Genomic DNA, 144,179 nt, shown 5'->3' on the forward strand with positions numbered 1-144,179 from the left:
TCTTTCCTCAGATTAGGAGACCAAAACTGTATGCAATACTCCAGGTGTGGTCTCACCAATGCCCTGTACAACATAAATAGTGCTGATTCCCACCTCTGGCCTGTGTGTTGGATAGGGCCTCATCTATAACTCTGCAGTTTTTGGCGGTCATGGGTAGAGCTGTTCCCAAACCGAGCTGTCTTGCAACCTAATAGTGTGTTTTCTACGGTGCATCTGTCGAAGTTTGTGAGAGTCATTGGAGACGTGCTGAATTTCCTCAGTCTACTCAGGAAGTAGAGGTATTGGTGTGCCTCCTTGGCTGTTGCATCGACGTGGTTAGCCCACGGCAGATCATTGGTATTATTAACGCCAAGGAACGTGAAGTTCTCAACCATTTCCACTTTGGCACCATTGATGCAGATCCCACCATTAACTCCATCTGCCTCGGAAAAACAACCGACATCATCAAAGACTTGTTTAATGCTGGAAGTTCCTTGGAAAGATACAAAATGCTGGAGTAACTCAGCGGGGCCAAGGAAAGATACAAAATGCTGGAGTAACTCAGCGAGACCAAGGAAAGATACAAAATGCTGGAGTAACTCAGCAGGACCAAGGAAAGACACAAAATGCTGGAGTAACTCAGCGGGACCAAGGAAAGACACAAAATGCTGGAGTAACTCAGCAGGACCAAGGAAAGACACAAAATGCTGGAGTAACTCAGCGGGACCAAGGAAAGACACAAAATGCTGGAGTAACTCAGCAGGACCAAGGAAAGACACAAAATGCTGGAGTAACTCAGCAGGGCCAAGGAAAGATACAAAATGCTGGAGTAACTCAGCGGGGCCAAGGAAAGATACAAAATGCTGGAGTAACTCAGCGAGCCCAAGGAAAGATACAAAATGCTGGAGTAACTCAGCAGGACCAAGGAAAGACACAAAATGCTGGAGTAACTCAGCAGGGCCAAGGAAAGATACAAAATGCTGGAGTAACTCAGCGGGACCAAGGTCATTCCTTCTTCTTCCCGCTCGGCAAAAGATACGGAAGATCATCAGACTTCTTCCCCTCTGTTATCATGCTTTTGAACAGTCCTTGCATAAGCTAGGGTACTGTCCGATTCACCTCTACCCCATTGCGGACATTGGACTTTGTCTGTGGAACTGGTGCGCTACAATGCTGAGAACTATATTCTGCACTCTGTATCTTCCACTTAGCTCTACCTATTGTACTTGAGTTTGACTTGATTGTTTTCATGTACAGTATTAAAGTGTGCAACACAAGATTTTTCACTCTTCCTCGGTATACGCGATAATAATAAACCTAAGGCTAAACCTAAACCTGAACACCTCTGCCCCCACCTGAACTGCACGCACTTCCCCGTGCCACACCTGACATCTTGCATGCTATGGATACCTTTTCTAATTTTCCACGGTCTTTTTACCTTGGTAGTAAATGATTGCTCTTTTCCGTAGATGCTCCCTTTGTTTTCATTGGCAAAATGCCAGCTAGGTGTGGTACAAGTTATTTATACAAACACCAACCCTGTTATTATATCTGAACTGCTTCACTCTGGCCAAATTAAAATCACAACCACTCAAATGCTGTGCGCTGGGAAAGATCGCAAAGATCTTGCCCAAGACTTCAATATAATGGAACTCCTTATCTCTATTAAACTTCCCTTTCTCCAGCAATAGCAGACGAGTAAAATGCTGCCCTCGTCTCATTGAGCCATTACTTGATTTGCTTCGCGTTCTCAGGCATCATTTTTAAACTAATTACTGCCTTTCTCCATTTTTCTCAATGGAGCTTGATTTTTCTCAACTGAGGCTTTGTACTAAAATTGAACCTTGGTTCCTTTGTTGCAAAGTGAATAGTTATTTTCCAATACCATTGGATATCCACCTTTAGAACTCGACGAAAGCAGTCCTTGGCCTGTCCTGGCAATCGGCGATCAATTTGTAATATGGACAAGCATTAAAAATTTCAATGATGAACATTCTAACATCAGACAGAAGGCAATACTTGAAGGTCTGTTTCCCAGGGTAACGGCTATGTCAAGAGTCAAGTGGAGCCAAGAGCCAAGAGGCAAGTTTCAAGTCAAGGGTCAAGAATCAAGGATCAGGCTGCAGATGCTGGTTTAAATCGAAGGTAGACAGACACATAATGCTGGAGTAACTCAGCGGGACAGGCAGCATCTCTGGAGGGAAGGAATGGGTGACGTTTCGGGTCGAGACCCAAGGACTACTTTGTTTGCCTGTGTAGTAATCCAAGGACGTACACGCCACTGGAGATAAATGGGTCTACTGTGGATAGGGTGAGCAGTTTTAAATACTTGGGAGTCCGTATCACAGAGGATCTGACGTGGGCAACGCACATTGCCGCACTGGTGGGTAAGGCTAAGCAGCGCCTTTACCACCTTAGACAATTGAGGAAATTCAGAGTGTCTCTGAGGATCCTTCATTGCTTCTACTCTGGGGCTGTAGAGAGCATCCTGTCCGGCAACATTACAGTCTGGTTTGGGAACAGCTCTGCCCAGGACAGGATGGCCCTGCAGAGAGTAGTGCATTCGGCAGAACGCACCATGGGAACTACACTCATCCCCCTGCAGGACCTATACATCAGGAGGTGCAGATCCAGAGCAAGCAAGATCATGAGGGACCCCTGCCACCCCAGTAACGGACTGTTCCAGATGCTACGATCAGGCAAACGCCTCCGCTGTCACGCTGCGAAAACGGAGAGGATGAGACGGAGCTTCTTCCCACAGGCCATCAGGACTGTCAACTTTTATAACCCCAGAGACTACATTTTTGTCGACACTAATAGTAACTTATTAACTTTATTTATATGCTGTAACTGTAATTCCTTTTTGTGCACAACCCGCAGGCATTGCCACTTTCATTTCACTGCACATCGTGTATGTGTATGTGACAAATAAATTTGACTTGACTTGACTTGACTATATAAGAGAATGAGGTGATTAGGTGGCCACTCTGGTTCCAGGTGGCTTTGGAATAAACAGCCTGGATTTAAGCTCCACCATGATAACCTTTTAAACACGTGTACTCGTGGTCCGTCCAGAGTCTCAACAACGGTACAACAGATACCGGACCACGAAGTACAACAGTCTCGACCCGAAACGTCACCCATTCCTTCTCTCCTGAGATGCTGCCTGACCTGCTGAGTTACTCCAGCATTTTGTGAATAAATACCAGTTTACCTCAATGCTATGTCTGTACAAGTGGCCTCCCCCTGAAGTGAAGCATGATAAGGATTATTTCTGAGTTACTCCAACATTTTGTGTCTACCAATGTGTATAGAAGTTGGGAGGTCATGTTGCAGTTGTATAAGACATGTGATGCTGCGTTTGGAGTATTGTGTTCAGTTCTGGGCACCATATTATAGGAAAGATGTTGTCAAGCTGGAAAGGGCACAGAGAAGATTTACAAGGATATTGCCAGGATCTGAGCTATAGGGAAAGGTTGAGTAGGCTGAGACTATCCCAACGTTTAAGAAACAGTTAGACAGGTACATGGATAGGACAGGTTTGGAGGGATATGGACCAATCACGGGCAGGTGGGACTTGTGTAGCTGGGACATGTTGGCCAGTGTGGCCAAGTTGGGCTGAAGGGCCTGTTTCCACGCTGTATCACACTATGACTCTAACAGAAATAAATATATAATAATCAATAATATAAATTAATGACAATAATACTAGGTAAACCTAAAAAAAAATTAAACTTCATCCTAAAAAAACCACTGGAAGGATAAGTAAACCCTGGCCTACGTCGACACAAGTAACTGTGGATGCTAGTTTGACATAATACACAGAAAGTGATGAAGTCACTCAGCAAGTCAGGCAACATCTCTGGAGAACAGAGGTGTTGCCGAACCCGCTGAGTTACCATCATTTTAGACAGTTGACGTTTCGGGTTGGGACCCTTCTTCAGACTGATTGTAGTCGGGATGGAAGAAAGCTGGATGAGAGGTGGGGGTGGGGGGGTCGGGGGGTCGGGGGGGGGGACATAGCCTGACAAGTTATAGGTGTACTCAGTTATTTTTTTTATTGGTAGATGTTTGGACAAAGGGTAGAGATGGTGGTGGTATGCACGGTGACGCAGCGGTAGAGTTGCTGCCTTACAGCGAATGCAGCGCCGGAGACTCAGGTTCAATCCTGACTACGGGCGCCGTCTGTACGGAGTTTGTACGTTCTCCCCGTGACCTGCGTGGGTTTTCTCCGAGATGCGTGTAGGATAGTGTTAATGTGCGGGGATCGCTGGGCGGCGCGGACCCGGTGGGCCGAAGGGCCTGTTTCCGCGCTGTATCTCTAAATCTAAAAAAAATCTAGATGATCAGACAAAGGAGATAAGGGTAGAAGATGCATGAATTGTGAAACCAGAGATAGTAATAGAGGTGGAAGGGGAAAGGAATGATTGGGTGTGCCTCCAGGTAGGGGGAATGGGAGGTGGGTGTTTGTAGGTTAGTTACTAAAAATTGAAGAATATTCCGACTGTTGGGTTGAAAGTGACCCAAGCAGAATTTGACATGCTGTTCCTCCAGATTGTGTGTGGCCTTACTCTGGCAATGGAGGAGGCCCATTCCCATGAATGAATGACTGAATGAATGAATGAATGAATAAGTTCATTGGCCAAGTATGTGCATATACAAGGAATGTGCCTTGGTGCTCCGCTCACAAATGACCACACAAACATACAGTTAACAATTAAGAATAAAGCATAAACGCATCAAAACAATAAGGATACACCATTACGGTCTAAACATGTGGGTGAAAATAAACCAGAGCAAAAAAAGAGACTACAAATTTTTGTTATTGAACTACTATTCGTGGAAAAAAAGCTGTTTTTATGTCGGGCTGTGGCTGCTGTGACAGTCCGGAGTCGCCTTCCAGAGGGAAGTGCTTCAAAGAGTTTGTGGCCAGGGTGAGAGGGGTCAGAGATGATCTTGCCCGCTCGCTTCCTGGCCCTTGCAGTGTACAGTTCGTCAATGGGGGGAAGGTTGCAGCCAACAACCTTCTCGGCTGTGCGAACGATCCGTTGCAGCCTCCGGATGTCGTGCTTGGTGGCTGAGCCAAACCAGACCATGATGGAGAAGGTGAGGATGGACTCAATGGTAGCAGTATAGAATTGGACCCATCGGTATGGGAATGGGAACGGGCGTTAAAATGGTTAGCAAATGAGAGATCAATGTCCTCTCATAGGCTCCCAAATAAGGCCCTTATTGCATTCTTTTCATTTAGGTCAACATCCCCATTTGGACCCTAATTCCATTTGATTTTCTCAGATGGCCGGGCCCTTTCATTCATCTGCCCAACAGGGTTCATTCAATACAGGCATATGATCCTGTTCCGCTAAACTTCGTGTCACTAACAGTTTCACTTACCTATTCCACTTGTAGGGCGGCACAGTGGCACAGCTGGTAGAGCCGCTTCCTCACAGCGTCAGAGGCCTGGGTTCGATCCTGACCTCGGGTGCTTTCTGTGTGGAGTTTGCACGTACTCGTGTGACTGTGTGGGTTTCCTCCGGGTGCTCCGGTTTCCTCCCACATCCCAAAGACGTGCTAGTTTATAGGTTAATGGGCCTCTGATAATTGCCCCAAGTAGGAAGTGGATGAGAAAGTAGGATCACATAGAACTAGAGTGAACCGGTGATCCGCAAAAGGATACAAAGCTCTGGAGTAACTCAGCGGGTCAGGCAGCATCTGTGGAGAACATGGATAGGTGACGTTTCACAGTGTGCTGGAGTAACTCAGCGGGTCAGGCAGCATCTCTGGAGAACATGGATAGGTGACATTTCACAGAGTTCTGGAGTAACTCAGCGGGTCAGGCAGCATCTGTGGAGAACATGGATAGGTGACGTTTCTCAGAGTGCTGGAGTAACTCAGCGGGTCAGTCAGCATCTCTGGAGACCAAGGATAGGTGACGTTTCACAGTGCTGGAGTAACTCAGCGGGTCAGGCAGCATCTCTGGAGAACATGGATAGGTGACATTTCACAGAGTTCTGGAGTAACTCAGCGGGTCAGGCAGCATCTCTGGAGGACATGGATAGGTGACGTTTCACAGAGTGCTGGAGTAACTCAGCGGGTCAGGCAGCATCTCTGGAGAACATGGATTGGTGACGTTTCACAGAGTGCTGGAGTAACTCAGCGGGTCAGGCAGCATCTCTGGAGAACATGGATAGGTGAAGTTTCAGGTCGGGACACTTCTTTCGAAATGAACAAGCGATCATTTGTCGGCATGGACTCGAATCACTGAAGGCTTGTTCTATCTCTAAACTAAACTAAACTTCACTGTGTGTTTTATTTTCTATGTTTAGTTTAGTTTAGTTTAGTTTAGTTTAGAGATATAGCATGGAAACAGGCCTTTCGGCCCAGTGTCCGCGCCGACCATCAAAACAATAATCCCCACACATTAACACTACCCTACACACACTAGGGACAATTTTTACATTTACAGGTACAGCCAAGCCAATTAACCTACGTCTTTGGAGTGTGGGAGGAAACTGAAGATCTCAGAGAAAACCCACGCAGGAGAACGTACAAACTGCCTACAGACAAGCCCCCGTAGTCAGGATCGAACACGGGTCTCCGGCGCTGTGAGGCAGCAACTCTATCTTGTTTTATTTAATAAATGATCCATTTGACATTTTCTATACATGATACTTGCACCACTGCATTTTACATTTTGATTGATGCATGTTTCATTGATCTGAGTTCCACTCAACGGCTGGTTCATTTGGTTCATGTTCCATCTTCAAATATTATTTTTTTGAAAGAAGCACAAAAAAAAATCGCAAAGTGGTTTAAGCTGTTGAAAACTTAATTGTTGATTTCGTGCCAAACCGTAGTGCAACTTTGGATAATCACACCTGTTTTTAGGAAGAGGTTTGTGAGGTACAAGACCCTCCGTGGAACTCTGAGTCACTCGCTTTACTAAACAAACAGACAGAAACAAACCACAATGATTACCCTATGATTTTGTATCAAGGATCCAGATAAATAAGACTTTAATGTAAAAATGAAGAACTGACACGGCACAGTGGCGCAGCGGTAGAGTTGATACCTCACAGCGCAAGAAACCCGGGTTCGATCCTGACTATGTCAGTCGGAAGAAGGGTCTCGACCCGAAACGTCACCCATTCCTTCTCTCCTGAGATGCTGCCTGACCCGCTGAGTTACTCCAGCTTTTTGTGATACCTTCAATTTTACACCAGCATCTGCAGTTATTTTCCTACACTTACTACGGGTGCTGTCTGTACAGAGTTTGTACATTGTCCCGTGACCTGCTTCGGTTTCCTCCCACACTCCAAAGACGTACAGATTTGTAGGTAAATTGGCTTGGTAAGTGTAAAAATCGTCCCTAGTGGGTATAGGATAGTGTTAATGAGTGGGGATCGCTGGTCGGCGCGGACCCATTGGGACGAAAGGGCCTGTTTCCGCGCTGTATCTCTAAACTAAAACTAAACCAGACACATCACCAATCAACATGTGGATTGCTTGCTGCCCTCACTCTGTTGCACCTATTTCCTTCTGTCCTGGGCTCAGCATATTAATTCAATTATTTTTCCTTTATTATTTTCGATTCGTCATATACTCACTCATTCACGTAACCTGCACAAAAACATTTGAAGACACAAATAGGACATAGGTTCAAAGTGAAGGGGAAAAGATTTAATAGGAATCCAAGAGGTAACTTTTTCACACAGAGGGTGGTGGGTGTATGGAACAAGCTGCCAGTGGAGGTAGTTGAGGATGGGACTATCCCATCGTTTCAAAAACAGTTGGACAGGTACATGGACAGGACAGGTGTGGAGGATTATGGACCAAGCGCAAGCAAGTGGGACGAGGGTAACTGGGACATTGTTGGCCGGTTGTGGGTGAGTTGGGCTGAAGAGCCTGTTTCCACACTGTGTCACTCTATGACAACGAGCTGCATATGCTGGAATCTTGAGTGTAACACACAAAGTACCAGTAACTCAGCGGGTCAGGCAGCATCTCATAAGTGTTAATAGGCCCAGAATTAGGCCATTCGGCCCATCAAGTCCACCCCACCATTCAATCATGGTTGATCTATCTTTCCCTCTTTTCACCCTCCTCTCCTGCCTTCTCCTCATAACCTCAGCTATTGAAGGGCTGGAGAAGAATATAGCACTTTCACAGCCTCAGGAAGCTCACCGTTGTTGTACAGCCTATCAGGCCTGGATAGAGTGGATGTGGAGAGGACGTTTCCACTCGTGAGAGAGTCTAGGACCAGAGGCCACAGCCTCAGAATTAAAGGACGTTCTTTTAGGAAGAAGCTGAAGAGGACTTTCTTTAGTCAAAGGGCGGTGAATCTGTGGAATTCTTTGCCACAGACGGCTTTGGAGGCCAAGTCAAGGGATATTTTAATGGCAGAGATAGATTCTTGATTGGTATGGGTATCAGGGGGTATGGGGAGAAGGCAGGAGCATGGAGTTAGGAGGGAGAGATAGATCAGCCATGATTGAATGGTGTAGACTTGGGCCGAATGGCCTAATTCTTTTCCTATCACTTATGAACTTATGAAGCCCTGATACCCGTACTAATCAAGAATCTATCTATCTCTGCCTTAAAAAATATCTATTGGCTTGGCCTCCACTGCCTTCTGTGGCAAAGAATTGCACAGATTCACCACCCTATGGAAGGTACGGCCATTTTGGGTCAAAACCATTCTTCAGACTCAATCTCAACTTCGTCTGCCCATTCCCTTCACAGATGCTGCCTGGCCCACGGAGTATTTGACACTTTTGCTGCATTTTCCTCATAGCCCACACTGCCACCGAGGTTTACACCATCAGACAGGTATATTCCAGATAGACTTTGCCAGATATTGACCTGTACTCTGAGTTTATTTGATTATCATTATTTATATTCAATGACCTTGGTCAAATTCCAATCAAACTAAACCACATCCTGCATATCCTGTGCTCGTTACAGTTACGGGAAAGGTTTGGAGGGATGTGGGCCAAATGCGGGCAGGTGGGACTGGTGTAGATGGAGCACCTTGGTCGGCATGGGCGTTGGGTGGATGGGCCTGCCTCCATGCTGTATGACTCAAAGACTTTAGTCAAGGTTGCAATGTCCACTTGATGCTCTTTGTAGCCAGACACATTATGGAGTCAGTGATAGACAAAGACCACTGCCATCTCCCAAAGGCTGGTGGCACATAACTTAGGAACTGCTGCTTTCAAAGAGACTTCAAAGAAAATGAGGTGAAACCAACCCTGGGCAGCTGATGCCAACTCCAGAAAATGCCGATTTCCATAGGCTTCAGGAACTTGTCCTAGCATTCTGACCACCTGTGACCTTACTTGATCATAAGGTCATAAGTGATAGGAGCAGAATTAGGCCATTCGGCCCATCAAGTCTACTCCGCTATTCAATCATGGCTGATCTATCTGTCCCTCCTAACCCCATTCTCCTGCCTTCCCCCCATAACCCCTGACACCCGTACTAATCAAGAATCTATCTATCTCAGCCTTAAAAATATCCATTGACTTGGCTTCCACAGCCTTCTGTGCCAATGAATTCCACAGATTCACCAACCTCTGACGAAAGAAAATTTCCTCAGCTCCTTCCTAAAGGAACGTCCTTTAATTCCGAGGCTATGACCTCTAGTCGTAGACTCTCCCACTAGTGGAAACATCCTCTCCACATCCACTCTATCCAAGCCTTTCACTATTCAGTAATATACCTCGATTTGTGGGCGACAGCTGGAAGTGTTGCTGCCTCACAGCGCCATAAACTCGGGTTCCATCCTGATCTCCGGTGCTGTCTGCATGTGGATTTTGCACGTTCTCCCCGTGATCGCGTGGGTTTTCTCCGGGTGCTTTGATTTCCTTCCACATCCCAAATACGTGCGGCCTTGTAGGTTAATAATAATATGCCTTTATTGTCATTATACGAACAGTACAACAAAATTAGAAGTACTACATCTGAAACAGTGCGACAGTGCAAATCTTTCAAAGACAATCGCACAAACATAGGAACCAACACAACAAGTACCAATATCAATATTGGTTAATTGGCCTCTGTAAATTTCCTCTTAATGTGTGGGGAGTGGATCAGAAAGTAGGATAGCATAGCACTAGCGTGAACAGGTGAGCAATGGTCGGCGTGGACTCGGTGGGCTGAAGGGCCTGTTTCATGCTGTGTCTTTCAATCAATTCAATCAATTCTGAGTTCATTTCATTACTTTTATTTATATTCCTTAATTCCTATGATGGGATTCAAATTCCCATTGTTGGATCTGCAGCCAATGCCTTTAAATAAAACCGAAGATAGACACAAAATGCTGGAGTAACTCAGCGGGTCAGGCAGCATCACTGGAGAGAAGGGATGGGTGACGTTCGAGTCGAGACCCTTCTTCACAATTCCTCTAATTCAGTAAGTTAGGCACCAAGCTACATTACACACAATGTAATATGCTGTGGAAAACAAACAGATATGCCCTTTGGCAGCTCAGAGAATATCAAGAGGAAGTGGCTAGTAACCACTATCTTAGTCCTGAGAAGAAAACAGTTTTGTAAGAGAGTTGAAGATGTTCATCAACAATCTAAATTTGTTCTCAAGAAGATACTAACATCAACCTAGCATGCCAAAGAAGGCACATGGTATAATAATAATAATAATAATGCATTACATTTATATAGCGCTTTTCTAACACTCAAAGACGCTTTACAGGGTTTACTAAAACATAAAAGAAAATAAATAGATAAATGAGTAAACGAAGAGTAAAGGAAAAAGAAGGTGAGGTAACGGTCAGTGATTGAAGGCAGTGCTGAACAGATGAGACTTCAGTGATGTTTTGAATGTGGTGAGTGAGGAGGAGTCTCTGACGGTTTGGGGTAGTGAGTTCCAGAGTGTGGGAGCAGCGATGGAGAAAGCCCTGTCTCCCCAGGATCTGAGTTTGGTCCGGATGGAGGGGGACAGGAGGTTAGCAGCAGCAGAGCGGAGGGTACGGGTGGGAGTGTGTCTGTGGAGGAGGTCAGTCAGGTAGGATGGGGCCAGGTTATGCTTACCTTCAATGGTCGGGGCATTGTGTATGAGTCAGGAAGTCATGATGCAGCTTTATAGGACTGGTTAGACTGCATTTGGGGCATTACCTGCAGTTCTGGTCGACCCATTACAGGAAGGAAGTGGAGGCTTTGGAGAGGGTGCAGAGGAGGTTGACCAGAATTATGCCTTGATTAAAGGGCATTAGCTACAGGTAGAGGTTGGACAGACTTGGATCATTTTCTCTGGAACATAGGAGGTTGAGGGGAAACCTGATGGAAGTATACAAAATTATGAGAGGTGTCGACAGGGTAGATAGTCAGAACCTATTTCCCTGGATGAAAATGTCAACGACTGGAGGGCACAGCTTTAAGGTGAAAGGGGCAAGGTTTAATGGAAATGTGCGGGACAAATGCGTCACACAGTGGATGGCGAGTACCCATAATGCACTGCTAGAGGTGGTGGTATTTAAGAGACGTTTGGACAGGTACATGAATATGCTGGGGAATGGAAGGAAATGGATTATGTGCAGGCAGATAAGATTTGGTCTCGGCACCATGTTTGGCCCTGATATTGGGGCCGAAGTGTCTCTTCCTGTGAGGTACAGTTCCACATTTTCCCATGTTAGAAACATAGAAACTTAGAAAATAGGTGCAGGAGGAGGCCATTCGGCCCTTCGAGCCAGCACCGCCATTCAATGGGATCATGGCTGATCATCCAAAATCAGTACTCCGTTCCTGCTTTTTCCCCATATCCCTTGATTCCTTTAGCCCTAAGAGTTAAATCAAACTCGCTTGAAAACATCTAGTGAATTGGCCTTCACTGCCTTCTGTGCCAGAGAATTCCACAGATTCACAACACTCTGGGTTAAAAAGTTTTTCCTCATCTCAGCCCTAAATGGCCTACCCCTTATTCTTAAACTCGACCCAAAACATCACCTATTCCTTTTCTCCAGAGATGCTGTCTGATCCACTGAGTTACTCCAGCTTTTTGTGTCCATCTTCGGTTTAAACCAGCATCTGCAGTTCTTTCCTACACATCTACATGTCCGTGTCTTTTAAATGGGTGTGCTTGTACATCAGTCAATGAAAGTAAGCACGTAGGTACAGCAGGCAGTGAAGAAAGCTAATGGCATGTTGGCCTTCATTGAGAGAGGATTTGAGCTTAGAAGCAGGGAGGTCCCACTGCAGTTGAACAGGGCCCTGGTGAGACCGCACCTGGAGTATTGTCTGCAATTTTGGTCTCCTAATTTGAGGAAGGACATTATTGTTATTGAGGGAGTGCAGCGTAGGTTCACCAGGTTAATACCCGGGATGGCTGGACTGACATATGATGAAAGAATGGGTTGACTGGGCTTGTATTCACTGGAATTTAGAAGGATGAGAGGGGATCTTATAGGAACATATAATATTTTTAAGGGATTGGACAGGCTAGATGCAGAAAAAATGTTCCTGATGTTGCGGGAGTCCAGAACCAGGGGTCACAGTTTAAGAGATGCTTTCTGACCCGCTGAGTTACTCCATCTTTTTGTGTCTATGGACAGGCAGATGAATAGGAAAGGTTTAGAGGGATGCAAACATGTGGGACTAGTGAAGGTCGGACATCTTGGTCAGCATGGACATGTTGGGAAGAGGAGTCTGTTACCAAGCTGTATGACACTAAGGCTCTATAGTGGGAAAACTGGGTGCGCATCCAGGTAGGGCACAAGGAAGAGAAGGGGGAGAGTGCTGTTGGTTAGTTTCCCAAAAATTGATATATTTAGCTGCTGAGGAAATAAGATGTCCTAAAGCTCCCCCTGGTGTTCTGCCTTTACTGGAGGGCAACTGGAGATAGCAAGGCCTTCCAGCGCCACCTTGTGGTTTAACTCAATGACAGTATTGGCAGTGTTTGGGGAAGGAGGATTTAGTGATGCCACAAACATTGCTTGTAACTCCCCAAATTAATAATGTTCTTTGTAACCTTGCAAGATAAAATTCCACCATCCCAGTAAAGAGCTCCAACTGCTTTGAATATATAAAAAAAATAGCCCACCAACCCCCCCTCCTCTACCCCCCCCCCCCCCCCCCCCCTCACCTGTATGCACCTACCACTTACAAACATCACAAAGTACTGGAGTAACTTGGCGCGTCAAGCAGCATCTGTGGAGGGAATGACCAGGTGACGTTTCAGGTCAGGACCCTTCTTCAATCTTATTGTTGTAATGGGCAAGTGATAAGTGGATTTAGGTGAGAGTGGTTTGACCGGCAGACCGGTAGCGCAGCGGTAGAGTTGCTGCTTTACAGCGAATGCAGCGCCGGAGACACAGGTTCGATCCTGACTACGGGTGCTGCACTGTAAGGAGTTTGTACGTTCTCCCCGTGACCTGCGTGGGTTTTCTCCGAGATCTTCGGTTTCCTCCCACACTCCAAAGACGTACAGGTATGTAGGTTAATTGGCTGGGTGAATGTAAAAATTGTCCCTAGTGGGTGTAGGATAGTGTTAATGTACGGGGATCACTGGGCGGCACGGACTTGGAGGGCCGAAAAGGCCTGTTTCCGGTTGTAGATATATGATATATATGATATGAATGGATAAAGAACAGAGATAAAAATGAGACAAAATGCTGTGAGATCAGAAGAGGGGTCGAGTGTGAGGCCAGAGGAAGGGATGTCACATGGTGGAAGGTGATGCTGTGTTATTCCAGCAGTTTGTAATTTTTGTTCATGTGCATAAGTACATAGGAGCTGAATGAGACCATTCGGTCCATCAAGTCTACTCTACCATTCAATCATGGCTGATCTATCTTGCCCTCTCAACCCCATTCTCAAGCCTTCTCCCCATAACCCTTGACACCCTTAGAAATCAAGAATCTGTCAATCTCCGCCTTTTGCTCAGGATTCCAACATCTGCAGTTCCTTGTGTCCACCTATCACTTGCCAGGCCTGGTCTCATCCCCACCTCTCTTTTGCAGAATTCTCCATCCTAATACAATAGGACTTAAGAAGGTACTCGATCCAAAATGTCGCCTGTCCATGTCCTCCTGTCTCAACTCTTCCCCACACCAACTCTTTACATGAAAATACTCTATTGCACTTGATCTTGCGGTGAAATTAAAAATATAGATGGAGAAACTACTGAATGATTAAAATGTACCTCTAGGAATCAGCTTAGTTTAGGTAACAGCATTCCTGCCTCGGAAGCCATGGTTGGAGTTATCATCACACTGCCCAGTTTAGAAACAGCGCCGTGTTCTTACATCAATGCAACAACCTGCAGCTGCTGGAAATCTAAAATAAAGTAAAAGAATGCTGTAAATATTCTGCAGATTAGGTAGCACCTGTGGATAGGAAAACAACAAACTAGCATCAATGCCTAGAATAATAATAATAATAATAATAATAATAATATTCATTTATTGTCATTGCAACGAGTACAACGAAATTAAAAAATAGCCAATCCTGACGGTGCGTACAAACATATATGCAATAAATGCAAAAACAAATAAATACATAAATACAATTAAATACAATTATATGACCGATTTTTTAACGGTGTTGCCTAGTGCAAGGTAGTGTTCAGTTCTCGTATGGCCCTGGGGTAAAAACTGTTCTTAAGTCTGTTTGTTCGGGATTTGATCGACCTGAAACGTCGACCAGAGGGCAGATGAACAAACAGACGGTGGCCGGGGTGGGATGGATCTTTTATTATTTTGCCTGCTCTACTGAGGCAGCGTAGGCTGAACAGGTGCTCCAGGGAGGGCAGTGAGCAGCCGATGATTTTCTGGGCAGCCGAAGGGTCCTGACCCGAAGCATCACCTATCCATAGATAGACACAAAAAGCTAGAGTAGCTCAGCGGGACAGGCAGCATCTCTCGAGAGAAGGAATGAGTGGCCTTTCGGGTCGAGACCCTTCTTCAGACTGTATGGGTGAAGCGTCCCAATGTGAAAAGTCACCCCATCCATGATCCCCAGAGATGCTGCCTGACCCGCTGAGTTACTCCAGCACTCTGTGAAACGTCACCTATCCATGTTCCCCAGAGATGCTGCCTGACCCGCTGAGTTACTCCAGCACTCTGTGTTCGTTTTTAACTTCACAGCTCTCAGGACTTGGTCATGATTTCCAGCCTTTCCGTTTTTGACCAGTTCTGTTGAAATGTCATCAACATGGAGCCTCTATCCCAACCTGCTGAATATTTTACATTGTCTTGTTCAGGAAGTACACATGTCCACAGTCTGGAATTAAGATAAGAAGGATTGCAACAGCCTGCAGATTTCATCCTGAAAATGAGAACCTTTACATTAATTCCAACTATCTCATCGCGGACATTGGACCTTTTCTCTGGAACTGAAATGGTACAATGCTGCTAAACTATATTCTGCACTCTGTTACTTTTCTCTTTGCACTACCTGTTGTACGTGTGTGTGGCCTGATTGTACTCATGTTTAGTATCTGGTTTAATTGGGTAGCAGTCAAACAAAGGATTTTCTCTATATGTTGGTACGCATTATAATAATAAACCAATATCAATAATCATTCTGAACTAGATGATTTCTACTTCATCTACTGATGAAGTAGATCATAGTGGTGCAACTGATAGAGCTGCTGCCAGGTTCGATCCCGACCTCGAGTACTGTCTATGTGGAGTTTGCACAATCTCTCTGTGACCACGTACAGTGCCCTCCATAATGTTTGTGACAAAGACCCATCATTTATTTATTTGCCTCTGTACTCCACAATTTGAGATTTGTAATAGAAAAAAAAAAATCACATGTGGTTAAAGTGCACATTGTCAGATTTTAATAAAGGCCATTTTTATACATTTTGGTTTCACCATGTAGAAATTACAGCAGTGTTTATACATAGTCCCCCCATTTCGGGGCACCATAATGTTTGGGACACAGCAATGTCATGTAAATGAAAGTAGTCATGTTTAGTATTTTGTCGCAGATCCTTTGCATGCAATGATTGCTTGAAGTCTGCGATTCATGGACATCACCAGTTGCTGGGTGTCTTCTCTGGAGATGCTCTGCCAGGCCTGTATTGCAGCCATCTTTAGCTTATGCTTGTTTTGGGGGCTAGTCCCCTTCAGTTTTCTCTTCAGAAGGCATGCTCAATTGGGTTCAGATCGAGTGATTGACTTGGCCACTCAAGAATTGACCATTTTTTAGCTTTGAAAAACTCCTTTGTTGCTCAAATCTCAAATTGTGGAGTACAGAGGCAAATAAATAAATGATGGGTCTTTGTCCCAAACAATATGGAGGGCGCTGTAGGGTTCCTTCCGGGTGCTCCGGTTTCCTCCAACATTCTAAAGGCGTGCGGGTGTTGAAGGTTTATTGTAGAGTTAGAGTTAATATGTAGGGGAGTTGATGCGAAGGTGGGGTAACTTGGAACTAGCCATTAGTGTGAACTCGCTGGGCTAAGGGCCCAGTTTCCATGCTCATCGTATCCTTTAAATAAAAGCATCCCGACCCAGAACAGTCGTCATCCATGTCCTCCAGAGATGCTGCCTGATTCGCTGTTCAACCAAAAATGGATGAGTGAGCTGTGGGTAAATGAGCACAGTGGTACGTACAGTAGGGCGGCACGGTAGCGCAGCGGTAGAGTTGCTGCTTTACAGCGAATGCAGCGCCGGAGACTCAGGTTCGATCCTGACTACGGGTGCTGCACTGTAAGGAGTTTGTACGTTCTCCCCGTGATCTGCGTGGGTTTTCTCCGAGATCTTCGGTTTCCTCCCACACTCCAAAGACGTACAGGTATGTAGGTTAATTGGCTGGGTAAATGTAAAAATTGACCCTAGTGGGTGTAGGATAGTGTTAATGTACGGGGATCACTGGGCGGCACGGACTTGGAGGGCCGAAAAGGCCTGTTTCCGACTGTATATATATGATATGATATGATAAAAGATACTGCTGCAGAAAGGATAGTTGACGCACACCGTTGGATCAGCTCAGATTCATTCCAGTTAGAACACAAGAGATAGTCAAGAGTGTTTTATTGTCATATGTCCTAGATAGAACAATGAAATTCTTACTTGCAGCAGCACAACAGAATATGCAAACATAGCACACTGTAAACAATACAATAAACGAGATTAACTAAAAAATTCAGTGTGTATATATACGCCCACTCACAAATACACATATATATACACCGATCTGCCAAAACATTATGACCACTGACAGGTGAAGTGAATAACATTGATTATCTTTTTACAATGGCACCTGTCAAGGGGTGGGATATATTAGGCAGCAAGTGAACAGTCAGTTCTTGAAGTTGATGTGTTGAATGCAGGAGAAATGGGCGACTTTGACAAGGGCCAAATTGTTATGAATAGACGACTGGGTCAGAGCATCTCTGAAACGGCAAGGCTTGTGGAGTGCTTCTGGTCAGCAGTGGTGAGTACCTACTGACAGTGGTCCGAGGAGGAACAAACCACAAACTGGCGACAGGGTGTTGGGCGCCCAAGGCTCATCGATGTGCGAGGGCAACGAAGGCTATCCCGTCTGGTCCGAACCGACAGAAGGTCTACTGTGGCAAAAGTCACAGAAAATTCTAATGGTGGTCATGGGAGGAATGTGTCACAATGCACAATGCTTCGCACCCTGCTGCGTATGGGGCTGCACAAGGAGGACCAACAGCATATTAGGCAGGTGGTCATAATGTTTTGGCTCATCAGGTCATAATGTTTTGGCTGATCGGTGTATAGATCATATATATTTATATATATACACACACACACATATGTAAAAAAGATCAGAAGAACAATGGATAACACAAATGCAATGGATTGTTATACTCTCATGTTTGTGAGTTGTGAGATTTAGAACATTTCAGAATATTCGATTTGTTCCAGCATCTGCAGTTATTTTCTTACAAGGAACGATATCATTTCCAAATCTGACTAATATATGACTCCCAAAAAACCTTTGCCAACTTACTGCATTGAATTTTGAAGACAGTACATGCTGCTTCCAAGGTTTGGCAGAGGTGGAGAGAGTGGTGCTTTAGGTGGTGGGTTAGCTGCCTATCAAGGAGGTTGCTTCATGCTGCCTGTCATTCAGATGGTTAATTTATCCCTGAAATAAACTATCCAGGAAAAAGAAAGGGTTTGCACTTACAAATAACGTCATAAGTGATCGGAGCAGAATTAGGTCATTCGGCCCATCAAGTCTACTTTGCCATTCAATCATGGCTGATCCATCTCTCCCTCCTAACCCCATTCTCCTCATAACCCCTGACACCTGCTCTAATGAACCCATACTAATCACCATATTAATTAGCTGGACGAATAGCCCTTTGGAAGAGTCGACACAGGTTTATGTACTGTCCAGCATGTAAGCAGCATGTACTGTCTTCAAAATTCAATGCAGTAAGTTGGCAAAGGATGGCCTCTATTTCTGCTGGGAATACTAATTCCATGATGCTGTGTCATGCTTCACCAGGATGTCACCTCACTTGGAGATCCAGCTCCTGGTTAGTGTTTCCAAACCTCACCACCTCAGGTTCAGACCTGTTACCATTGTTACCTTAACACAGAGATGCACAACATGTGGCCTATGGGCCACATCTGGACCACTTATTATTGTTGTCCTCTAGATACCCTGACACCCTGCACCTCAATTAAAAACTGAGCATTTTGGTTACTTAGAATCTAAGTAACCAACATTTTTTTATTGAATCTTAGATAGTAAAGCAGAAATAGAACAAAATAAAGCAACTGCAAACATACAGTTTAACAGAAAAACGTAAGAATGGTTCCACAGGGATTTTTAAGATGGGGGCAAAGAATGACTATACAGTTCGTCTGTATGAGATTTTATATTATTTCAAAATTAAACTTTATTCAGAATAAACAATATTTACAGGACAAAACCTTCATACATTTCTGTGTGTATATATTTAATAGTGTCTTACTCAGTAGTGTAAGAAAATAACTGCAGATGCTGGTACAAATCGAAGGTACTTATTCACAAAATGCTGGAGTAACTCAGCAGGTCAGGCAGCATCTCGGGAGAGAAGGAATGGGTGACGTTTCAGGTCGAGACCCTTCTTCAGACTGAAGAAGTGTACACAAAACACCCTTAACACTCACGTGACCTCCTGGAGTGATAGCCCTTCGCTTGCTTGAGGGGTGTCCTCACCAGATTCTGCCCCTCAATGTCCAGCAGCGGAAGGACCCGAGACTGTAGTGCTCCCCCACAGAGCCTTGGCGTTGGCTGCACCGAGCTTCAGTGTGTCCCTCAGCACGTACTCCTGCAGACAGGAATGGGCTAGCTGGCAACATTCCCTGACGGACATCTCACTGTGCTAGGAGACCAACAAGTCTTGGCAGACCAAGGAGCGTCTTTCACTGAGCTGATGGTCTTCCAGCAGATGCACCTCACATTTTAAATGACAACAGGCTTGTTGGTTCATCAACAGAACCAGACAAGCCCAGATTCCATCCACTGGAATTGCCTTAATGCACTGCTGGTCATTTTGTATTGCTCTATTGTAATCTATAAAATGATGAACATTTTAAAATCACAGGTGGGATACGAGTTTTATTGAGAACACAAACTGTTACTGAACCTCCAAGTTTACATCAGTCAAAATGAATTCCTTGTCAAACTCAATGTTTACACTTGAAATAAGAAAACCGTTATTATATGGTTGAGATTTGATAGAAATATGAATGTTAACCTTTCTTTTACTTCAAAGAGCTGGATCAAGAGTCATACGCTATTTCTCATACAAAATAAACACAAAGTGCTGGAGGAACTCAGCGGGTCAGGCAGCATCTGTGGAGGGAATGGAAGGCGAAGTTTCGGATCAGGATCCTTTTTCCGACAGGTTGTAGCAGGCGGTGGGGGGGCGAAGGCTAAAAAAGAGATGGGATGGGATGGGACAAAGCCTGGCAAGTGATAGGTGGACACAAAGTGTTGGAATAACTCAGCGGGTCGGGCAGCATCTCTGAGGAACATGGATAGGTGGCGTTTCAGGTCGGGACCCTTCATCAGACAGTAGCAGAGTTGTTGACTTCACTGGGTTCTAAGCCCAGTTCCAAGGCTTCCTGCTGCCACCACCCCCCCACCCCCCCCAACATGGAACCTTAATTATGGACCCATTGGGTCCTACTGCTCTTCCCCCGATGCCAATAATGCCACTTATTCCCGCTATTTCATTTCTCCTACCCCATCACTCCTATACCACCACTTACACCGCCCTCCCCTCTGTTGATCTTTCCACGTGAAGGCTGCAATGTAGACACAACGGAACTGCAGGTCCTGGTTTACAAAAAGTAACACACAAAGTGCTGGAGTAACTCAGTGGGTCAGACAGCATCTCAGGAGAACATACAGTAGATAGGCATCTGAAGAAAAAACCCAAACTGAAATGTCACTTATCCATGATCTCCAGAGATGCTGCCTGACCAGCTGAGTTAGTCCAGCACTTTGTAAAAATGGCAATGACCTATGGGGTTTTGACAATAGGAAAGAGTTATGGTGTCATGCTTGGTTGATTCCTCCAGTCCAGAGATGTTGTCAGCTAGTCATGTGCTGTACAGCAGGTACAAGAGCTTACATTTTCACATTTATAAAATTAGTATTACATTTATATTTTTCTGCCTGGTACTCCATATCCTGACATGACATGGTTTATCGAAACGTATAAGATTATTAAGGGGTTGGACATGTTAGAGGCAGGAAACATGTTCCCAATGTTGGGGGAGTCCAGAACCAGGGGCCACAGTTTAAGAATAAAGGGTAGGCCATTCAGAACGGAGATGAGGAAAAACTTTTTTAGTCAGAGAGTTGTGAATCTGTGGAATTCTCTGCCTCGGAGGACAGTGGAGGCCAATTCTCTGAATACATTCAAGAGAGAGCTAGATAGAGCTCTTAAGGATAGCGGAGTCAGGGGGTATGGGGAGAAAGCAGGAACGGGGTACTGATTGAGAGTGATCAGCCATGATCACATTGAATGGCGGTGCTGGCTCGAAGGGCCTACTCCTGCACCTATTGTCTATTGTCTATTGACATATAATGGGTATCATTCGTAGTTTAGTTTCAAGATTCAGACTAAAGATTTAGTTTAGTTTGGAGATAAAGTATGGAAACAGGACCTTCGACCCCCAAATCCATTCCGACCACTAATCACTCGTTCACACTATGTTGTCCCACTCTTCACACACTCCCTACACACTAGGGGCAGTTTACAGAGGCTAATTAACCGACAGACCAATTAGGTCAAGCCAATATGTGCTTCAGTTTGGCAGTTTCGTACAAACCCACACATCTTTGGGATTAACCCCTTCTAGTAACCCCTTTAAATGATTTAAATTGTTTTCAATAGCTGTCAAGGCAACAAAGCAAATTAACAATTTGGCAGGAAGGGAATGAGCAGTGGAGACACAAAGAACTGCAGATACTGGAATGTTGAGCAAAACACAGTGCTGGAGGAACTCCGTGGGTCAGGCAGCATCTCTGTAGGGAATGGGCAGATGAGGCTTTGGGTCAGGATCGTTGTTTAGGAATTGAGATACTACTGGTAAGAGTGCAACAGTAAAAAAAAAAGGACATTTAAGGAAAACTGTAAAAGCTAAAATTAAAGGAATTGAATCTGAGTCCACAAGCTATTCAGTACAAAACTCACAAACTGACGGCACATATAGGCGACCTAATCGGTGTTATAGAGACATAATAACATGTAGTTAAATATGTCAGGGTTCCTGACATTTTGAAATGTCGTGTGAAATGGAAAAGAAACGTGGTTGTGGAGGGTAATCTCGCAATAATAAAGGATGACGTAAAACGGTAAAAAAGGATTGAAACCTTTAGAACAGGAAGTAGAAGCAGTATGTTGAAGATAAGAGATAACATAGGTCAAACAAATACACCAGTTAACAGGTGCATGATCAGCACATGGAGAGGAGATTATTATGAAATTAATAATAAGTTTGTAGGAGGGGGGGGGGTCATATAACAATATTATGTACATTATTGCCATGTGGACTGAGCGACTCCAATTGGTAAAATCAGTTTAAAATATGTTTCATAGATTCCATTTGAGGGAGTTTTCACCAACTGCCTCACGGGGGAACAGGTTATCTTAGAATCCACCTTGTGCAATGAATGAGGCAGTTAATTAGTAACCTCACTAAAAGTTCCTCGGGAAAAGTGAGGTTTAATAAAGGCACAGTTCAATCGGAGACCAGAGAGTAGCATTTCATTCCAGCTAATTATCAAGTTCAAATGGTTACGTTAGTTAAGTTAAATGTCGAAAATAGATTTATCTGCCAATTGATGAAGATTGTTGAAGAAGTATTTCAAAAATCTAAAAATTACATTCAATTGAGAAATCAAATTCCACAAAAAATTTATGCGTAACTCAAGAAGATTGTGTATGTCTTAAAAGACGAGGCATTTCATATACAAAGGAAAAAATCCAAGGATTGGGAGTTTAGAAAGTAGCTGTAAATGGTCATCTATATACTAAAACTCTCGTTTGTTATCTTGCTTGTGACTCAGCCAAAACGGTGCACGATAGCGCGACAATTTTAGGCCCACCTTACTCACCATTGTCACTTTAGTTTTAATGCAAGTAGTTTTAATGATATCGGTGTTATATTTTTAAAGTTATTCACATTTTAAAGTTTAAAAGGAGGGGAGGGGAACGAGAGGAGGGAGAGGGGAGGGGGGGGTTGAGAAGGGGGGTGGGGGAGGACAGGGTGCTGCACCAATACAGGAGAGGTTTGGGCCCAACGGGTCCACTTTGCAAACATAGAACATGAAGCATAGAATTGTACAGCACAAGAACAGGCCCATCGGCCCACAATGTTTGTGTTGAACGATACCAAGACCAACTTTTATCTGCTTGCACATGATCCATATTCCTCCATTCTTTAGACTTTAGAGATACAGCACGGAAACAGATTCTTTGGCCCATCGAGACCGCGCTGACTAGCGATCACCCTGTGCACTACCACTATTCTCCACACCAGGGACAATTTACAATTTTACCAAGCCAATTAGCCTACAAACCTGTATGTCTTTGGAGTGTGGGATGATACCAGAACACGGGCTGCACGGTGGCGCAGCGGTAGAGTTGCTGCCTTACAGCGAATGCAGTGCCTGAGACTCAGGTTCGATCCTGACTACGGAGTTTGTACGTTCTCCCCGTGACCTGCGTGGGTTTTCTCCGAGATCTTCGGTTTCCTCCCACACTCTAAAGACGTACAGGTATGTAGGTTAATTGACTGGGTAAAATGTTTTTAAAAAATTGTCCCTAGTGTGTGTAGGATAGTGTTAATGTGCGGGGATCGCTGGGCGGCGCGGACTCGGTGGGCCGAGGGGCCTGTTTCCGCGCTGTATCTCTAAATCTAAAAATCTAAGCACCTGGAGAAAACACACTCAGTCACAGGGAGAGCGTATAAACACCGTCCAGACAGCACCTATCGGATTGAACCCGGGTCTCTGTCGCTGTTAGGCAACAGCTCGAAGGGCTGAATGGCCTACTCCTGCACCTATTGTCTATTGTCTATTGTCAAATTCCTTGCGTATCCACGTGCCTATCCAAAAGTCAGTTATATGACACTATCACCTTCAACTTCTTCCCACATCTGAAGGACTTGCTGGTTCATTCGTCATCAGCCATTGCAAATTGCCACTGGGGGATGGGGGTTGGTGGGAATGTGTCCCTTCTCTTTGTAAGGTTGTGATGTTCCTCCCCTTGCATGAGGAGATGTGTCCCCGGCTTCTACGAGGAGATGTGATTTATTTTAAACTTTATTCAGAATGTAAAAGTATTTTCAAACCAACAACTATGCAAAAACTCTTCTATACATTCAATAGTGTTATAATCAGTAGTGTTTGCAACTGTCATTAAAGAACACACCCTTCATCATATCATATCATATATATACAGCCGGAAACAGGCCTTTTCAGCCCTCCAAGTCCGTGCCGCCCAGTGATCCCCGCACATTAACAATATCCTACACCCACTAGGGACAATTTTTACATTTACCCAGCCAATTAACCTACATACCTGTACGTCTTTGGAGTGTGGGAGGAAACCGAAGATCTCGGAGAAAACCCACGCAGGTCACGGGGAGAACGTACAAACTCCTTACAGTGCAGCACCCGTAGACAGGATCGAACCTGAGTCTCCGGCGCTGCATTCGCTGTAAAGCAGCAACTCTACCGCTGCGCTACCGTGCCGCTGTCATACCTGTGGCCCCCAAGGTGATGAAGACCCTTGTTTGAGGTTCACTGGTTGTAGCAGCCATTTATGTTTAGGCTAGCTACTGTTGGCATATTATATTATTTTGTCTAGATATATCTTGCTGTATTATTTTGGACACTTGGGGGTGGTCGTTAGATGAACTAGATGAAAAGGGTGGTATATATATATATGGGCATAAGGGACTGGGAGTGATCAGATACAGGGAGGGAGAGTATACAGTTCTCATCAGAGCTGCGACCCTCACCTCCACCCCCTCACCTCCACCCCCACCCCCTCACCTCCACCTCCACACATCCACCCCCTCACCTACATACATCCACTCCCTCACCTCCACCCCCTCACCTCCACCTCCTCACCTACATACCTCCACCCCCTCACCTCCACCCCCACCCCACCCCCTCACCTCCACCCCCTCCACTCCCTCATCTCCACCTTCTCACCACCTCCACTCCCACACCTTCACCCCCTCATCTTCATACCCCCTCACCTCCGCCCCCTCACCTCCACCTGCACCACCTCCATTCCCTCATCTCCACCCCCTCATCTCCACTCCCTCACCTCCACCCCCTCACCTACATACCTCCGCCTCCACTCCCTCATCTCCACCTCCACCCACTCACCTATATACCTCCACCTCCACTCCATCTCCACCCCCTCATCCCCACCTCCGCCCCCTCACCTTCCTACCCCCTCACCTCCACCCCCTCACCACCACCTCCACTCCCTCACCTTCCTACCCTCTCACCTCCACCTCCGCCCCCCCACCTCCGCCCCCTCACCTTCCTACCCTCTCACCTCTACACCTCCACTCCCTCACCTCCACTCCCTCACCTCCACTCCCTCACCTCCCTCACCTCCACCCCCTCACCTCTACACCTCCACTCCCTCACCTCACCTTCTCACCTCCACTCCCTCACCTCTACACCTCCACTCCCTCACCTCCACTCCCTCACCTCCACTCCCTCACCTCCACTCCCTCACCTCTACACCTCCACTCCCTCACCTCCACCCCCTCACCTCCACTCTCTCACGTCCCTCCACCCCCTCACCTCCACTCTCTCACATCCATCTCCACCCCCTCAGCTTCACTCCCTCACCTTCCTACCCCCTCACCTCCGCCCTCTCGCAGCCACCTCAACTCATCTCTCTCTCTCCCTGCCTCTCCCTCTCGCCTCCGGGTTTTCGAATGACATTTGCCCGCCCCCCTTTGGATCGCCCCGGACTAACGGCCGCCACACCCGCGCTGCCCCGGGGCTGACATCGTGGTTTGGGCACAGACATGATGGGCTGAAGGGCCTGCCCCTGTGCTGTACGGATGTTCTATGACAGCACGGTGGCGCGGCGGTAGAGCTGCTGCCTCACAGCGCTTTTGCAGTGCTTCCAGAGACCCGGGTTCGATCCTGACTACGGGCGCTGCGCTTGTCTGTCTGTACGGAGTTTGTACATTCTCCCCTTGACCTGCGTGGGTTTTCTCTGACATCTTCAGTTTCAAGAGAGAGAGAGAGAGAGAATACGAGAAAACGTTAGATTGAGCTCTTAGGGCTAAAGGAATCAAAGGATACGGGGGAAAAATGCAGGAACGCGGTACTGATTTTAGATGATCAGCCATGATCATATTGAATGGCTGTGCTCGCTCGAAGGGCCGAATGGCCTCCTCCTGCACCTAATTTCTATGCCCCCCTCCTCCCCCTCTCATTCCTCCCCCTCCCCCCTCTTTCCTACTCCTCCCCTTCCCCTCTCCTCCCCTCCCCCTCTCCTTTCTATCCCCCTCTCTCTCTATCCCCCCTCTCCTTTCCCCCTCCCTCTCCCTCCCCCCCTTCTCTCCCCCCCTCCCTCCTCTCTCTCCCCCCTTCCCTCCCCCCTCTCTCTTCCCCCTCTCTCTTCCCCCTCCCCCTCTCTCTCCCTCTCCCCTTCTCTCCTCCCCTCTCCCCCCCTCTCTCTTCCCCCTCCCCCTTCCCCCTTCCCCCTCTCTCTCTCCCTCTCCCCTTCTCTCTTCCCCCCCTTCTCTCTTCCCCCCTTTCTCCCCCCCTTCTCTCTTCCCCCCTTCTCTCTCCCCCTCTTCTATCTTCCCCCTTCTCTCTCCCCCTTCTCTCTTCCCCCCTTCTATCTCCCCCCTTCTCTCTTCCCCCTTCTCTCTCCCCCCTTCTCTCTCCCCCCCTTCTATCTCCCCCCCCTTCTCTCTCCCCCCCTTCTCTCTTCCCCCCCTCTCTCTTCCCCGCTTCTCTCTCCCCCCTTCTCTCTCCGCCCCTTCTCTCTTCCCCCCTCTCTCTTCCCCCTCCTCTCTCTTCCCCCTTCTCCCCCCCTTCTCTCTCCCCCCTCTCTCTTCCCCCCTTCTCTCTCCCCCTCCTCTCTTCCCCCCTTCTCTCTTCCCCCCTTCTCTCTCCCCCCCTTCTCTCTTCCCCCTCTCTCTTCCCCACTTCTCTCTTCCGCCTTCTCTCTCCCCCCATCCTCTCCCCCCTCTCTCTTCCCCCTCCCCCCTCTCTCCCTCTCCCCTTCTCTCCTCCCCCTCTCTCTACCCCCTCCCCCTTCCCCCTCTTTCTCTCCCTCTCCCCTCTCTCTTCCCCCCTTCTCTCTTCCCCTCTCTCTTCCCCCTTCTCTCTTTCCCCCTCTCTCTTCCCCGCTTCTCTCTTCCCCCCTTCTCTCTTCCCCCTCTCTCTTCCCCCCTTCTCTCTTCCCCCCTCTCTCTTCCCCGCTTCTCTCTTCCCCCTTCTCTCCCCTCCCCCCCTTCTCTCTCCCCCCCCCCTTCTCTCTTTCCCCCCCTTCTCTCTTCCCCCTTCTCTCTTCCCCCTTCTCTCTCCCCCCCTCCCCCTCTCTTCCCCCTCTCTTCCCCTCCCTCACCGCTCGCCCCCGACACGTCCCCGGGCTGACGTCAGGACGTCCCCGCGTGCCCGCGCGCTCCACCCCTCCCCCTCCCTCCCCTGACGTGGCGCAGAGCGAGAGCGCGCGCACGAGCCGGCCAGCGCGAGCGCGAGAGAGAGAGAGAGAGAGGAGCTCGAGCGGCGTCCGCTCGTCCGTCCGCCCGCCAGCCCAGCCCGCCCGCCATCGCCTCCCGCACCGCACCGCCTCCACCCACACCGAGCGCCGTGAGGAGAAAACCAACACACCCACACGACATCGCCGCCCGCTTCGAGGTGAGCGGTTATTAATAGAGAGAGAGAGAGAGAGAGAGAGAGAGAGAGGGGGGAGAAAATACTTTTAATGGTGGCCGGGCGGGGCTGCGGACAGCACAAGGCCGCGGCCCACCACCCACTCACTCACCCACCCACCCGTTATTCCCCGCTCACACGGAACGGTACAGCCAGCCATCGCATCGGCTCACACACTGCTCGGTGGTTGTGGTGGGGGACTCGATGCTGTTCGTGTCTGGGGAGAGGGATGGTGCGGGTTGGTGCGGGTTGGAGAGCCGCCATCTTGGGCTGTGGAACGGCTCTCTTGTGGGAAGGAGGTGGGGGGGGGGGGGATCAGGGGGAGGAGGGAGAAGGGATCAGAGGGAGATCGGGGGGGGGGGGAGAAGGGTATAAAATAACTGCAGATGCTGGTATAAATCGACGGTATTTATTCACAAAATGCGGGTCAGGCAGCGTCTCAGGAGAGAAGGAATGGGTGACGTTTCGGGTCGAGACCCTTCTTCAGACTGATGTCAGGGGGGAGGGGGAAGTGGAGATCAGGAGGAGGAGGGGGCGAGAGGAGATCAGGAGGAGGAGGGGGGGGGAGAAGAGGGGGAGAGGAGATCAGGAGGGGGAGGGGAAGAGGAGATCAGGAGGGGGAGGGGGAAGAGGAGATCAGGAGGAGGAGGGGGGAGAGGAGATCAGGAGGAGGAGGGGAAAAGAGGAGATCAGGAGGAAGAGGGGGGAAGAGGAGATGAGGGGGAAGAGGAGATCAGGAGGAGGAGGGGAAAAGAGGGGATCAGGAGGAGGAGGGAAGATGAGATCAGGAGGAGGGGAAAAGAGGGGATCAGGAGGAGGAGGGAAGATGAGATCAGGAGGAGGAGGGGGAAAGAGGGGATCAGGAGGAGGAGCGAAGAGGAGATCAGGCGGAGGAGGGGGAAAGAGGGGATCAGGAGGAAGGAGGGGGAAGAGGAAATCAGGAGGGGGAAGAGGAGATCGGGGGAGGGAGGAGATGCGCAGAGGGAAAAGTGTGGGCGGGGAGGGTGATGGTAAAGATGGGGGAGAGAGAAAGGAGGGTGATGGTAAAATTGGTGGTAAAGCAGTGACATTGAAGGAGCGTGGTCAGGAGGGTGGGGTGGTGAAGTGGGCAGTGAGGGGCAGATGGTAAGGGGGGCGGCAAAGGGGTTGCAGTGAAGGAAGGGGTGGAAAGGGAGGTGGTGGGGTGATAGTACAGGGGCAGTGAGGGGTGGATGGTGGTGGGCGACGGGAAGGTGTAGTGAAGGGGGTAACGGTTGGGGGAGTTGGTAAAGGGGACAACGGAGTGACAAGGATGGTGGGTGGTATAGGGGGTTGCAAGGAGGGGTGGTAAAGGGGGCAGATGGGAAGGTGGAGTGATGATGAAGGGGCTTGTGAGGGGCGGATCTTGTATTCTGTGGTCATCACTTCCGAAGAGTCCACCAGGGACTATACTGGAAATATCCTGTACCCATATCCTGTACCCACTAGGGACATTTAGGGACCAGGGTGGTAAAGAGGGTAGGGGGGGGGGGGAGATTGGCAAATGGGGTGGCCGAAAGTGGGGTTGGTAAATGGGGAGGCCAAAAGGGTAGGTAAAGGGGGGTGATGGAGAGTGGGTTCAGTACAGAGGTGATGGGAAGGGGGTGGCAGCAAGGGGTGACAGTACAGACTATGACGGCGAGGGGTTGGTAAATGGGGGGACAGATGGGAAGGTGAGGTGGTGGCGGGGGGTGGTGGAAATGGGGTGGTAAAGTGGTTTGACGGAGGGGGGGGTTATAAAGGGTGAAGGAGTGGTGTGGTAAAGGGGTGAAAAGGGGAATGGTAAGTGGGGGGTATTGATGGGAAAGGACGGTAGTGATGGTAATGGGATGAAAGGGGAGGGGCAGAAAGGGGAAAGTGGGGGAAATGGAAGTAGGGAGGGGTAATGGATGGAGCGGGGGGTTGGGAACAGGATGGCATGGAGGGAAGAGGAAGAGTGGAGGCAGGAGTGATGGAGGGTGGGCGAAAAGGAAGGGCGGAGAAGAGGTTGAAAGTGGGGGGGAAGGAAGGGGGAGTTTGGAGAGTGGGGAAGTGGAAAATGGTGGGGGGGGGGAGGGTGTAGAGGAGGAGAGAGGGGGTTGCTGTGGCTTTATAATAAAATGTGCTCCTGACGCTTGGTGCTTTAGGTATTAAAGAATTTCACCTCCCACCCGATATTCGTTTCTAATCATCGTAAATTAATGAACCTGAATGTGGGGGGGGGGGGGGTGGTGGAGTTGTTCTGCCATTCAATAAGATTGGGGCCAATGTTCCACCTTTTCAGCATTGACATTGAATGGTACAGCACAGGAATGGGCTGTTCAGTCCACGCTGGCTAGTCTAAAGGTAGAATTTCATTGTTCTGTTGTTACATTTAAAGACTCTTGAACTAATCTCCTCTACACTTGATCCATATCCCACCGTTCCCTACATATCCATGTGCCCATGTAAAAGCCTCTTAAACGCCACTGTCGTATCTGACTCCATCACCATCACTGGCACCGTGTTCCAGGCTTCTGCCAATCTCTGTGTAAAATAAAAACTAGCCCTGCAAATTTGCCCCTTTCACCTTGAATCTTAATGTCACTGATTCCTCTTAATATTTTGGATATCTGTTTTAGTTTTAAATTTCAGCTTTCATAGCATTTGGTGTTAGAAAATTAAAAAATATATATCGAGTATTTCTCAGAAATCGTGGCTTATGGATAGAAAAGGTTTAGAGGGTAAAATGCAGGCAAATGGGACTAATGTAGATAAGATATCTTAATTGCCATGGAGCGCCTTTTCCATGCTGAATTACTACAAATGGTCTTCATCTTACTTTGACGATATGGTCCCCAGGTTTTGGGTAGCCTTACCAATAAAAGCACCTTCCACTGTATGCGCCATTCATCCCTCTCAGAATTTTGTATGTTTCAATTAAATCAAATTCTTTGGAGGCCAAATCGATCTCTTTATAGGACAGATCAACTATTCCAGACATCACTTTGGAGAACCTTCATTTTGAGAAACTTTGTGGCAGGTCTATCCTTCTTTTGGAGTGAGGATACCAAATTTGACACCATACTCCAGGTATGCTCTTGCCACGACCCTTTAAAATTGTAGTGAAACAATTCTATTCTAGCTCTCAAATCCTGTTGCAATGACGTATTTGCTGCTTTCAGTGATTTGTTTATTAGCACATTTGGGTCCCCTTTGAATAGTATTTTCCAGTCTTTTGCCATTTTTTTTAAAAAACTACAATTTACTGAATTTTGTTTCCAATTGTACACTTAACTGCCATGTTGCATCTTAACTTCTCGTTGCATTCCTACTTGGATTTGTGTCCTCAGCAAACTTGGAATTTTGTTACATTTGGTTCCCTGAGCCAAATATGTTGTAAACATTTGTGACCCAAGCAATGATCCTCCACTAATTGCAGCTTGTCAATCGAATCCTGTTGCTTTTTTTAAAATGTATTTATTCTCCCCCCCCCCAAAAATTGATAATAGCAGCATATTAGCAGTTAGCGTGGGAATTTTATAATGGTTCGCTCTTAAATAGTACTCAGTGACATTGGAATCAGTTATAATTACATTCCTCATGTAAATTTTGAACTTTTTCAGCCAAGAATCCACTGAATTCCCCAATCTCCAGATATTCCACCACTAGCACCTTGTTCCAATCCCTTTAACAATATGTGGTTTCGGCCACATTACAATTACAGATACAAATATATAGTGAAACAATGGGATAGTTAATGTAAACTGGTCATTGCTGTGATTATACCACCTTCGGGTCAAGGAGAATGCATTTCAGTATATGTTTACCTGGATATTTTCCAATATAAATATAGTAGGAATTTGTACCATCTCATGTTATGCTCACCAGCAGCCCGCCTTACTTGACTTAATTTTATCTTGTTTCATCCACAGAACTTCCTGTTCCTTTATGTTTTTCTCGGTTCACTTTAAATATTTAAACTCTGCGATAATCTTATGTGATTCAACTATTGCCATGTGACTTTGAGTTGTAACCATTCTTTTCTAAATGGTTTTTTTTCATATTAGATTTGCAAACTTTGATTTCTCCACACGTGGAAATATCCTCTGTAGACTATCATTCTTGCAAGGGAAAGGGCCCTAGTGCATTTGACCTAGACTTCCTTAATGAGGAATCCAAACTTGGCTACACTAATGACTGCTGCATCCTAATCACTAGGTTGCAAGTCAACCGTACATTGTACAACTATTATAAGGTGTTTGTTGAGACAGACAAGCGCATATTTGTGAACAGGTTGATAAAGTGGCCAGTTGCTGGAAAATTAATTGCTTTTGGATTTCATATGGATTTCCAAAGGAATGGAATTTTATAAGAACCAGATGAAAGACCAGAGTAAAATAAGATGGGTGCAGATTGAAATATGTTGGCCTTCAAAATTGATGGAAGGATTGGTTGGAAGCATGTCCAGTATAGAATTAACCATCTACTAAAAGCAAAACTGTATGAAAGTGCAACTAATTGAATAGCTGTTTGTCCATGCTAACTTGTTCAATGGGTCGAACAACATTTTTCTGTTATGCAGAATTCCACAGATGAGTATTGAAACCAGGATTAAAGCACATGATGAATTCTTCCTCTGCCCAGTGCAGGATCAGTATGTCCCATTGCTCCGTATTATTCCCATATTGCCTACATAGTGCTAGGCTTTTGAACCAATCACCTCTTTCACATCCACTTCCAGAGGTGTCATATCTTTCAGTTATTTCTTTAGTGTCCATTTAAAATATTTTTGACTACTATTTTGTACCAAATCTGCTGTTTTGCATTCATCACTGTATTTATTGTTGAGGGATGGCGCAGCTGGTAGAGCTGTCACCTCATATGACAAGAGACGCGGGTTCGATCCTGACCTCAGGTGCTGCCTGTGTGGAGTTTGCACATTCTTCGTGTGACCGCGTGGGTTTCCTCCTACATCCCAGAGGTGGGTTTATAAATTAATTGCTCTCTGTAAATTGTCCCTAGTGTGTTGGGAGTGGAAGAGAGAGTAGGATAACATAAAACGTGGTGGGCCGATGGGCCTATTTCCATACTGCTTCTTTCAAATCAATTCAATTAAATCAATTCATAATTACTGTATGTGTAGTGCCTACATTGTGAACTTCATTTGAACAAGGAATTTCATCGCAGCAAGGTGTAAACGACAATAAACTACTGTAGTCTGAATCTGAATTATTTATGTCTAGTTATTGAGAAATTGCAGCTGCTGATCTAGTGCAGTTACGGGACCAGTTGATCAAGTAATAATATCACTGCTAGAAATTTTTAATGTTGATTGACAGATGAATATTGACTGGGATATTGGGAAAACTAAACTATGTAGTGCGATGGGATCGTTATCGGATCTTACAACATTAACTTCCATTTCAATATATTCCAAATTTTGCATTGATCATTTTACTCATCCTATTCCCGTTCTAAAAACTAGATTGCTTGTGTACAGATTTGCTGATATTAAATTAAAATCATAATGAAACCCTTTGTTAAGATCCAGCTGGTAATGTATCAACTGAGACCTTAAAATGTCAGTGCTAAAAACTCTGGCTAAACATAAAATAAGCTCTTTCAGTGGTCTGGTGAATTTTAGTTTCCTCTTTCCACCCTCCCCTCAGCTCTTCGTAATAGTTGTACTACTGGTGCACAACTACTAGTTCATTTTGGATGTCCATGTGCATTTTTTCTTAATTATAAATAATGCAGTGGACGTTTGAATGTAGGCTTTCAGAATCCAAAGGTAAGGAGTAACAACAATTTAACATGATAGCTTTACAGCAGATTGCAACTTCCAATCTTGCGTTAAGTTTCTTTTTTTAAAAAATGATTTTGACAACTCAAACTGGTTCCCGTGTATATAATCTGTTTGTCATTAAACTGTTTCTCATAGTCTAATTCCAATTTGAGATGTAACGTGTTAGCTGACTACACCTTCCTAATATTTGTATCATCCATGTTACATAATAAATTTATCTTCCCAAAGCAGGAGATGATGTAATTGACGTGCTGTTACGAGTGAGCCAAAGGTTTCTGCCTTATTTATAATTGATATCTTTCGACCTCCAGTCTTTTGTTCTTTTCTCGCTCTTTTATAAAAGGGAACAATGTAATGGTTTGCAAGTAAAATATGCTTTGACAGTCTCCTTTCAAATAAGTGCAAGAATCACATGCATGATAAACAGTTTTTAAAAAGGCATTAATACAAGTCAGAGTTCTTCACCAATTGCCCTTTTGGTAATGGTTGAACAAATGGAAGTTTAGAATGCAGGCTGTTTGTTGCATCTTGTGGGCTGTGGACTTTTGAGAACTGCACCGTGCTCCTTTTGATGGGATATATCAGACCCTTCTCTTTTCCCATCCCCCCCCCCCCCCCCATCCCCATTTGCGACAGTAAAACCATGATTACTGCATATTTTCCATTTTGAAGATCAAACTGCAGATGCTGGAAATATGTAAAACAACCCTGAAATTTCTCAACATTCTGCAGATGAAGTTGCATCTGTGTGGGCAGGGAGTTAGAGTTTCAGACTGCGTCCAATGTCAACAGAATCTGATGACGGGTTTTTATTCTGAAATGTTAACTTTTCTCTTTCCACAGATGCAGCATTTTCTGTTTTAAAAAAATAATTTTTAATAATAATATAGGAAGAGTATTTCCCTTGAAATAATTTAGATGTCTAATTTACCTTTATAGGCATTTGTGATACGGGTGATATTTTTGCTATGGGAATAAGCAAGAAGGGTTAGTGTGTCTGAATGGAATAAATGAATGATAAGCTTACCATAGATTTTGTAAATTACTTGTCTTGTATTCCACTGTCTATTGCAGTCTTTTGAAATCGAATTTCTCTAGGATTTAGCATTTAGTAAAGCAAAATGCTAAAAATACTTGGTCAGATAGTGTTTCAAGTCAATCAGGAATCCATTCATATTTGCTCATGCAATGTCTGGCTCCGGGTGAGGAGGGGTTATGGATTGTTACATTTAAAATTTATATGGGAAGAAATAAAACTGGATATCATTTGAGCAGTCAGCTGATATCTTTCCAATTGTGAGAAGGCATCATTTCCTTGACTGGCCTTTGTAGAACAATCAAGGTTTTCAAAATGGAAGCAGACCACGTACTTTACCCTGCCAGTGGTGGCTTAGAAATGTAGTTTCTTTGCTTGTTTCTATTTTTTGATGTGAACTATTGGAAGTGATCAAAGTTATTCTTTCTTTGCTTCCAGCATAATTTTATTTACCTCGGTTTCAAGGAATTACCCATTTTAATTTGTTGTGTTTGGCTAGTTTTGTAACACAACTTGTAGAGCTACTGCCTCACACCTTTGATCCCGAACTCCAGTGCTGTCTGTGTGGAGTTTGCATGTTCTCCCTGTGACCACAAGGGTTTCCTCCAGGTGCTCTGGTTTCCTCCCACATCCCAAAGACGTGCTAGTTTGTAGTTTAATTGTCTTCTATAGCATTGCCCCAATGTGTTAGGGGATAGATGAGAAAGTGGGATAACATAGAACTAGCTTGAACTACTTGGCGTGAGCTGGTGTGCCAAAGGGCATGTTTCCATACTCAATCTTAACTTGAAGATAACCCAGTGATTGGAGCTTCTCATTTTCTATGGTCTCACATCTCTGGTAGACACTTCCTTCTCTGGCATCGGCCTGATAATCTATTTCATGCAGATTCTGGCTTTAATGCTGTAACTTAAGGCAAAGTAAAGCAAATTAAACTAAACATTAACTGGTGTACACTATGTACTCATCCTGAATCTGAGCAGCACATAATTTACTCTGCTTCCTCTTCTTCAGCCAGCATTATGTGCACGCTTGTACATTCCACCATAATGGTTTAATGGATATGGGCAGGCAATTGGTTACCTCTTCAACAGAAATCATGTTACTGCTTTGCAAACTCGAGCAATGGGCAATGCCAAAACATGAATGGTCAGTTGATATTATAATCAGATTAGCTATGATCTTATTTAATGGTAGAACTGGCTTGGGAGATCCATTGACCTCCTCCCTCATCTCCCATCATCAGCTTTTCACTGTACCTTGGTACACATGACAACAATAAACCTAAAAGTCTAAGATGGTGGAATGTGGTAGTATACAAAGTCAATAGAAATTATTTTGCCTTCTAGAGATAGACTGCTGATAATAAGATGGGCATGGACATTTATCCCTGGTCTCTGTACTACGCATAACCTGTGACTTGAATTGGATATTTCTTTGATTGACACTCATTCGGATGGTGGCTTGTTTCTGGCTGTCTGGGAATATTAGTTAACTTTCAGATGGACACTAAATGTTGGAGTAACTCAGCGCTAGTCAGGTAGCATTCCCGGAGAACATGTGTAGGTGACGTTTTGGGTCGGGACCCTTCAGAGTTACTCAAGCATTTTGTCTTTCCTTGGTAAACTGGCATCTGCAGTTCCTTGTTTCTACATTTTTTCAGATAAAGCCATACAGCACGGAAACTGGCCCTGTGGCCCAACTTGCTATGCCAATTAAGATGTCCCATTTGCCTCTGATCTGAGACCATGGCGAGATTTGTGGATGAGAACTAGTTTACATAAAGGAAATGTGAACGGTATACAATATCAAATAATTAGATGTAACTGAATATAGTGCTTGAATTTATGCAATGTTTTTGCAGTGTTTATGTCCACTGTTGGAAATAATGAAATTACTAGGCTAAATGCAACTTTTCATGCAAATTGTCTTAATTCACAATTTCAAATATCTCTGCTGATAAATTCCAAGATTTTCCATGGCTAACAGTAACATACAGTGCCCTCCATAATGTTTGGGACAAAGACCCATCATTTAATTATTTGCCTCTGTACTCCACAATTTGAGATTTTACTTATCACATCCGCAAAAGATTCCAGAAGATTAGTCAAGCATGATTTCCCTTTCATAAATCCATGCTGACTTGGACTTATCCTTTTACCGCTATCCAAATGCACCATTATCACCTCTTTAATAAATGACTCCAGCATCTTCCCCACCACTGATGTCAGGCTAACTGGTCTGTAATTCCCCGATTTCTCTCTCCCTCCTTTCTTAAAAAGTGCGATGACATTTGCTACCCTCCAATCCACAGGAACTGATCCCGAATCTATAATAATAATAATAATAATGCATTTTATTTATATAGCGCTTTTCATATACTCAAAGACGCTTTACAGAGATTTTGAGAACATAGGGAAATGAATAAATAGATAAATAAGTAAATAAATAAATGAACAGAGAAAGGAGACAGAAGGTGAGGTGAACATTGGAAAATGATCGCCAATGCATCCACGATTTCTAGAGCCACTTCCTTAAGTACCCTTGGATGCAGACCATCAGGCCCTGGGGATTTATCAGCCTTCAGTCCCATCAGTCTACCCAACATCATTTCCTGCCTAATGTGAATTTCCTTCAGTTCCTCCGTCACCCTAGGACCTCTGTCCACTAGTACATCTGGGAGATTGTTTGTGTCGTCCTTAGTGAAGACAGATCCAAAGTACCTGTTCAACTCGTCTGCCATTTCTTTGTTCCTCATAATAAATTCACCTGCTTCTGTCTTCAAGGGACCCACATTTGTCTTAACTATTTTTTTTCTCTTCACATACCTAAAGAAGATTTTACTATTCTCATTTATATTCTTGGCTAGCTTACCTTCGTGCCTCATCTTTTCTCCCCGTATTGGCTTTTTAGTTATCTTCTGTTGCTCTTTAAAAGAGACTAATCCTTTTGCTTCCCGCTCATCTTTGCTAGGTTATACTACTATTTTATTTTTATACTGTCCTTCACTTCCCTTGTCAGCCACGGTCGCCTCTTACTCCCCTTCGAATCTTTCTTCCTCTTTGGATTGAACTGATCCTGCACGTTCTGTATTATTCACAGAAATACCTGCCATTGTTGTTCCACCGTCTTCCCTGCTAGGGTTTCTTTCCAGTCAACTCTGGCCAGCTCCTCCCTCATGCCTCCATAGTCCCCCTTGCTCAACTGCAATACTGACACTTCCGATTTTCCCTTCTCCCTCTCAAATTGTAGATTCAAACTTATCATATCAACTTATCGACTGATTCAATGTCACCCCTTGAAAGGGACTGAATATCATTCCTTACCAACAGCAACCCCATCCCCTCTGCCACCTGTCTGTCTTTTTGATAGGTCGTATACTACTGAATATTCAGCTCCCAGCCCTGGTCCTCCTGCAGCCATGTCTCTGTGATTCCTACAACATCATACTTGCCAATATCTAACTGAGCCTCAAGCTCATCCACTTTATTTTTTATACTTCGCGCATTCAAATACAACACTTTAACTTCGGTATTCACCACCTCTCACACTAGTGGCCCTGACTGTAGTCTCTTATCCCTTCTCAAACTTTCCTTCCCATTAATTCGGGAGTCTTTTAAACTTTTCCTGTAATCACTTCCCCCTTAACTCCATCTTTATATTCCCAATTTGTCAACCCCCCCGCCCACTATTTAGTTTAAACCCACACGTGTAGCACCAGCGCTGGTCCCTCTCCAGTTAAGGCGTAACCCATCCCTTTTGTACAGGTCACCCCTACCCCAGAAGAGATCCCAGTGGTCTAGAAATCTAAATCCCTGCACCAGCCCCGCAGCCATACATTCATATCCCCTATCTCCCTGTTCCCGCCCTCACTAGCACGAGGTACAGGAAGCAATCCAGAGATAACCACCCTAGAAGTCCTGGTTTTCAGTCTTCTTCCTAACTCTAAACTCACTTGGCAGAACCTCCTTCCACTTCATCCCGACGTCGTTCGTGCCGACATGCACAACTACTTCTGGCTGTTTACCTTCCCTCTCGAGGATGTTCCGAAGTCAGTCCATGACATCTTTATCCCTGGCACCAGGGAGGCAACAGACCATCCTCAAGTCTCGCTTGCCGCCACAGAATCTCCTGTCCGCACCTCGGACAATGGAGTCACCCACTACTATGGCTCTGCCCGACGGCGGTCTCCCTGGACAAGTCTCATTGCCGAGATTGGAGCCACTGACCTGTCCGCCGCTCGGACTGGAAGCGTCTTCTGCCCCAACAGCTCCCAAGAGGGCGTACCTGTTTTCATTAGGCACAGCCACTGGGGTCTTCTGCTCTCCACGTTTACTCCCAGTCACCCACCTTCTCTCTTCCTGCATCATTGATGTGACATCATTACTGTACGTCCTGTCCAGGAAGCTCTCGTTGTCCCAGATGGCCCTGAGGTCATTCAGCTACTTCTCCAGTCCCCAACACGGTCACTCAGGAGCTGTACCTGGACACAATTCCTGCAGGTGTAGTCTCCAGAAGCTCCATCGGCGTCCCTGACCGCCCACATCCCACAGGAAACACTCTGCACTAACCTGCCTGCCATTTCAAGTCCAGCCAACGGTCGTTCTCGCTGCTGGTTCTCCCGACCTTCACTGAAAAGAAGGAGGCATTTAAACACACCTGAGCAATTATAAACACCTGTGAAGCATTATGGTGCCCTGAAATGGCGGGAACTATGTTTTAACACAGCCATAATTTCTACATAGTGAAACCAAAATGTGTAAAAATACCCCTTAATATAATCTGACAATGTGCACTTTAACCACATGTGATTTTTTTTCTATTCAAATCTCAAATTGTGGAGTACAGAGGTAAATAAATAAATGATGGGTCTTTGTCCCAAACATTATGGAGGGCACTGTATCTATTGTAAACCAATGAAATTTGGCACTGAAGATAGACAAAATGCTGCAGTAACACAGTGGGTCAGGCAGCATTTCAAAGTTCAGGTCAAGACCCTTCATACCCAAAACATCACATATTCCTTTTCTCCCGAGTTTCTGCCTGACCCGCTGAGTTGCTCCAGCATTTTGTGTCTATCTTCGGTGTAAATCAGCATCTGCAGTTCCTTCCTACACAATGAAATTTGGCCATCTGGTGTTCTGCTGAAATTTACATATTTAAAGACAGTTAAGTAATAACACTGTTATAATATTAGTATAATTGGTACAAATAACAATGATCCATATTTACTGGGAAGATGGGTTGCTTCCCATTATTTGAGGAAAATGTAGTACAAAGTATTCAAATTCTTTGCTCCATTATCCTTTCTTTTACCATAAGTCTCTTCCACTTCATTAATTATTTAACTTCTAGTTTACTGATCCATAAGAGCAAGTATTACTTTGCTTTATATTTTCTTCGCGTATATTTGGTTTGTAAACTTCCTATTTCAATTTTAAATAGTTTTGTCATTTTTCCTCAAATATCTTTGCTTCCCATTTAAGCTTATTTGCTCTTTATCTAGAAATGGTTTTCCCCCTTTTGACATTCATACTTAATTTATATTGTGTGTGTGCCTTATGTTTGAGTATTTCTCAATGCTAAGAATCTCTGCAGAAGGGTCCCACCCCAAAACCCAATGTTCTCCAGAGATGCTGCCTGACCCGCTGAGTTTCTCCAGCACTTTATGTTGGCTGCTTTTCCAAGCCAGTGTGAAGTGTGGATGGAGTCAATGGTGGGAGTCTGGTTTGTGTGATGGCCTAAGTTGCATCCACAACCCTTTACAATTTCTTGCAGTCTTAGGCTGAGCTGAGCCAAATCAAGCTGTGATGCAATCTGACTATGCATCCAACTATGTTTGAATGTTGCATCTGTAGAACTACAGTCAATATAGATTATTTCTTAGTACAATCTTTTCCTATCATGTGCATTCTCTCTCTTGAACAGAAATCAATTATCCAATACCAATTTTCTTGTTTCAGCTACTATATTGCATACTTCCAATGTTATTCATATATGTAACTCAAGTTTATTTTGAAAAGATAGCATTCCTTTTCCCTATGTTAATTTTTTTTAAAAATTTACACCAGTAGTTTGCATTCTCGTTTGTTGCTATTTCTGGGGTAATATCTGGGGTCTGTTCCTCTTTTGCAGTCAAGACCCTGCTCCTGCTTGCCTTTCATTTTCAATAAAGCCATTGATGCTAACAGATTTCATATTTAAGTATTCCCAATGGATTAGCTTCCTTGCTCTGTTCTCATTCTGGGAATAAAAATGTGCCCCTCCTACTTCAGCTCTTGTTGTGATTGAATAGTTTATTCTCATACACACAAGTGCAGTGAAGTTCCTTGGTCACGTGAAGCTCACAGTCATGCTGATGTTCCTAATCATACTCTGCTTGAACTCGCAGCACAAGTAACTTTACACCACCCTTGAAGATTTTTCATTCTGCTACTTCTGCACAGCCCTCGCCTCTGGTTGTTCCTCCAGCAGTGTGTGACTTGTTTCTATTGATTGCAGCTTTAATAACATTCTGGCACTCCAGATTAAATTATATGGTTTTTAAATGGAGGTTGTCCCAATTGATAAATATTTGAATTTGTCACACCACCAATATTTGTTAAGGTGGACTGGCTCGTTGTTGGAAAGGAGGAGGTGAGAAATCTGCATGTTTCCTCCAGAGTTGCTGAAGCTACTGTCTAATTGTTGTATACATGTTTATGGTTAAGAGACCTTGCAATTTCCTGTCTCCGGGTGCTTTAAATGTGGGGCCTGCTAAAGTACAATATTCAAATGTCTGATCATGTTAAAAATGAGTTTAAGGAGTTAGGAAGAAGACTGAAGAGCAGGACTTCTAGGGTGGTTATCTCTGGATTGCTTCCGGTACCTCGTGCTGTTGAGGGCAGGAATAGGGAGATAGGGGATATGAATGTATGGCTGAGAGGCTGGTGCAAGGAGCAGGGATTTAGATTTCTAGACCACTGGGGTCCCTTCCGGGGTAGGGGTGACCTGTACAAAAGGGACGGGTTACACCTTAACTGGAGAGGGACCAGCGTTCTGGCAGGCAGGTTTGCTAGTGCTGCACATGTGGGTTTAAACTAAATAGTGGGCGGGAGGGGTTGACAAATTGGGAATATAAAGATGGAGTTAAGGGGGAAGTGATTACAGGAAAAGTTGCAAAAGACTCCCGAATTAATGGGAAGGAAAGTTCGAGAAGGGTTAAGAGAGTAAGGCCGGGGCTAATAGTGACCAGTGTGAGAGGGGAGGTGAATACCGAAGTTGAAGTGTTGTATTTGAATGCGCTAAGTATAAAAAATAAAGTGGATGAGCTTGAGGCTCAGTTAGATATTGGCAAGTATGATGTTGTGGGAATTACAGAGACATGGCTGCAAGGACCAGGGCTGGGAGCTGAATATTCAGGGATGTACGGCCTATGGAAAAGCCAGACAGGTGGGCAGTGGGGGTGGGGTCACTCTGTTGGTAAGGAATGATATTCAGTCCCTTTCAAGGGGTGACGTAGAATCAGATGTAGAATCAGTATGGACAGAACTGAGGAATTGTAAGGGTAAAAAGACCCCTAATGGGAGTTATCTACAAGCCCCCAAACAGTAGGCTGGATACAGGGTGCAAGTTGAACAAGAGTTAAAATTGGCATGTCGCAAAGGTAATGCTACAGTGGTTATGGGAGATTTCAACATGCAGGCAGACTGGGAAAATCAGCTTCCCAAGAAAGGGTGCCTCTGAGATGGATTCTTAGAGCAGCTTGTACTGGAGCCTACCAGGGAGAAGGCAATTCTGAATTTAGTGTTGTGTAATGAACCAGATTTGATAAGGGAACTCAAGGTTAAAGAGCCATTAGGAGGTGGTGATCATAATATGATAAGTTTGAATCTACAATTTGAGAGGGAGAAGGGAAAATCGGAAGAGTCAGTAGTGCAGTTGAGCAAGGGGGACTATGGAGGCATGAGAGAGGAGCTGTCCAGAGTTGACTGGAAAGATACCCTAGCAGGGAAGATGGTGGAACAATGGCAGGTATTTCTGGGAATAATACAGTAGGTGCAGGATCAGTTCATTCCAGAGGAAGAAAGATTCTAAGGGGAGTAAGAGGCGACCGTGGCTGACAAGGGAAGTCAAGGACTGTATAAAAATAAAAGAGAAGAGGTATAACATGGCAAAGATGAGCGGGAACTCAGAGGATTGGGACTCTTTTAAAGAGCAACAGAAGATAACTAAAAAGCCAATACGGGGAGAAAAGATGAGGTGCGAAGGTAAGCTAGCCAAAAATATAAAGGAGGATAGTAAAAGCTTCTTTAGGTATGTGAAGAGGGGAAAAATGGTCAAGACAAATGTGGGTCCCTTGAAGACAGAAGCAAGTAAATTTATTATGGGAAACAAGGAAACGGCAGGCGAGTTGAACAGGTACTTTGGATCTGTCTTCACTAAGGAAGACACAAACAATCTCCCAGATGTACTAGTGGACAGAGGTCCATGGGTAACGGAGGAGCTGAAGGAAATTCACATTAGGCAGGAAATGGTGTTGGGTAGACTGATGGGACTGAAGGCTGATAAATCCCCAGCGCCTGATGGTCTGCATCCCAGGGTACTTAAGGAATTGGCTCTAGAAATCATGAATGATCAAGCTGAGTGATCATTTTCCAATGTTCTATAGATTCAGGATCAGTTCCTGTGGATTGGAGGGTAGCTAATGTTATCCCACTTTTTAAGAAAGGAGGGAGAGAGAAAACGGGAAATTATAGACCAGTTAGCCTGACATCAGTGGTGGGGAAGATGCTGGTCAATTATAAAAGAAGAGATTGCAGAATATTTGGATAGCAGTAACAGGATTGTTCCGAGTCAGCATGGATTTACGAAGGGGAAATCATGTTTGACTAATCTTCTGGAATTTATTGAGGGTGTAACTAGGAAAATGGAAAATGGGAGAGCCAGTGGATGTAGTGTACCTGGACTTTCAGAAAGCCTTTGATAAGGTCCCACATAGATTAGTGGGTAAGATTAGAGCACATGGTATTTGGGGTAGGGTGCTGACATGGATAGAAAATTGGTTGGCAGACAGGAAACAAAGAGTTGGGATTAACGGGTCCCTTTCAGAATGACAGGCAGTGACCAGTGGGGTACTGCAAGGCTCGGTGCTGGGACCGCAGCTATTTACAATATACATTAATGACTTAGAAGAAGGGATAGAAATAACTAGCAAATTTGCGGATGACACAAAGATGGGTGGCAGTGTGAACTGTGAGGAGGATGCAGGGTGAGTGGGCAGATGCATGGCAGATGCAGTTTAATGTGGATAAATGTGTGGTTATCCACTTTGGTGGTAAAAACAGGAAGGCAGATTATTATCTGAATGGTGTCAAGTTAGGAAATGGGGAAGTACAAAGAGATCTGGGTGTCCTTGTTCATCAGTCACTTAAAGTTAGCATGCAAGTACAGCAGCCAGTGAAGCTAATGGCATGTTGCCCTTTATGACAAGAGGAGTTGAGTATAGGAGCAAAGAGGTCCTTCTGCAGTTGTACAGGGCCCTAGTGAAACCGCACCTGGAGTACTGTGTGCAGTTTTGATCTCCAAATTTGAGGAAGGAAATTCTTGCTATTGAGGCAGCGTAGGTTCACTAGGTTAATTCCCGGAATGGCGGGACTGTCGTATGTTGAAAGACTGGAGCGATTAGGCTGGAATTTAGAAGGATGAGAAGGGATCTTATTGAACCATATAAGATTATTAAGGGATTGGACACGTTAGAGGCAGGAAACATGTTCCCAATGTTGGGGGAGTCCAGAACCAGGGGCCACAGTTTAAGAACTTGGACTCGGCCATTTAGAACTGAGATAAGGAAAAACTTTTTCAGTCAGAGAGTTGTAAATCTGTGAAATTCTCTGCCTCAGAAGGCAGTGGAGGCCAATTCTCTGGACGCTTTCAAGAGAGAGCTAGATAGAGCTCTTGATGATAGCGGAGTCAGGGGGTATGGAGAGAAGGCAGGAATGGGGTACTGATTGTGAATGATCACATTGAATGGCGGTGCTGGCTCAATTTTGTAATTGCTTCAGAATTGAAGCCTCTTAAAATTACCACTCCCTTCATGCTGAAGATATCTCAATGATTATAAATGTGCCTTTCTAAACTTGGCAAACAATATGGAGCGATTAATATTTGCCTCGTGCTATGCATAACTCGGGAAAAGATTGTACTACTAAAACCCACCCTTGTATCTCTTTACCATAATCCTAGGCAAACGTTTTGGTATCAATGAATACTTTATGAAGACCCAAAGGAAATTTGATGCACTGATGACGTGGAAATACTATCCCAGGGGCTCTTGTGTTGATGTATCGTGTTGCCACTAGAATGTCATTGAAGCATGTAATATTTAGTCCGTGAACAGTAAAGAGCACCCAGCAATGTATCTTCAGAATTTTCAATTATGTCTTAGACAGGGGTGAATTCCTCATGTCCATGGATCTGCAGTTAATTACAATAACTGGGGCAAATCAGTTAATGAACTAAGATAATAACTTGCACTTGTATCACTAAACTGAAGGATGAATTGGGTTGGATGCATGACAACTTGATGAGGAGATGGTGGTTTATCAAGAGGAGAGTGTAGCCAACTGGCAGAATTGGAATGTAAAGCAGTACAGTATTTACAAAATATACAAGTTTATAAAATACAAAATACAATTTATAAAACCTTTATGTATTACGGGATTCATATCAATCCACAAAACCGTGCTTGAGTGCAAATGGATGAGATTACTATAAGTAATCTTTAATGATGTGCAATACAAAATAAAATTGCTTTATTGTAATTTGGGGAACTGCCTTTAATAAGTTGAGAAAACAATTTATTCTAAAACATTAAATAAAGAAACAAAACAAATAAAGATGCTGATCTACAAATAAAGATACACAGTGCTGGAGTGTCTCAGCGGGTCAGGCTGCAACTGTGGATGTTTTGGGTCAGAACTCTTCAGGCAAATTGTCAGATTTCTTTGCTCACTGTCACCACAATTAGTCAGGCTGTGGCAAATTCATTTCTGTTTCCGAGACATAATTGCAAACTCCAAACTCCAATTGCAAACTCCAAAGTAGCCACATAAATATTGCCACTGAAAGAGCAGTGAGAGGTAGGTATCACGATGTCTCTTTGTCATGTGCACCAAAACAGTGAAATTCTCATCTACTGCAGCTTTACAGGCACAACATAAAATAAACCGTCAGTAACTTCAGTCCTCAAAAACGCACACAAAAAGGACACTGCTAAGATAAAGCAATATAAGTGTTATAGAAGAGACTGTTTTGTCAGCTTTCCCGGTATATCTTGTAATTTCCTGCACTGAGCTGGTAGCCTGCAATCTTTGCAGACAAAGATTGTGTCTGTTTATTGTTTGTAATTTGGATGCAAATAATTTTTGGTTCTGGTTTGTATTAATGGCCTATCTGACTGGCTGCTGTTTCCTAACAGCTTCAGAATTCAATGATAGAAGAGTTTTGACACCTATCCAAGCCACCAGACCTGTGAAATTTGAGGAGGAGGAATAAACAGCAAATAGGAAATGTAATCAGGGCTCCTGGCCATGATTAGAGCACTGCTGACATCTTGCATACACTTGAAATGTATTCCTTGATGTGGCTCTTATTTCTGCTGACAGGCTGAAATTGGTTTTAGTTTAAACCTGTCCGCAGTGCACACAGTGGGTAGTCTCTTGATGGTGCAGTCCCTTAGTTCCTCTGGTGGTGCCCATTGGATTTATGGGCATTGTGATGAATTATGTTCAAGCTAAAGTAAGGTATTTTGTTTACTTCAATATAATTGTGCTGGGCTAACTCAAGAATACAAATCATGAGAAATCTATGGTGGGCAGGATCTTCATTGGCCATGGTCAACTTTTTGGGAGGAAATGCAATAGAAAAACAGTCATCTTTGTTCTTGCTTGACATGTCCTAACCGCGGAATATATAAGAGCTAAAAACGTGGTGTCAAAACAGTGGTATTGCAAATCTATTTTGTGCCAAGTTTGATTTTTTTTATCTGCACTTGGTATCTGACATGTTTTATTGTTTTCTTTCAGATAAATATTTGTATCTGATCAAGCACTGCAAATATGGGGGCGTATATTAGCAATACGTTCAGAAGTCTGTTCGGAAAAAAAGAAATGCGCATTCTGATGGTGGGCTTGGATGCAGCTGGCAAGACCACCATTTTATACAAACTTAAACTGGGTGAAATTGTAACCACTATTCCCACTATAGGTAAGTGAGTTATTTGAATTTGCCACTTAGAGATGTGATATATTGGAGATGTGAAAACATACACAAGAACACAAGAAAATAGAAGCAGGAGTAGGCCAACCGGCCCCTCGAGCCCGCTCCGCCATTCAATACGATCATGGTTGATCCTACCCCAACCCCCTTCCCACTATCGCCCTTCTTCCCACCCAAAAGAACCGTGTGATCTCCTGGGAGAGGCGAAAAACCGGATAAAAACCCAGGCCAATTTGGGGAAAAAATCCGGGAAATTCTTCTCTGACCCCAAGCTAGGCGATCGAAACTTGTCCAGGAGATTACTCAGGTCTTACTATACTAACCGTAGCTCATGTCCACTTCCCTGCCCGCTCCCCGTGACCCCTAATTCCCTTGTCTATTAAAAAACAATCTATTTCTGTTTTTAATTTATTTAATGTTCCTGCATCCACAGCTCCCTGAGGCAGCGAATTCCACAGACTAACCACCCTCTGAGTGAAGAAGTTTCTCCTCATCTCAGTTTTAAAAGAGCCCCCTCTTATTCTAAGACTATGCCCCCTAGTTCTGGTCTCCCCGATCATCGGAAACATCTTTAGCGCATCCACCCGATCAAGGCCCCTCACGATCTTATACGTTTCAATAAGATCGCCTCTCATTCTTGTGAACTCCAATGAGAAAAGTCCCAACCTACTTAACCTTTCCTCATATGTCAACCCCCTCATCCCTGGAATTAACCGTGTAAACCTTCTCTGCACTGCCTCCAGAGCAAGTACATCCTTTCTTAAATATGGACACCAAAACTGCACACAGTATTCCAAATGCGGTCTTACCAATACTGTATACAGCTGCAGCAACACCTCCCTTCTTTTATACTCTATCCCCCTGGCAATAAAGGCTAAGACTCCATTGGCCTTCCTAATCACTTGCTGCACCTGCATACTAACTTTTTGTGATTCCTGTACTAGTACCCCCAGGTCCCTTTGTGTTGTATTACCACGCAGCTCCTCTCCATTTAGAAAATAACTTTCTTTATGATTTTTTTTTCCAAAATGCATAACTTCACATTTATCAGTATTAAATTTCATCTGCCAAGTCGCTACAAGTTAGCAAATTTGAAAATTGTACATCCTGGTCATTTTAAATTAAAAACACAAAATGCTAGAAATTCGTAGGACTGCACTGATGCAGCTGCCTCTCAGCTAGACCTTGGCTAGATCCTGACCTCAGGTGCAGTCTGTGTGGAGTTTGCACTTTCTCTCTTTGAACACTTGGGTTTCCTCTGGGTGCTCTGGTTTCCTCCAACATCCCAAAGCTGTGCGGGTTTGTAGGTTAATTGGGCTCTGTAAAATTGTCCCTGGTGATGGGAGTGGATGAGAAAGTGGAATAACATAGATCTAGTGTGAATGGGTGATCGATGGTCAGCATGGACTCGGCTGAATGGCTTGTTTGCATGCTGTTTCTCTGAACTAAACATAAGTAATGCAGAATTTATGGATCGAGGAACAGTTAACTTCTTGGATTGATCCTCTGCAAGGAATGACCACAAATGCTGGCCTTGCCAGTATTTCCAACATAGTCTGATTTTATTTGAAGGTGTACCTTATTGGCCACCAACCAGTAGGGAGGATGTTAAGGAGTAAATTTAATTAAAGTTATACAAAAATCATAGTGATGGCTTCAACTGTACAAACAATTAAAGAGGGAAAAGTGTTCCTGAAATATATTTATGAGTGAATTAAGGGTTATTAACAATGAGAGTTAGGACAAATTTGGATTGTTTTATCTGGAACGCCAGAGGTTGAGTGGAGACCTAATAGAAGTATATAAACTTGAGAGGAAAGATAGGGTAGGCAGTCAGCACCTTTCACCCAGGGTGGAAATATCAAAGACATAGTTTAAAACCATAACTTTCTAAGCTGAGAGGGGCAAAGTTTAAAAGAGATGTTGGGGGCATGTTCTTTTTTACACAGAGGGTGGTGGGTACTTGAAACGTGCTGCCAGATTTGGTGGTAGTGGATGCAGATACGATAGTGGCATTTAACAGGCTTTTCATAGGCACACCGATGTGCAGGGATTGGAGGGACATTCAAAACACAGGGCCTATTGCTGTGCACTGTGAGTGCTTTCTTTATCAGTACGTTTGGTATGATGCAGGATGAGTTGCTGACTTCAGTTTGGGGGAAATGAGTCAGGGCAAGATGAGGAAATAGAAGTGGGACAATATCTTGGAAATAAAACATGATATAAAGTTTAGAAATAGCTATGGGAAAGGACATAGACAACACCAAGCTTAAAATAATTGCAGATGGGTGGTTTTTATAAGATGGAAATGGATCTAACTCATGAAAATTGGAATTGTCGCTTGACGGGCAAAACATGATGGGTAGTGGAAGGCCTTCAAGGTGGCGTACTTCAAGTATATCCTTAAAACTGTGCTGGGTGCAGAGATGAAGGCAGAGCTGACGGGATACCCAAAGGGTGTAAACTGCAGCAGAAACAAAAGTGATTACAAAGTTTGAAGGAGAATTTTATTTAAGAATGCATTTGAACAGACTGACATCAAGGATGAAAGGAAATCGCAAAATATTATGTTTGGATGTGTACAGGACAAAATTCTATATGGGGCTGATCAAAATGTATATGCACCTGGGGTAGAGGGTGTGGCTGAGGTAGAGCATGGCTATTTTGCATCAGAGGATCGTATTGAAATCTAAGCAAAGGTAGATGATGATCTCAGATGGGCAAAAAATATATATATATATAAAGGAGGTGTAGGAAACATTTGCAGATGCTGGTTTAAATCGAAGATAGACACAAAATGCTGGAGTAACTCAGCGGGACAGGCAGCATCTTTGGAGAGACGGAATGGGTGTGGTTTCGGGTCGAGGCCCTTATTCAGACTGATGCCAGGCGAGCGGGAGGCACGTAAATAAGGAATTGTATAGATAAGGAAGTATAAGATATGAAAACAGGACAAAAGGAATGGCGATCAAGGAAAAAAATAGAATAAATCATTGTTAGTTGGGTGAAGGGAACAACAAGGCAAACAGATAAAATGTAATCGGAGATAGTAAGACCGGTGAGAGAACTGGGAAGGGGGAGGGGATGGAGAGAGAGGAAATATGAAGTGCTGTTCCTCCAATTTGCCCTGGGCCTCATTCATTGGACAATGGAGGAGGCCAAGGACAGAAAGGTCAGTGTGGGAATGGGAGGGGGAGTTAAAGTGCTCAGCAACCTGGAGATCAGGTAGGTTTCGGCGGACTGAGCAGAGGTGTTCAGCGAAACGATTGCCGAGTCTGCGCTTGGTCTCACCGATATACAGGAGTCCACACCTGGAACAGCAGATACAGTAGATGAGGTTGGAGGAGGTGCTAATGAACCTCTGCCTCATCTGAAAAGACTGGTGGTGTCCGTGGACGGAGTCGAGGGGGGAGGTAAAGGGACAGGTGTTGCATCTCCTGCGGTTGCAGGGAAAAGTACCTGGGGAGGGAGTGGTTTAGGTGGGAAGGGACAAGTTGACCAGGGAGCTGCGGAGGGAACTCTTGCAAGGGGTGACGTAGAATCAGGAGATGTAGAATCAGTATGGATAGAACTGAGGAATTGTAAGGGTAAAAAGACCCGAATGGGAGTTATCTACAGGCCCCCAAACAGCAGCCTGGACATAGGGTGCAAGTTGAATCAAGAGTTAATATAAGAAAATAACTGCAGATGCTGGTACAAATCGATTTATTCACAAAATGCTCGAGTAACTCAGCAGGTCAGGCAGCATCTCGGGAGAGAAGGAATGGGTGACGTTTCGGGTCGAGACCCTTCTCCAGACCCGAGAAGAATCAAGAGTTATAATTGGCATGTCGCAAATGTAATGCTACGGTGGTTATGGGAGATTTCAACATGCAGGTAGACTGGGAAAATCAGGTTGGTATTGGGCCCCAGGAAAGGGAGTTTGTGGAGTGCCTCCGAGATGGATTCTTAGAACAGCGTGTACTGGAGCCTACCAGGGAGAAGGCAATTCTGGATTTAGTGTTGTGTAATGAACCTGATTTGATAAAGGAACTCAAGGTAAAACAGCCATTAGGAGGCAGTGATCATAAAATGATAAGTTTTAATCTACAAATTAAGAGGGAGAAGGGAAAATCGGAAGTGTCAGTATTACTGTATAGCAACGGGGATTATAGAGGCATGAGGCAGGAGCTGGCCAGATTGGACTAGGAGAAGACCCGAGCAGGGAAGACGGTGGAACAGCAATGGCAGGTATTCCTGGGAATAATACAGAAGTTGCAGGATCAATTCGTCCCAAAGAGGAGGAAAGATTCTAAGGGGAGTAAGGGGCACCCGTGGCTGACAAGGGAAGTCAAGGACAGCATAAAAATAAAAGAGAAGTATAACATAGCAAAGAAGAGCGGGAAGCCAGAGGATTGGGACTCTTTTAAAGAGAAACAGAAGATAACTAAAAAGGCAATACGGGGAGAAAGGATGAGGTACGAAGGTAAGCTAGTCAATAATATAAAGGAGGATAGTAAAAGCTTCTTTAGGTAAGTGAAGAGGAAAAAAATAGTTAAGACAAATGTGGGTCCCTTGAAGACAGAAACAGGTGAATTTATTATTGGGAACAAGGAAATGGCAGATGAGTTCAACCGATACTTTGGATCTGTCTTCACTATGGAACATACAAACAATCTCCAAGATGTTCTAGTGACCAGAGATCCTAGGGTGACGGAGGAACTGAAGGAAATACACATTAGGCAGGAAATGGTGTTGGTAGACTGATGGGACTGAAGGCTGATAAATCCCCAGGGCCTGATGGTCTGCATCCTAGGGTACTTAAGGCGGTGGCTCTAAATATCGTGCACGCATTGGTGATCATTTTCCAATGTTCTACAGATTCAGGATCAGTTCCTGTGGATTGGAGGGTAGCTAATGTTATCCCACTTTTTAAAAAAGGAAGGAGAAAGAAAACAGGAAATTATCGACCAGTTAGTCTGACATCAGTGGTGGGGAAGATGCTGGAGTCAATTATAAAAGATGAAATTGCAGAGCATTTGGATAGCAGTAACAGGATTGTTCCGAGTCAGCATGGATTTACGAAGGGGAAATCATATTTGACTAATCCTGGAATTTTTTGAAGATGTAACTAGGAAGAAACCCTTCGACAAGGTCCCACATAGGAGATTAGTGGGCAAAATTAGAGCGCATGGTATTGGGGGTAGGGTACTGACATGGATAGAAAATTGGTTGACAGGCAGAAAGCAAAGAGTGGGGATAAATGGGTCCCTTTCCGAATGGCAGGCAGCGACTAGTGGGGTACCGCAAGGCTCGGTGCTGGGACCGCAGTTATTTACAATATACATTAATGACTTGGATGAAGGGATTACAAGTAACATTAGCAGATTTGCAGATGACACAAAGCTGGGTGGCAGTGTGAACTGTGAGGAAGATGCTATGAGGTTGCGGGTGACTTGGACAGGTTGTGTGAGTGGATAAATGTGAGGTTATCCAGTTTGGTGGTAAGAATAGGAAGGCAGATTATTATCTAAATGGTGTCAAGTTAGGAAAAGGGGATGTTCAACGAGATCTGGGTGTCCTAGTGCATCAGTCACTAAAAGAAAGCATGCAGGTACAGCAGGCAGTGAAGAAAGCCAATGGAATGTTGGCCTTCATAACAAGAGGAGTTGAGTATAGGAGCAAAGAGGTCCTTCTGCAGTTGTACAGGGCCGCAGTGAGGCCGCACCTGGAGTACTGTGTGCAGTTTTGGTCTCCAAATTTGAGGAAGGATATTCTTGCTATTGAGGGCGTGCAGCGTAGGTTCACGTGGTTAATTCCTGGAATGGCGGGACTGTCGTATGTTGAAAGACTGGAGCGACTAGCTTGTATACACTGGAATTTAGACGGATGAAAGGGGATCTTATTGAAACATAAGATTATTAAGGGATTGAACACGTTAGAGGCAGGAAACATGTTCCCAATGTTGGGGGAGTCCTGAATCAGGGGCCACAGTTTAAGAGTAAGGGGTAGGCCATTTAGAACGGAGATGAGGAAAATCTTTTTCAGTAAGAGAGTGGTAAATCTGTGGAATTCTCTGCCTCAGAAGGCAGTGGAGGCCAATTCTCTGGATGCTTTCAAGAGAGAGCTAGATAGAGCTCTTAAAGATAGCGGAGTCAGGGGGTATGGGGAGACGGCAGGAACGGGGTACTGATTGAGAATAAGCAGCCATGATCAAATTGAATGGTGGTGCTGGCTCGAAGGGCCAAATGGCCTAATCCTGCACCTATTATCTATTGTCTATTGGACGGTCTCAGCGGAAAGCGGTGGAGATGGGAAGATGTGACTAGTGGTGGGATCCCATTGGAGGTGGTCAAAATGTCACAGGATTGTGTACTGTATGCCATGGCTGATGGGGTGGAAGGTGAGGACAGGGGGGACTCTGTCCCTATTACGAATGGGGGAGGGGAGCAAGAGCGGAGCTGTGGGATATCGAGGAGACCCTAGTGAGGGCCTCATCTACAATGGAAGAGGGGAACCCCCGTTCCCTAAAAAATGAGGACATCTCCGATGACCTGGTAATGAACACCTCATCTTGGGCGCAGATGTGGCAAAGACGGAGGAATTGGGAGTAGTGATAGAGTCTTTACAGAAAGAAGTGTAGTCTAGATAGCTATGGGAGTCAGTAGGTTTATAATAGACTAGACCAAGTGGACCCGTTGGGCCCATTCCTCGTAGAGGGGGGGCAGGGAAGGGGAGAGGGTATGATTGAGTGAGGCCTAGACCCAAAGCTTCTCTTGTATTTTAGCACCTCAACCCCCCATTCAATCCCCCCTACTCCTCCCCCTACTAACCCACTCCATCCCCCCTAGCCACCCCCACTTGCCCCTCCCCTGCCCCCACCCGGGAACGCGGGGGGATGGAGTGGCTGAATGTTAGACCAATGCAGTAGAGGTTTGGGGGAGTTTCAAAGGGGGTTCAGGGGGGGATGAATTGGGTGAATGGAGGGTGGAAGAGAGGGGGGGATAATGGGGCTGGGGGATGGAGTGGGTGAGAAGAGGATAAGGGGGTGGGTTGTGGGAGGGGGTGATAATGGAGTAGGTGAGTGGGGCTCGTTAAAAAAAACTTGAAACCAATTTAAGTTAATGCAGCACAGGTTTGGGGGAGTTTTAAGGGGGATTAAGGGGGGAATGGAGTGCGTGAGTGGGGCTCTGAAGAAAAATCCTAAACACAATTTCAGTTAATGCAGGAGAGGTTTGGGGGAGTTTTAAGGGGGGGGGTTGAGGTGGGAATGGAGTGCGTGTGAGGGGGGGTTGAGGTGGGAATGGAGTGCCTGAGTGAAGGGGGGTTGAGGTGGGTATGGAGTGGCTGAGTACGGGGAGGGTGTTAGACCAATGCAGTGGAGGTTTGGGGGAGTTTTAAAGGGGGCTCAAGGGGGATGAATTGGGTGAATGGAGAGTGGAGGAGGGGGCTGAGGGGGATGGAGTGGGTGAGGGGAGGATAAGGGGGTTGAGGGGAGGGGAGGGGGAATAAGGGGGGGTTGAGGTGGGTTGTGGCAGTGGATGATAAGTGGGGTTAAGGGGGTGTGGATGGAGTGGGTGAGTGGGGCTCTTACAAAGGTTTGGGAGAGTTTTAACGGGGGGTTGAGGTGGGAATGGAGTGCGCTTCCCTCCTCCTCCTCCTGCCCCCTCCCCTCACCCAGTCCATCCCCCCCCCCCCTTCACCCACCATCCCCCCTCAGCACTGCCGTCAGTCGGGTGGGTGCCCTCTCACGGCGCGGGAGAGGCGACTCCACCTCCCGGCGGTCAGCGCGGCCCGATCTGAGGAATGGCAGGCGCGAGGCATGCCGGGATGGGCGGCTGTGCTCGGGGAGGGGGGGGGAGGGGGAGCGCATTAGTGAAAGGTCCAGGGGGGGGGGGGGGCGCATTAGTGAAAGGTCCGGGGGGGGGGGGCGGGGGAGCGCATTAGTGAAAGGTCCGGGGGGGGGGGGGGAGCGCATTAGTGAAAGGTCCGGGGGGGGCGCATCAGTGAAAGGTCCGGCAGGAGGGGGGGGGGAAACGAATCAGTGAAAGGTCCGGCGGGGGGGGGGAGCGAATCAGTGAAAGGTCCGGGGGGGGGAGGGGAGCGCATCAGTGAAAGGTCCGGGGGGGGGAAGCGCATCAGTGAAAGGTCCGGGGGGGTGGGGGGGGAGCGCATTAGTGAATGGTCCGGTGGGGGGGGGGGGGGGGGGGGGGGAGCGCATCAGTGAAAGGGCGGGGGGGGGGCGAATCAGTGAAAGGTCCGGCGGGGGGGGGGAGCGAATCAGTGAAAGGTCCGGGGGGGGGGAGCGCATCAGTGAAAGGTCCGGGGGGGGGGGAGCGCATCAGTGAAGGAGGTAGCACCAATGTTATCGTCAATGTAGCAGAGGTATAAGCAGAGGTATAGTGGGATACCTCAGTGGTATTCTGGGATAGTGTGCACCTGGAATAGTGATTGTTCAATGTACCCGACAAAGAGGCAGGAATAGCTGGGGCCCAGGCGAGTGCCCATAGCTATGCCTTGGATTTGGAGGAAGTGAGAAGAAGGAGGAGTTGTTACGGGTAAGGACCAGCTCTGCTAGGCGGAGGAGAGTGTTAGTAATATAATGTTAATAATATAAAGGAAGTACAGGGAAGGCTAGCCTCACTTTGCTGATAAAGCACTGGGTCCAGGTGACAATGCTGAGAAAATTCTTGTGGGAAGTATGGGAGAAAGTTGTAGAGCCTTAAGGGTGAAATCTATCAAATACCTGGTGACTGAAATTTGTACCATTGTTAAAAACAGGCTAACTACAGATCAGAGGATTTTAAACATTGCTGGGAAAAGTTCCAATGCTTTGGGGAAATATAGATTGATTAAAGAGAGCCAGTGTGGATTTATTAGTCAAATTGTGTTTAACGATAACTTTTGTTTTGAGGGTCAATAGGAGAAATGCAGTTCATGGGGTGCATACAGACTTTGAAAAGGCATTTCATCGTAGCATTTATTTGGCTTGGCTGTTGCTTTTAGTAATTGCTAATGACTGGAGCTAGGATTTACAGGGCACAACCTTCAAGTTTACACGTGACACCGAACTTGGAAGTCTAGCAAGCTGATAAGTCAAAACATAGATTCTTTATTGAAATGTGGGGAATGTAAAATATGCTTATTGCAGTGGCAGGGCAGATGGAGAAAGTCGTAAAACCCAAGGATACCAAATGCTTTTCTTATAAATCGAGGCATGGAGTACAGGAATAAGGCGATTATGAAAACTCTATCATTGAAGGGATTGGGTTATCAGTTGATCGAGGTTGCATCTTAAACATACTAATTGGATGGCACAAGAGCTGGCAATGGTATATTCAGCAGATTTGTTAAATCGTTTTTTATTTATTTCCTAGGTTTCAATGTAGAAACTGTGGAATACAAGAGCATCAGTTTTACTGTATGGGATGTAGGTGGGCAGGACAAAATCCGTCCACTTTGGCGCCACTACTTTCAGAATACGCAAGGTGAGTGCAAATTGCGGGTTGTTTTTTACTATTTACAAAATACCTTTGTTCACAGGCCTTTCCTTTGAAATAACATTTTATCTAAGTGGGAGAATGTGGGCTTTGCACATTTCTAAGGCAAATCCAGAATGACTTCCCTCCAATTCTGGTTCTGAGGTGACTGCATTCGGTGACAGATCTGGAAGAGCCGCTGCCTCACATGACCACAGCTCCAGATTCAATCTTGACTTTGGGTCCAGTCTGTGTGGAATTTGCATATACTCCCTGTGCTGTGTGGGTTTCCTCCCACATACTGAAGACGTTCGAGTTTGTAGAATACTAGGATGCTATTTTGGGCTCTAAATTGCCCCAAGTGTGTAAGGAGTGAATGGGAAAATTGAGTTACATAGAACTAGTGTGAACAGGTGAGCAGTGGTTGATGCCGAAGAGCCTGTGTCCATGCTGTATCAAATAAGGCACATGGAGAGATATTTAGGTGCTCCTTCTGCCACTTGCACTAAGTTTCCATATAGAGTCATAGAGTGATACAATGTGGAAACAGGCCCAACTTGCCCACACCAGCCAACATGTCCCAGCTACGCTCGCCTGCCTGCGGTTGGTCCATATCCCTCCAAACCTGTCCTATCCATATGCTCCCAAAGTGTGGGCTTGATACTAATGTCATAGTCATACAACACAGAAACAGGCACCTCGGCCCAATTCGTCCATGCCGAAGTAAATTGCCTATCTAAGCTAGACCCATTTTCCTGCATTTGGTCCATATCCCTCTAAATCCTTTTTAATCCATGTACTTGTCCAAGTGTCTTTTAAATGCTGCTATAGAACCTGCCTCAACGATCTCCTTTGGCAGATTGTTCCGTGTACCCACCACCCTCTTTGTGAAAAATATTGTCAGAGCGGAATGTTTTTCCGCTTTGTACAAGCAAGGGCCAGAGATTCCAATGATTTATTATCACATGTACAGACCTACAGTGAAATTATTTTTTTGCCTGCAGTTCATAAAGTATTGCCATACCTGAGCACATTTCCCAATTAGTACACTGAGACAGGATACAAGAGTCACCAGGTTTTAGTGCCATTTTCAAAGTCCAGTCCGCCTGCTCTGTCTTCCGGAGCAACGCCCAATCTAGGCGTACCCCAGGACCTCCAGTGGTTGCTTTAATCTGGATCGTCCAGCAAACCATCGTCTCTCTCCTTGCCCAGCCACCTTCAGCCTTTGTGCCCCAGGGCAACTCCCGCAACCGACCGTGGGAGTGTGGAAGCTTCACTCTTACCAGCCTGTGCCCTTGGTCTGCCTTTGCAAGCTCCCTCCATTCTCCACTCCTGTCCTCTGGGACCTGGCTCTGCGGCTCCCTCTACAGGCCGGATCCTTCCCAGCCACGCAGCCTGCTAGGTCAGTCTGGGCATTTTCTTCTCTAAGGAGGTTATGAGAACATCTTTCAATCTCCTGTCCACCTGATTTTCTCTTTCCATGGCAGAGCTCAGAATGATGATATTACTTTGAGAGTCTGGTATCAGGCAGCCAGACTCCATTGATGGGTCCAATGGAGCTGATTATAATTAGGGTTTCAGAGCTGGCCTGGGAAAAGACATTGACTTTTTTGTTTAGTTTAGGAATACTGCATGGAAACAGGATCTTTGGCCCAGCTAGTCCACGACAACCATCAATCACCCATTCACACTAGTTCTGTTATCCCGCTCTCTCATCCACTTCCTACACACTAGGATCAATTTAGAGGCCAATTAACCTACAAATCTGTACACCTTTGGGATGTGGGAGGAGACCGGAGCACCTGGAGGAAATCCAGACGGTCACAGGAAGAACGTGAAAACTCCATACAGACATCCGAGGCTGGGATCAAACCCGGGTCGCTTGTTCTTCCAGTGGATTTGATGGGTTTGTGGAGGTGGTATGCTGGTATGTCTCCAGGCCTCAAGGCATCTGCTACAAGCAATCCAAGTCTCAGAAGCCCATGGAACTGGGTTCCGCTCCCTCCTCCCCTCAAGAGATATAGAAGTGTGAAAACGCTTCTCCGGATACAGACATCTTCCCAGCTTTTATCAGGCAACGAAACCGTTCTGTCGCCAACTAGAGAGTGGTCCTGACCTCCTATCAACCTCTGGACTATATTTAATTGGACTTTACTAGGCCTCATCTTAACACTAAACGATATTCCCATTTACCCTGTATCTGTACACTGTTGACCGCTGAATTGTAATGTATAATCTTTCTGCTGACTGGATAGCTACAGCAAACTACTGCTGCTTGGTAGGCTAGGAATTTTTTGTCAACTTTGAACTTTTGATTTTCAAACTCCCTTTTCCTCAGTTGGTCAAAGGTTATGTGCACTCAAGGCGAGGTTGGATTTCATTATGGATGTCTGTTTTCACTGAGAGGTGGCACCTGAGACTTGGAACGTTGTTCATATTTTACAGATTCTCGTTGTGAATCTTTACAGATGGACAATATCGTATGATTGGGACAGGCTGGTAGATCTTTGTCAAGCCCTACCTCTTGTATCATGCAGTAAATAATTTGACCTTGAAGCTAGGCTTTTGTGCACAAACAATGATTGTATTCATACTGCAATTCTACAGCTGAGTTTGTGGTGCCCTTGAGACAGGAGTGGAGATATAATAGGTTAAACTACTTCCCATTAACGCTGTGGATTAGTTCCACTTGTTGGAGGTGAAGTGAAACATTGCAATTTCACTTTGGCGCGGCACGGTGGCTGAATTACAGCGCCAGAGATTCTGGTTCAATCCCAACTACAGGTGCTGTCTATACGGAGTTTGTACATTCTCCCCGTGATGATGTGGGGTTTTCTCCAAGATCTTTGGTTTCCTCCCACACTCCAAATATGTACAGGATTGTAGGTTATTTGGCTTTGTATAAATGTAAAAATTGTCCCTCGTGTTGAATCAATAGAATAGATCGCTGGTCGGTGTGGACTCGATGGGCCGAAGGGCCTGTTTCCGCGCTGGGTCTCTAAAGTAAACTAAAGATGGGTGTGGAGGTTGAGATGAGATGGTAAATACATCAGGCGGGCAACAAGACACCCGCATTTAACATCAGTCTGCAGAGAGATTACATTTGTGTAGGAAAGAACTGCAGATGCAGGTTTAAATGGAAGGCTGGAGAAACTCAGCGGGGCAGGCAGCATCTCTGGAGAGAAGGAATGGGTGACTTTTCGGGTTGAGACCCTTCTTGAGACTGATGTTAGGGGAGTGGGCAGTACAGAGATAAAATATAGTTGAAAGTAAAACTGGTAGGAGAACTGGAAAGGGGGAGGGGATGGAAAAAGAGGGAAAGCAATGACTACTTGAAGTTAGAGAAGTCAATGTTAGATACATAGACATAGATACATAGACAATAGGTGCAGATGTAGGCCTTTCGGCCCTTCGAGCCAGCACCGCCATTCAATGTGATCATGCCCGATCATCCACAATCAATACCCCGTTCCTACCTTCTCCCCATAACCCTTGATTCCATTAGCCCTGAGAGTTCTATCTAAATCTCTTTTGAATGCATCCATTGAATTGGCCTCCACTGCCTTCGAGGGCAGAGAATTCCACAAATTCACAACTCTTTGTGTGGAAAAGTTTTTTCGCATCTCAGTTCTAAATAGAGCACTGGGGGCTAGTGGAATCAAGGGATATGGGGAGAAGGCAGGCACAGGTTACTGATTCTGGATGATCGGCCATGATTACAATGAATGGTGGTGCTGGCTCGAAGGGCCAAATGGCCTCCTCCTGCACCTATTTTCTATGTTTCTAAATGGCCTACCCCTTATTTTTAAACGGTAGCCCCTGGTTCTGGACTCCCCCAACATTAGGAACATGTTTTCTGCGTCTATCGTGTCCAATCCCTTAACAATTTTATATGTTTCTATAAGATCCCTTCTCATCCTTCTAAATTCCAATGAATATAAGCCCAGTCGCTCCATTCTTTCATCATATGACAGTCCCGCCTTCCCGAAAATTAACCTTGTGAATTCGGTGCACTCACTCAATAGCAAGAATGCCCTTCCTCAAATGAGATGACCAAAACTGCACACAATACTCCAGGTGTGGTCTCTCCAGGGCCCATGTTCATATCGCTGGCGTGCAAGCTACCCAAGTGAAATATGAGGTGCTGTTCCTCCAATTTGCGCTGGGCCTCACTCTGACAATGAAGAAAGGTCAGTGTGGGAATGGGAGGGGGAGTTAAAGTGTTCAGCGCATAATCCTCTGACATTTTCGCCACCTCCAACAGGATCCCACTACTAACCATATCTTCCCATCGTCGCCCCTTTCTGCTTTCCGCAGAGACCGTTCCCTCCACAACTCCCTGGTCAACTCGTCCCTTCCCACCCAAACCACCCCCTCCCAGGTACTTTCCCCAGCAACCGCAGGAGATGCAACACTTCTCCCTATACCTTCCCCCTCAACTCCATCCAAGGACCCCGACAATCTTTTCAGGTGAGGCAGAGGTTCACCTGCACCTCCTCCAACCTCATCTACTGTGTCGGTTGTTCCAGGTGTGGACCCCTGTATATCAGCGAGACCAAGCGCAGGCTCAGCAATCGTTTTGCCGCTTTAACTTCCCCCTCCCATTCAGTCTGAAGAAGGGCCTTGACCTGAAAAGTCACCCATTCCTTCTCTCCAGAGATGCTGTCTGTCCCGCTGAGTTACTGCAGCATTTTATGTCCATCCTAGATATTGCATTTATCTGGTTAGGATTATGGCTCGCATGCTACTGTGAAGTAACAAAAAATGGCAGAGAGGTGAGTCGGGCAGTCTGTGCAATCAAAGTTAAGGATGGTCCCATTGTCCGTCCTAGTTGACAAAATCTAAGGCTTCAGGACAAAGAAGGTGTGTATGATTGATGCTACTCCCTGCATTTCTTTGGGGTTGTCAAACAGTGCATATCATGTCCATTGTATTTCAGTGGATGGTAACCAAACCAATTCATGAGCAGTTCTTCAGCTACTGTGAGGAAGCACCTGAAAACACTAATGATGGCACTCCCACTATTATTGCCACGGCATAATCAGCACAAAAGCTCCCAGTGATAGTTAAGTACCTACCATTCCCAGGAATTATCCTCCAAGGCATTCCATTGTCAAGGTCAATAAGTCAAATAAACCTGGCAAGTGTCTGGACAGAAGATAGCTACAAAAAGCTAGAGTAACTCAGCGGGTCAGATAGCATCTCTGGAGAAAAGAAATGTGACATTTTGGGTCGAGGCCCTTCTTCAGATCCGAAACGCCTCCTGTTCAAGCTTTTTGTGTCCATCTTCAGTGCAAACAAGGAAATGGTGGACGAGTTGAACCGGTACTTTGGATCTGTCTTCACTAAGGAAGATACAAACTCAAGAAAATTCCCTTGTGTTTCATGGATACTAATTTCTTCATAGAACTACCTACCTGTTGGGATTGTACAAGTGTCTCATAAAAAGGCCAGTGAATTCAAGGTGCAAGGATATAGTTCCACTACATTTTAGCCGAGATGGGTTATTGTTAGTGTTTAAATAGCCAATGATGCCATGGTTCTTACACTCATGGTATTGAACAGTCATTTGGATATATCTCATAATGACTCTGCACATCTATGACAGATGTAAAAGTTTTGGGGTGAAAAACTGTATTCTGTCACATCTTCTTGTTGCTGGGTTCCAGGTTTGATTTTTGTGGTTGACAGTAATGACAGGGAGAGAGTGAATGAAGCTAAGGAGGAATTGATGAGAATGCTCGCTGAGGATGAGCTCCGAGAAGCTGTGTTGCTACTTTTCGCAAACAAACAGGTGAGCAAATAGCAGTAAGTAGGAAAATTAATGGCATCATCACACCCCTTAACCTACTAGGCAGCATCTGTGAACAAAGATAGTGTTAGTGTGCAGGGATCACTCGTTGGCGCGAACTCGGTGGGCCGAAGGGCCTGTTTCCGCGCTGTATCTCAGAACTAAACTTAAAAGATCTACCATCCAGTTTAATTTGGATATAGTAGAGACATTGCAGATATCCCAAATCTAAACTGAATTGTAAACTTATTCCATTATTGAGTGTGAAGAGCGGTCCCAACTCGAAACGTCACACATCCTTTCCTCCAGAAAAGCAGCCTGTGACGCCAGCACTTTGTGTCTACCTTTGGAATAAACCAGCATCTGCGATTCTTTCTTTCTACCTTCCACTATTGTGCCATATTTTTAGAACATAAAACAGCACAGGCCCTTCAGCCCACAATGTCCGTGCCAAACAGGATGCCACGATATCCGAATCTCCTCTGCCTGCACGTAATGCATATCCCTCCATTTCCTGCATATCCATGTGCCTATCTAAAAGCATCTTAAATGCCACTATCATATCTGCCTTAAAGTGTAACTCCTTATCTGCCTGCACATAATCTATATCCATGTGCCTATCTAGTCTCTTAAATACCACTGCCGTAGAAAGCATTTTATCGGGATGCATTTTTGAACCGCTCCATCCAAGACCGCAAGAAATTGCCGTGAATTGTGCTCGCAGCCCAGACCATCACACAAACCAACCTCCCTTCCATTTACTCCATTTACATCTCACGCTGCCTCGGCAAGGCCAGCAGCATAATCAAGGATGAGTCACACCCTGGCTACTCCCTCTTCTCCCATCAGGCAAATGGTACAGAAGTGTGAAAACGCACACCTCCAGATTCAGAAACAGTTCTTCCCAGCTGCTATCAGGCAACTGAACCATCCTACCACAACCAAAGAGCAGTCCTGAAATACTATCTACCTCATTAGTGACCGTCGGACTATCTTTGATCGGTGGGTTGAATTTGCAACCTGCAGCTGGGGCTCTGGAACTCCAGTCCAGCTGGAGCCAGCTTCCTTGGCCGGCTCAATAAACCAGCAAAGCTCTGGAACCAAGAATGCCAGAAAATCAGTGATGGAACTATAATGAGTAAATATTAAATTTAAGTGCAAGATTATATATCTTTAAATTAATTAAGACAGGGTTAAAATATAAAACACAGCAGAAAAGCCAATTACTGCCTTTTTGGGCTGATTATCAATTAATGTGCGAATTTACTTAAATGTTATTAGTATACAGTGACATATTAACATTATTTTGCAATGTCCGTTTTTACTTCGAAATGCACTAAAAGAGGCTTGAAACTAATAATTTTGTGTGTACATTTTCCAATTTTTTGACCCTCGCATGTGCTCGGCTCTTTTCCTATTATTTTTTGTTACCTCATATGCCTGTCTAGGAGCTAAATCTAACTCTCTCTTGACAACATCCGGTGAATTGGCCTCCAGTGCCTTCTGTGGCAGAGAATTCCACAGATTACCAACTCTGGTTGAAAAAGCTTTTCCTCATCTCAGTCCTAAATGGCCTACCCCTTATTTCTAAATTGGGACCCCTGGTTCTGGACTCCCCCAACATCGGGAACATTCTTTCTGCATCTACCCTGTCCAGAATTTTATATGTTTCTACTATAAGATCCCCTCTCATCCTTCTAAATTCCAGCGAGTACAAGCCCAGTCGACCCATTCCGGGAATTAACCTGGTGAACCTATGCTGCACTCCCTCAATAGCAATAATGTCCTTCCACAAATTGGGAGACCAAAATTGCACACAATACTCCAGGTGCAATCTCACCAGAGCCCTGTACAACTGCAGTGGGACCTCCTTGCTCCTAAACTCAAATCCTCTCGCAATGAAGGCCAACATGACATTGGCTTTCTTCAATACCTGCATGCTTACTTTCAGTGACTGATGTACAAGCATACCCTGGTCACGTTGCACCTCCCCTTCTCCCAATCTGACACCATTCAGATAATAATCTTCCTTCCTGTTCTTGCCACCAAAGTGGAAAACCTCATTTATCCACATTATACTGCATCTGCCATGCTTCTGCCCACTCACCCAACCTATCTAAGTCACCCTGCAGCCTCATAGCATCCTCCTCGCAGCTCACACTGCCACCCAGCTTTGTGTCATCCGCAGCTTAGAGATGTTACATTTAATTCCCTCGTCTAAATATTGTAGACGTCCCTCGTCTATATTGTAATAATAATATACAGTGCCCTCCATAATGTTTGGGAGAAAGACCCATCATTTATTTATTTGCCTCTGTACTCCACAATTTGAGATTTGTAATAGAAAAAATCATATGTGGTTAAAGAGCACATTGTCAGATTTTAATAAAGGCCATTTTTATACATTTTGGTTTCATGTAGAAATTACAGCAGTGTTTATACATAGTCCCTCTATTTCAGGGCACCATAATGTTTGGGACACAGCAATGTCATGTAAATGAAAGTAGTCATGTTTAGTATTTTATTGCTTATCCTTTGCATGCAATGACTGCTTGAAGTCTGCGATTCATGGACATCACCAGTTGCTGGGTGTCTTCTCTAGTGATGCTCTGCCAGGCCTGTATTGCAGCCATCTTTAGCTTATGCTTGTTTTGGGGGCTAGTCCCCTTCAATTTTCTCTTCAGCATATAAAAGCCGTGCTTAATTGGGTTCAGATCGAGTGATTGGCTTGGCCACTCAAGAATTAACCATTTTTAGCTGTGAAAAACTCCTTTGTTGCTTTAGCAGTATATTTGGGATCATTGTCTTGCTGTAGAATGAACCGCCGGCCAGTGAGTTTTGAGGCATTTGTTTGAACTTGAGCAGATAGGATGTGTCAATACACTTCAGAATTCATTATGCTACTACCATCAGCAGTTGTATCATCAGCGAAGAAAGTGAGTCAGTACCTTCAGCAGCCATACATGCCCAGACCATAACACTCCCACCACCGTGTTTCACAGATGAGATGGTATGCTTTGGATCTTGGGCAGTTCCTTCTCTCCTCCATACTATGCTCTTGGCATCACTCTGATATATATTAATCTTCGTCTCATCCGTCCACAAGACCTTTAACCAGAACTGTGGTTGCTCTTTTAAGTACTTCTTGGCAAACTAACCTGGCCATCCTATTTTTGTGGCTAACGAGTGGTTTGCATCTTGCAGTGTAGCCTCTGTATTTCTGTTCATGAAGTCTTCTGCGGACAGTGGTCATTGACAAATCCACACCCGACTCCTGAAGAGTGTTTCTGATCTATCGGACAGGTATTTGGGGATTTGTCTTTATTATATCGAGTAGGGTGCTTCTGGAGCCCCATGATTTTTAAAAATGTTTGCATTAAACTTCTACCTTCCCTCAGTTTGTTCCACTTCCTAAATGGACCACTCATACATAATTTTTTTTAAATTATTGTCTAGGGGATCCATGAGCCAATCAAAATTGTATCGCAAGTTTATCATTTTATGCAAAAGGCAGCTATATTTATGCAATGAGTTACTCTGAAAAATAATAGCTCCTGTATAATCATTCTGCATATTTACCCTATTTAATGTTACTTTGAATCATTTCACTGTTCATATCCACAAACAACTTCCGATTTAATTTAAATTTCACAGAGGTTATTATTTTCACTAATGGGACATTTTAAGACTAGGTAGAAATTAATTGCTTACTACGAGGGCTCCAGAAGCACCCTAATAGAGAGGATTCTTCTGTTATCGGCTTTGGAGGTCTTGCTTGGCCTGCCAGTCCCATTGCGATTTGTAAGCTCACCAGTGCTCTCTTTCTTCTTAATGATGTTCCAAACAGTTCATTTTGGTAAGCCTAAGGTTGGGCTGATGTCTAACAGTTTTATTCTTGTTTCTCAGTCTCATAATGGCTTCTTAGACTTTCATTGGCACAACTTTGGTCCTCAAGTTTACAAAGGTGATGGGAAGACTGGGTGCTGAGAGCTCTCTTATACCTGCATTAAGGAGGCAATTAAACACACGAGCAATTACAAACACCTGTGAAGCTATGTGTCCCAAACATTATGGTGCCCTGAAATGGGGGGACTATGTATAAACACAGCTGTCATTTCTACATGGGGAAACAAAAATGTATAAAAATGGCCTTTAATAAAATCTAACAATGTGCATTTTAACCACGTGATTTTTTTCAATTACAAATCTCAAATTGTGGAGGACAGAGGCAAATAAATAAATGATGCGTCTTTCTCCCTCCCGCCTGAAAGCAACACCCTCTAATATTTTAAGATTATTTTTACTGAAGCTTACTATTCATTGTCAGCATGGTGCCTCCATTTTGTAGCAATGTTAGTTGCTAATACACTCCCGTCTCTTGCTTCCAAAGATGTCACATCGGTGAGAATGGTGAGCGTCAAATTGTGTGTGTGTTCTCTTTTCAGGATCTGCCTAATGCGATGAATGCCGCAGAGATCACTGACAAACTGGGTTTGCACTCCCTCCGCCTGAGGACCTGGTTCATCCAGGCAACCTGCGCAACCAGTGGTGACGGTCTATATGAAGGACTGGACTGGTTGTCCAATCAGCTCAAAACTACCAAATAATCCCTTTTCTTTCTTCCTTCCTTTCCTGCCCTCCACTCTCCCTCCTTCCCCTTCTTTATGCTTCTTTTTTTTTTCATTTGTGGTATTGGGTGCCAGGAACCTGCTTCATTACATCTGATCACTAGAACTATAAATAACACCGTACTGTATGGGTGAGAAGTGCAGACTTGAAAGCAAACGTCGTTTCTTATTTAAAATGTGTATATATCGTCCCTTTTTGTAACGAGGCAGTTTCCTGCTACTCCTATGCAATATTTTCCTCCCCAATTGTTCTCCGTTTTCCCTGGCGGTTTAAACTGACATGTAAGAATTTAATGTTGGAAAGGGACAAATACAGCTTGGAATTGGGAGATGTATGCACTCCCAACATTACAATGCACAGAGTCTCATCACAGATATGGTCTCCCAGCTCTGAAATGAGGCTTTCCTGCAGTTTAGGGCATGGCTTTTGATGGAGGGAGGGGAAAACTTAATCAGACCTTTTTATTTTTTCTGCTTGTTTCCCTCATTGCCCAAAGCTGGGATTTCAGCAGTGAAGGATTGGATTGCTTGTGTTTTTTGGTTTTAAAACTGCCGACACAATGATTTCCGAGCTCAGATTCTCTTGTACTCAATTACTCAAATCTCCCTTTCCCAAACATGAAGGCTGGAATTGAAGTACAGAATAAAATAAAATTGTAACCCACTTTTTTTGCCTTTTTGAATAATTTAAAATCCAACTCTTAAATGGCATAACTTAAAACTGATTTGAGTGATTAAATTATTTTACAGTGAAAACCTGAAAGTTTCATCATCTAGGCACAACTGTTAAAATCATGGCTTTATATCATGAATTGCATTTGGGGAAAGAGCCAGACAGAAAGGGAAGAGATCATTGGTAATCATAGCAGCAAGTCTTGAGTGGTTACCTGAAATGCCTATTTTATTTAGTTTTTTGTTGCCTGTTTGAATCCTGGTCACATGTGCTGATCAACTTTCTTCCTTGTGGTTCACCCCATACCAACACGGTAAACTGATCACAGCATGCAGGCACTGTTGGGTCAGATGAGAAAGGAGCTTTTTTTTGGCTTTGTTAGCTAATCCCTTGGCTGATGTATAGCAGGTAGCAATGTCGATGAATGCACCTAAGCCCTTGCCCCCACTTTGCTTTTCCCAATATGTGAAACTACATGTATGAGTCATTCCATTTTTGTTGTTGTGCAGGATACTGTATGACCATCAGTTCCAATTCCCTTTTTCTCCCACACCATTCTCCAAACATGTACTCACTCATCCAATAATAGAATTACTGCACTCAGTCTGCCAGCAGAAGCAGAGGACGGGCCAGTGAATACTTGGGTCCGAGCAGGATGAGTTATTGGTGTGACGTTGATCCTTTCATTACACACACTACTAATCAAATGTTTTGTATACGTTTCAATTTTCATTTTGACAAAACAAGCACTGTAATTAAAGCTGTTAGAATAAAATCTAAGATTCCTGAACTTGATTCCTGCCCTTGTTGCAGTTTTTAATTCAATGCAGATGATTTGGGTAGACAATAAAATTTTCCACCTGTTCTTTGTAATGCCTTCCTTGTACTTCCTACAGCAATCTAGTATTGAAGCAGTACTGATATCCAAACACTAATCAACACCGTTCATTGGACACAGGCTGTGGTGAATTTCAAGTAAATAGTGAATTTGTTAGGGTGGTGCAGCTGCCAGAGCCAGGTTTGAGACTGACAGGTGCAGCCTGTGCGGCTACCACGTTATCCCAATGACTGCATGGGTTTTCTTCTTGCATCCCAAAGAAATGCAGGTTTATCGATTAATTGGCCTCTAAAAATGAGCCTAATGTGCAGGGAATGGGTGCGAGTGGGAACAGGTAATTGATGATCAGTGTAGACCTGGTGGGTCAAAGGGCTTTTTTCAATGCTTTACCTTTAAATCAATCACAAAGTCCCTTTAAGCTCTTCAGCAATGAATCTGGGCATGGATTATTTGAACAGCATTTTATTTAATATTACATAAAACAATAAACATTTTTACATCTTGGGCCAAAAAATCTCTAAGTAACTACAATCCCTGCGCTTAAAGGAAGAAACAGTGGGACTGCTGATAGTTCAGGGGATAGATTCCTTTTAACCTGTCGCTAGTCTCTTAGATTAAAAGGTGTTAACAAAATTCACATGGCTAAATTGATAGGCATAGCTGTGAAATGCATTTACCTCAGTCCCGAGCTATTCAAGTCACAGATTCTGCCCATTGAAGCAACCCTTGCTACTAAGTCCAGCCCATGGATACAATGAGCAAGGGGAGGTTCTACTGCTCTGGAATGAATACGTTGTGTGATGTTATCTGCGCTGTTCATCTACTTCTTGCTCTGAACGGTGATGCCTTCTAGAAAATGGAGAAGAAAACTTGTTAGAAGGCAAAAAGTAAGTAAACAGTCCAAATAATGCACCCCATGAGAAATATATAGTTTGTAGGTCTCCCCACTCCAAGCAGTCACAAAAAGAACGTACAAACACCATAAAGACAGCATCTGAGGTCAGGATCGAACCTGGGTCCCTGGCGCTGTACCACCACATCATTCACACTGAGCCTACATGGCTAAACCAGAATGGGAACTATATCCTTGGACAACTGCCAGCTTGTCCTAAACACCATAAACAGAGGTGTTATGCTTATAAACTTGTGCTGCTTTGGTTAAATTTACAAAACCATGTGGAAGTTCAAAAACAATTTGATCTTGTACTACTATTGACTCTTGACTGAATTGAGCAGTTTCCATCAATTATAGGAAATTGGGTGGTGTGTAGTTTAGAGATAGTGTGGAAACAAACCCTTCGTCCCACCGAGTCCGTGGCTACCAGTGATCACCCCGTACACAGACTCTGCTACGCACTAGGGACAATTTACAGAAGCCAATTAACCTACAACTCCGCACATCTTTGGAATGTGGGAGGAAACCAGAGCACCCAGAGAAAATCCACATGGTCACAAGGAGAACGTACAAATTCCGTACAGACAGCACCCAGTCGGAATCAAACCCAGGTCTCTGGCGCTGCACCACTGTGTCCTGGTCTTGCATTGTTATTTTAAAATCTATGACCAACAAAAGTAATGCAATCGTTTTATTGTTTTTAGCAATTTGTGGAAGATTTATTCAAATGTTTTGAATGGGTGACGCAGTGGGTAGAGCTGTGGCCTCACAGTACCAAGTGACCTAGGTTCAATCCTGACCTTGGGTGCTGTCTTGAGTTTGCACGTTCTCTGACCACATGGGTTTTCTCCGGGTGCTCTGCTTTCCTCCCACATCCCAAAGACGTGCAGGTTTGTGTTAATTGACCTCTGGTGTGTAGGGAGTGAATGCAAATATGGGCTAACAGAACTAGTGTGAACGGGTGATTGATGATCGTATGGACCTGGTGAGCCTGTTTCCACGCTATATCTGTAACTCTCAAAACTGCTCTCATCATTCAGTTATTCATTCTTTGCCTTCTCTTGACTTTGTTACACCAAACACTGTCTACGATATGATAGAATTTTATTCAACCTCGGAGGGAAATTGGTCTGTTAGCTAGCTAGTTAACGTACCATACTCCCAATAATTACTTAAAACTCGTGCATGAATCCTACTTCACACTGTTCTTATCACCCATCTTTGTCAGTTTAGTGATACAGCATGGAAATAGGCCCTTCGACCCGACCAGCGATTCCCCGTACATTAACATCACCCGAGACGCACCAGGGACAATTTAACCGAAGCCAATTGACATACAAACCTGTACATCTTTGCAGTGTAGGGTGAAACCGGAGCACCCGGAGAAAATCCAAGCAGGTCACTGGGACAACATACAAATACCGTACCAACAGCACCTGTGGTCAGGGTCAAACCCAAGTCTGGCGCCGTAAGGCAGTAACATAACTGCCGTGCTACCCCAAGTTTTCTCAAGAATTTTATTGCATATAGGTGTGCTCTTATTTGACATCCCCAGCCCTACAGATTTAGTCTGTCTCTTGCTTTCATTAAACGTTAAAAGCCCTCCTTGATAATCGATAGTTATCCAACGAACATCTATTACATCTTCTCAATAAGACACAGGATGCAGAAAATGCTGGAATCTGGAGCAGATAAACGGCTGCTGGATTAAACAGTAATGGTGAAGGCAAAGGAATTGTGGACGTTTCAGGTCATGATTGCACAAGGACGCAGAAGGGAAATCGCCAGTATAAAGAGAAACGAGAGAGATAGGCAAAGATTAGAGGAGATCTTAGTTTTTTTTCCGTTTAGAGATAGTGCGGAAACAGGCACCGATCTCCGCACATTAACACTATCCTGCACACACTAGGATAGTGTGCATCCTATTAACCAAGCCAATTAACCTACATATCTGTACGTCTTTGGAGTGTGGGAGGAAACTGAAGATCTCGGAGAAGACCCACGTGGTCACGGAGAATGTACAAACTCCGTACAGACAGCACCCGTAGTCGGACAATCCTGTTCCGGACATACACTGGCCCCATCCGCGAACTCTACCTCCGCTACATCGACAACTGCATTGGTGCTACCTCTTGTACCCATGCAGAACTCACTGACTTCATACACTTCACTACCAAATTTCCATCCTGCCCTTAAATATACTTGGACTACCTCCGACATCTCCCTTCCATTTCTGGGCATCTCCATCACAGGAGACAGACTAGTGACTGACATCCACTATAAACCAACTGACTCGCATAGCTATTTGGACTACACTTCTTCCCACCCTGTCTCCTGCAAAAAGTCTATCCCCTACTCCCAATTCCTCCGTCTGCGCCCGGGATGAGGTGTTTCACACTAGGGCATCAGAGATGTCCCTGATTCTTCAGGAAACGGGGCTTCCCCTCTTCCATTATAGATGAGGCTCTCACTAGGGTCTCTTCTATATCCCGCAGCTCCGCTCTTGCTCCCCCTCCCCCCCATTCGTAACAAGGACAGAATCCCCGTTGTCCTCACCTTCCACCCCATCAGCCAACGTATCCTACAAATCATCCACCAACATTTCCGTCACCTACAACGGGACCCCACTACTGGCCACATCTTCCCATCCCCTCCCCTTTCTGCGTTCCGCAGAGACCGTTCCCTTCGTAACTCCCTGGTCCACTCGTCCCTACCCAAACCACCCCCTCCCGGGCACTTTCCCCTGCAACCGCACGAGATGCAACACCTGTCCCTTTACCTCCCCCCTCAACTCCATCCAAGGACCCAAACAGTCTTTCCAGGTGAGACAGAGGTTCACCTGCACCTCCTCCAACCTCATCTATTGTATCCGCTGCTCTAGATGTCAACTTCTTTACATCGGCGAAACCAAACACAGACTCGCTCAACACCTTCGCTCAGTCCGCCTTAACCAACCTGATCTCCCGGTGGCTGAGCACTTCAACTCCCCCTCCCACTCCCAGTCTGACCTTTCTGTCATGGGCCTCCTCCAGTGCCGAGTGAGGCCCACCGGAAATTGGAGGAACAGCACCAACTGGGCAGATCTGCAGCCCAGCGGTATGAACATTGACTTCTCCAACTTTAGATAGTTCCTCTGTCCCTCTCTTCCCCTCCCCCTTCCCAGTTCTCCCACTGTCTTCCTGTCTCCACCTATATCCTTCCTTTGTCCCGCCCCCCTGACATCAGCCTGAAGAAGGGTCTTGACCCAAAACATCACCCATTCCTTCTCTCCTGAGATGCTGCCTGACCTGCTGAGTTACTCCAGCATTTTGTGAATAAAGACCTTCGATTTGTACCAGCATCTGCAGTTATTTTCCTACAGCACCCGTAGTCGGGATGGAACCCGGGTCTCTGGTGCTGTAAAGGCACCAACTCTACCGCTGCGCCACCGTGACACCCTGCGGGAATCTGGGATTTGTGGGAATTTGTTTGCAAAGAGGGTGATGGGTGCCTGGAACATGCCGCCGGGGGTAGAGTGGAGCCAGGTTTGATAGTGGTGTTTAAGGGGCTTCACAAATATGCAGGGAATAGATCACGTAGATTAGTTAAACAGCATCTTCTTCAGCACAGACATTGTGGGCCGAATGACCTGTTCCTCTGCTCCATTGTTCTATGATAGGGGTGAGGCAAGTCCAACCTCTATATACTCGCTACATTCCCTCTACGCTTAACAGAGACACAGCATGGAAACAGGCCTTTCGGCCCACCGAGTCCCACATTGACCATCGATCACACTAGTTCTATGTTATTCCACTTTCCCATCTGCTCCCTACACACGAGGAGCTGATTAACTTTCAAACCCGCACATCTTTGAGATGTGGGAGCACCAAGATGAAACCCACGCCGTCACAGATAGCACTTGCAAACTCCACACAGACAACACCCGAGGTCACTTCGGGAGGCAGTGGTGCGGCGGTAGAGTTGCTGCCTCACAGCACCAGAGACCCGGGTTCGATCCTGACTACATGTGCTGTCTGTGTGAAGTTTGTACGTTCTCTCTGTGACCGCGTGGGTTTTCTCCGGGTGCTCCGGTTTCCACAGACAAACAGGTTTTTAGTTAATTGTAAGCTAATTGGCTTCTATAAATTGTAAATTATCCCGAGTATGTAGGATAGTGCTGGTGATTGTTGGTCAGCGTGGACTCGGTGGGCCTGTTTCCGCGCTGTATCTTTAAAGTAAGTCAGGGTCGAATCCGGGTCTCTGGCGCTGTGAGGCAGTGGCTCTAGCGGCTCAGTGGATCTTTGGCCTGATGCAGGTCTCAACCCATATCAACTATCCCTTTGCCTCCGGATGCTGCAAAGCCTGCCCCACATCACCCAGTGGCTTCCCTGGTATTTACCTGTCTCGATGCTTCGTCTTTGGACATGATTTTTCGTGGCTCTTGTGCTTCTTCTTCTTCTTTTCCTTTTTGTGTTTTTTCTCTTTCTTGTGTCGCTTATGGCCCACTGACCTAGAGTGTGAAAAAAAGATGCTGGTTTACACAAGGGCAGCAGGGTGGCGCAGCAGTAAAGTTGCTGCCTTACAGCATCAGAGACCCGGGTTCGATCCTGACCAAGGGTCTTGTCTGAACAGAGTTTGTACGTTCTCCCGTCACCTGCGTGGGTTTCCAAAATCTCCCATCTCCTCCCACACTCCAAAGGTGTACAGGTTTGTAGGTTAATTGGCTTCGGTAAAATTGTAAATTGTCCTGAGTATGTGAAGAATAGTGCTAGTGGGCGGGGATCGCTGGTCAGCGCAAACTCGATGGGCCAAAGGGCCTGTTTCCACACTGTATCTAAACTACACAGGACACAGTGCTGGAGTAACTCAGCGGGCCAGGCAGTATCTCTGGAGAACATGGATAGGTAACGTTTCAGGCCAGGACCATTATTCAGACTGCCAAAAGGAGATGCGGCGATTTATTTTTAAACATGGTCTGAAGAATGGTCCCGACCCGAAACGTCCCCAATGCATGTTCTCCAGGGTTGCTGCCTGACCCGTTGGAGAACATGGATAGGTGACGTTTCAGGTCGTAACCCTTCTTCACACAAATGTTAAGAACCATGTTACTCTTACACTTCAGCTCAAAATGGCACAGCTTATGGGATGGGCAGATTCTGACAACTGAAACCGGAATCCAATCACACAAATAGGAGAACATTTTCACCCCTTTTTAGATTTTTTAGAGATACAGCGCGGAAACAAGCCCTTCGGCCCACCAAGTCTGAGCCGCCCAGCAATCCCTGCACATTATCACTATCCTACACACACTAGGGACAATTTTTACATTTTACCCAGTCAATTAACCTACATACCTGTACGTCTTTGGAGTGTGGGAGGAAACCGACGATCTCGGAGAAAACCCACGCAGGTCACGGGGAGAACGTACAAACTCCGTGCAGACAGCGCCCGTAGTCAGGATCGAACCTGAGTCTCAGGCGCTGCATTCGCTGTAAAGCAGTAACTTTACCGCTGCGCCACCGTGCCACCTTTTACTAGAAAAAAACATTTTATTTTGCTCTCAACAAAATATAGCCCCTCAATTATCGTGACTACACTTCAATTGCATGCAGTTTACTGCAAGTGCAGCTGAGGAGTCTCTGAAACTCTCCCATGTTAATCCAACCTCATTTTAATCACAGGCTATTTATCAATGCACAGCAAACATCAGCAACAGAAATGGGTGCAGAGGACAAGGAATACTACATACTGCGCAGGAAGGAACTGCAGAAGCTGGTTTAAACCAAAGATAGACACTAAATGCTGGAGTAATTCAGCAGTATCTCTGGAGAGAAGGAATGGGTGACGTTTCGGGTCGAGACCCTTCTTCAGTTCAACGGAAGTTCAGTATGGAGAGGAGGTGGAATTTCTTTAGTCAGAGGGTGGTGAATCTGTGGAAGTCATTACCACAGAAGGCTGTGGAGGCCAAGTCAATGGATGTTTTTAAGGCGGAGATTGATAGAATCTTGATTCGTACGGGTGTCAGGGGTTATGGGGAGAAGGCAGGAGATTGGGGTTGAGAGGAGAAAATAGATCAGCCACGATTGAAAGGTGGATTAGACGTGAAGAACCGAATGGCCTAATTCTGCTCCTATTACTTCTGAACATGAACTTATGAATCTTGAATCAGAATCTTGAGTAAAGCACAAAGTGCTGGAGTAACTCAGGGGGTCAGGCTGCATCAGCGGAAGGTAAGGATGGGTGACATTTCTGATCAGGACTCTGCTTCGGATTGATTGGGGTAGAGGGTAGAGAGCTGGAAAAGAGAGGGGGAGGAGGGAGAAAGCCTGTAAAGTGATGTGGATAGAAGTGAGGGAGTGTTGATTGGGAGATGGTTGAACGAAGGCTAGAGATGAAAAGGAGACAAAATGGTGTCAAGATAAAGAGAGGACACAATGACACATTCACATGACAAAATCATGAGGAATGGATCGGCTAGATGCACAGAGTCCCTTGCCCAGAGTAAGGGAATCTAGCACCACAGGACATAGATCCAAGGTGAAGGGGGAAAGATTTAATAGGAATCTTGAGGAGTAACTTTTTCACACAAAGGTTGGTGGATGTATGGAACGAGCTGCCAGAGGAGGTAGTTGAGGCTGGGACTATCCCAACTTTTAAGAAACGGTTAGACAGGTACATGGATAGGACAGGAGGGATCTGGACCAGGCGCAGGCAGGTGGGACTAGTGTAGCTGGGACATGTTGGCCGTTGTGGGCAAGTTGGGCCGAAGGGCCTGCTTCCACACTGTATCACTCTATGACTCGAGGAGAGAAATGTTAAGCCGAAGGGGAGGGGGGGGCGGGAAGCAACTCAACAGAAATTACTTTTTGCCACTCCTGTCCTCTCACCTCTCTGTCTCCTGTTCTCCGCTCTCCTCTGGTTTCCGCTTTTGATTCACTGACTCCACGTCCTCACTGCATTTGTGGTGCTGTAACAAGAGCAGAGAAGGCACGGATGACACTGGAGAGAAAGAGAAACTCGCGAACACCGGGACGTTGCACAACATGCGGAGGTAGTCAACAAATAGGATAGAGGTGGTGTACGGGGTGATCGCTGGTCGGTGCGGACTCGGTGGGCCGAAGGGCCTATTTCCACGCTGTATTTCTGAAGTTTAAATCACAGATCTTGGACATGCACGGTGGCGCAGCGGTAGAGCTGCTGCCTCACAGCGCCAGAGACTCGGGTTCCATCCCAACTACGGGTGCTTATCTGTACAGAGTTTGTACGTTCTCCCCGTGACCTGCGTGGGTTTTCTCCGAGATCTTTGGTTTCCTCCCACATTCCAAAGACGTACAGGTTTGTAGGTTACTTTGATTGGTATAAATGTAAAATTGTCCATAATGTGTGTAGGGTAGTGTTAGTGTGCGGGGATCGCTGGTCGGCGCGGACTCGGTGGGCCGAAGGGCCTGTTTCCGCGCTGTATCTCTAAACTAAACTAAATCATGTTCCTTGGTTCCCCTCGGATGTTTAAACTCTCACCCACTGAGGCAGCATCGATGGAAAGGAAATTAAAGTTTTGTTTATTAATTTTACTTGAGAGGAATAGAAAGAGTACATTTCACAAGGAAGTTGCCTGGACTCAAGAGCCTGAGGTATAGGGAGAGGTTGGGCACGATAGGACTTTATTCCTTGGAATGCAGGAGAATGAGGGATGATGTATAAGATCATATGGGGGATAGATAGGGTGAATGCACAGAGTTTTGTACCCAGAGTAGGGGAATCAAGAATTATCGAATATCGATTATCGAAACGTATAAGATTATTAAGGGGTTGGACATGTTAGAGGCAGGAAACATGTTCCCAATGTTGGGGGAGTCCAGAACAAGGGGTCACAGTTTAAGAATAAGGGGTAGGCCATTTAGAACGGAGATGAGGAAAAACTTTTTCAGTCAGAGAGTTGTGAATCTGTGGAATTCCCTGCCTCAGAAGGCAGTGGAGGCCAATTCTCTGAATGCATTCAAGAGAGAGCTGGATAGAGCTCTTAAGGATAGCGGAGTCAGGGGGTATGGGGAGAAGGCAGGAACGGGGTACTGATTGAGAATGATCAGCCATGATCACATTGAATGGCGGTGCTGGCTCGAAGGGCCGAATGGCCTTCTCCTGCACCTATTGTCTATTGTCTATCAAGTCAGAGTAGGGTCTCGACCCGAAATGTCACCCATTCCTTCTCTCCAGAGATGCTGCCTGCCCCGCTGAGTTTCTCCAGCTTTTAGTGTCCATCTGGGGGAATCAAGAACCAGAGGCCATAGGTTTAAAGTGAGGGGGGGGGGGGAAGATTTAATAAGAACCCGATGGGTAACTTTGTTTTTTACACAAAGGGTGTGGGTGTATGAAACGAGCTGCAGGAAGAGGTAGTTGAGGCAGGTATTATAAACGCATGTTGGTCAGCTTGAGAATATTTCCACGCTTTATAACACTATAAAAAGATTGAAGCAAGGAACTGCGGATGCTGGTTTACACAAAGTGACAAAGTGCAGCAGTAACTCAGCAGGTCAGGCAAGCAATGAAGTCCTAGTTACACGGGCAACTATTAGTTTAAACATTTGGCCCTTCGAGCCAGCACCGCCATTCATTGTGATCCACAATCAGTAACCTGTGCCTGCCTTCTCCCCATATCCCTTGATTCCACCAACCACTAAAGCTCTATCTAACTCTCTTTTCAATTCCTCCAGTTAATTGGACTTCACTGCCCTCTGTGGCAGAGAATTCCACAAATTCACAACTCTCTGGGTGAAAAAGTTTTTCCGGCATCTAGCTTGACCAGCCCTTTTATAATTTTATAAGTTTCTATAAGATCCCCTCTCATCCTTCTAAACTCCAGTGAATATAAGCCCAGTCTTTACAATCTTTCCTCATATGACAGTCCCACCAGTTTATCCCGGAGGTTAGTTAACTAAATGTACATCATGCTGCCTTGGTAGAGTTTCAACTCATATTTCTGGGCCATCCGTCCAGTCAAATGGAATTCTCGTCTAGTGACATAATCTTTATGTTATTATTTTACACAAAGAGTGTTGAGTATGTGGAACGCGCTGCCAGGGGTGGTGGTGGAGGCAGATACGATAGTGGCGTTTAAAGAGACTTTTGGATAGGCACACGGATATGCAGGGAATGGAAGGATATGGATCATGCACAGGTGGCACAGCGGTAGAGTTGCTGCCTCACAGCGCCAGGGACCCGGGTTCCATCCTGACTACGGGTGCTTGTCTGCGAGTCTGGACGTTCTCCCCGTGACCTGCCTGGGTTGTCTCCGGGAGCTTCGGATTCTTCCCACACTCCAAAGGCTTACAGGTTTGTGGGTTAATTGCTTTGGTACGATTGTAAATTGTTCCTGATGTGTGCAGGGATCGCTGGTCAGCACGGACTCGGTGGGCCGAAGTGCCTGTTTCTGCGCTGTATTTCTAAACTAAACCAAAGGTAGATAAGAGTTGGCATCATATTTGGCACACACATCGTGGGCTGGAGCCTGTTCTTTTGCTGTACGGTTCTTTGGTCAAACATATCCCTACAGACAGGTACGATTCATCAATCAGTACCAGTTGGCCAGCTGTTACCTGCAGCTCTCCCAGCTCAACATTATTGAGAGAAAAATATACCATCCCTCACCGTAAAGATGGCCAGACCAAGTTTGGCTGCCTCACGGTCTTCTTTGGTTAGAATCATCCTGGAACTCGAACCCCTGCAAGGAGACAGGTTGAATTAGAGAGTCATACCTACAACAAGGAGACACCCCTTCGGCCCACTGAGTCCACACCAACCAAACACCCCTTCACGCAAGTTATTTCACATCTACTCCCAACACACCAGGGGCAATTTACAGAGGGCCAATTAAGCTACAAATCTGCACGTCTTTGGGATGTGGGAGGAAACCGGAGCACCCGGTAGAAACCCACGCAGTCACAGGGAGAACAGGGGCGGCACAGTGGCTCAGCGGTAGTCAATATAGTCAATAGTCGTTTATTTGTCACACACACATAAATGTGTAGTGAAATGAAACATTACCCGCAGTTAAACAATAAGACCAATAAGAATAATCAATAAAAATGCAATAACACATACAATCACAACTAACACCAAACAAAAAGAAACATCCATCACAGTGAGTCTCCTCCAGTCCCTCCTCACTGTGATGGAAGGCCAAAAATGTCTTTTTCTCTTCCCTGCCGTCTTCTCCTGCGGTCAGGCTGTTGGAGTTGCCACGTCGGGGCGGTCGGGGCTCCCGATATTGAAGCCCCCGCTGGACGGTGAAAGGTCCACGGCCTATTTCAGGCCACGCCGGACAGTGAAAGGTCCGCGGTGGGCCGACCCAAGCCCCGCGATTCGGGGCGGGCGAACACGCTGCCTCTGCCGCTGCCGGAGCTCCCGATGTCGGCCCCCACCCAGGGGCCTGCGGGCTTCCGACATCCACGCAGCCTCCGGAGACGAATCGCAGCCGCTCCCGCAGCATCCGCAGGCGGTGAGTCCGGGCCGCGGGCTCTGCGAACCAGAGCCCCGGGTGGTCCCAGGTGCATGGCCGGTGGTAGGCCGCAACGGGAACGGAGACACGACACAGAAACAAAGGTCGCGTCTCCGTTCTGGAGAGAGAATTTTACAGTTCCCGTTCCCTCCCTCCCCCCCCCCCCCCCCAAACATAACATACAAACACTACACCATATTAAAACTACAATTCATACAAAAACAACAAAAAACACAAAAGACAGACGGACTGCAGGCAAGCCGCAGCTGAGACGGCAGCACTGGCTCCTCGACAGAGTTGCTACCTTACAACACCAGAGACCTGGGTTTGATTCTGACTACGGGTGCTGTCCGTACGGAGTTTGTAGTATCTCCCCGTGAGCCTGTGGTTTTCTCCTGGTGCTCCAGTTTCTTCCCACACTCCAAAGACGTACAAGGTTGTAGGTGAATTGGCTACTGTAAATTGTCCCCAGTGTGCAGGATAGGGCTATTGTACAGGGTGATTGCTGGTCTGCCCGATGGGCCGAAGGACCTGTTTCTACGCTGCATCGCTAAAGTAAACATCTACGCTAGTCCAACCTGCCCGGATTTGGCCCATGTCCCTTTAAACCTTTCCTATCCATGTACCTGTCCAAATATGTCGGAAGGAACTGTAGATGCTGGTTTGCACCAAAGATAGACACAAAATGCTGGAGTAACTCGGCGAGTCAGGCAGTATCTCAGGAGAGAAGAAACAAGCAGCGTTTCGGGGAGACCCTGACTCTCAGTCTGAAGAAGGGGTTCAACCAGAAACATTATCTATTCCTTCTCTCCAGAGATGCTGCCTGACCCGCTGAGTTACTCCAGCCTTTTGTGTCGGTCTTCGGCTTTCCATCTATCTTTAGTTTACCTTAGCTGAGAGATACTGCACCAACTGCGAAACTTCACCTATCCATGATCAGGCAGCATCACTGGAGAACATGGATAGATCACCTATCCATGGTCAGGCAGCATCACTGGAGAACATGGATAGATCACCTATCCAGGTTTAGTTTAGTTTAGAGATACAGCGCGGAAACAGGCCCTTCGGCCCACTGAGTCCGCGACGACCAGCGATCCACACACACTAACACTAACCTACACACACTAGGGACAATTTGACATTCATACTAAGCCAATTAACCTACAAACCTGTACGTCTTTGGAGCGTGGGAGGAAACCGAAGATCTCGGAGAAAACCCACGCAGGTCACGGGGAGAACGTACAAACTCCGCACAGACAGCATCCGTAGTCAGGATCGAACACGGGTCTCTGGCGCTGTGAAGCAGTAGCTCTACCACTACGCCACCGTGCCACCCAAGGTTCTCCAGAGATGCTGCCTGACCTGCTGAGTTACTCCAGCACTCTGGTCCCCTTTTGTGTGTTAACCAGCATCTGCCATTCCTCGCTTCCCCAAAACCGACCTTTCTGTCCTCCAATGTCAGAGTGAGGCCAGACGCAAACTGGAGCAACAGCACCTCGTATTCCACTTGGGTACATGCGATCACTGAACCCTCCAATGTCAGGTCAACCCCACTCCCCCCCCCTTTTTGCCTCCCTCTCTTCCCTGTCCCCACCCCAACAAGGTGCCCACACATATCTCTCCCCTCCGCTCTGCCATCTTCTACCTCTACCCTTGCTCTGGCCTCACATTTCACGCCCCCTTTTGTCTCCTTTTCACCTCCGGCCTTTGTCACCTACTCCAGCCATCTACCAATCAGACCCCTCTTTTCTCTCCCCCCCCCCCCCCCCCTTGCATGTATCCACCTATCACTTGCCAGGCTTTGTCCCATCCCCCCCACCTCTCTTTTCCAGCTTTCTGCCCTCATCTGGTGGAATTCGTTGCCACAGAAGGCTGTGGAGGCCAAGCCAATGAATATTTCTACGGCAGAAATGGATAGATTCTTGATTAGTACGGGTGTCAGGGGTTATGGGGGGAGAAGGCAGGAGAATGGGGTTGAGCGGGAGAGATAGATCAGCCATGATTGAATGGTGGAATAGACTTGATGGGCCAAATGGCCTAATTCTGCTCCTATCACTTATGAACATATCACTTTGGGCAGTCAAAGTGGCGCAGCGGTAGAGTTGCTGCCTTACAGCGAATGCAGCGCCGGAGATACGGGTTTGATCCTGACTGCGGGCACCGTCTGTACGGAGTTTGTACGTTCTCCCCGTGACCTGCGTATGTTTTCTCCGAGATCCTCGGATTCCTCCCACACTCCAAAGACGTGCAGGTATGTAGGTTAATTGGCTTAGTAAATGTAAAATTGTCCCTAGTGGGTGTAGGATAGTGTTAATGTGCGGGGATCGCTGGTCGGCGCGGACCCGGTGGGCCGAAGAGCCTGTTTCCACGCTGTATCTCTAAACTAAAAAACTAAACTCGCGACGCGAAACGCTGCCTGTGCACTCCCTCCACAGATGCTGCCTGACACACTGAGTTCCTCCAGCACCGTGTGTTTTTTTTGTAAGCCAGCATCTGCAGTTCCCCGTGTGTCGAGCGTTCTTCCTACCGTGAACTGCCGAGGCCGAGCACCCGGTCAACATGTTTGCTGTCGGGGTCCGCACCCTCACGCTTGCACACCTCGGCCAGCTCCTGAAACCAAACAATATTGCCGTTTGAATAGGCCGCATCTTGCAACTTTACTTTAGACTTTAGAGATACAGCGCGGAAACAGGCCCCATGGCCCACCGAGTCCACGCTGACCAGCGGTTCAATAGACAATAGGAGTGGGCCATTCAGCCCTTCGAGCCAGCGCCGCCATTCAATGTGATCATGGCTGATCATTCTCAATCAGTACCCCGTTCCTGCCTTCTCCCCATACCCGTACACTGGCACCATCCGACACACTAGGGACCCTCGGCTACCTTTGATCGGACTTTACCCCGGTAAATGTGACAATAAACTAAATTATGACTCTATGAGACCCGCATTCAACCTGACTGCGGCTGCTTTCTGTACGGAGCTTGTCCCTGTGACCGCATGGGTTTCTCCGGTTTCCTCCCGCACACCAAAAACGTAAAGGTTTGTAGGTTAATTGGCTTCGGTAAAAATTGTAAATTGGCCCAAGTGTGTAGGATGGTTTTAGTGTACGGGTAATCACTTGTCGGCGTGGACTCAGTGGGCTCAAGGGCCTGTTTCTACACTGTCTCTCTAAAGTCTAAAGTAAAGTCTAGTCAATCTGAAGGAGGGTCCCAACCTGAAATGTCATCTGCCCATTCCCTCACCTGATGCTGCCTGACCCACTCCGTTCCTCCAGCACTTTGTATTTTGCATAACACACTCATAAGATACACATACACCCCATGGGGTTCAAAAAATGAAACTGGCAAATTCATTTATATCAAAAGGACTGGAATACAAAGTCAGGAATGTAATGTTGAGGCTCTAAGGCACTGGTCAGGCCGAATTTGCAGTTATGTGAGCAAATTTGGGCCCCATATCTGAGGAAGGATGTGCTGGCGCTGGAGAGGGTCCAGAGGAGGTTTACAAGAATGATCCCAGGAATGAGTGGGTTGACCTATGATGAGCATTTGACAGCACTGGGCCTGTGCTCGCTGGAGTTTAGACGGTTGAGGGGGGGACCTCATTGAAACTTACAGAATAGTGAGAGGCCTGGATAGAGTGGATGTGGAGAGGATGTTTCCACTGGTGGGAGTCCAGGGCCAGAGGTCATAGCCTCAGAATTAAAGGATGCTCTTTTAGGAAGGAGATAAGGAGAATTTTATTTTACTCAGAGGGCGGTGAATCTGTGGAATTCTTTGCCACAGAGGGCTGTGGAGGCCGTCAGTTGATATTTTTATGGAAAGTTCGTGATTTGAACGGGTGTTAAGGGTTGTGGGGAGCAGGCAAGAAAATGGGATTAGGAGGCGGAGATTAGCCATGATTGAATGGTAGAGTAGACTTGATGGGTCAAATGGCCTAATTCTACTCCTATAACTTGTAAACGTGACAGGTATGTAGATGATCACATTGTGGCTATAATGGCACTCCTAAAAGTCATAGTCATGCAGCACAGAAACATGCCCCTTGGCCGAACTCATCCATGCCGACCAAGATGCCCCATCTAAGCTAGTCCCATTTGCCCGCATTTGGCCCACATCCCTCTAACCCTTTCCTGTCTAGGTCCTTCCTAAAGTCGGAAGAAGGGTCTCGACCCAAAACGTCCCCCATTCCTTCTTTCCAGACATGCTGCCTGTCCCGCTGAATTACTCCAGCATGTTATATCTATCCATGTACCTGTCTAAGTGTCTTTTAAATGCTGTTATAGTACCTGCCTTAACTACGTCCGTTCCGTATACCCACCACCCTCTGTGTGAAAAGGTCACCCCTCAGGTTCCTATGAAATCTTTCCCCCCTCACTTTAAACCTATGTCCCCTGGTTCTTGAATCCTCAACTCTGGGTAAAAGACTGTGCAGCTACCCAATCTATCCCCCCCCCCCCCCATGATGTTACACACAATTAATTCTACACGTGCTTTCGCTTTGCCCTGTAGTACATAGTACTTACCTCTTTGGTCACACCGGTGGGTTTCCTTTGGGGATTCTTGTACCCTCTAACAGAAAGAGAAATAAAACAACAAAAAAATCACACCCCGTTTCTGTGAGCACACAAAGGTTAAGTGATAGGAGCATAATTAGGCCATTCGGCCCATCAAGTCTACTCCGCCATTCAATCATGGCTGATCTATCTCTCCCTCCTAACCCCATTCTCCTGCCTTCTCCCCATAACCCGACACCCGTACTAATCAAGAATCTATCTATCTCTGCCTTAAAAACATCCATTTTCTTGGCCACCACAGCCGCCTATGACAATGAATTCCACAGATTCACCGCCCTCTGACTAAAGAAATTCCTCCTGAATTCCTTCATAAAGTAACGTCCTTTAATTCTGAGGCTGTGACCTCTGGTCCTGGACTCTCCCGGTAGTGGAAACATCCTCTCCACATCCACTCTTTCCAGACTGTTAACCGGGCGGGAGTAGAGGGTGCAGGCATAAAGGAGAGGTTTGACAAACTCAGATTGTTTTCTGTGCAGCTGAGGGGAGAGCCAAGAGAAGTATATAAAGTTATGAGAGGCATGGATAGGGTAAAGAGTCAGAACCTTTCTCCCCTTTTCATTGCCAATTAAGATTCCCAGAGTAGACTAGACAACCGTTTCGCCGAACACGTATGCTCAGTGTGCGAAGGCCTACGTGATCTCCTGGTTACCAACCCTTTTAACTCCCCTTCCCATCCCATACTGACCTTTCTGTCCTGGGCATCCCGCATTGCCAGAGTCAAACATCACGCAAACTGGACAAACTGTAAATGTTCGCTAATGTGTATGAAAGGACTAGTATACGGGGTGATTGCTAGTCGGCGCAGACTCGGCGGGCCGAAGGGCCTGTTTCCCTGTTGTGTCCCCACACTTAACTAAAACTAACCAGCGGGATACAAAGTGCTGCAGTAACTGAACAGGACAGGCAGCATCTCTGGAGAACCTGGATCGATGATCAATCGATGTTCTCCAGTGATGCTGCCTGTTCTGCTGAGTTATTCCAGCACTTTGTGCCCTTTAGTTTAAAGATACAGCATGGAAACGGGCCCTCCACCCCACCAAGACCGCGTCGACCAGCAATCAGGGACAATTTACAGAAGCCAATTGACCTACAAACCCGCACATCTTTGGAATTTGGGAGGAAACCGGAGCACCCGGAGGAATCCCACGCGGTCACAGGGAGAATGCACTCTCCATCCATGCAGGCAGCACCTGTCGTCAGAATCAATCATGTGTGTCTGGCGCTGTGAGGCACTGTGCTGCCCGTGTCGTTCCTTGCAGTCTGTAGTTCCTTGTTTCTACATTAACACCAAACAACCACAGAAGGCTGTGGTGGCCACGTCAATGGATATTTTTAAAGCAGAGATAGATAGATTCTGCCGCAATAAGGTGATAGTATTTGATTAGTACGGGTGTCAGGGGTTATGGGGAGAAGGCAGGAGAATGGGGTTCGGCGGGAGAGATAGATCAGCCATGATTGAATGGCAGAGCAGACTTGATGGGCCGATTGGCCTAATTCTACTCTTATCAGTTATGAACAGTCTATGGAACCTAGCACAAGCCTTCATAGAAACATAGAAAATAGGTGCAGGAGGAGGCCATTCGGCCCTTCGAGCCAGCACCGTCATTCATTGTGATCATGGCTGATCGTCCCCAATCAATAACCCGTGCCTGCCTTCTCCCCATATCCCTTGATTCCACTAGCCCCTAGAGCTCTATCTAACTCTCTCTTAAATCCATCCAGTGATTTGGCCTCCACTGCCCTCTGTGGCAGAGAATTCCACAAATTCACAACTCTCTGGGTGAAAAAGATTTTTCTCACGTCAGTTTTAAATGGCCTCCCCTTTATTCTAAGACTGTGGGCCCTGGTTCTGGACTCGCCCAACATTGGGAACATTTTTCCTGCATCTAGCCTGTCCAGTCCTTTTATAATTTTATATGTTTCTATGAGATCCCCTTCAGCAGAGGGAGGTAACGGGGGGAATGCACGGTCGGAACTCACAGCGCTGCCATGAGGGCTTCTTGCTCGGCCTTTCGAACGGCCGTCAGCTCTTCCGCTCGGGACTGTCCCGCCTCGGTCTGCTTTCCCTTCGCGTACCAGGTGAGGTCCCGCCCTTTCTGCCACCGCCCGACCGGTGCCATGAGCGAGTTTCCTGCACGCCGCCAAAAATGAGCCAGATATGTATTTAGAAACATAGAAAATAGACGGAGTGGGCCATTCGGCCCTTTGAGCCAGCACCGCCATTCAACATGATCATGGCTCATCATCCAAAATCAGTACCCCGTTCCTGCTTTCTCCCCGTATCCCTTGATTCCGTTAGCCCCAAGAGCTATATCGAACTCTCTCGAATACACCATTGAATATTTTTATACTAATAAATCTGGTGCAGTGGATTTATTGCTTCCATCCCAGGTGACTATTTTCCATGCTAGCCACAGACGCAGATCTACATCCACATATTACAATCGCTCCACATTCTTAAATCTCCACTCCTACAGTAACATTTCTTACTTTACACGGTCGACGGCTCGATTGTAATCAAGTATTGTCTTTCCACTGACTGACGCAACAAAAACCTTTCACTGTACCCCATGCACATGACAATAAACTCAACCGCTGGAAGAGCCGCCACCTCTCAGCGCTGGAGACCCGGGTTCAATCCTGACCACGGGGGCTGCCTGTACGGAGTTTGTACGTTCTCCACGTGACCGCGTGGGTTTCCCCCGGGTGCTCCGGTTTCCTCCCACGCTCCAAAGACGTACAGGTTTGTAGGTTAACTGGCTTCTGTAAATCGCCCCGAGTGTGTAGGATAGAACCAGTGTAGCTGGTCGGTGTGGACTTGGTGGGCTGAAGGGCCTGTTTCTGTGCTGTGTCTCTAAAGTCTAAATCACTGACCATTTCATGCAGAGCCCCTGTGAGCCTGGTCAAAACAGAACAGCAGAGTAGTAAGGGAGCGCTGCTGTCTCAGGGAATGACCAGCAGCCCTTCCCCACAGGATCAGCCCATGCAGCTTTAAACCGTAGACGATACAGCGTGGAAACAAGCCCTTCGGCCCACCGAGTCCGTGCCGACCAGTGATCACCCCGTACACTAGTACTGTCCTACACGATAGGGACAATTTACAACGTGGGAGGAAACCGGAGCACCCGGAGAAAACCCAGACACCCTCTCCCCCCAAGTTCCACACTCCACCCCATCCCTCTTATCCCCCTCTCTCCCCGCCCCCTGTAGCTCTCTTTCCCCTGCCTCTCCCCTCCCCCTCTATCCACCCTCTCCCCTCCCCTCTATCTCCCCTCCATCTCTCCCCCTCCTCTCTCCCTCCCCGTCTCTATCCCCCCTCGCCCTCCCTCTCTCCCCTTCCCCCTCTCACCCCCTCCCCCTCCCCACCTCCCCCCCTCCCCCCTCTCTATCCACCCTCTCCCCTCCCCTCTATCTCCCCATCACCTCCCTCTCCCCCCCTCTCTCCCTTCCTCTCCCCTCTCCCCCTCCTCCTCCCCCCCTCCCTCTCCCCTCCCCCTCCCCTCCCCCTCCCCCTCCCCCCCTCCCCTCCCCCCCTCCTCCCCCCCTCCCCTCCCCCCCTCCCTCCCTCTCTCCCCCCTCACCCTCCCCTAACTCCCCCCCTCCCCTCCCCTCCCTCCCTCTCTCCCCCTCCCCCCCTCCCCTCCCCCTCCCCTCTCCCTCCCTCTCTCCCCCTCCCCCCCTCCTCCCCCCCTCCCCTCCCCCCCCCCCCCCCCTCCCTCCCTCTCTCCCCCCTCACCCTCCCCTAACTCCCCCCCTCCCCTCCCCTCCCTCCCTCTCTCCCCCTCCCCCCCTCCCCTCCCCCCCTCCCTCCCCCCCTCTCCCCCCCTCACCCTCCCCCCCTCACCCTCCCCTAACTCCCCCCCCCCCTCTCTCTCCCTCACTCCGTTCTCACCCAGGTAGTTCTCCCGGTGTTTGTCGGCCTTCACCTCCTCCCAGGTGAACTGATCCTGCCCACCACGCACCCCACCCCGGGCCGAGCCCATCGCCGCCGCCGTTGTTGTTGTTGTGTTTGCTGCTGCCGCTCCCGGGCCTCTCCCCGTGCAAATCCGGCGCAACTGGATGACACCGCCGTCTCCAGCGGGGCATCATCGTCACCGCCGCCATCTTACTGTGGGGCATCGTCAGCACCACTGCCATCCTACTGCGGGGCATTGTCACCGCCGCCATCTTACTGCGGAGCATCATCGTCACCGCCGCCATCCTACTGCGGGGCATCTTCACCGCCGCCATCTTACTGCGGGGCATCGTCGGCGTCACCACCACTGCAACTGTCATCTACAACGGGGCATTTTCGCCGCCGCCATCTGCAGCGGGGCATCTTCACCACCGCCCCCATCTTGCTGCGGGGCATCTTCACCGCCGCCATCTTACTGCGGGGCACCTTCACCACCGCCGCCATCTTACTGCGGGGCACATTCACCACCGCCGCCATCTTACTGCGGGGCATCTTCACCGCCGCCGCCGCCGCCATCTTACTGCGGGGCATCTTCACCACCGCCGCCGCCATCTTACTGCGGGGCATCTTCACCACCGCCGCCGCCATCTTACTGCGGGGCATCTTCACCACCGCCGCCATCTTACTGCGGGGCACCTTCACCACCGCCGCCATCTTATTGCGGGGCACCTTCACCACCGCCGCCATCTTACTGCGGGGCACCTTCACCACCGCCGCCATCTTATTGCGGGGCACCTTCACCGCCACCGCCATCTTACTGCGGGGCGCCACTTCTAACCCAAACAGACACAAAATGCTGGAGTAACTTAGCGGGACAGGCAGCATCCCTGGAGAGAAGGAGCGGGTGACGTTTCGGGGCGATACCCTTCTGTGATGGGAGCACAATTAGGCCATTCGGCCCATCAAGTCCACTCCGCCATTCAATCATGGCTGATCTATCTCTCCCTCCTAACCCCATTCTCCTGCCTCCCATAACCCGAGACACCCGCACTAATCCAGAATCTATCTTTCTCTGCCTTAAAAATGCCGAATGAAAAGTGCGGCACGTTGGGGCAGCGGTAGAGTTGCTGCCTTACAGCACCAGAGACCCGGGTTCCATCCTGACTACACGTGCTGTCGGTACGGAGTTTGTACGTTCTCCCCGTCACCTGCGTGGGTTTTCTCCGGGTATCCCGGTTTCCTCCCACATTCCAAAGACGTACAGGATTGTAGGTTAATTGGCTTGGTCTAAATGTAAATTGCCCCTAGTGTGTGTGTAGGATTGTGTTAGTGTGCGGGGATCGCAGGTCGGGGCCCAAAGGGCCTGTTCTTGTGCTGTACTCTTCTATTCTCATTTCTATGCTGTGTCTCTAAACTAATCTAAACTAAAATGCACAAGGGTGGATTGGAGAGCATTCCGTGTAGCAGACAAACTAGCATCGAGCCTTTGGACACAAGAGGGCATATTTCCCTCGTCCATATCCCTCCAAACCTGTCGTATCCATTTACCAGTCTAAACGTCTCTTAAACATTGCAATAGTCTCTGCCTCAACTACCTCCTCTGGCAGCTCGTTCCATACACCCACCTCCATTTGTGTGAAAAAGTTACCGCTCAGGTTCCTATTAAATCTTTCCCTTCTCACCTCAAACCTATGTCCTCTGGTCCTCGATTCCCCTACTCAGGGCAAGAGACTCTGTGCGTCTACCCGATCTATTCCTCTCACAATTTTGTACACTTTAAACCAACTATCCATAATCACCCTCTGCTTCCTTCCATGAAGCCAATGTTCGATCCATTCTATTCATTCAGCTATCTCTCCTTGGATCCCATGCAATCTAACCTTCCAAGGCAGCCTACCATGCGGAACTTTGTCAAAGGAAGTGTGTCTATTATTAGTAGATTACAAGGAGACGAGGAAGAATTACTTTAGTCAGAGGGTGGTGAATCTGTGGAATTCATTGCCACAGAAGGCTGTGGGGGCCAAGTCAATGGATATTTTTAAGGCAGCGATAGATAGATTTTTGATTAGTACGGGTGTCGGGGGTTACGGGGAGGAGAATGGGGTTAGGAGGGAGAGATAGATCAGCCAGGATTGAATGGTAGAGTGGACTTGATGGGCTGAATGGCCTAATTCTGCTCCTATCACTTATGACATGAAGATCGTAAACCTTCAAGCCAACAATTAGTGGACTGATTATTGTCCCATGCTTTCATATGAAAATATGCTGGGGCAGGAATTTCAATACTCAAGATCTGCCAGACCAATTGAAAAACATCATCTTAACAATCAGCACTTCTCTCAAAGTTTATTTTAGTTTAATGTCACATGTACTGAGGTACAGTGAAAAGCTTTTTTGTTCCATGCTATCTAGTCAGCGGAAAGACTATATATGATTACATTCAAGCCGTGCACAGATACAGGATAAAGGGCATAATGTTTAATATAAGATTATAATCAAGCTGGAAATAATCACAGCTGGAAATGCATTCAAATTAAGTTAACTATCGGTCCAAATTTCAGTTAATTTTCATCTGTACACAGGCCTTCAAAGAAGCTTTTAAATTTAGTTTTGTTCATATAATCATAGGATTTTAATAGGCATGTTTTAAAAGCTTTTGCATATTTTTAATAATTGCTGACAAATGAAATTTTTTTAAAAAAAAGTTCAGAAGGTCCATGGAAGATGTGAGAACAAAAAGTAGGAGTAGATGCAGCTTCAGACCACCACCTCCTGGTAGGGAAATTCAAGCTCAGGCTGAGGATACACCACTGGGCCAAAAGCCAAAGAGCGAAATACAACACTGAATACCTCAGCAGTGCTCAAGTGGTGAAGAAGTTCAAGGATATCCTCTCAAGGGAAAATACAGAGCTACAGCTGAGGAGGAAGGAAGGATGGACAATAAAAGAGGAGTGGGAACGCCTAAAAGCTGCTTGGAGCTCAGCTGCGGCTTGCCTGCAGTCCGTCTGTCTTTTGTGTTTTTTGTTGTTTTTGTCTGAATTGTAGTTTTAATATGGTGTAGGGTTTGTATGTTATGTTTGGGGGGGGGGGGGGGGGGGGGGGGGAGGGAACGGGAACTGTAAAATTCTCTCTCCCGAACGGAGACGCGACCTTTGTTTCTGTGTCGTGTCCCCGTTCCCGTTGCGGCCTACCACCGGCCATGCACCTGGGACCACCTAGGCTCTGGTTCGCAGAGCCCGCGGCCCGGACTCACCACCTGCGGCGCTGGCTGCCTGCGGATGCTGCGGGAGCGGCTGCGACTCGTCTCCGGAGGCTCCGGCGCGGGCCGCGTGGACGTCGGAAGCCCGCAGGCCCCTGGGTGGGGGCCAACATCGGGAGCTCCGGCAGCGGCAGAAGCAGCGTGTTCACCCGCCCCGAATCGCGGGGCTTGGGTTGGCCCGCCGCGGATCTTTCACCGTCCGGCGCGGCCTGGAATAGGCCGCGGGATTTTCACCGCCCAGCGGGGGCTTTAATGTCGGGTGCCCCGACGTGGCAACGACAACAGCCTGACCGCGGGAGAAGACGGCAGGGGAAGAGAAAAGACATTGTGGCCTTCCATCACAGTGAGGAGGGACTGGAGGAGACTCGCTGTGATGGATGTTTCTTTTTGTTTGGTGTTAGTTTATGATTGTATGTGTTATTGCATTTTTATTGATTATTCTTATTGGTCTTATTGTTCAACTGCGGGTAATGTTTCATTTCACTACACATTTATGTGTATGTGACAAATAAACGACTATTGACTATTGACCTGTGAGGAGGCTCTAGGGAGAAGGACCCAAAAGCACAAGGAGTGGATAACACCAGGAACCCTCAACGCAATCCAATACAGGAGAAAGTTCAAAGAGAAGGTGAACAACACAGGAACAAGAGCTGAAAAGGTTTTTGGCCCAAAAGGAGTACAACAGATGCCACAAAGAAGTGCGAAAGAACATCAGGAGGGCCAAGAGTACACTGGTGGAGAGGCTAGCCAAGGAGGCAGAAATGGCGGCGACTCAAAGGAACATGAGGGAGTTGTATACCATCACAAGGAAATTGTCCGGGACATACCTGCACAGTAACAAACCAATTACACACAAGAACGGCCAACTGCTATCAACCCAGGAGGCGCAGCTCGACAGATGTGTAGAGCATTTCGAAGAAGTCCTAAACAGGCCACCACCGGCAGTGCAGCCACATGTTCCCAAAACCAGGATACCACTACATATTAAGTCAAGTCAATTTTTTATTTGTATAGCACATTTAAAAATAACCCATGTTGACCAAAGTGCTGTACATCTGAATGAAAAAAAATGAAACATACAGTAGCACGCAAACAGTTCACAGCGCCTCCTCAATGAGCCTCAAACGCTAGGGAGTAGAAATAGGTTTTGAGCCTGGACTTAAAGGAGTCGATGGAGGGGGCAGTTCTGATGGGGAGAGGGATGCTGTTCCACAGTCTAGGAGCTGCAACCGCAAAAGCGCGGTCACCCCTGAGCTGAAGCCTAGACCGCGGGATAGTGAGTAGCCCCAAGTCGGCCGACCTGAGGGACCTGGAGTTAGAGAGGGGGGTTAGAAGATTTTTGATGTAGGGGGTGGAATGTCCATTTAGGGCTTTATACGTGAATAGGAGGAGCTTGAAGTTGATTCTGTACCGTACAGGGAGCCAGTGGAGAGAGGTCAGAATCGGGGTGATGTGGTCCCTTTTACGGGTACCCGTCAGGAGTCTCGCTGCGGCGTTTTGGACCAGTTGCAGGCGGGACAGGGAAGATTGGCTGATCCCAGTGTATAGGGAGTTGCAGTAGTCTAGGCGGGAGGAAATGAAAGCGTGAATGATTTTTTCTGTGTCGTCGAATTGGAGGAAAGGTTTGATTTTAGCTATGGTTCGAAGTTGGAAGAAGCTGGCTTTTACCACAGCGTTGACTTGCTTATCAAATTTTAATGCAGAGTCAAATATCATGCCGAGGTTTTTGACATGCGGTTTGACTAGGCAGGATAGACTTCCAAGACTGCCTGTTATCGATTTGATGGAGTCGGGGGGGCCGAATAGGATGACCTCAGACTTGCTCTCATTTAATTGGAGGAAGTTCTGTGCCATCCAACATTTTATGTCCTCAAGGCAGTGTGAGAGGCTGTTTAAATTTGACTGGTTGTTGGGTTTCAGGGGGAGGTAAAGCTGAGTGTCATCGGCATAGCAGTGGAAAGAAATGCCGTGCCTTTGAATGATTTGGCCAAGGGGCAGCATGTATAGAGAGAAGAGAATGGGGCCTAGGATGGAGCCTTGTGGAACTCCGCAGGAGAGGCTAGCTGGAGCAGAGGAATAACTGCCTATGTTGATGGCGAAACTCCTATCTTTGAGGTACGAAGCGAACCAGCTCAGGGCAGTGCCATCAATGCCAACCGCGTACCGGAGACGGTCAATAAGGATGGTGTGGTCCACTGTATCGAACGCTGCGCTGAGGTCGAGAAGGAGCAGGATTGCACAGTCGCCGGTGTCGATGGCGAGAAGCAGGTCGTTGTGTACCTTCAACAAGGCAGACTCTGTGCTGTGGTGGGCTCTGAAACCTGACTGGAAACTTTCCAGGATGGTGTATTGGTGCAGGTAGGGCACTAATTGGTTTAGAATTGCCTTTTCAAGGACTTTTGACAGGAATGGCAGTTTGGAAATGGGTCTGTAGTTGCTAGGCAAGGTGGGGTCTAGGTTAGGTTTTTTCAGTAGGGGCTGGACCAGCGTGCTTGAAACTGGTTGGAATAGTGCCAGTGGCCAGAGAACTGTTGATAATAGAGAGGATGCTGGGACCGGCTATTGCAATGACACCCTTCAGAAGGGCAGTGGGGGCAGGATCAAGGGGGCAGGTTGCAGGTTTCATTACGGAGACAAGCTTTGCAAGGGAGGATAGAGTGACGGGTTGGAAGCAGTCCAATTTAGATGAACAGACTAGTGAGACAGCTAGGTCACGGGTGGGAGGGGAAATGTTCATTCTAATGTTCTCAACTTTGTTGGTGAAAAATTTAGCGAATTCTTCGCACTTAGCAGGGGACCCAACTAAGCTAGTACTGGGGGCGGGACATATGACAGAGGTAATTGTTCTAAATAGGACCTTGGAGTTATAAGAGTTTTTAGAAATAAGGTCGGAGAAGTATTGTGCTCTAGCAGACTTTACTGCTTCCTGGTATTTGAGAAGATTGTTTCTCAGAATTTCGAAGGAAATTTGAAGCTTGTCACAGTTCCACCTCCTTTCTGATTTTCTGCACTCCCTTCTTAGGGCTTTGGTGGTGTCATTGAGCCACGGCCGACCTTTGGGCTTAGGCTTTTTCATTTTAAGGGGAGCGATAGAATCCAGGATGGAAGAGCAAGTGATATTAAATAAAGAGGCGAGATCTTCAATGCTGAGATGGGGGGGAGAGGCCTCAATAATGCAGATGTTGGGGGCAGCTGTGAGAGCCTCGGAGAATTTACTGGCAGTCAATGAATTTATGTCGCAGGAGTAGCGAACAGGGAGATGAGATTTTGCGGGAGATAAAGGCAGAGATGCGTCAAAAATGATAGCGCTGTGGTCCGATAGACAGGCTTCAGTAGTTTCAATGTTGTTGATTGGGAATCCGGACGATAACACTAGGTCGAGAGTATGGCCTAACTTGTGAGTGGGTCCCGTGGTGTGAAGAGTCAGATTGAAGGACTCAACCAGGTGCTTAAATTCACTCACAAGAGGCTTAGTGGGACAGCAAACATGAATATTAAAGTCACCAAGAATCATGATCCGGTCAAATTTGGGCAAAATGCTAGAAATCAGATCAGCAAATTGGGTGATGAAGTCCTTATGCATTTTTGGTGGGCGATACACAAGAACAATTAAGAGGGGATAGGCTAGGCCTACTTTTAATTAGTTGCACCTCGAAACTGGAGAAATGATCAGCGTTCAGGAGGCGGCAATTGAAATGTTTCTTAAACACAGTGGCTAAGCCCCCACCGCGTCCGGAGAGCCTAGGCGAGGTGAAGAAGTTACAGTTATCAGGACAGAGTTCCACGAGTGGAGCAAGCTCACCAGGGTTAAGCCAGGATTCTGTGAGCAGTAAGAAGTCCAATCCACGGGTGGTGAAGAAGTCGTTGAGGATGTGATAGACCAAAATCAGAACTAAAGGCTGCAATCAAGTAACTGAAAACTGGCAAGGCAGCTGGCCCTGACAATATTGCACCTGAAGCCCTTAAAGTAGACATAGACTCATCAGCAGACATGCTCTACGGCTTCTTTGGGGGAATTTGGGAGGAGGAAAAGACACCCACAGAATGGGCAGAGGGACACATTGTGAAACTGCCAAAAAAAGTGACCTCAGAAAATGTAACAACTACCGAGGGATCACCCTACTTTCTGTACCCAGTAAAATTCTCAACCGGGTCATCCTCAACCGTCTTCGGGAAGCTGTAGACGAGAGGCTACTGGACCAGCAAACAGCATTCAGGAAGGATCGCTCATGCACAGACCACATAGCAACACTGCGCATCATCATTGAACAGTCTATTGAATGGAACACGTCCCTGTACATCAACTTCATCGACTTTGAGAAAACATTCGACAACTTAGACAGGGCAACACTATGGCGCCTAATGGACCACTATGGAATTCCCACCAAGATCATAAACTTAATCAAGAACTCGTATGACGGAACCTCATGCAAGGTTATGCATGCAAGCCAGCTCTCCCAGAGTTTTAGTGTCAAGACGGGCATCAAGCAGGGATGTCTACTGTCACCATTCCTGTTCCTCCTGGCAATTGACTGGATCGTGATGGAAACAACTGAAGGGAAAAGAAATGGAATTCAGTGGACAATGTGGGAACAGCTAGATGTCCTTGACTTTGCAGACGACATAGCTCTCCTTTCACACACACAGATACAAATGCAGGAGAAGATGGACAGACTCTTACAAGCTGCATCAAAACTTGGTCTTACACCCAATACAGCAAAGACACAGGTGATGGTCCACTCCGAAACCAGCAACCCTATCCTCATGCACAGCACTGCCCTGGAGGAGGTAGAAATACCCAGGCAGTGTTGTGGACACCACCGGTGGGGCAGATGCAGACATAAAAAGCAGAATCAATAAAGCTTGGGTGGTGTTTAACATGCTCAGGAAGATCTGGAGCTCAAAATACATCTCAATCAACACCAAAATACGCATCTTTAATTCAAATGTGGAGCAGGTAATGATATATGGATCAGAGACATTAGAAACAACAAAACACACAACAAACAGGCTGCAAACATTCGTTAACACCTGCCTCAGAAGAATACCAAACATCTGGAGGAGAGACAAAGTAAGCAATGTGGACCTATGGGAAAGAACAAGCCAGGATCCCATTGACGTACAAATTCGAAAGAGAAAATGGAGTTGGATTGGACGCACCCTCAGAAAACCTGCCACAAACATCACCCGGCAAGCCCTGAAATGGAACCCACAAGTAAAAAGGAAGAGAGGTCGCCCCAGGAACAGCTGGAGAAGAGGTGTCCAGGCAGAAATGTCTGGGAGTGGGCTCAACTGGGGAGATCTCGAAAGAACCGCCAACAACCGAGTGAGGTGGAGGACATTTGTCAATGTCCTATGCTCCCCTAGAGGAGCAAAGGGCTTAAGAAGAAAGAAGAAGAAGAAATATTCACCAATATTTTAAAAAATACAACATGCTGGAGTAAGTCAGTGGGACAGGCAGCATCTCTGGAGAAAAGGAGTAGGTGACGTTTCACAAGCTCAGTCTGAAGAAGGGTCTCGACCCGAAACGTCACCTATTCCTTCTCTCCAGAGATGCTACCTGACCCGCTGAGTTACTCTAGCATTTTGTGTCTATCTTCGGTGTAAACCAGCATCTGCAGTTCCTAACTATGGCCTTTTTCCTTTATCGTCGTTAATTTTTTTGCATATCTTTCATTCATTTGTTTGATATCTCTCTACACCACAGTCTGTATCTCTCGTTTCCCTTTCCCCTGACTCTCAGTCTAAAGAAGGATCTCGACCCAAAACGTCACCCCTTCGCTCTCTCCAGAGATGTTGCCTGTCCCTCTGAGTTACTCCAGCACTTTGTGTCCATCTGCAGTTCCTTCCTACACAAAAAAAAATTAATAGATTGGTTCCAATTTTGAAAGCCAGTTGCAGGTATTTAAAACCAAATTACCTATTGATTGATGGTGGAATTGGCTTTGAATAAAATCGATTAATATTTTTTGACAAGTTTTTCAGCAACATTAATTTTGGCATAAATGTAGACGGGTTGGTTAGTACGTTTGCAGATGATTCCTGAGGTCATGGACTGTGTGGAGAGGTATCAAAGTATACAGTGGGATATAGGTCAGTTACAGAAATGGGCAGAGAGATGGCAGGTGGAGTTTACTCCAAGCAAGTATGAGGTGTTGCATTTTGGGAAGTTGAATATAATGGAAAAATATATAATTAACTAGACCAAGTGGACCCGCTGGGCCCAAAACTCTCCTGCATTGGTGCAGCACCCTCTCCTCCCCCCCCCCCCTCCTCCCCTCTCTCCCCCCTCCCCCATCCCCTCTCCTCCCTCCCCCTCCCTCTCCCAGCTTTCCACTGTCTCGTGGTAAAATAGAAACAGAGAAAATAGGTGCAGGAGTAGGCCATTCAGCCCTTCGAGCCAGTACCGCCATTCAATATGATCATGGCTGATCATCCAAAATCAGTACCCCGTTCCTGCTTTCTCCCCATATCCCTTGATTCCGTTAGCCCGAAGAGCCAAATCTAACTCTCTCTTGAAAACATCCAGTGAATTGGCCTCCACTGCCTTCTGTGGCAGTGAATTCCACAGATTCACAACTCTCTGGGTGAAAAGGTTTTTCCTCATCTCAGTCCCTTGGTGACCCCTGGTTCTGGACTCCCCCAACACCGGGAACATTTTTCCTGCATCTAGCTTGTCCAATCCCTTAAGAATTTTAGATGTTTCTATAAGATCCCCTCTCATCCTTCTAAACTCCAGTGAATATAAGCCCAGTCGACCCATTCTTTCATCATATGTCAGTCCCGCCATCCCGGGAATTAACCTGGTGAACCTACGCTGCACTCATGAACTCACATGACAATGAACTAAACCCAACTCAACTAACCCTGCATATCCATGTGCCTTTCTAAAGGCCCCATAAGCACCACTATTGCATCTGCCTCCACCACCATCCCTGGCAGTGCGTTCCAGGCACCCATTACAGGTGCTACTCAACTGAGAAACCCACGTAAACTGAAAATATTGTAGGTCGAAAATGCATTGAATATCATATCATATCATATATATACAGCCGGAAACAGGCCTGTTCGGCCCTCCAAGTCCGTGCCGCCCAGTGATCCCCATACATTAACACTATCCTACACCCACTAGGGACAATTTTTTAATTTTTTTTACATTTACCCAGCCAATTAACCTACATACCTGTACGTCTTTGGAGTGTGGGAGGAAACCGAAGATCTCGGAGAAAACCCACGCAGGTCACGGGGAGAACGTACAAACTCCTTACAGTGCAGCACCCGTAGTCAGGATCGAACCTGAGTCTCCGGCGCTGCATTCGCTGTAAAGCAGCAACTCTACCGCTGCGCTACCGTGCCGCCTGAATACACCTGATCACGTGACCGGAGGCGAGCTGTGGCTCACTACGGGTCGCTGCCGTTTGCACCATCGCAAAGTCGAAATATCGTAAGTCGAAGCATCGTAAGTCGGGGAACATCTGCACTCTCTGTGTAAAGAAAGTCGCTCCGCACATCTCCTTTAAGTGTCCTCCCTCTGACATTGAAGCTGTGCCTTCACACCTTTAGCATTTCCACCCAACGGTTTAATGTCAAAACTGCAAATCTGTCTTTTCTCTGGAACTCTACATTCATCAGTGGCCTCAGTTACAGGCTGATCTGCCAACTATAGTTCAGACTTGGGATTTTGTAAATGTCTGTCCACAAGCATATGATGAATTTACGTGAGATTACATGTAGCTGTAACATTCTTCCTGTGACCACGCGGGATACAAGAACAGAATCCATTCAATATTATGCTTTTGACTTGACTTGGCTTGGCTTTAGAGATACAGCGTGGAAACAGGCCCCTTCGGCCCACCACATCCTGACTCGCCAGCCACACTCACTATCTTACATACAGAGGGCAATTTACAATTTTACCGAAGCCAATTAACCTACAAACCTGGATGTCTTTGGAGTGTGGGAGGAAACCGGAGCACCCGGAGAAAACCCATACGGTCACGGGGAGAACGTACAAATTCCATACAGACAGCACCCTTAGTCAGGATCGAACCTGGGTCTCTGGCGCTGTGAGGCATCAACTCTACCGCTGCGCCACCGTGCCACCCTTTTAAACCACAGGGAAAATTAAAATTGATTTTTATTATTGTACCAAGATCTAGGTGTTGGTACAATAAAGGAATATAATAAAGGATTTTTTGAGTAGTGGGAGTGTCTCGGACCAGAGGGCACAGCCTCAGAATAATAGGACGTACCTTTAGAATGGAGATGAGGAGGAATTTCTTTAGTCAGAGGGTGGTGAATCTGTGGAATTCTTTGCCACAGAAGGCTGCGGAGGCCAAGTCAGTGGATATTTTTAAAGTGGAGATTGGCAGGTTCTTAGTAAGGGCTTCAAAAGTTATGGGGAGAAGGCAGATGAATGGGGCTGAAAGATAGATCAGCCATGATTGAATTGCGGAGTAGACTCGATGGGCCGAATGGCCTATTTCTGCTTGTATGTCAGTATTCCTGATCACATTGCCAATGACCCTGATCTAATTTTTATCAGTCCAAATGAGAAATTATCTTAACTGAAGGGTATTAGTTTACACGTTAGACTCTATGACAACTTGTATATCTCAAAGATTTTTTTGGAACCATTCCCAAATATATCTATAACCATTCCCAAATTATCAGACAATAAAATTAAATTCCATAACATCTAAACTTGAATTTGAAATACTATGTCTCCTTATTTGTAACCCTGTACTTACAGCTACTTGTAGCTACTTGTAGCTGTAACTATGTCTTAATTTATTTTTAGAGATATAGTGTGGAAACAAGCCCTTCGGCCCACCGAGTCCACACCGACCAACAATCACCCTTACACTAGTTCTATCCTGCACACTAGAGACAATTTACAGAAGCCAATTAACCTTGAAACCTGCACGTCTTTGGAGTGAGGGAGACAATTGACAATAGACAATAGGTGCAGGAGGAGGCCATTCGGCCATTCGAGCCAGCACCGCCATTCAATGTGATCATGGCTGATCATTCTCAACCAGTACCCCGTTCCTGCCTTCTCCCCATACCCCCTGACTCCGCTATCCTTAAGAGCTCTATCTAGCTCTCTCTTGAATGCAATCAGAGAATTGGCCTCCACTGCCTTCTGAGGCAGAGAATTCCACAGATTCACAACTCTCTGACTGAAAAAGCTTTTCCTCATCTCAGTTCTAAATGGCCTACCCATTATTCTTAAACTGTGGCCCCTTGTTCTGGACTCCCCCAACATTGGGAACATGTTTCCTGCCTCTAACGTGTCCAACAACTTAATAATCTTATACGTTTCGATAAGATCTCCTCTCATCCGGAGGAGACCGGAGCACCCGGAAAAAACCCGCGCAGGTCACGGGGAGATCGTGCAACACCTCGTGGCACGGACAGCACCTGAGGTCCGGATCGAACCCGGATCATTAGCGCTGTGAGGCAGTAGCTCTACCAGCTGCACTACCAGCTGCACCACTGCACCGCCCCCGATTAATGTAATTCGTACTTATTAGTGTTTAATCCTAGGATTGAAAGTAGCTCTAATTGTACAAAACTATGCTTGATACCTAAAGTGAGAACAGGCATAAAATAATTGTGAAAAAGTGACAAAAATGGCAAGCAATGAAGAGTGAATCACTGGACCCAGATGGGGGACAGTATCGGCCTGTGATGAAAGCACTGTGTGGATGACACAGCTAATATCTACAGGAAAACATCACGATCCCTCGGTTTCTAAAGCCTTTGCGGTTTAGTTTGGTTTAGTTTAGAGATACCGTGTGGCAACAGGCTCTTCGGCCCACCGAGCCCGCCAAGACTAGCGAACCCTACACATGAACACACGCCTACACACACTCGGGACAATGTACACTCATACCAACTATACAAACCCAAGCCAATTAACCTACAAACCTCAACGTCTTTGGTAAACGCACACCTCCAGATTCAGGAATTGGGGAGGAATTTCTGTAGTCAGAGGGTGGTGAATCTGTGGAGTTCATTGTGGAGGCCAAGTCATTGGGTATTTTTAAGGCAGAGATTGACATATTCTTGATTTTTTTTTAGAGATACAGTGTGGAAACAGCCCCTTTGGCCCACCGAGCCCGCACCAACCAGCGAGCCCCACACATTAACACTATCCTACACACACTAGAGACAATTTACACTTATACCAATCCAATTGATCAACAAACCTGTACGTCTTTCGAGTGTGGGAGGAAACCGGAGATCTCGGAGAAAACCCACGCAGGTCACGGGGAGAACGTTCAAACCCCGTACAGACAGCGCCCGTAGTCGGGGTCAAACCCGGGTCTCTGGCGCTGCAAGCGTTGAAAGGCAGCAACTCTACCGCTGCACCATCATGCCGCCCTTCAATTAGTAAGGGTTTGGAGGGTTATGGGGAGAAGGCAAGAGAATAAGGTTGAGAAGGAAAGATAGATCACCCACGATTGAATGGCGGAGTAGACATGAAGGGCCGAATGGCCTACTTCTGCTCCTATGACATGAACTTATCAACATGATCTGATCTGTTTGATAGCATGCAAAACAAAGCTTGTCACTGTACCTCGGCACATGCAACAATAATAAACCTGAACTTAAACCTGCAAATACCACAGAAGTGAGCAGTGACAACCTTCAACAGTCGAGTCATGAAGAGTGGATGTAGACAAACAATTGCAACTGAAGACAGACACAAAAAGCTGGAGTATCTCAGCGGGACAGGCAGCATCTCTGGAGAGAAGGAATGGGTGATGTTTCGGATTAGACCGGTCTTCAGACAATTGCAACTTCCTGTTTAACGCGTAAAGATTACTGAGTGAAATGAACCACATATATCAATCAACCTCTATCAAATGTTATTTGAGAGTACTATTAGATCTTCCACAGATGCGGTCTAAAACAGGGCTTGTATCCTTTGATGAAAAAATGGAAAATCGAATATTTCTGAAGATTTATGGGACTTTGTTCCGGCCGCATTTGGAGTATTGCGTGCAGTTCTGGTCACCTCATTACAGGAAGGATGTGGAGGCTTTGGAGAGGATGCAGAGGAGGTTTACCAAAACGCTGCATGGATTAGAGGGTATCAGCTGTAAAGGAGAGGTTGGACTTTAGTTTAGTTTAGAGAAACAGTGCGGAAACAGGCCCTTCAGCACCGCCCAGCGATCCCCACACATTAACATTATCCTCCGCACACTAGGGACATTTTTTACATTTATACCAAGCCAATTAACCTACAAACCTGTACGTCTTTGGAGTGTGGGAAGAAACCAAAGTTCTCGGAGAAAACCCACGCAGGTCACGGGGAGAACGTACAAAGTCCGTACAGACAAGTCCCCGTAGTCAGGATCGAACCCGGGTCTCTGGCGCTGAGGCAGCGGCTCTACCGCTGTGCTATCGTGCCGTATGCTGTGGAGTATCGAAAGCTGAAGGGTGGCCTGTTTGATGTACATGCAATTATGAGAGGCATAGATAAGGTAGACAGTCAGAACCTTTTTCCCTGGGTGGGAATGTCAAAAAAACTGGAGGGCAATACTTTCTGGTGAAAGGGGTAGAGTTTATAGGACGAGACCCTTCTTCAGTCTCGACCCAAAATGTCACACGTTCCTTCTCTCCAGAGATACTGCCTGTTCTGCTGAGTTACTCCAGAATTTTATGCCCACCTTTGATTTTAACCAGCATCTGTAGTTCTTTCTTCTTTCCTACACATTGAGTTTATAGGAAATGTGCAGGCATAGCTTTTTACTCAAGATCATAGAGTCATAGAGTGATACAGTGTGGAAACAGGCCCTTCGGCTCAACTTTCCCACACCAGCCAACATGTCCCAGCTATACTGGTCCCACTTGCCTGCATTTGGTCCATTTCCCTCCAAACCTGTCCTATCCATGTACCTGTCAAACTGTTTCTTAAACGATGGGATAGTCCCAGCCTCAGCTTCCTCCTCTGGCAGCTCGTTCCATACACCCACCACCCTCTGTGTGAAAAATGTGCAGGTATTGGAGGGATATAGATCACGTGCAGGTCCAGTGGAGATTAAGATAGACACAAAACGCTGGAGTAACTCAGCGGGACAGGCAGCATCTCTGGAGAGAAGGAATGGGTGACGTTTTGGGTCGAGGCCCTTCAGTCTGCAGTCTGAAGAAAGATCTCGACCCGAAACGTCACCCATTCCTTCTCTCCAGAGATGCTGCCTGACCCGCTGAGTTACTCCAGCATTTTGTGTCTACCTTCGATTTAAACCAGCATCTGCAGGTTTTTTTTCCCCAGTGGAGATTATTTTGACTTGGCGTCATATTCACCACAGACATTGTGGACCAAAGGACCTGTTAGACGATAGACAATAGGTGCAGGAGGAGGCCATTCAGCCCTTCGAGCCAGCACCGCCATTGAATGTGATCATGGCTGATCATTCTCAATCAGTCCCCCGTTCCTGCCTTCTCCCCACACCCCCTGACTCCGCTATCCTTAAGAGCTCTATCTAGCTCTCTCTTGAATGCATTCAGAGAATTGGCCTCCACTGCCCTCTGAGGCAGAGAATTCCACAGATTCACAACTCTCTGACTGAAAAAGTTTTTCCTCATCTCCGTTCTAAATGGCCTACCCCTTATTCTTAAACTGTGGCCCCTTGTTTTGGACTCCCCCAAAATTGGGAACATGTTTCCTGCCTCTAACGTGTCCAACCCCTTAATAATCTTATACGTTTCGATAAGATCCCCTCTCATCCTTCTAAATTCCAGTGTATACAAGCCTATGTTCCTGTGCTGCAGTTTCTGTTTCAGTTGGGCTTCTCATAATTGGTTAAAAGGAATGTTTTTTTCTCTTAGTCAAATTGCACTCAGTAGAATTGGTAAAGTAATTAACTTATGATTAACATGATTAGGAAGGCAGGAAGAAGAATGAATATCACCAATACTCAAGAGTCAAGGCTAATTAATTGCTATATGTACCAGGAACGGAACAATGACATCCTTAGTTGCTGCAGCTTGACAGCCCCATTAATGCAAAACCACAACAAATACATATACAATAAATCAATATTCAGTAATACCAATTAACCGGACCTTAATAGTGAAAGACAGACACAAAAAAGAGTAACATATAAAACTATTAAGGGATTGGGCAGGCTAGATGCAGGAAACATGTTCCCAGTGTTGGCGGAGTCCAGAACCAGGGGCCACAGTTTAAGAATAAGGGGTAGGCCATTTAGAACTGAGATGAGGAAAAACTTTTTCACCCAGAGGGTTGTGAATTTGTGGAATTCTCTGCCACTGAAGGCAGTGGAGGCCGATTCACTGGATGCATTCAAAAGAGAGCTAGATAGAGCTCTTATGGCTGGAGGAATCCAGGGATATGGGAAGGCAGGAACGGGGTACTGATTCTGGATGATCTACCATGATCACATTGAATGGCGGTGCAGTCTCGAAGGGCCGAATGGCCTGCTTCTACACCTATTGTCTATGTATCTATGTAACTCAGCGGGACAGGCTACATCTCTGGAGAGAAGGAACGGGTGACGTTTTGGGTCGAGACCCTTCTTCAGACTAATAGTGAAAGGCCTGGATAGAGTGGATGCGGAGAGGATGTTTCCACTAGTTTAGTTTAGTTTAGAGATACAGCGCGGAAACAGGCCCTTCGGCCCACCGAGTCCACACCGACCAGCGATCCCCGCACATTAACACTGTCCTACACACACTAGGGACAATTTACACTTGTACCAAGTATACAAATACAAGCCAACTAACCTACAAACCTATATGTCTTTGGAATAGTGGGAGATTCTAGAACCAGAGGGCACAACCTCAGAATAACAGGACGTAGAAGGACGTAGACGTTTAGAAAGGAGACGAGGAGGATATCATTAGTCAAAGGGTGGTGAATCTGTGGAAATCATTCCCACAGAAGGCTGTGGAGACTAAGTTGTTAGGTTTAAGGCGGAGAGTGACAAATTCTTGAATAGTTTGGGTGTCATGGGTTATGGGGGGAAGGCAGGAGAATGGGTTTGAGAGGGAGAGATAGAGCAGCCATGATTGAATGGCGGAGTAGACTTGATGGACCGAATGGCCTAATTCTCCTCCTATGACTTATGAACAAAGCGATGTACATAGTGCAACCAAACACAAAGTCCATGCGTACGAGGATGTTGTCTGGACTCGAGGACCAGAGGACAAAGGTTTAATGTGAGGGGGGGGGAAAGATTTAGTAGAAATCTGCAGGGTAACATTTTCACGCAAAGGGTGGTGAGTGTATGGAACAAGCTGCCGGAGGAGGTAGTTGATGCTGGGACTATCCCAATGTTTAAGAAACAGACAGGCACATGGAAAGGAGAGGTTTAGAGGGAAATGGACCAAGCAGACAGGTGGGACTAGTGCCATCTACACTAGTCCCACCTGCCTGCGCTTGGTCCATATCCCTCCAAACCTGTCCGTTCCATGTGCCTGTCGAACTGTTTCTTAAACATTGGGATAGTCACAGCTTCAACTACCTCCTCCAGCAGCTTGTTCCATACACCCGGCAATGGTGGCTGAAAAAGTTACCCCGGTTGTAACTTTGTGAGAAAAAGTTACCCCTCAGATTCCCATGAAAACCTTTCCCCTTCACCTTAAACCTGCAGAAGTTCGATAGAGTATTTGGCAACATAACCAAATGCACATTGGAGGAACAGCACCTCATATTTCACTTGGGAAACTTACAAACCAGCGGTATGAATATTGATTTTGCTAACTTCAAGTAACCCCTGCATTCCCCCTCTCTCCATCCCTCCCCCATCGAAGTTGCACCAGTTTCTCGTTCTCCCCTAGCACACATCAAACAATGGCATGTTTCCTTGATCATCGTTACCAATGTTGCATTTCTTTCATTCATTTGTTCTGTATCTCTCTACATCCCCGTCTTTATCTCTCGTTTCCTTTTCCGCCGACTGTCAGGCTGAAGTAGGATCTCGACCCATTCCTTCCCCTCCAGAGATGCTGCCTGTCCCGCTGAGTTACTCCAGCATTCTGTGTCTATCTTCGGTTTAAACCAGCATCTGCAGTTCCTTCACACACACTAACATATCTCCCCGATCTTCAAAGGAAATGGAGGCGTTGATGAACTTTGCGATTTCATCAAGTGCTTGGCTTAGCTAATTGCTTTACCTCTTTGTCATATCTTGCTGCATGTTGTACTTCGACTGATAAACCATCTCCCCGTGACCTGCGTGGGTTTCCCCCGGGTGCTCAGGTTTCCTCCTACGTCCCAAAGACATGCAGGTTTGCAGACATTCGTGTAGATTCTGATCTTTGTGCAAAGTTCTGTGAAAATGAGAGACAGGTACAGGAATCTAATCTGCAAGTTACATTTGCAGCGAACAGATTTCTGATCTGGCTAACCCTAGTAAAAATTGTATCATTGAAAAAAAGTGAAGATTTGCATATTATTATCAGAAACACTCTTAATTATCTGTGTTTTCATTTTTCAATGTAAAGTTCTGTTTTTTATTTAATTTTTCAAATACGTCACATTTTATGTTCAAATTTCTAGGCATCTGATTTGCTTTCATGTAAATAATAATTGTTCTTATTTCATCTTTTCTCTGAAAAAGATGACTCACTTGTCAATTTGTCCTCTGGTGTATATTCTCCTTAAATCGAAACTTGCAGCCAAATGTCATTAATTTTTATTGTTCCTTCTGTTGTTGTATTAAAAGCAGCAGTAGAGTTGCTGCCTCACAGCGTCAGAGACCGGGGTTCGATCTTGACCTCGGATGCTGTCTGTGTGGAGTTTGATCGTTCTCCCCACTACCGCGTGGGTTTCCACCGTATGCTCCGGTTTCCTCCCACATCCCAAAGACGTGCATCGTGGTAGGTTAATTGGCCTCTGTAAATTGCCCCTAGTGCGTACGGAGTGGATGAGAAAGTGGGATAACATAGAAGTAGTGATGGTTGGCATGGACTCGGTGGGCTGAAGGGCCTGTTTTCTTGGTGAATCTCTAAACTAAACTACAGTGCAGGACACAAAGTGCTGGAGGAATTCAGCGGGTCAGGCAGCATCTCTGGACAACATGGATAGGTGATGTTTCAGGTCAAGACTTTTCTTCAGATTCTTCTCCTGAAACTACAGTGTTCCCTCCACTATTATTCTACAAAGCAGGTTGGCCTCTAGTTTGTCAACGTTTAGTTTAATTTAGTTTACTTTAGAGATACGGCATGGAAACAGGCCCTTTGGCCCACCAAGTCCGTGCCGACCAGCGATCCCCACACATTAACACAATCCTACACACACTCGGGACAATTTACAATTATACCAAGCCAATTAACCTACAAATGTGTACGTCTTTGGAGTGTGGGAGGAAACCAAAGCACCCGGAGAAAACCCACGCAGGTCACGGGGAGAACGTACAAACTCCATACAGACAGCACCCGTGGTCAGGATGGAACCCGGGCCTCTGGCGCTTTTTTAAAATTGGTGTCCTCACACAACTGTTTGCCAATAGCGAGCACATTTTAGTGCCACGTTGTTGGCCTCTGCAAGATCCTTTACAGTGCGTGTGTCATGCAGCACGTCACAGCTCAGGAGATGTTCCACAGTCTGGAGGCCCCGTCCACACTCGCAGTCTGCTGCATCTTCAGTGTACCCCCACTTCAGCACGTTCGGTCTGCTCCTCCCCACGCCTGTCCGCAGTCTGTTGAGACGGCGCCAGGTTATCCACGGCTGGTCGGAACCTGGTGGGAGTTTCTTCTCAGAGGGATCGATTGCCATGTGAGTGTCTTCCGGAGATTTCTCTAGTCTCTCGTCCCAGAGTTTGAGCCTTCTGGACGATGCACTGCAGTCCAGGGGATGGACAGAAGAGAGGAAACTTCTGCGTGATTTCAAACGCTGAGGTAGCAAAGGGTGGTCATGTAGGGGGTGTCTTTCATCCTCTGATTGTCTGAGGCGTTCTTTTTGACTGGCTACAACTCTTCTGATTCCAGGAGGTGCAATGCCAGAGAGTAGTCAGTCTTGGTAGGTTTCATGCATCCACTGATGCAGCGACAGCTTGTGTTTAGCACAGGGTCAATCTTCCTTGCATGAGCTGAGCGCTCCCACACTGCGCAGCCATACTCGGCAGTGGAGAAGCAGAGAGCCGGAGCTGTTGATCGAATGGTTTTAGAATTTCACGAGATTGTTCCCTGGGATGGCGGGACTGTCTTATGAGGAAAGATTGAAAAGATTGAAAAGACTAGGCTTGTATTCACTGGAGTTTACAAAATTATAAAAGGACTGGACAAGCTAGATGCAGGAAAAATGTTCCCAATGTTGGGCGAGTCCAGAACAAGGGGCCACAGTCTTACAATAAAGGGAAGGCCATTTGAAACTGAGGTGAGAAGAAACTTTTTCACCCAGAGAGTTGTGAATTTGTGGAATTCTCCGCCACAGAGGGCAGTGGAAGCCAAATCACTGGATGGATTTAAGAGAGAGTTAGATAGGGCTCTAGGGGCCAGTGGAATCAAGGGATATGGGGAGAAGGCAGGCATGGGTTATTGATTGTGAACGATCAGCCATGATCCCAATGAATGGCGGTGCTGGCTCGAAGGGCCGAATGGCCTCCTCCTGCACCTATTTTCTATGTTTCTATGTATAATTTGCTCCCCATTTTGAGGTACTCAGGTTGGTAAGAAGAGCATTTCTGGAACTGACTTTTCCTTTAAGCTTGGTGATATGTCAGAGGTCAGAGATGTTTATAGGTCAGAGATCGATCAAGAGTCACACTGAGATGGACTGGACTGTCACAGCGCTCCAGTCTGACTCCATTCCATGTGATCTTCAACCTTCGATTTGCATTCTTGCTCTTCAAATGGAAGGTGCAGACTTGGGCTTTAGATGGTGCTGTGAGGCAGCAACTCTACTGCTGTGCCACCACAGATTGCAAAGCAGATTAGCCTCCAGTTTGTCAATGTTAGGCATAATATTCAATTTGGGCTTCCATTTATCTTAATATATAGAACATGTTTGGAATAGGTGTACCCAATCAGACACAAAATGCTGGAGAAACTCAGCAGGCCAGGCTGCATCTCTGGAGAGAAGGAATGGGTGACGTTTCTTCTTTTAGGAAGGGTCTCGACCCGAAACGTCACCCATTCGTAGAAAAACATAGAAACATAGAAAAATAGGTGCAGGAGTAGACCGTTCGGCCCTTCGAGCCAGCACCGCCATACAAGGTGATCAAAGCTGATCATCTAAAATCAGTACCCAGTTCCTGCTTTTTCCCCCCATACCCCTTGGTTCCTTCTCTTCAGAGACGCTGCCTGTCCCGCTGAGTTACTCCAGCATTTGGTGCCTATCTTCGGTGAACTTGAGCATCTGCAGTTCCTTGCTACATATTTTTCTATGTTCTCAGGAATGTAAGGCATTTGGATGAGATTTTTGGGGTAGGATTTTGTGCGCAGTAATTCACCGACAACGAGCACGTGGCCAGTTCCACATCATGTTGTGGTTTTGGTGCTCATTAATTTTCCTACACTTCAGAACTCTATTTAAGACATAACGCTTGCAATGCAGCAGCAATAATTCAAAGTTACTTTCTGAATGACTAGAATAAATCAGGCTATTAAAAACTACAACCTCCAATAAGCTACATAGACTTGGAGGCATTGGTCCTGTCTGTTTTGCACTATTATTTTTTATGTGTATGTATGTGTGCATGTGTATGTGTGTGTGTGTGTGTGTATATATATATATATATGTATATATGTGTGATGTGTAGGAAAATAACTGCAGATGCTGGTAGAAATCGAAGGTATTTATTTCACAAAATGCTGGAGTAACTCAGCAGGTCAGGCAGCATCTCAGGAGAGAAGGAATGGGTGACGTTTCGGGTCGAGACCCTTCTTCCGTCTGAAGAAGGGTCTCTACCCGAAACGTCACCCATTAATTCTCTCCTGAGATGCTGCCTGACCTGCTGAGTTACTCCAGCATTTTGTGAAATATGTGTGTGTGTGTATGTATGTATGTATGTATATGTGTGTGTGTTTATTATATTGTTTACAGTGCACTATGTTTACATATTCTGTTGTGAGGGGAAGGGAGGGAGGGCAGCATAGGTTCTCCAGGTTAATTCCAGGGATGGCGGGACTGCCATATGACAAAAGAATGGATTGACTGGGCTTGAATTCGCTGGAATTTAGAAGGATGAGGGAGGATCTTATAGAAACATATAAAATTCTTAAGGGATTGAACAGGCTAGATGCAGGAAAAATGTTCCCAATGTTGGGGGAGTCCAGAACCAGGGGTCACTGTTTAAGTCAAGTCAATTTTATTTGTATAGCACATTTAAAAACAACCCACGTTGACCAAAGTGCTGTACATCTGATTAGGTACTAAGGAAAAAATCTGATTAGGTACTAAGGAAAAAAATGAAACATACAGTAGCACGCAAACAGTTCACAGCGCCTCCTCAATGAGCCTCAAATGCTAGGGAGTAGAAATAGGTTTTGAGCCTGGACTTAAAGGAGTCGATGGGGAGAGGGATGCTGTTCCACAGTCTAGGAGCTGCAACCGCAAAAGCGCGGTCACCCCTGAGCTTAAGCCTAGACCGCGGGATAGTCAGTAGCCCCAAGTCGGCCGACCTGAGGGACCTGGAGTTAGAGAGGTGGGTTAGAAGATTTTTGATGTAGGGGGGGGGGGAATGTCCATTTAGGGCTTTATACGTGAATAAGAGTTAAGAACAAGGGAGAGGCCATTTAGGACTGAGATGAGGAAAAACCTTTTCACCCAAAGAGTTGTGAATCTGTGGAATTCTCTGCCACAGAAGGCAGTGGAGGCCAATTCACTGGATGTTTTCATGAGAGAGTTAGATTTAGCCCTAAGGGATGTGGAGAGAAAGCAGGAACGGGGTACTGTTTTTGGATGATCAGCCATGATTATATTGAATGGTGGTGATGGCTCGAAGGGCCAAATGGCCAACTCCTGCACCTATTTTCTATGTTTCTAAACCTAAACCTAACTCTCTGTAAGATACCCTACCCCAGCATGGAAGCCAAAATAGTGAGGTTGAATTACATATAGTTTAGTTTAGTTTAGAGATGCAGCGTGGAAACAGGCCCTTCGGCCCACCGAGTCCGTGCCGACCAGCGATCCCTGTACATTACCACTATCCTACACATACTGGAGACAAATTACACATACACCAATCCAATTAACCTACAAGCCTACAATTAACCTACATCTTTGGAGTATGGGAGGAAACCGAAGATCTCGGAGATAACCCACATAGGTCACGGGGAGAACGTACAAACCGTACAGACAGCACCCGTAGTCGGGATCAAGCCAGGGTCTCTGGCGTTTCAAGGGCTGTAAGGCAGCAACTCTACCGCTGCGCCACCATTCTTTCATGTCTGTAAACAGGGCTGTCATAATGTCACGGAATTACTTTTCCTGTAAAGGGAAAGAAACTCAAAAGTCCTTCAGCAGACAAGGGCAATTTCATGGATTGTTAACAAGCTCCAACTACCATCTGCATTCTGCTCTTGTTATTCTGTTTCTCCCCGTGCCAGGCCATGAAAGACCAACAGCATAAATTGTTCTCACATCATGTTTACTTTGGATTCTGTACTAATATTTTTTTGTTCGCACGAAGCATTTTAGCGCTCTGGAAATAAGTGGAAGCTGCACATTCCTGATTGTTTTCTTTCAACATCAGCAAACGTGTCAGGTCGTCACCGAGTCAGAGAGTGATACAGCTTGGAAACAGGCCCTTCGGCCCAACTTGCCCACAACCGGCCAACGTGTCCCAGCTACACACGAAGATAGACACAAATTGCTGGAGTAACTCAGCGGGTCAAGCAGCATCTTTGGAGAGAAGGAATGGGTGACGTTTCGGGTCGAGGCCCTTCTTCAGACTACTTCAGACTAGCCCCAGCGACCACAGTCCCACCTGCCCGTGTTTGGTCCATATCTGTCCAAACCTGTCCTATCCTTGTTCCTGTCTAACATAGAAACATAGAAAATAGGTGCAGGAGTAGGCCATTCGGCCCTTTGAGCCAGCACCGCCATTCAATATGATCATGGCTGATCATCCAACTCAGTAACCTGTACCTGCCTTCTCTCCATACCCCCTGATCCCTTTAGCCACAAGGGCCACATCTAACTCCCTCTTAAATATAGCCAATGAACTGGCCTCAACTGCCTTCTGTGGCAGAGAATTTCACAGACTCACCACTCTCTGTGTGAAGAAATGTTTTCTCATCTCGGTCCTAAAAGACTTCCCCCTTATCCTTAAGCTGTGACCCCTGGTTCTGGACTTCCCCAACATCGGGAACAATCTTCCCGCATCTAGCCTCTCCAAACCCTTAAGAATTTTATATGTTTCTATAAGATCCCCCCTCAGTCTTCTAAATTCCAGCTTCTTAACTGCTTCTTAAACGTTGGGATAGTCCCAGCCTCAAACTACCTCCTCCGGCAGCTTGTTCCAACACCCACCACATGGAGTCATAGAGTCATAGAGCACAAGAACAGTACCATGGTCCATGCTGACCAAGATGCCCCATCTAAACTAGATCCATTTATAGCATTATAGAGTCATATTGGACAGAAACAGGCCCTTCGGCCCAACTCGTCCATACCAACCAGGATGCCCCATCTAAGCTAATCCCATTTGTAGAATCATAGAGCCGTACACCAATGAAACAGGCCCTTCAGCCCATCTCATCCATTACGACCAAAGTGCCCCATCTACTCTAGTCCCATATGCCTGTATTTAGCCCATAAACCTTTCAACCTTTCTTATCCATGTACCTGTCCAAATGTCTTTTAAATGCTTTTACAGTGGCTACTGTAAATTGTAAAATGGTCCCAAGTGTGTAGGATAGTACTGGTGTACAGGATGATCGCTCCATGTTCGTAATGGACGTTATGGACATTATTGCACTTTCACATCCATTCCCCACACACTAGGGGGCAACTTACAGGAACCTTTTGTAAGGTTATTTTTGTCCTGTTCTTAGTTTAGTTTAGTTTAGACTTTAGAGATACAACTTGGAAACAGGCCCTTTGGGCACCGCCGATCAGCGATCACTCGTTCTACCCGACGCACTCGGAACAATTTACAGAAGACAAATGTTCACCCAGAGAGTTGTGAATTTGTGGAATTCTCTGCCACAGAAGGCAGTGGAGGCCAATTCACTGGATGAACTTAAACGAGAGTTAGATAGAGCTCTTGGGGCTGGCGGAATCAGGGGATATGGGGAGAAGGCAGGCACGGGGTACTGATTGTGGATGATCAGCCATGATCACAATGAATGGCGGTGCTGGCTCGAAGGTCCAAATGGCCTCCTCCTGCACCTATTTTCTATGTGTCTATGTAAGACAATTAACCTACAAACCTGTGCATCGTTAGACTGTGGGAGGAAACCGGAGCACCCGGAGGAAAGCCCACACGGTCACGGGGAGAACGTGCAAACTCCACACAGACACAGCACCCGAGGTCAGGATCGAACCTGGGTCTCTGGCGCTGTGAGGCAGCAACTCTGCCGCTGCACCAGAGTTCATTGGGTTCCTCTCCTCCCTTAGATTCCTGGTTCCCTAAAATTTTGATCAGGTTATTTGTCTGTGGATATCCTTTCCTTTGTGCTCCTAACTCATCTTTGTGGAGATAGGACCAAAATGGTGCAGCAGACTTGAAGGGCCGAACGGCCTCCAACTGCTCCTTATTTGCACGTGACTGTGTTTGGGCTCAGTAGCAGCAAGCCCTTTGGAAAACAACCCTGTGTTTGACACCGGCCCTTTGAAAGGCCGGGGCCAGGTTGTTTCCTGACCTCCCCCGAACCAAACCACCATCCGGATCAGCTGAGGTACTGACCCATTTCCCATCATCCCATAACCACTCAGTCTCACCAACAGTAGCCGCTGGGGAAGGCCAGGGGATGACTGAGTTTAGAAGAATGAGGGGGGACCTCATTGAAACATACAGAATAGTGAAAGGCCTGGATAGAGTGGATGTGGAGAGGATGTTTCCACTAGTGGGAGAGCCTAGGACCAGAGGTCACGGCCTCAGAATTAAAAGACGTTCCTTCAGGAAGGAGATGAGGAGGAATTTCGTTAGTCAGAGGGTGGTGAATCTGTGGAATTCTTTGCCACAGAAAGCTGTGGAGGCCAAGTCAGTGGATATTTTTAAGGCAGAGATAGATATGTAGATTCTCGTTTAGTACGGGGTGTCAGGGGTTATGGGGAGAAGGCAGAAGGGAGAGAGATAGATCAGCCATGATTGAATGGCGGAGTAGACTTGATGGGCTGAATGGCCTCATTCTACTATTCCTTAAGACATATGATTCAATTCAGGAATCCAAAGAGTACGATCAGTGATGCACACTTACCTGTTTTCTGCAAACTAAGAACCAGAGGGCACAGGTTTAAGGTGAGCTACAGGGAGAGGTTGTGCAGGCTAGGGCTCCGTTCCTTGGAGCGCAGGAGGACGAGGGGTGATCTTACAGAGGTGTACAAAATCATGAGAGGAATACATCGAGTAGACGTGCAGTCTCTTGCCCAGAGTAAGGGAATCGAGGACCAGAGGACATAGGTTTAAGGTGAGGAGGGAAAGAGGGAAATCAGAACCTGAGGGCCAACTTTTTCCACACAAAGGGTGGTGGTTATATGGAACGAACTGCCAGAGGAGATGGTTGAGGCAGGGACTATCACAATGGTACATGTACATGCACAGCTTGGACAGGTACATGGATAAGAAAGGTTTGGAGGGATATTGGCCAAAAGCAGTTAGGTGGGACTAGGGTAGAGATTCAAGGACAGTTTCTTCCCAGCTGTTATCAGGCAAATGAACCATCCTACCAACAACTAGAGAGTGGTCCCGAGCTACTATTTACCTAATTCGAGACCCTCGGACTATCATTGATCAGAATTTATCTTGCAGTAAACATTATTCTCTTTACCATGTATCTGTACACTGTGGACAGCTCGATTGTAATCTTGTATAGTCTTTCTGCTGACTGGTTAGCACGCAACAAAATGCTTTTCACTGTCCCTCGGTGCACCTGACAATGAACTAAACTCAAACTCAGATGGTAGACATAAAATGCTAGAGTAACTCAGTGGGTCAGGCAGCATCTCTGGAGAGAAGGAATGGGTGACGTTTTGGGTCGAGACCCTTCTTCAGAGGATCGAAGGGCCTGTTTCCACGCTGCATGACTCGATGTCTCAATGAGATGAGGTGTCACAAAGTCTCATTGCCCGTGTTTGGCCCTTATCCGTCTGAAGAAGTGCCTCAATCCAAAACGTCACCCATTCCTTCTCTCCAGAGATGCTGCCTGCCCCGCTGAGTTACTCCAGCTTTTTGTGTCTATCTTCTGTTCTATCCATGTACCTGTCCAAATGTCTCTTAAGCGTAAAAATAGTACTTGCCTCATCTACCTCCTCTGGCAACTCATTCCACACACCCACCACCCTTGAAATAAAAAGTTATCCCTCAGGTTCCTATTAAATCTTTCCCGCTTCACCTTAAACCTATGTCCTCCGGTCCTTGATTCCCCAACTGTGGGTAAAAGGCTCTGAGAATAAAATTCCCCTCATGATCTTATACACCTCTATAACTTCACCCCTCATCCTCCTGCGTTTCAAAGAATAAGGTCCTAGAGAAATAAGGGTCAGCTCAACCTCTCCCATTAGCTCAGGCACTCGAGTCCTGGTGACATCCGCATAAATCTTCTCTGCACCCTTTCCATCTTGACAAATCAATGTCAAAACAGTAGACAGGGTCTACAGTTAGAAACGTTTTTTGTGGCAGAATGGAAGTGTCAAAGACTGGAGGGTATAGCTTCAAGATGAGAGAGGCAAAGTTTAACCCTCAGGCGGCACGGTGGTGCAGCGGTAGAGTTGCTGCCTTACAGCGAATGCAGCGCCGGAGGCTCAGGTTCGATCCTGACTTCGGGCGCCGTCTGTACGGAGTTTGTACGTACTCCCCGTGACCTGCGTGGGTTTTCTCCGGGATCTTTGGTTTCCTCCCACACTCCAAAGACGTACAGGTATGTAGGTTAATTGACTGGGTAATATGTAAAAAATTGTCCCCAGTGTGTAGGATAGTGTTAATGCGCGGGGATCGCTGGGCGGCGCGGACCCGGTGGGCCGAAGGGCCTGTTTCCGCGCTGTATCTCTAAATCTAAAAAAATCATAAAATCTAACGGAGTTGTGTGGGTGCCTGGAACGCGCTTAACACAGAGAGTGGTGGGTGCCTGGAACAAGCTGCCAGAGGAGGTAGTTGAGGCTGGGACTATCCCAACATTTATGAAAAAGTTAGAAAGGTACATGGATAGGACAGGTTTGGAGGGACTAGTGTAGCTGGGACATGTTGGCCGGTGTGGGCAAGTTGGGCCAAAGGGCCTGATTCCACACTGTATCACTCTATGACTCCATGCTTATGACTCTATGACTCTATGCTGGTTTATATGGAAGATCGATGCAAAATGCTGGAGTAACTCAGCGGGACAGGCAGCATCTCTGGAGAGAAGGAAAAGGATGAAACGGCGGAAAGTGTGAGATGAGGATAGAAGTTCAAATCGCGATGCCAGAGGAAGGGATTATCCTATCTTGGGGATTTAGTTTGAAGAAGGGTCCCAACCCGAAATGCCACCTAATCCGTTTCTCCGGAGATGCTGCCTGACTCACTGAGTTACTCCAGCATTTTGTGTCTATCTTTGGACAGACTTGGATTGTTTTCTCTGGAACACCGGAGGTTGAGGGGAGACCTGATAGAAGTGTATACAATTGTGAGAGGCGTATATAGGGTAGACACTCAGAACCTTTTCCCAGGGTGGAAATGTCAAAGACTAAAGGGCATGGCTTGGATGTGGAGAGAATGTTTCCACTAGTGGGAGAGTCTAGGACTAGAGGTCACAGCCTCAGAATTAAAGGACGTTCTTTTAGGAAGGAGATAGAAACATAGATGAGGAGAAATTTCTTTAGTCAGAGGGTGGTGATCTCTGTGGAGAAGGCTGTGGAGGCCATCAGTGGATATTTTTAAGGCAGAGATAGAGATATTCTTGATTAGTTCGGGTGTCAGAGGTTATGGGGAGAAGGCAGGAGAATGGGGTGAGGTGGAAGAGATAGATCATCCATGGTTGAATGGTGGAATAGACTTGATGGGCCAAATGACCTAATTCTACTCCTATTCCTTGTGACCTTATAACCTTTAAGATGAGAAATCTTGATGATCTGAAACAAAACAAGTTTTGCATGCAATGAAATGAGTGGAATTTTGGATCAAAGGAGCTTAAAGGTCACATTAAGCCACGAGAGTTTGAGGTCACATTGTTTCACAAGTATGATCTGTGCAAGGCTTTCAAAGTTAAAGGCTCAGTTCCTGATGACCTGTGTCAGAGGTTGTGGGGAGAAGGCAGGAGAATGGGGTTAGGAGGGAGAGAAAGATCAGCCATGATTGAATGGTGGAGGAAACACGATGGGCCGAATGGCCTAATTCTGCCCCTATGATTTATAGACAATAGACAATAGGTGCAGGAGTAGGCCATTCGGCCCTTCGAGCCAGCACCACCATTCAATGTGATCATGGTTGATCATTCTCAATCAGTATTCTGTTCCTGCCTTCTCCCCATACTCCCTGACTCCGCTATCCTTAAGAGCTCCATCTAGCTCCATCTATGAACATGAATATAATTTCATCAAGTGGAATATCACTTATCCAAGTTCTCAGTTCAGTTTAGTCTATTGTCACCTGTACCGGGGTACAGTGAAAAACTTTTGTTGCGTGCCAACCAGCCAGCGGAAAGACAATACATAATTACAATCGAGCCATTTGCAGTGTACAGATACGTGGTTGATCATTCTCAATCAGTACCCCGTTCCTGCCTTCTCCCCATACCCCCTGACTCCGCTATCCTTAAGAGCTCTATCTAGCTCTCTCTTGAATGCATTCAGAGAATTGGCCTCCACTGCCTTCTGAGGCAGAGAATTCCACAGATTCACAACTCTCTGACTGAAAAAGTTTTTCCTCATCTCAGTTCTAAATGGCCTACCCCTTATTCGTAAACCGTGGCCCCTTGTTCTGGACTCCCCCAACATTGGGAACATGTTTCCTGCCTCTAACGTGTCTCCAGAGAAGCAGCCTGACCCGCTGAGTTATTTAACAGTTTTTCTTGTATAAACCAGCATCTGCAGTTTTTTTTACCTCATATTGTACTTCTTCTTAACCAAAGGTTCTTTTTAATGATGTTTATCAGTTCAGTGGCTACATTTTTATCTTCACAAGAAGTCCCTTGTATGGTTCTCGTAGAGTTAGAGTCTTAGAATTATTCCCTTATCATGTATCTATACACTGTAAATGGCTCGATTGTAATCGTGTATTATTTTTCCGCTGGCTGGATAGCGCGCAACAAAAAAGTTTCCACTGTACCCTTGTATACGTGACAATAAACTGGACTGAACAGCGTAGAAACAACCGCTTCAGCCCAATCTGCCCACACCGATCAACATGTCCCATTTACACTACTCCCACCTGCCTGCGTTTGGCCCATATCCCTCCAAACCTGTCCTATCCATGTTCCTGTCTCGTTGTTTCTTAAACAATGTGTTAGTTAGTGCCTGCTGGCCATCAGAAACTCCAGAAAATCCATTTAGGTAAGATCCATGGCATGCATTCCTGCAGTCTATAGATAGTGATATAATAAAAGAAATCCCATTTAATCGTTCAACAGAAGCAGGAGAGAAGTTAAACAGGACGAGGGGCCAAAAGAGATCCAGAAGTGTCCTTGGTTAATAGGATTAAAGAGATCAAGGACGAGTTGGGGAGTTTTCGCATGGAGCCAGAGAAAGCTGGCCAGATGATGAGCAATTACTCTGCACCAGTATTCAGCAAAGAGGAAATAAGGTCAGGCCATAGGTGATAGGGGTAGATTTCAGCCATTCAGCCCATCGTCTACTCCGCCATTCAATCATGGCTGATCTATCTCTCCCTCCTAACCCCATTCTCCTGCCTTCTCCCCATAACCTCTGACACCCGTACTAATCAAAAATCTATCTATCTCTGCCCTTAAAAATGTCCACTGACTTTGCCTCCACAGCCTTCTGTGGCAATGAATTCCACAGATTCACCACCCTCTGACTAAAGAAATTCCTCCTCATCTCCTTCCTAAAAGAACGTCCTATAATTCTGAGGCTGTGCCCTCTGGTCCTAGACTCTCCCACCAGTGGAAACATCCTCTCCACATCCACTCCATTCAAGCCTTTCACTATTCGGTGAGTTTCAATGAGGTCCCCCCCCTCATTCTTCTAAACTCCAGCGAGTGCAGTCCCAGCGCTGACAAACGCTCATCATAGGTTAACCCACTCATTCCTGGGATCATTCTTGTAAACCTCCTCTGGACCCTCTCCGGAGCCAGCACATCCTTCCTCAGATGCGAGTACAGAGAGGCATTTGCTGGTGCTCCTGGGCAGGGTGATATCAAGAATGAAGAGATGTTGGGTCTCTTGGGAACATAGAGGTGGATAAAATCCCAGTAGCTTATACTGGTATCCAAGGTCGGCACTGGGGCTGTACTTGCTGGAGTTTAGAAGGATGAGGTGGAACCTCATTGAAACTTACCGAATAGTGAAAGGCCCGGATAGAGTGGATGTGGAGAGGATGTTTCCACCAGTGGGAGAGTCTAGGACCAGAAGTCATATCCTTACAATTAAAGGACGTTCCTTTAGGAAGGAGATGAGGAGGAATTTCTTTAGTCAGAGGGTGGTGAATCTGTGGAATTCTTTGCCATGGAAGTCTGTGGAGGCCAAGTCAATGGATATTTTTAAGGCAGAGATAAATAGATTCTTGATTAGTACGGGTGTCAGGGGTTTGGCAAATATGACAATAAAGAATTCTTCACTCTCGACATTTATTTGAATGTATCTACCTCTTGATGACTCTCGGACTATCCTTGATCGGACTCCGCTCAGACCAAACGTTATTCCCTTATCCTGCATCTATACACTGTAAATGGATCGATCGTAATCATGTATTGTCTTTCCGCTGACTGGTTAGCATGCAACAAAAGCTTTTCACTGTACCTGTGACAATAAACTAAACTGAACTACAGGGAAAGGTTGAGTAGGCTGGATCTCTATTCCTCGGAGTGCAGGAGGATGAGGGGTCATCTTATTGAGGTGTATAAAATCATGAGAGGAATAGATCGGGGAGATGCACAGAGTCTCTTTCCCAGAGACATGGAATCGAGGACCAAAGGACATAGGTTCAAGGTGAAGGGGAAAAGATTTAATAGGAATCTGAGGGGTAGCCTTTTCACACAAAGGGTGGTGGGTGTGTGGAACAAGCTGCCGGAGGAGGTAGTTGAGGCTGGGACTATCCCATCGTTTAAGAAACAGTCAGACAGGTACATGGATAGGACAGGTTTGTAGGGATATGGACCAAGCGCGGGCAGGTGGGACTAGTGTAGCTGGGACATGTTGACTGGCGTTGGCAAGTTGGGTCGATGTTTCCACACTGTATCACTCTATGACTCCATGACTCTACGACTCTTTAACTGAACTGAACAAGTTATATAAGATTGATTTTTAACGTTCCTATGTTCCTGCGTGCAGACTCTGAGGTACTTTTCCGTCTTAGTGCCGCGCACTCTGTGAACACGTATTGCACCTCATTGCCAGCAGGCGAGGTTGACCATATGTGGACCACCTCTCTGATGCCTCCACACACTGCGTTATGGCTGACTGACAAGGGGACAGTGAGCACCATTCCCCCGCGGCAGTGGGCTGATCTCACCTGGCCCCTTCGACAGAACTCACCCTCCTCCTTCCAGTGAAGAAGGTACAGGAGGCTGAAAGCTGTTATGTCCAGGTTCTGGAACAGTATCTTCCCTACAACCATCCGGCTATTAAACACTACAACCTCCAATAAGCCCTGAACTACATAGACCTGGGGGCATTAGTTTTGTCTCTGAACTATTATTGTTTGTTTTGAAAAAATTAATTAAAATAAATAAATAAATAAATAAATAAAGATATATATATATATATGTGTGTGTGTGTGTGTGCTCGTTTTTGTGCATGTGTGTGTGCGTGCATGTGTGTATATGTGTGTGTATGTATGTGTGTGTATATATGTGTGCGCATATGTGTGTGTGTGTATACGTGTGTGTGTATATATGTGTGCGCATATGTGTATTTTCATTTGTGTGTGCGTATGATGTGTTGTGTTTGTATATATGTGTGTGTATATGTATATGTGTGTCTGCGTGTGTGTGTATATGTATATATGTGTGTGTGTGTGTATATGTATTTTTGTGTGTGTGTGTATAGGTATATATCTATATATATATATATATATATATATACACAGACACTCAATTTATTTTCTCACCCATATACTAAAACTCTCGTTTGTTTGTTTGTTTGTTCCTGAACTACAGCCAAAATGGTACACGATAGCGTGACAATGTTAGGCCTACCTTACTCACCATCATCCCTTTGGTGCTGATTGAAGAAGTTTCATTGAAATCGGTGTTATATTTTTTAAGTTATTCACATTTTAAAGTTTAAATCTATCTCCTAGGGAGGATGGGAGGGAGGGGGGGAGGGAGGGAGGAAGGGAGGAATAGGGGGGTTGAGGGGGATGGAGTGGGGGGGATGGGAAGGGAGGAGGAGGTGAGGGGGGAGGAGAGAGGAGAGTGTACTATGTTCTGCCTGGGACATTTGACAATAAAACACTCTTGACTCTTGACTTGATTTATGGACATCTGCCTGGGGTGTCCATGGCTTGATTCCTGGGGACTCCGGAAGATCGGTGTGCCGACACCATTTCCATGTCAATGGCTACCCAATGGGACCGTGCTTGGAGCTCTGTCAGAAATCAGTTCTGCAGCTGCACAGAGTCATGCTTCCTCTCCAAAAGGCACTCCCCCCTCCTGCCCCAAATGTATCAAAGAGTCAAGAGAATTTTAATTGTCATATGCACTGGGACCAGAAAAACAAAATTCTTACTTGCTGCAGTTTTACAGTTAATGTAGACGTTTTTCACAATGGATTGAGAACAACTATTCGTGCAGATACTTACGTTTTAAGTTTATTATTGTAATGCGTACCGAGGTACAGTGAAAAGCCTTGTTTTGCATGCTATCCAATCACATCAGATATACTCTACATAAATACGATCAGGGCGGCACGGTGGCGCAGCGGTGGAGTTGCTGCCTTACAGCGCACACAGTGACAGAGACCCAGGTTCCATCCCGACTACGGGTGCTGTCTGTTTGTACGTGACCTTGTGGGTTTTCTCTGAGATCTTTGGTTTCCTTCCACACTCCAAAGATGTACAGGTTTGTAGGTTAATTGCCTTAATAAAATTGTAAATTGTCCCTAGTGTGTAGGAGAGTGCGAGTGTGCGGGGATCACTGGTCAGCGCAGACTTGGTGGGCCGAAGAGCCTGTTTCCGCGCTGTATCACTAAACTAAACTAAACTAAACTAAACTAAACTAAACCAAACCAAACCAAACCAAACCAAACCAAACCAAACCAAACCAATCTAAACTAAACCAAACCAAACCAAACCAAACCAAACCAAACCAAACCAAACCAAACCAAACCAAACCAAACCAAACCAAACCAAACCAAACCAAACCAAACCAAACCAATCTAAACTAAACCAAACCAAACCAAACCAAACCAAACCAATCTAAACTAAACCAAACCAAACCAAACCAAACCAAACCAAACCAAACCAAACCAAACCAAACCAAACCAAACCAAACCAAACCAAACTAAACTAAACTAAACTAAACTAAACTAAACTAAATACAATCAAGCTAAAATAAGGTAGAGTAACATAGGTAGAGCAAAGGAAGGAACAAAAAACAAATCTAAAGTAAAGCAGAGGAACAGGCCCTTCGGCCCACAATGTCTGTGCTGGGCATGATGTCAGGACCAGTTCTTATCTGTCTGTACCTGATCCATATCTCTCCATTCCCTGCATCTCTGTGCGCCTATCCAAAAGCCTCTTAAACGCCACTGTCGTAAGTACCTGGCACCCAAGATGGCGCCCAAGTCAGGCGACTCTCTGCGTACTGGTCCCAGAAGTAGATCTGCAATCTACATTAGTTCGGCATGGTGGCCCATCGGTAGAGTTGCTGCCTTACAGCGTTTGTAGCGCCAGAGATCTGGGTTCGATCCCGACTACGGGTGCTGTCTGTATGGAGTTTGTACGTTCTCCACGTGACCTGCGTGGGTTTTCTCCGAGATCTTCGGTTTCCTCCCACACTCCAAAGACGTACAGGTTTGTAGGTTAATTGGCTTGGTAAACGGAAAAAAAAATTCACTAATGTGTGTAGGAAAGTGTAATATGCGAGGATCGCTGGTCGGCGCGGACTCGGTGGGCCGAAGGGCCTGTTTCCACGTTGTATCTCTAAACTAAACTAAACTAAACAAATCGCTTCACTCTTTTAAACCCCTACTCCAACAGCAGCATTTTTTACTCTAACCATGCACTTCTTAATATTCCTGCCCCTCTTTTCCTGTGTCTGTGCATTGTGAACGGCTTGATTGTAATCATGTATTGTCTTTCCGCTGGCTGGAACGCACGCAACAAAAAAGCTTTTCCCTGTACCTCGGTACACGTGACAATAATAAACTAAACTATGCCCACCCCCAGCCCTGGCTAGATAGAGCTCTTAAGGATAGCGGAGTCAGGGGTATGGGGAGAAGGCAGGAACGGGGTACTGATTGAGAATGATCAGCCATGATCACATTGAATGGCTCGAAGGGCCGAATGGCCTCCTCCTGCACCTATTGTCTATTGTCTATTGTCTATTGTTCCAGGCACCCATCACCCTTCTGTGTAAAAACATTGCCCAGTACATCTCCAATAAATGTTGCCCCTCTCAAAGCACTGCCCTCAAGTATTTGATATTCCAAAGATCCAGAATGCAGAATATAATTGTCAGTGTTGTACCATACCAGTTCCAGAGATAGGCCAGCACGGTGGCGCAGCTGTAGAGTTGCTGCCTTACAGCGCCAGAGACCCGGGTTCGATCCTGACTACGGGTGCTGTCTGCACGGAGTTTGTACGTTCTCCCCTTGACCTGGGTTGGTTTCCTCCGGGTGCTCCGGTTTCCTCCTAACACTCCAAAGATGTACAGATTTGTAGGTTAATTGGCTTAGATAAAATTATAAATTGTTCCTAGTGTATAGGATAGTGCTAGTGTACGGGGATCGCTGGTCGGCACGGACTTGGTGGGCCGAAGGGCCTGTTTCCACTCTGTATCTCTAATGTCTAATGTCCAAAGTCCATGCCCTCAAGTATTCAATATTTCAGCGATACAGAGTGCAGAATATAGTTCCCAGTATTGTGGCAAAACAGTTTTCAAGACTTAAAGTCCAATGTCTGCAATGCAGTAGAGGTGAATCGGGTAGAACCCTAAAAGTTTTCTTCCTGAGAGATGTTAGTTTTTGTTGTTTAGTTTTAGAGGTACAGTTCCAGAATCAGGCCCTTTGGCCCACCGAGTCCGCACCGACCAGTGATCCCCGCACACTTACACTTATCCTACACCATATCCTACACGGAAGATCTCAGAGAAAACCCACGCAGGTCACGGGAAGAACGTACAAACTCCGCACAGACAGCGCCCGCAGTTGGGATCGAACCTGGGTCTCCGGCGCTGCAAGGCAGCAACTCTACTCCTGCGCCATGGTGCCACCCCTGCAATGGCAGATGGGATTAGTTTATCTTAACATCATGTTTGGCACAGTCATTGTGGGCCGAAGGGCCCGTTCCTGTGCAACGTCAGCCTAATGGTCTTCATTTTAAGTCATAAGTCCTTCATAAATGTTGGCTCGTTCTGTGTTACAGGGCAGAGCAATCTTTATATGTTCTAACATCTGTGCTCCAAAGGTCAGGTAGAAAGGTCTTCAATCCCTAAGCCAGGATAGAAATAACACTCGATGACATCCATTTATGAGGTCATTAGTTGCTCTGTTCCTGCATTACAGCAGTGCGAAAAAAATACTGTTTATTAACTGTTGAGAGCTTGTGGATGTGTTGGGAAAGATGTTGTGTAAAAGGTAAGGTGCCAGAGATATTTCAATCCCCAGAAGGCACATCATGTTTTCTCCATGTTGCACCTGCTCTGATCCGAATAGTGAAAGGCCTGGATAGAGTGGATGTGGAGAGAGTGTGGAGAGGACGTTTCAATGTGGGGTTTAAACTAAACAGTGGGGGAGTGGAGTCAAGACCATATCAGTGCAGCTAATGGGAAAGAGAGTGCAGGGAAGGTCACGTTTAAACTAACCGGGCAGGGGGATGGGACCCAATGCAAGGAGACAGAGGGCCATAAAAAGAGGACAGAAGCAAAAGGTAGAAGGGAGATAAGAAAAGACTAGCCTGAAAGCTTTGTGCCTTAATGCGAGGAGCATTCAAAATAAGGTGGGTGAATTGAATGCGCAGTTAGTAGTTAAGGGATATGATATCGTTGGAATTACGGAGACATGGGTCTAGGGTGACCAAGGCCGGGAGCTAAACGTGCAGGGGTATTGGATATTCAGGAAGGATAGACAGAAAGGAAGAGGAGGTGGGGTGGCATTGCTGGTTAAAGAGGAGATTAATGCAATAGCAAGGAGAGACATTAGCCTGGATGCTGTAGAATCGGTGTGGGTAGAACTGTGAAATAGCCAAGGGCAGAAAACCCTTGTTGGAGTGGTATACAGACCACCAAACAGCAGTAGGGAGGTTGGGGATAGCATCAAGCAGGAAATTAGGGATGCGTGTAGCAATGGTACAACGGTTATCATGGGTGACTTTAATCTACATATAGATTGTACCAACCACATTGGTAGCAGGGCTGAGGAGGAGGATTTCCTGGAGTGTATACGAGATGGGTTTTTAAACCAATATGTAGAGGAACCGACTAGAGGGCAGGCCATCCTAGACTGGGCATGAGGAAGAATTAGTTAGCGACCGTGTTGTGCAAGGCCCCTTGGGCAACAGTGACCATAATATGGTGGAATTCTGCATTAGGATGGAGAGTGACACGGTTAATTCAGGGACAAGGGTCCTGAACTTGAATAAAGGAGACTTTGAAGGTATGAGACTGGAATTGGCTAGGATAGACTGGAAAATTATACGTAAAGGGTTGACAGTGGAGATGCAATGGCGAAGATTTAAAGACCGCATGGATGAACTCCAGAAATTGTTCATCCCTGTCTGGCGAAAAAATAAAACTGGGAAGGCGGCTCAACCGTGGCTGACGAGGGAAGTCAAGGATAGTGTTAAAGCCAAGGAAGAGGCATATAAATTGGCCAGTAGAAGCGGCAAACCAGAGGACTGGGAGAGATTTAGAACTCAACAGAGGAGGACAAAGGGGTTAATTAAAAGGGGGAAAAAAGAGCATGAAAGAAAGCTTGTGGTGAATATAAAAACAGACTGTAAAAGTTTCTTTAGGTACGTAAAAAGGAAAAGATTAGTGAAGACGAATGTAGGTACCTTACAGTCAGAGACTGGCAAATTTATAATGGGAAACAAGGAAATGGCAGAACAGTTAAACAAGTACTTTGGTTCTGTCTTCACTAAGGAAGACACAAACAATCTCCCAGAAATACTAGGGGACTGAAGATCTAGAGGGAGGGAGGAACTGAAGGTAATCCACATTAGTCAGGAAATGGTGTTAGGTAAACTGTTGGGACTGAGGGCAGATAAATCCCCAGAGCCTGATGGTCTGCATCCCAGAGTACTCAAGGAGGTGGCCCGAGAAATCGTGGATGCATTGGTGATCATTTTCCAATGTTCTCTCGACTCTGGATCAGTTTCTGTGGACTGGAAGGTGGCCAATGTAACCCCACTTTTTAAGAAAGGAGGGAGAGAGAAAACAGGGAATTATAGACCAGTTAGCCTTACATCAGTAGTGGGGAAGATGCTGGAGTCGATTATTAAAGATGTTATAGCAGCACATTTGGAAAGCAGTGGCGGGGTCGGTCAAAGTCAGCATGGATTTATGAAGGGGAAATCATGCTTAAATAATCTTTTGGCATTTTTTGAGGATGTAACAAGTAGAACGGATAAGGGAGAGCCAGTGGATGTGGTGTATCTGGACTTTCAAAAAGCCTTTGACAACGTCCCACACGGGAGATTAGTGAGCAAAATTAGAGCACATGGTATTGGGGATAGGGTATTGACATGGATAGAGAACTGGTTGGCAGACAGGAAGCAAAGAATAGGAATTAACGGGTCCTTTTCAGAATGACAGGCAGTGACTAGTGGGGTGCCGCAAGGCTCGGTGCTGGGACCCCAGTTATTTACAATATATATTAACGATTTAGACGAAGGAATTAAATGTGACATCTCCAAGTTTGCGGACGACACAAAGCTGGGTGGCAGTGTGAGCTGCGAGGAGGATGCTATGAGGTTGCAGGGTGACTTGGATATGTTGGGTGAGTGGGCAGATGCATGTCAGATGCAGTATAATGTGGATAAATGTGAGGTTATCCACTGGTGGCAAGAACAGGAAGGCAGATTATTATCTTAATGGTGTCAGATTAGGAGAAGGGGAGGTGCAACGAGACCTGTGTGTGCTTGTTCATCAGTCACTGAAAGTAAGCATGCAGGTACAGCAGGCAGTGATGAAAACCAATGACATGTGGGCCTTCATTGCGAGAGGATTTGAGTTAAGGAGCAAGGAGGTCCTACTGCAGTTGTACAGGGCACCTGGTGAGACCGCACCTGGAGTATTGTGTCTGCAATTTTAGTCTGCTAATTTGAGGAAAGACATTATTGCTATAACAGTATAACAGTATAACAGAGCTTTATTTGTCATTCGGTACCGAAGTACCGAACGAAACTACATAGCAGTCATAGAAAAAAAGAACACAAGACACATAGCCCCAACACAAACGTCCATCACAGTGACTCCAAACACCCCCTCACTGTGATGGAGGCAACAAAACTTCCACTCTCTTCCCCACGCCCACGGACAGACAGCTCGTCCCCGACCGACCCGCACAGTCCCCGCAAGGGGATGGAAGTCCCCCCGGCCGAATCGCACCGGGCGCTGAAATGTCTCGCGGCCAAGCCGGGCGATGAAAGGCCCCGCGACCAAGCCTTGCGCAGCTAAGTCCCGTGGTCGAGCCGCACCAGCGATCTAAAGTCCCGCAGCCGAGCCGCACCGGGCGATGTTAAGTCCCGCAGCCGAGCCGCACCGGGCGATGTAAAGTCCCGTGGTCGAGCCGCACCAGCGATGAAAAGTCCCGTGGTCGAGCCGCACCAGCGATGAAAAGTCCCGTGGTCGAGCCGCACCGGGCGATGTTAAGTCCCGCAGCCGAGCCGCACCAGCGATGTAAAGTCCCGCGGCCGAGCCGCACCGGGCACTGTTAAGTCCAACGGCCAAGCCGCACCGGGCGATGTAAAGTCCAGCGGCCGAGCCGCACCAGCGATGAAAAGTCCCGTGGTCGAGCCGCACCAGCGATGAAAAGTCCCGTGGTCGAGCCGCACCGGGCGATGTTAAGTCCCGCAGCCGAGCCGCACCAGCGATGTAAAGTCCCGCGGCCGAGCCGCACCGGGCACCGTTAAGTCCAACGGCCAAGCCGCACCGGGCGATGTAAAGTCCAGCGGCCGAGCCGCACCGGGCGATGTTAGGCCCCACAGCCGTGAGGAAGAGAAAAGTTTCCCCCACCACCCCGCCACCCCCCCACACATACACAACCAAAAAAAAATACAAAAACCATCCCAACACCGACACACAACAAAAAAAAGGAAAAAAGACGAACAGACTGCTAGCGAGCCGCAGCCGTTAGGCGCCGCCACTCCGCTATTGAGGGAGTTCAGCATAGGTTCACCAGGTTAATTCCTGGGATGGCGGGACTGACATTTGATGAAAGAATGGGTTGACTGGGCTTGTATTCGCTGGAATTTAGAAAAATGAGATGGGATTTTATAGAAACATATAAAATTCTTAGAGGATAGGACAGGCTAGTTGCAGGAAAAATGTTCCAGATGTTGGGCGAGTCCAGAACCAGGGGTCACAGTTTAAGAATAAGGGGTGGGCCATTTAGGACTGAGATGAGGAAAAACTTTTTCACCCAAAGAGTTGTGAATCTGTGGAATTCTCTGGCACAGAAGGCAGTGGAGGCCAATTCCCTGGATGTATTCAAGAAAGAGTTAGATTTCGCTCTTACGGCTAAGGGAATCAAGGTTTATGCGGGGAAAAGCCGGAATGGGGTGCTGATTTTGGATGATCAGCCATGATCATATTAAATGGGGGTGCAGGCTTGAAGGGCTGAATGGCCTACCCCTGCACCTATTTTCTATGTTTCTATGTTTCTATGACCAGATGTCATAGTCTCAGAATAGGAGGGAGATGAGGAGGAATTTCTTTAGTCAGAGGGTGGTGAATCTGTGGAATTCATTGCCACAGAAGGCTGTGGAGGCCAAGTCAGTGGATATTTTTAAGGCAGAGATAGATAGATTCATGATCAGTACGGGTGTCAGGGGTTATGGGGAGAAGGCAGGAGAATGGGGTTGGAAGGGAGAGGTGGATCAGCCATGATTGAATGGCGGAGTAGACTTGATGGGCCGAATGGCCTAATTCTCCTCCTATCACTTATGAACACTTCATTAGAAAGAACAAAATACCCCGATCTGTGACAACCCAGTGTCAAGTGAGGACATTTCCGTACAATACAATTGCACGCACGGTTAAAGTGACCCTAGGTTGCATTGTGGACAGTGCCTTCGCTTCCTGCACTTCTGCTTTCTTAGCCCCGAGAAACAGCTGAATTGCATGGGATGGCATTGGCTGTTGTGTAAAACGGTGTCTCCCGCCCCTATAAGGAGCGTCCCCTCCACTCCTCCCAGCCTCCGTTCATTCGGATACATAAAGCCTTCCTTTGTTAACCTGCTTCTCCAGTCATCGGTCACCCTGGGCCAGAAAATACCATCTGGTCTTCTCAGAGAAAACAGCTCTTGTACAGCTGTTTTCTATCTCCTCCCCCCCCCCCCCCCCCCCAAAAAAGACATAATAAAGTCCACAGTTAGTCGTGGTCTGGTACAATTTACACAAAGGAGTCAGGAAATTATCTCACCTTGGCGTAGCTTTGCTGAATGCTGGCAGAGGTAACGGACCCAGCCCTGCCGCAGTCATCGCTCCTGTGAAAGTACAGTGTGTAGGAACTGGCAAAGCCTTTCAAAGCAAAGCACGACTTGTAATGTAAAAAGAAGGGACTTCTTTTACTTCAGCGGGTCAGGCAGCGTCTCTGGAGAACATGGACGATGTAACGGCATTGCTTGGGAATCCCCATCAGTCTTGCCGATGGAGTCCTAGTGTGATGCAGCATGGAAACAGGGTCACTAGGCCCAACTTGCCCACACTGACCAACATGTCCCAGCTACACCAGTCCCTGCGCTTGGTCCACATCCCTCCAAACCTGTCCTATCCATGTACCAGTCTAACTGTTTCTGAAACGTTGGGATAGTCCCAGCCTCAACTACCTCCTCTGGCAGCTTGTTCCATACACCCACCACCCTTTGTGTGAAAAAGTTACCCCTCGGATTCCTATTAAATCTTTTCCCCTTCACCTTAAACCTGTATCCTCTGGTCGTTGATTCACACACTCTGGGCAAGAGACTCTGTGCATCTCCCCGATCTATTCTTCTCGTGATTTTATACACCTCCTCGTCCTTTATACACTCCCCTCATCCTCCTGCGCTCCAAGGAATAGAGACCCAGCCTACTCAACCTCTCCCTGTAGCTCACACCCTCGAGCCCAGGCAACATCCTCGTAAATCTTATCTGTACCCTTTCCAGCGTGCACTTTCCAAATCATTATATACACACAGTCTGAAGAAGGGTCCCAAACCGAAACGTCACAGATGTGCCACAGGAAACATTTTGTCAGGTCGCATCAGAGCACGGTTTTGGGGCAGCTCCATCCAAGACCGCAAGGAATTGCACAGAGATGTGGACGCAGCCCAGACCATCACACAAACCAACCTCCCATTACAGAAAACACCCAAAGGTTTAGTCTCCGCAGTCGTCTGTGGCAAAGAATTCCACAGATTCATCGCCTAGCTAAATAAATTCCTTCTCATCTCCTTTCGAGATGTACGTCCTTTTAATCTGAGGCTGTGCCCCCCGGTCCTAGACTCTCCCACAAGTGGAAACATCATCTCCACATACAGTCCACCCAGGCCTTTCATTATTCAGTAAGTTTCAACGAGATCCCCTCTCATAAAAACATCGAAACATAGAAAAATAGGTGCAGGAGTAGGCCATTCAGCCCTTCAAGCCAATATGATCATGGCTGAGCATCTAAAATCAGTGCCCCATTCCTGCTTTCTCCCCATATCCCTTGATTCCTTTAGCCCTAAGAGCTAAATCTAACTCTCTCTTGAAAACATCCAGTGCCTTCTGTGGCAGAGAATTCCACAGATTCACAACTCTCGGTGAAAAACTTTTTCCTCATCTATGGCCCACCCCTTATTCTTAAACTGGTTCTGGACTCCCCCAACATCGGGAACATTTTTCCCGCATCTAGCCTGTCCAAGCTTTTAAGAATTTTATATGTTTCTATAAGATCCCCTCTCATTCTTCTAAATTCCAGTGTAAACAAGCCCAGTCGACCCATTCTTTCATCATTGTCAGTCCCGCCATCCCAGGAATTAACCTGGTAAACCTACGCTGCACTCCCTCAATAGCAATAATGTCCTTCCTCAAATTAGGAGCCAAAATTTGCACACAATTCTCCAGGTGCGGTCTCATTCTTCTAAACTTTTGTAATCCAGCATCAGCATTTCCTTGGTTCTCCAAGGAATAAAGTCCTGGCCTGCCCAACCTCTCCCTGATGCTTAAGCTCTCGAGTCTCAGTTTTAATTTAGAAATACAGCGCGGATACAGGCCCTTCGGCCCACCGAGTCCATGCCGACCAGCAATCCACCCACACTAACACTATCCTACACAACAGGGACGCCTCCTGGCGGGCCGTGGAGTAGCCGATGCCGGAGTCCCCGCGTCAATGGTGGCGCCGACGGACGGACGAGGACGGACACATGGAAGTGAGGACGCCGCTGCCGGGGGGAAGGAACAAAGGAGGACCCGGCGTGGAGGGAACCGCCGTGAGGGAGGGGGAGGACAATGGACAATGGGGACCCGGCATGGGGGGAACTGCCGTGAGGGAGGGGGAGGACAATGGACAATGGGGACCCAGCGTGGGGGGGGACCGTCGTGAGGGAGGGGGAGGGGGGAAAAACAAAGGGGGAACTGGCGAGGGAGACAGGATTTGTAACTTTGTAAACGCCCTTTATGTGCGACTTTTTGCATACCTTGGCACGGTCTGCAGGCAAAGAATTTCACTGTGACAATAGAGTATTCAATCCATTTCAATTCAATAGGGTCAATTTTACATTGATACCAAGCCAATTAACCTACAAGCCTGTGCGTCTTTGGAATGCGGGAGGAAACTGAAGAGCTCGGGGAAAACCCACGCAGGTTATGGAGAGAACGTACAAACTCCGTACAGACAGCATCCCAAGTCGGGATCGAACCCAGGTCTCTGGCGCTGTAAGGCAGCAACTCTACCGCTGCGCCACCGTGCCGCAGAAACAGAAAAGCAGATTTTTGTAGGCCATCTGCCAAGCCATAAGGTCATAAGTGATAGGAGTAGAATTAGGCCGTTCAGCCCATCAAGTCTACTCCACCATTCAACCATAGCTGATCTATCTCTCCCTCCTAACCCCATTCTCCTGCCTTCTCCCCATAACCTCTGACACCCGCACTAATCAACAATCTATCTGAGAAATCCCAGCTCGAGATCTGCAAACTGTTTTTTCGTGCATGGCGGCACGGTGGCGCAGCGGTAGAGTTGCTGCCTTACATCGCCAGAGACCGAGGCTCGATCCTGACCACGGGCGCTGTCTATACGTTTGTACGTTCTCCCTGTGACCTGCGTGGGTTTTCTCCGAGATCTCCGGTTTCCTCACACTCTCCAAAGGCGTATGGATTTGTAGGTTAATTGGCTTGGTGTAAGTGTAAATTGTCCCTAGTGTGTGGAGGATAGTGTTAGTGTGCGGGGATCGCTGGTCGGCGTGGACTCGTGAGCCGAAGGGCCTGTTCTGCGCTGTATCTCTAAACTAAACTAAATTAAACTATTGCAATAATATGTACTCCATTGCACGCATAACTGTGGTGAACAGAGAACATAGAAGTGTACAGCACAAGAACAGCCCCTTCGGCCACAATGTCTTTATATAGATCATAGAACATAATGCATAGAACATTAAACAGAATACAGTACTTAACACAGGAAGATAGGGTGGTCACAGATACACAGGGCGGTCACAGGTAGATAGGGTGGTCACAGGTAGATAGGGCGGTCACAGGTAGACAGGGTGGTCACAGGTAGATAGGGCGGTCACAGGTAGTTAGGGTGGTCACAGGTAGACAGGGTGGTCACAGGTAGATAGGGCGGTCACAGGTAGACAGGGTGGTCACAGGTAGACAGGGTGGTCACAGGTAGATAGGGCGGTCACAGGTAGATAGGGTGGTCACAGGTAGATAGGGCGGTCACAGGTAGTTAGGGTGGTCACAGGTAGACAGGGTGGTCACAGGTAAACAGAGTGGTCACAGGTAGATAAGGTGGTCACAGGTAGATAGGGTGGTCACAGGTAGACAGGGTGGTCACAGGTAAACAGGGCGGTCACAGGTAGATAGGGTGGTCACAGGTAGACAGGGTGGTCACAGGTAAACAGGGCGGTCACAGGTAGATAAGGTGGTCACAGGTAGATAAGGTGGTCACAGGTAGATAGGGTGGTCACAGGTAGATAGGGTGGTCACAGGTAGATAAGGTGGTCACGGGTAGACAGGGTGGTCAATGATGTTCTCGGCACATTGGCCTTCTATACTGAGTATAGAAGTTGGGAAGTCATGATACAGGTTATATAAGACATTGGCGAGGCTGCATTTAGGATATTGTGTTCAGCTTTTGGGCACCATGTTGCAGGAAAGATGGAAAGGGTACAGAGAAGATTTTACAAGGATGCTGCCAGGACTCAAGGCCTTGAGCGATAGGGAGAGGGTTGAGCAGGCTGGGACTCTACTCCCTGGAGCGCAGGAGGATGAGGGGTGATCTTACCGAGGTGCACAAAACCATGAGAGTAGGGGAATCGAGAACCAGAGGACATAGGATTAAGGTGAGGGGAAAAATATTTAATAGGAACCTATTCACACAAAGGGTGGTGGGTGTATGGAACGAGCTGCCAGAGGAGGCAGGTACGTTCGCAACGTTTAAGAAACAGTTAGACAGGGACATGGATAGAACAGGTTTTGAGGGGTATGGGCCAAACACAGGCAGGTGGGACTAGCGTAGATGGGGCATGCTGGTCGGTGTGGGCAAGTTGGGCCAAAGAGCCTGCTTCCACGCTGTATCACTCTATGACTCTCTCTGATTCTGTACATTCCTTCCTGAAGCTAAGCCCTTCTTTATTCCAGCTGCTTGTTTCTCCTGGCTCTGAGTACAAACTGCACTCTCTCACTGATACCTCCTGCCACTGCCAAACCCATTTAAGTTAACTGGTGAAAATGTCTTGTTGCTCACATGCTTTAAATACTTTTCAGCAGAATGAATCTGGACAACTTCAGACTATTTACAGAAAGCTAATGTGAATGTAATTAGAAACTGGGCAGTTTTGGGTATCACATTGATGGAAACAAATGTTCTATTGAACAAGGGTGGGGATTAAGTCTGGTTCAGTGAAGAGGCAGGCAGGCTGTAAAGTTTCTCTGTAAACTACATGGGCTGTCGATTCGCCAAGCACCTTGGCTCAGTCCGCCTGGACCTACCTGGTCTCCCGGTTGCCAAAACACTTTCATTCCCCTTCCCATTCCCACACTGACCTTTCTGTCCTGATCAAACCCGGGTCTCCGGCAACGGCAACTCTACCGCTGCGCCACCGTGCTGCCCTTGTGTAATATTTTTCATTACTTGAAGAAAGATCTCACTAACCCTTCCTCGCTCACTAAACCCAAGTCAAAGAGTCATAGAGTCACACAGCATGGAAATAAGCTGTTCGGCCCAACTTGCCCATGCCAGCCAACATGCCCCAGCCACACTAGTCCCACCTGTCTGGCTTTGGCCCATTTCCCTCCAAACCTGTCCTATCCATGTACCTGTCTAAAGTCAAACTTATCATCTTTGGTGGGAGTTTCTGTTCATGCCTTCTATTTGTAAATTTTAACATCTTCAAAAACAACTGTGGGTTTTTTTAGGCATGCTTTAAAAACCTTTCATTTAAAAATACAATGAGTAAGAAACTGATCACCAGTCTGAAGAAGGGTCTCGACCTGAAACGTCGCCCATTCCTTCTCTCCTGAGTTGCTGCCTGACCCGCTGAGTTACTCCAGTATTTTGTGAATAAATACCTTCGATTTGTACCAGCATCTGCAGTTATTTTCTTACACTATTCTATAAAGGTTTTAAAGTCATTTTTGACTTTCATCTTTTAACTCGGACCAATGTTTGCTGCTCCTTACAGCTTCTAATCAGTTCATACGCCCATAAGTGATAGGAGCAGAATTAGGCCATTCGGCCCATCAAGTCCATTCCCCCATTAAATCGTGGCTGATCTATCTTTCCCACTTAACCCCGTTCTCTTGCCTTCTCCCCATAATCCCAGACACCCGTACTAATCAAGAATCTATCTATCTCTGCCTTAAACATATCCACTGACTTGGACTCCACAGCCCTCTGTGGCAATGAATTCCACAGATTCACCACCCTCTGACTAAAGAAGTTCCTCCTCATCTTCTTCCCAAAGGAACGTGCTTTAATTCTGAGGCTGTGACCTCTGGTCCTAGACTCTCCCACTAGTGGAAACATCCTCTCCACATCCACTCTATCCAAGCCGCTCACTATTCGGTACATTTCAATAAGGTCCCCCCTCATCCTTCTAAACTCCAGTGAGTACAGGCCCAGTGCTGTCAAACGCTCATCATATGTTAACCCACTCATTACTGGGATCATTTTCTTTGTCTCTTACGATTCCACAAATCTAAGCCTTCCAACAAACCATGTGTTGGAATGTTTAGACTTAACCTTTGTTTGTTAACTTTTAAACAATATCCTCAGGGGGGTGTTTTTAAAGAACTTAATCAAATGATGGATTGCAACTTTATATTTCAGTCATCGTTAGTTTTAGGCAGTGTAAATGCTCTTCAGTAAATCATTAAAAAAAGCCGTTTAAAATGTGAAATTTTGCAGATGTTTTTCATTTTCATTTTTTTTTTAAAACGCTGGACCATAAAAGAAATCTGCTTCCAGGTTAAAGAATTGTAACAAAATAAAAGATCCTTTTTGGCGGAGGAACGAACTGCAGCTGAAGTACATATGGCGATATTATTTGTACGGAAAATAATATTCCACTGGCTTAAAACCAGTTTGGCCTCTTCCTTAGTCAGCATCAGAACAAGGATAAAGGTCAAAACCACTCCTCACAGCCTCAGCTTCACACAGTCTTAGACTGTCACCAGATGCTGGATGGACACATAAATGCCGGAGTAACTCAGCGGGACAGGCAGCATCTCTGGAGAGAAGGAACGGGTGACGTTTCCAGTCGAAATACTGCAAGCGTCTCGACCCGAAACGCCACCCATTCCTTTTCCACAGAGGTGCTGCCTGCCCCGCTGAGTTACTCCAGCTTTTTGTGTCTATTCCCCAAAGGTGTTTAGTTTAGAGTCATAGAGTGATACAGTGTGGAAACAGGCCCTTCAGCCCAACTTGCCCACACCGGCTCACATGTCCCCATCTCCACTAGTCCCACTTGCCTGCGTTTGGCCCATATCCCTCTAAACCTGTCCTGTCCATGTACCTGTCCAAATGTTTCTTCAAAGTTGCGATAGTACCTGCCTCAGTTAGAGTTGCTGCCTCACGACGCCAGAGACCCAACTTCGATCCTGACCTCAGGTGCTGCTGTACGGGTTTGGTGCACTGGTTTCCACCCACACTCCAAAGGCGTATAGGTTTGTAGGTTAGAAATGTAGATAGAAACATAGAAAACAGGTGCAGGAGGAGGTCATTTGGCCCTTCGAGCCAGCAGCGCCATTCATTGTGACCACAATCAGTGACCAGACTAAGACTCTATTGTGTCTTACTTGGATGGTGCTGAGTTTCTTGAGTATTGTTGATAAAGGTCATCCAGGCAAATGGACGCTATGTCAACATCCCACCTGTTTTCCTACTTTCTATCGCAGCGGTAGAGTTGGTACATAGTTCCTTGAAAGTGACATCAGACGTAGATAGGGTGATCAAGAAACATTTCAGTACATTGGCCTTCATTAGGTGCGGAACCTACCCTCTGTGTTCAAGCAGTATGACTACTGAAGGCCAATGTACTGAAATTTGTTTCTTGACCACCGTAGCGTTAGACTTGTTGCCTCACAGCATCAGAGACACAGGTTCGATCCCAACTACGGGTGCTGTCTGTACGAAGTTTGTACGTTCTCCCTGTGACCACATAGGGGGTTTCCCCGGGTGCTCCAATTTCCTTCAAGGACGTGCCTGTTTGTAGGATAATTGGCTTCTGTAAATTGTCCCTAGCGTGTAGTATAGAACTGGTGCATAGGGTGATCGCTGGTCGGTGCGGACTCGATGGGCCAAAGGGCCTGTTTCTGTGTTGTATCTCTAAACTAAACTAAACTAATCTAAACTAAACTAAATAAATTAAGCTAAATAGCTTTGTGTTATCTCACATTATACTCCATTTGATAAATATGGGCCCTGTTGCTTTTTACCTTCTCTTTATTCCTTTGCAGCACGATGGCGCAGCGGTAGAGTTGCTGCCTTACAGCGCTTACAGTATCGGAGACCCGGGTTCGATCCCGACTACGGGTGCTGTCTGTACGGAGTTTGTACGTTCTCCCCGTGACCTGCGTGAGTTTTCTCCAAGATCTTCGGTTTCCTCCCACACTCCAAAGACGTGCAGGTTTGCAGTTTAACTGGCTTGGTACAAATGTAAATTGTCCCTAGTGTGTGTAGGATAGTGTTAGTGTGCGGGGATCGATGATCGGTGCAGACTCGTTAGGCCGGAGGGCCTGTTTCCTCGTTGTATCTTTAAACTAAACTAAACTAAATCTCTGGGTCCATTCACTTGTTTTCTGCTTATCAGCAAATTTGGACACCGTACAACTTGGTCATTTCATCTCAGTAATTGTTTTGATGGGGCTTGTTAAGGACCCAGCACTGACCCCAACACCACCCTTCCTGTTAGATCCCAACGATGATCCATCTATAAGGAGTGGTTGGATAAAGTTTAGTTTAGAGATACAGCGTGGAAACAGGCCCTTCGGCCCACCGAGTCCACGCTGACCATCGATCATCCCTTCACACTAGTCCTATGTTATCCCACTTTTGCACCCTGAAAACTAGGCCACAGAAGCCAAATAACTTACAAACCTGCACATCTTTCGGATGTGGGAGGAAACCGGAACACCCGGAGAAAACCCCACGCAGGTCACGGGGAGAACGTACAAACTCCATACAGACAGCACCCGTGATCAGGATCGAACCCGGGTCTCTGGCTCTGTAAGGCAGCAACTCTACCGCTGCGCCACCGTGCAGCCTTAAATTTGTCCCATCTGGCTTCTGTTAGTTAGCCAAGTATTCTTTCCAAAGCCAACAACTATTCCATTGTGCAATAACCTTTATTGAATGCCTTTAGAAATCCAAATAGATTATAATTAGATCCCCTTTATCCACCCTATGCATGAAACAACATTAAAATATTTTCTCATCAAGTTATCCTTTCATAAAACCATATTGTCTTTATTTGATTGTATTACGTTTCTAAATATTTCAGAAGTTCAGAAGTTCAGAAGTTATTGGAGCAGAATTAGGCCATTTGGCCCATCAAGTCTACTCTGCCATTCAATCATGGTTGATCTACCTCTCCCTCCTAACGCCATTCTCCTGCCTTCTCCCTATAACCCCTGACCCGTACTAATCAGGAATCTGCCAGTTTCCGCCTTTAAAATATCCACTGACGGTCTCCACTGCCTTCTGTGGCAAAGAATCCACGGATTCACCACCCCCTGACTAAAGAAATTTCTCCTCATCTCCATCTAAAGGTACGGCCTTTTATTCTGAGGCTAAGGCCTCTGGTCCCAGACTCTCCCACTAGTGGAAACATCCTCTCCACATCCACTCTATCCAAGCCTTTCACTATATGGTAAGTTTCAATGAGATCCCCTCTCCACCTTCTAAATTCCAGCGAGTACAGGCCCAGTGCCATCAAAGGCTCATGGTATGTTAACCCAATCATTCCTGGGATCATTCTCATTAACCTCCTCTGGACCCTCTCCAGAGCCAGCACACCCTTCCTCAGATATGTGGCCCAAAATTGCTCACAATACTCCAAATACAGCCGGACCAGCGCCTTTTCGAGCCTCAGCATTACATCCTTGGTTTTATAATCTAATCTTCTCGAAATAAATGCTAGTATTGCATTTGCCATTGCTTCCTTAATCATATATTCCAGCATTTCCCCCCAGATTAGAAGTCAGGACCAGAGGTCATTGCCTCAGAATAAAAGGGCACTCTTTTATAAAGGAGGTGAGGAGGAACTTCTTTAGTCAGAGGGTAGTTAATTTGTTGAACATTGCCACAGAGGGCTGTGGAGGCCAAGTCAGTGGGTTAAAGCAGAGATAGATAAATTCTTGACTAGAATGGGTGTCAAGGCTTATGGGGAGAAGGCAGGAAAAAGGGCTTAGGAGGCAGAGATCAGCCATGATTGATTGGCGGAGTGGACTCGATGGGCCGAATGGCCTAATTCTACTCCTATAACTGGTGAACGTGAACTAGCCTTTTGTTTCCTCTTATCTGCCTCACTCTAGTGCACAGTGGCACAGCGGTAGAGTTGCTGCCTTACAGCGAATGCAGCGCCGGAGACCCGGGTTCGATCCTGACTACGGGTGCTGTCTGTACGGAGTTTGTACGTTCTCCCCGTGACCTGCGTGGGTTTTCTCCTGGGATCTCCTGTTTCCTCCCACACTCCAAAGACGTGCGGGTATGTAGGTTAATTGCCTTGGTATAAATATAAAAATTGTCCCTTGTGGGTGTAGGATAGTGTTAATGTGCGGGGATCGCTGGGCGGGGAACGGTGGGCCGAAGGGCCTGTTTCTGTGCTGTATCTCTAAACTAAATTAAACTAAACTAAACTATGTTGACTTGGACTAGTTTAGTTTAGTTTAGTTCAGTTTAGAGATGCAGCGCGGAAACAGGCCCTTCGGCCCACCGAGTACGCGCCGACCAGCGATCCCCACACATTAACACTACCCTACACACACTTGGGACAATTTACAATTTTACCAAAGCCAATTAACCTACAAACCTGTACGTCTTTGGAATGTGGGTGGAAACCTGAGCACCCGGAGAAAACCCACGCAGGTCACGGGGAGAACGTACAAACTCCGTACGGACTATTTACTTCAATCATTCTGACTGTGTGAATGACTGTCTGTGTGAGCCCTCATTTTAAACCATTCCAACCTGCAAATTCACCATGACCCTCGGTGTCACCATGTTGGTCAGCAAGGCCACTTACCAGCTATTGATTCAGCAAAATGACCCTTTATAATTGAACCCACATTAAAAGGCCACAAAACCACTTGATACAGTAAAGACGAATCCAAATATTCAGATTGAATTTATGGCTTTGAATGACTCATTTTCAAAATAAGTTTGTATTTTTATTAATACTGGGAAAGGAAACTCTGTGGAACCAAGGATGTGGTTGGACCAGATAGAAGTTCATAAACGATGAGAGGCATAGATTGGGTAGACAGTCAGAACCTTATTCCCAGGGTGGAAATATCAAAGACGAGCAGGCACAGCTTTAACATAGACTAGTGGGCACAGCTTTAACACAGACTAGTGGGCACAGCTTTAACATAGACTAGCAGGCACAGCTTTAACATAGACTAGTGGGCACAGCTTTAACATAAACTAGCGGGCACAGCTTTAACATAACATAGACTAGTGGGCACAGCTTTAACATAGACTAGTGGGCACAGCTTTAACATAACATAGACTAGTGGGCACAGCTTTAACATAGACTAGCAGGCACAGCTTTAACATAACATAGACTAGTGGGCACAGCTTTAACATAGACTAGTGGGCACAGCTTTAACATAACATAGACTAGTGGGCACAGCTTTAACATAGACTAGCAGGCACAGCTTTAACATAGACTAGTGGGCACAGCTTTAACATAGACTAGTGGGCACAGCTTTAACATAGACTAGCGGGCACAGCTTTAACATAGACTAGCGGGCACAGCTTTAACATAGACTAGTGGGCACAGCTTTAACATAGACTAGTGGGCACAGCTTTAACATAGACTAGTGGGCACAGCTTTAACATAGACTAGCGGGCACAGCTTTAACATAGACTAGTGGGCACAGCTTTAACACAGACTAGTGGGCACAGCTTTAACATAACATAGACTAGTGGGCACAGCTTTAACATAACATAGACTAGTGGGCACAGCTTTAACATGGACTAGTGGGCACAGCTTTAACATAGACTAGTGGGCACAGCTTTAACATAACATAGACTAGTGGGCACAGCTTTAACATAGACTAGCGGGCACAGCTTTAACATAAACTAATGGGCACAGCTTTAACATAGACTAGTGGGCACAGCTTTAACATAGACTAGTGGGCACAGCTTTAACATAGACTAGTGGGCACAGCTTTAACATAGACTAGTGGGCAAGGCTTTAACATAGACTAGTGGGTACAGCTTTAACATAGACTAGTGGGTACAGCTTTAACATAGACTAGTGGGCAAGGCTTTAACATAGGGTACAGTTTTAGAGAGATGTCATGAGATAATAAGTGATAGGAGCAGAATTAGGCCATTCGGCCCATCAAGTCTACTCCGCCATTCAATCATGGCTGATCTATCTCTGCCTCCTAACCCCATTCCCCTGCTTTCTCCCCATAACCCCTGACACCCGTACAAATCAAGAATCTATCTATCTCTACCTTAATTATATCCACTGGCTTGGCTTCCACAGCCTTCTGTGGTGAAGAATTCCACAGATTCACCACATTCTGACTAAAGAAATTCCTCCTCAGCTTCCTAAAAGACAGTCCTTTAATTCTGAGGCTGTGACCTCTAGTCCTAGACTCTCCCACTAGTGGAAACATCCTCTCCACATCCACTCTATGAGATGTGTGGGGCAAGCTGTTTTACACAGAGGGTGGTGGGTGCCTGGAACGCGCTGCCAGTGGAGGTGGTGGAGGCAGATACGATAGTGGCGTGTCCATTTCACTTGGTTTCTGCTTATGAGCAAAACAGGGATGGGAGAAAGCTGGTATCGAGTTGGAGGCGGAACAGAAAAGGACACAGAGTGCTGGAGTAACTCAGCGGGTCAGGCAGCACCTCTGGAGAACATGGATAGGTGACGTTTCACAGAGTGCTGGAGTAACTCAGCGGGTCAGGGAGCACCTCTGGAGAACATGGATAGGTGACGTTTCACAGAGTGCTGGAGTAACTCAGCGTGTCAGGGAGCACCTCTGGAGAACATGGATAGGTGACGTTTCACAGAGTGCTGGAGTAACTCAGCGGGTCAGGCAGCATCTCTGGAGAACATGAATAAGTGACGTTCTGGGTCTGGGCCCTTCTTTACACCCAATCAGTGTTTTCCACAAATGCTGTCTGATGCGCTGTGTTACACCAGCACTTTGTGTCTGTAAGTGATAGGTGGATACAGGTGATGGGGGTTTCATGAGCAGAGAGGAACCATGGAGGAACCAATTTATGTTAGTTTAGCGCGGAAACAGACCCCTCGGCCCAACGAGTCTGTGCAGACCAGCGATTCTTGCACACCAGCACTATCCTACACACACTTGGGACCATTTACAATTTTACCGAAGCCAATTAACCTACAAACCTGCACCCGGGGAAAACCCGCACAGGTCACTGGGAGAACGTACAAACTCCATACAGACAGCACCCATGCTCAGGATTGAAGCCTGGTCCCTGCACAATAACAAACTAACTGAATGTTCTGCCATTGCCTTGTTTTGTGTACATTGTGGTGACACGAAAGTCTGTCGTCAATGATACTGAGATGCAGTCTGTTGGACTTGATTTCTATACAGATCATCCACATTAAGCTGGGGAATCGCCCCGTGTATTTGATTCATACATTGACCACAGCTGCTGTGTGCACTGCAATACGTCGTCCAACAAGACATACCAAAGAAACACATCACCCTGTTACTAATGCCGGCCGGCGCACTGCATCAGACACTTCAACAGTTCAACAGAGCTTTATTTGTCATTCGGTACCAAGGTACCGAACGAAACTACATAGCAGTCACACAAAAAAGAAAAAGAACACAAGACACATGACCCCAACACAAACATCCATCACAGTGACTCCAAACACCCCCTCACTGTGATGGAGGCAACAAAACTTCCACTCTCTTCCCCACGCCCACGGACAGACAGCTCGTCCCCGGCCGACCCGCACAGTCCCCGAAAGGGGGTGGAAGTCCCCCCGGCCGAGCCGCACCGGGCGCTGAAACGTCTCGCGGCCGAGCCGGGCGATGGAAGGCCCCGCGACCGAGCCTTGCGCAGCTAAGTCCCGCGGCCGAGCCGCACCGGGCGATGTTAAGTCCCGTGGCCGAGCCGCACCAGCGATGTAAAGCCCCGCGGCCGAGCCGCACCGGGCGATGTTAGGCCCCGCGGCCGAGCCGCACCGGGCACTGTCAAGTCCCGCGGCCAAGCCGCACCGGGCGATGTTAGGCCCCGCGGCCGAGCCGCACCGGGCACTGTTAAGTCCCGCGGCCGAGCCGCACCGGGCACTGTTAAGTCCAGCGGCCGAGCCGCACCAGCGATGTAAAGTCCCGCGGCCGAGCCGCACCGGGCGATGTTAGGCCCCGCGGCCGAGCCGCACTGGGCACTTAAGTCCAGCGACCGAGCCGCACCGGGCACTGTTAAGTCCAGCGGCCAAGCCGCACCGGGCGATGAAAAGTCCCGCGGCCGAGCCGCGCCGGGCGATGAGGAAGAGACCTAAAAGGGAAAGGTTTCCCCCACCCCCCCACCACCCCCCACCCACACCACCCACACCACCCACACCACCACCCCCCACACATACACAACCAAAAAAAAAGAAAACCATCCCAACACCGACACACAACAAAAAAAAAAAGGAAAAAAGACGAACAGACTGCTAGCGAGCCGCAGCCGTTAGGCGCCGCCACTTCCACAGAGTGATGCAATGATCGTTCCATGAACTCGGATGTAGTC

At 46.6% G+C, this 144,179-nt stretch overlaps 2 protein-coding genes across 2 annotated transcripts; one reads left to right on the forward strand and one right to left on the reverse strand.

Moving 5' to 3' along the window:
• Positions 1-27,130: 27,130 nt before the first annotated feature.
• arf1 (ADP-ribosylation factor 1) lies at positions 27,131-67,771 on the forward strand. The gene is made up of 5 exons (XM_078397148.1): positions 27,131-27,332; positions 46,234-46,414; positions 55,783-55,893; positions 61,554-61,678; positions 66,121-67,771. Exons 2-5 carry the CDS (start codon positions 46,267-46,269, stop codon positions 66,280-66,282), a joined length of 546 nt encoding a protein of 181 aa, XP_078253274.1. The 5' UTR covers positions 27,131-27,332; positions 46,234-46,266; the 3' UTR covers positions 66,283-67,771.
• Positions 67,772-68,227: 456 nt separating this feature from the next.
• c4h1orf35 (chromosome 4 C1orf35 homolog) lies at positions 68,228-87,792 on the reverse strand. Its single transcript, XM_078398483.1, has 8 exons — positions 87,652-87,792; positions 85,740-85,890; positions 83,709-83,754; positions 81,711-81,793; positions 78,334-78,406; positions 75,576-75,655; positions 73,088-73,198; positions 68,228-68,663 (listed from the first exon to the last, which is right to left on the reverse strand). The coding sequence occupies exons 1-8, from the start codon at positions 87,740-87,742 to the stop codon at positions 68,618-68,620; spliced, it is 681 nt and encodes a 226-aa protein (XP_078254609.1). The 5' UTR covers positions 87,743-87,792; the 3' UTR covers positions 68,228-68,617.
• Positions 87,793-144,179: the final 56,387 nt, after the last annotated feature.

Source organism: Rhinoraja longicauda, chromosome 4, assembly GCF_053455715.1.
Source record: "Rhinoraja longicauda isolate Sanriku21f chromosome 4, sRhiLon1.1, whole genome shotgun sequence".
Taxonomy (NCBI): Eukaryota; Metazoa; Chordata; class Chondrichthyes; order Rajiformes; family Arhynchobatidae; genus Rhinoraja; species Rhinoraja longicauda.

Excerpts from the sequence above, each read along its gene's own strand:
- arf1 (XM_078397148.1), top strand. The coding sequence starts at position 46,267 with ATGGGGGCGTATATTAGCAATACGTTCAGAAGTCTGTTCGGAAAAAAA. Across the intron at positions 46,415-55,782 it reads AACCACTATTCCCACTATAG|GTTTCAATGTAGAAACTGTG; the intron begins GTAAGTGAGTTA and ends TTTATTTCCTAG. Across the intron at positions 55,894-61,553 it reads CTACTTTCAGAATACGCAAG|GTTTGATTTTTGTGGTTGAC; the intron begins GTGAGTGCAAAT and ends GCTGGGTTCCAG.
- c4h1orf35 (XM_078398483.1), bottom strand. The coding sequence starts at position 87,742 with ATGGGCTCGGCCCGGGGTGGGGTGCGTGGTGGGCAGGATCAGTTCACC. Across the intron at positions 85,891-87,651 it reads ACACCGGGAGAACTACCTGG|GAAACTCGCTCATGGCACCG; the intron begins GTGAGAACGGAG and ends GGCGGCGTGCAG. Across the intron at positions 83,755-85,739 it reads GAAGCCCTCATGGCAGCGCT|AGGGTACAAGAATCCCCAAA; the intron begins GTGAGTTCCGAC and ends TCTTTCTGTTAG.